This window comes from Peromyscus eremicus, chromosome 3 (genome assembly GCF_949786415.1).
Source record: "Peromyscus eremicus chromosome 3, PerEre_H2_v1, whole genome shotgun sequence".
NCBI lineage: Eukaryota > Metazoa > Chordata > Mammalia > Rodentia > Cricetidae > Peromyscus > Peromyscus eremicus.
This window is the reverse complement of record NC_081418.1, coordinates 79134690-79278868: the sequence shown is the minus strand read 5'-3', so window position 1 is coordinate 79278868 and position 144179 is coordinate 79134690. Positions and strand designations below refer to the sequence as shown.

General features: G+C 39.9%; 2 protein-coding genes across 2 annotated transcripts; both read right to left on the bottom strand.

Moving 5' to 3' along the window:
- Nucleotides 1–11390: 11390 nt before the first annotated feature.
- Ndnf (neuron derived neurotrophic factor) lies at nucleotides 11391–21065 on the bottom strand. The gene is made up of 3 exons (XM_059256703.1): nucleotides 20878–21065; nucleotides 15248–15372; nucleotides 11391–13051 (listed from the first exon to the last, which is right to left on the bottom strand). The coding sequence occupies exons 1-3, from the start codon at nucleotides 21063–21065 to the stop codon at nucleotides 11658–11660; spliced, it is 1707 nt and encodes a 568-aa protein (XP_059112686.1). The 3' UTR covers nucleotides 11391–11657.
- Nucleotides 21066–72717: 51652 nt separating this feature from the next.
- Tnip3 (TNFAIP3 interacting protein 3) lies at nucleotides 72718–137795 on the bottom strand. The gene is made up of 12 exons (XM_059257054.1): nucleotides 137712–137795; nucleotides 134647–134655; nucleotides 122808–122888; nucleotides 119918–119995; nucleotides 117064–117129; nucleotides 115471–115569; nucleotides 114151–114153; nucleotides 113138–113263; nucleotides 109996–110112; nucleotides 101097–101157; nucleotides 73789–73846; nucleotides 72718–72994 (listed from the first exon to the last, which is right to left on the bottom strand). Exons 1-12 carry the CDS (start codon nucleotides 137793–137795, stop codon nucleotides 72718–72720), a joined length of 1059 nt encoding a protein of 352 aa, XP_059113037.1.
- Between the last annotated feature and the right edge of the window lie 6384 nt (nucleotides 137796–144179).

Here is a 144179-nt window from a genome sequence, read left to right as displayed (position 1 = left end):
AAAGGGTGGTGAAATATATATGTTATGAAAACAGGGAGAGAATTGTTTGTGAGATGAAGGTACATAAAGGCAGAACTGACTACATAAAGCTGTTCTCCACTTACCACATGTTAGTCACGTAACCCCCCAAACACATAATTTTAAAAAGCCTTGGGGACTATAGAGATAGCTCAGTGGGTAAGAGCACTGGCTGTTTGCCCAGAGAACCCTGGTTCGATTCCCAGCACCCACATGGCAGCTGACTAACATCTGTATTTACAGTTCCAGTGAATTTCATCCCCTCCTCTGGCCCCAGTGGGTACCAGGCAACACACGGGGTGGGTGCATGGACGTATATGTAGGCAGAACATTGATACATAAAATAATAAAAATACTATAAAAGGCTAAGTTCATAAGGATATATTAAAGTGAAAAATTACAAAAAATAAGTAATAGAAACACAACTTTATAATGTAAATATATATTTATAATATAGAACTAAATGTAAAGCCAAATTAATGGAGTAAATAGTGTATTTGATAAATCTACCACCATTGAGAATTTTAATACACTACTCTCAGAATTTATTGAACTAAACAGAACAAAAAATTTAAAAAGGCGTATGCAATGTTTGAAATACATAATTTGCCAACTCTATGTATAGGCATTTTATCTACAGAAATTCGGTAGCCTGAGGCTACCCATTCTCAAAAAGCCTCAGAGAGCATTTACAGAAATTGAATATGAACCAGTCACAAAGCAAATCTTCATTGTTAAAAAAAAAAAAAAAGTCTCTCTCTTTCCCTTTCCAGAAAGCAGTATGTAGAGGGTAGAACTTCAAGGTGATTTGAAGATATAGACATTTTCACTGATAACAGAATTATTTGCCAACAAAGGGTGCAAAGGAAAATCTCTTTTCTTCCTTCACTCTTCAACCCTAACAGAAGATGTTCAAACTCTTCAGGTTGTCTGAATATGGTTCAAATGCTTGTAGAGTTGCCTTATGGGAGTATCAACTGCAGAGTTGCCTTATGGGAGTATCAGCAGAACATCACAGCATGGGAAACACAGGAAGATGTAAACACTAAGATCACGGGAAAGGGAAGCCACACTTTCTACAACAAAGGATGCTATCAGAAATCAAAAAGTGACCTACGGGGTTCCTATTACAGACCAAACACCCATGAAGATGCAGTCTCTAAGATACACTCAGAACTCCACCAACACAGCAGGCAAAAGCCAAGGACAAGATTAATGATGGGCTATGGACTTGAATAAACTTTTCTCTCTGGACGGCATGTAAATAGTCAAAGAAACCTGAAAGCATGCTTGCATCACTAGTCATCAGGGAGATGCAAGTCAGCCCCACCTCACATGGCTATTGTGAAAATAAAAGGTGAGTGTACATGTTTGTGAGGAAGTGGAGAAACTGGAATCCTAGCATACTTGATGAAAATGTAAAACAATTTAGCCAGTGTGAAAAACCATGCAAGTTATTAAAATACTTTAAAGTACTATGTAAATCACCAATCCTACTTTGGTGTTTTTATCCAATTAATTCAAATCAGGGCTTTGAAAGGATGTTAGGGGGAAGGGAGATTCCTCTCAAGCTTGATGACCTGAGTTGGATCACTGGGACCTGCATGGTAGAAGGAGAAAACTAACTCCGGCAAGTTGTCCTCTGGCTTCCTCATGCATACTTGGCGCACTTGTGCCCCACACTCAATGAAGAAATGTAGTTTTAAAATTACAAAAAGAAAAGATGGTAATAGTCTCCTGCTTGTTTAGGATACTGAAGCAGCTGAGCCATTGAGACAACCTGAGTGTCGATGAACAGATGGCTGGAGAAACCAAGGTGTAGCAAGTGTGTATGATGGAGTAGGATTAAAATTCAGAAGAACAAGTAAATTCTTCAATGTACAGCAACATGAATGAACTTTGTGGGAATTATGTTAAGTGAAAAAAAAACCCACCACCACCCCCCAAATAAAGAAGAGAGATTGTCAAGAGCAGAATAGAGGGGTGCTCGGGACTGTAGAATGGAACATTAGGGGGATTCTCAACCATGGCTAAGTTTTCAGTTAAGCAAGACAGATTCAATTCTAGGGATTTGCTGCACAAACTGTACAAATAGTTAACAATAATATTGTTAGCATAAAAAGTCATTAAGAGTCTAGATCTCATGTTGAATGTTTTACCACAATGAAATAAAATGGAAAAATAAAATGCTTGGTTTTGCCCTTACTGGAATGTATTTGGGGGTATGTCACAGGTTCTGTGGATGACAAATGAGAAGCCAGGGGATAGCCTGCTTTTAATTCAACTACTAAGTCCAATGCATACAGGAGAAATTGGTACCAAAAGTGTCAACTTTACATTCCAAATGCTGACTTGATCAGTATGAACAAGAGATCAGTCCAGAGAGTAAAGTAATGGAAACGTTAAAGTAAAAATCACTGAACTGGGGCTTTGAAGTAATTTTCTTAGAATTGACATCTGAACATAGGAGTCTGATTTTAAGAATCATGTTGTCTGGGAAGCATCGTCCCCGAGGTGCTAACAGACTGGAAACAAACACAGCTTTTAGAAGTAGTTTCTCTGCACATGAAGGTTCTGTGACAAAGTGGACATAGGAGAGGTTGACTTGAAGTGTGACTGATTCAGGCCTCCACCATGTGCTCACACTACACACATCTTCACATGTGAGGACGGTGTCAGAGAAAACAGACTGTTGAAAAATGAGGCCAAACTGAAATAGAATATGGTCCAAAATATGTAGAAATGGAAAGCCAGTGGAAGAACTGTGTACTTAATATAATTCTGAATAAGCTAGAATTGAAATGGTTTGTGTGTGTGTGTGTGTGTGTGTGTGTGTGTGTGTGTGTGTGTGTATTGAAGAAAGTATAAGAATTCAAGTCTAATTGTTAAAATATTTTCTTTGTGGAAAAGAATCAGAGCTAAGAATCAAGTTTTGTGGTACAAGTGGCAGAAATGTAGTTTGTACATATCTCCATACATACACTTCAGCAATTAAAAATGGTTTCAAACTGGAGCAGGCAAGAGAGGCAGCAGAGTTATCATCCACCCTTTATCATTGTCCAGAAAAGTAACCCATGAAACCACAGCAGCTGACTCAAAAGCCACAAAGGCACTATCTAAATCCTGTGTCTGGCCTTCTCCTTTTCCATTTCTGGATCAAAGGCAGTGGCTGTGTGTGAGCTCCTTAGATAAGGCATGGAAGAATGAATGTGGGAACAAAGGTGTAATATAGCAAATGAGAATCTCACCAGAAAGCACAGGGTGTGTCATCCAAGCAAGTCCTCTAGAAAAGTGAGTGGCCTCACAAACTTAGAGTTAGTTACTTCTATGGAAGGCAGATGGATGATCTTCCAGAACCAGCCCATCCAGTGTCAGCTTTGTAACCAGTTATAGGGCTTGACTATGACTGAACCTCTTATTTGAAGCAGGCAATGGGGAAGTTTCTCAGCTCCTCTGATCTCGGGTTCTTTAGCAGTGAAACATAGAAAACAACGGAATCTGCATCAGAAGTTGGTCATGAGGATCAAAGATACAACTCTTAAGTTCAGGATAAAGCCCTCAACTCCAGACTTGGCAGCTGTGTGGTGAAACCCTCCAAATATCTGTTACTAGAAAAAAAAGCAGCAACAAAGGACAGCAATATGTACAAAGGCAAGACAGAAACAAAGGTACCCAGAGGCAGCTGTCTGTGTGCCGAACAGGAGCATTAAAGAAACCTTTATTAACCCATATTACAGACATTCACGCCATGTGTAAGAATTACAGCACATTCTATAGCATAACAGACAGAGTCAAATACCAACCTATTTTACACAATTTGAAGAACTCAGCAACAATTTGTCAACAGTGTCTCTCCTGTTTCTAGTTGTCCATATGTATGAATTCATCTCACAGGTAACTTGCCAATGTCCAGTGCAAGTTTTGAGCATGCTAATTTCTCCCTCTGTCCTTCAACTGGCTTCTCAGTATCCTATCCTAATGAAATTCTGGCTCACAAATAAGCACAACCGTTCATAAACATATGGGTGGGCAGAGAGATGCATGCATTTAGAACCAGAAGAATCTCACATATCCAGGTTCTACCCCATCTAACCTGTGGTCTTGGGCACGCTGTGTAGTTTCTTTGTTCTTTTGTTTTGTTAAACAAGAACACGATCCTGGCTTCATGTGATCATTTCTACTATGTTTCAAATGTTCAGCACTCAATGTGGACTTTGTTTTCCCAGAAGGAAACATGGTGACCATCACCTCCTTCCTCATTTGACAAATAAGGAAGTTTAAGTCCCACAAGTTTAAAAGAATACTCAATTTCATTTCTACCACTCTCCTTTCTCTTATTAAGCCACATAACTTCAGAAAAAAGAAAACTCAGTGGAATAAAGATACATTGTCCTCTTTTTAATATGAGCAAGCTACCAAGCCTTTGAAAGTAGGAGTGAGCTTTACGAAGAGCAATAAGCAATCCAAGAACACTTTCAAGTCCTCCGAGACATTAAAAACAGTAGTTCTGCGCTTGTACGATTTCCATAGCAGAAATGAACATTCTGTATGATTTGACACTAACATGTCCAGAACTCAGTACACATCTGCCCACTTCAAGTTGGGCTTCCTGGAATGCCTACACATGGGGGTGGTTGATGGGTTGTTGTTTGATATTGAGAGCAGCTAAGTTTGCTCAGTACACAGTTGTTTTTGAAGTACCAGTCTCTACTAGTAGTCACTCAGACCTGGACAAAAATGAATTGTTCATGTTGTGACTCAGCATGGTGTATGGTGATATTTTATTTGTACTGAAATGTGATTTTATTTGTATGTTAATAAATAAAGTTGCCAGGGGGTCAGAGCTAATAGCAAGCCATAGCAGAGCTGGGCGTTCGTGGCACATGCCTTTAATCCCAGCACTTGATAGGCAGAGCTAGTTAGATCTCTGTGTGGTCAAGAATACAGCCAGCATTGGAGACACATGCCTTTAATCTCAATACCAACCATAGAAGATCTGGAGGTCTATACAAACAGGCAGTGATGAGGCAGTCATGTGGTTGGGTTTACAACCAATGAGAAGGCAGAACAGAAAGTCTATATAAAGACAAACACACAGGAAGTAGGTCTCTCTTGGCTGAAGAGGCTAGCTGCAACAGATGGGTAAGGCTCTTAGCTCTGATCTCTTGGCTTTCTTCTTTGCATTGGTTTTGTGTTTCTTATTTAATAAGACGGTTGGTTACATCTACAATGGTGCTTTCAGATTTCTGTCATTTTTCCATACCTGAGTACTGAGTCTTGTGTTGATGGAAGGGTGAGAAATTCAACAACCCGGAGCTTACAGCTGGAAGGCAGATTGACAAACTTTACATTCATAAAAAGGAGACTGTAAAAAAGCCAATGTAAATGGCTTATAAAACAATCGTAGTGATAAAACTGCTGGGATATTATTTCTTTATTTAAGCAAATGTATGTGTGCTCATTTGTCTCACTCACCTAAAGTTCTTACTACATCCTGAAAACGCAGTGAGTGTTAAACATTCTAAGAGTTAGCCACTGCTGGGCTGCGTGGCAACCAAGCATTGGATTATGGCGGTGCTATTAACCGCTGTAGCCCTCTGTGCCTATTGTCATTACTATAGGAATGGTTATGTCACAATCTAGTTATTTTACATACAGAGACTCCTTTTTAAACCTAATTTGCTTGTTTTATGTGTATGGATATTTTGTCTGCATAATTTCTGTGCACCACCTGCATGACTTCAGAGGCCAGAAGGAGACATTCGATCCCTTGGGACTGGAGTTACAGATGGTTGTGAGTTGCCATGTATGTGCTGGGAATTGAACTCAGGTCCTCTGGAAGAGCAGCCAGTGCTCTAAGCCACTTCCTGAGCCCCAGGTAGACAGACCTTCCTCAGTGGTTCTTGGGGTATCTGTCTAGCAGAATGTGACTATTCCAGCCAGTGTGGTAAAGGTACTGGTGTGCTAAGTCCTCCTTGAGAGTTCAGAGCACATTTTCTAAAACGCCTCAAACCCTCTGTACTTCAAGTACTAAATGCTTGGTTCTGCTTAGTATAGATATTTTTACTCAGGAGCAAAATCCTGCTAGAATAATAATTAAATATAGACACCTCAGGGCTTCGTAAGGTTCACCCTGAAGCAATGGCTTATATTATCCTGTGCTATTATGTTTTCACAGTCAGAGAGATTTTACCAAGAGACAATTGCAGACAAGAACTGCATGTTTGCTTTTTCCAACTCATAATTTGATTGGATTCTGATCTTAGGCAGTATTTGTGAGAAGGGGGAGAGAGGGATAGAAAGAGAGGAAAATGGGAGGAGAAAGGGAGAGAGAGAAAAAAGAGGGCAGGAGGGAGGGAGGGTGAGACTATGATTAGAAACTGCTGCTTAAACAGCCCAGTTTTATGCCAGGGCCAACCTGAAACAGCAGGCCCATTCAACATCTCATTTTCAATTTAGTCTTATTTTCTAGGCCACACCATCTGCATCCCATCACTCTCGATCAACACTGATCCTCCAACAGCTCTGATTTACACCTTTGTGTTCACTCAAAAACTATTCCCATACCTGATGCCTTGGGGCAAGGCTCTATCCCAGTAGGTTGCCTTATATATCTGCCTCTGGCTCAGTCTCAAAATTACATTTCTAACAAGTTTCAAGAACACTCACTTTCCCAAAAGTCTTGGGCAGCTTAGTGAGTAGTGGCTACGTTCCAGTAGAATCCTTGTCTGTAATTGCCTCTTGTTGTAATCCCGCCAACTGTGAAAACATGGTAGTGCAGAATAATATAAACATCCTTGAATTTTACTAGGACCCAAGGTCCTTTCTCTCACCAAAACTGGCCCCTTTCTGTCTCTACTGACACCTACATAGAGACAATGAAGCCGTGTCACTGTGTCTAAGACTCAATTCTTCAATCTTGGGCCAATTATTTTTCTATGCAGTGCATCAGAAATCTCTCTTTCCCTTTTGCAAGTGAGAATACTACAAAACTATCTATGAAAGAAATATAGGGTAGATCTGTAAGGTCGTCCTATTAACTAAGAATAGTTTTCACAGGTTGGAAAGAAGGGTGTAAGGGAAATTAAACCAATCACATCTGTGCACATGTTTGGGCACTCCTAGGAAATGAAAAGTGTCTGTCAGTAAGACACAATTCTAATAGAGGATGGTGATTTGGGTCAGAATCTCCAGTGTGAGTTGCATGTAGGACAGCATGCAAAATCTTAATAAAACAGATTGTATTACAACTTTTACTTCTCTTCATCTCTGGGGCCTCTCAGAATAGGAAATTAGATAAAACTGCCCTTCTTTCTGTACTCTACTTTTTGGTCTGCTCTTCCCTCTTGAACTTCCCATTATCAAACCAATATCAAAGGCCCAGATATCACAGTGCTATGTATATTTCTGGCCAAGGATCTCTGGAGGAAAACAAATGGTGAATGTGCCCTGATGCCTCTCAGGCCACCCAGAAAACTACAAACAGATTACAGCTGACATCTGCATGTAGTCACCTTGGCTTGGTCCTGGGAGAGAAGCTGCAGGTAAGTTTCCCATAGATTTTATCTCTATGACACACCATCAAAGTGTGACAGGAAGCAATCACAGTGAAGCTCCAGAAAAGCTTGTTCAAGTCAGCCACCAGGTTTTGTTCTGTGGCACTTTTGAGACAGCTGGTCTGTAGAGATCAGTTGGGTAAGCTGTTGTCTGCTTCCTAAAGTGAAGTCAGGCTTTAAACCAAGTCCTGAGTAAGCATTAAGTTGGGAATGAAGGAACCTGGGTTCCAGTCCTGGAGAGCCCTCAATTTCCTCATTGTAAAGTATGATGGCCATGTTAGACGTTCTGTGGAAGTGCTGGCAAAGTGTTGGGAGGGAATTAAGGAATGTGGGTTGGTGTCCTGAGCTCTCAGTTCCCGTGTTGTAAGGGGGACGGCAGTACTAGTTGACATATGGAAGGGTTTGGTAAAGTGCTAGAAGGGATCCTGGATTAAACGACACCTAATCATGAAATTATAAGCAAGAATGTGTTTGTGTGTGTGATTTAACTGAGTACCCCCACCCCCAACCACCCCAAAAAGTAAGTAAGAAACATTAAATTATGGGTTTGGTGAGATGGCTCTGTGGTTAAGAGCACCTGCTGCTCTTCCAGAGGACCTAGGTTCAATTCCCAGCATCCTCATGCCAGTTCACAACTATCTGTAACTCCAATTCCAAGGGATCCAATGCCTCTTCTGTCTTCTGCAGACACAAGGCACACACATGCACATAGAACAACCATACACATACAATAAAATAATTTTTAAAATTTGAAAGAAGCATTAAGTGTTGCTCAAATTCAAATTCTAAGTTTTAATTGAGTTCTCATGACTGCACTTGACTATTCAGGGCATGGAAAATATAATTACTTCAGATGTGTTTTGGGCAACAAAAATTAAGGATGCACATTTTTTTCAGCTCTAAACTTTGAATGCATCTTTAAAAACTAATCTAGGGGCTAGATAGATGATTCAGTGGTTAAGAGCATTGGATGCTCTTCTGGAGGACCAAGGTTCACTTCCTAGGACTCACATAGTGACTCACAACCATCTGGACCTACAGTTCTAGGAGATCCAAGATCCAGTTCTGGCCTCCACAGGTACCAGGCACATACTTGGTGCACAGATATACATGCAGACAAAACACCCATATACACAAAACAAATTAATGTAGATACTGATTACAAATTAACAAAAAATTTGTTATATGTTTTATAGAGTCGTAACAATTTTAGACTCCAAAATCTAGGTTTTACCATTAATACACAGACTAATAACCTTCCCATCTTAACTTTATGTATGTAAACCTACATTAGAAATACTTTGTCTCCAAACAAGAAAATTAGAAATGACTAGGATTAAGACACTACTCTTTAAAAGCTAACCTAAAATGACTTTTTTTCAACCAAATATCAGTGATTGATATTTGGAAAGGATTTTGAAGTCTGCATAGTAAATTGCTTAGCTGTTTCAACTATAAAACTGTTTTTTTGAGGGGGAGGGAAGGGGGTCATTTGTTTGTTTGTTTTGTTCTCTTCTGTTTTGTTTTCTAGACAGTGTTTCACCTTGTAGCTCTGGGTGGGCCTGGAACTCACTAAACAGACCAGGCTGATCTCAAACTCAGAGCTCTGCCTGCCTCTGTCTTCTGCGTGCTGGGATTAAAAGAGTGCACCACTACACCTCGGCAAAGCTTATCTATTTTTACTTCTCTTGTTTTAAATGTATTCTGTTCTTTCTCTGTCATTGCATCTGAAAAGTAAAGATAATGAGCTAAATACCCCCAAACCCTTTCTTTTCAAATCCATCTACAGCATTGTGTAACCATCCCCCCCCCACCCCAGTATCTATTGTTCACTTGGAGATTAACATAGGCCTGGGTTTTCATTCACACTAGCAAGGTTCTAGTTCTTTTGTTAATGTGAATGAGTCTTTCTTTCTTGTCCCTGATCTTACCCAGATGCTCTTGAAATATTGGCACATGAGTAGTAGGCCATGATTGTCATGGATTCCCCTTTGTTACAAGCAGTAGGCATTTCATGATGGCTGTTTCATTTTCCTTAGTTTAAAGGGCAAATTTTTCTAAGGCCATGAAAAGATTCCTGTATTTGTCCAGAATATGAAGAAACCACCATCATCACAGCTAGCGGAAAAGCCAACTTGATCAGCTCAGTCTGGCTCTCAGCTCATGGGTGTTAGGCAGCACCCAAGAGCCCAGACCATCAAAGCTGCAGTAAAGCTGGTCCACTATAGTCCCACTTACAAGTCACTCAGCAACATTAGGAAATGGTTTCTCCCACGTTTACAACTAAATATATTTTCTCTGGGTGTTAATTGTCAGTCTCTCCTTGTACGGCAGTTGCTTAAACAAAGCATTGGGTACACAGTCTTCTGCTATCAAAAAATTATCTCAGGTATCATTCCTGCCTTATGTGGATGAACCAGTTTTGCTGAAAAGTTACTGCGGAGGAGTTAGAGGGTCTGTCCTAACTGTCATTACTCTTAAGGAATGCAGAGCACATGTCACAGGGCCTGTGAGTAGCCACATCTCAGCCACCTTATTCCTCTACTCCATAGCAATGCTGCCGGTGAACTCTCCCTGGCAAAAGCTGGGCTGGCGTGTAGCAGGCAGCAAAGAGAGTAATGGGTCTGCCTGTCCCCCACTATAGCTGTAGAATGTAAGGATGTAGAGCTCGAGTTTTACAAACGGCAACTTCTTCTGACAGAAGGCATCTAACAGAGTCCCTGCAGCTACATCTACTACCACCTCAACTTTATAAATGGAAAAGGGGGATGGTGGGCAGCAACAGATTCTCCTACAGGCATATTGTTTTTAGTGATTAAAAATGACAGGTATTTCTGAATCTTGGTCTTGTGGTCTCATGATGTCTTGGCATTTTTGAGTAAAACCTACAGAGGATAAAACTGCCGTCATGCTGTCCTGGTAGAGGCTGCAGATGTTATCCGCTAGACTTGTGTCTCACACTTCAATTACCTTTAAAAATGAGAACAAGATGAAAACTCAAAATTAACGGCAGCAGTGGTTTGTGAGTGTTTTAAGCAGCAGCTGTAATGGTCATGTTCTGTCTGACCAAAGTCCTGATCAAAATGTTCTCAGTTGCTTCAACCAGTAGTTAAAAAGATCTGCAAATATTTAAGCAAATGGAGTACTTATAATATCTAAATTTTACCACTTAAAATAAGTGTTTAAAATGATTGATTATCAGGCTGATAGTGTTTGGCTTGCCTATTCTCCAACAGGTCTGTTGTGGTGCTTCAGCTCCCACAGAGGCTGGCTCCCACTTGGTGCCCAAATCCAGACTTGAATAACTGGCTCCTGATGCCAATAAAGGTCAAGAGAAGCAATATTCCATTGTAGCTACTAAATAAGAGTAAAATTTGGTGCCAAGTTACAGAAAAGCACAGTTTTAGGGACAGATAAGAAATTGAATACACCACGGTACTGCTTGGGAAAAGGAACAGTGTAATAATCTAATATTCTTAATTTTATGTACATAAATATAATGTATACCAACTTTTTACATGAGATACATATAGCATTTAAACATTTTACTGAACAAATAAGAATTTACAACCACAATATTACTGCCTAGAGGGCAATGTGATCTTAGATTAGATCTATACTTTGACAGAGAAAGAATTTAATAGCTTACAATAATAGAAACACCAACATTTAAAACAGAATTTATAAAATAATTTATATATATATTTATATATTTTCCCCTAGCATCTACAGAGAGGAATGATTTGCATTTGTGGATGTGTGCAACAAATGGCATATTTTTAAATTTTTAGGTAATAAAATAATTTAGAAGCAGTTCATGCAATGCTCAAAGCAAGGGGTGGTATCCATCAAGATACCCTCTTCCTTTGACATCAACCAGCATCAGACAGATGGACCCTAAGTACCACAGGTATGTGTGAGTACAAGTCTCCATGTTACATTACAACGGACATCAATGTACACGTGTTGGTATCCTTCCTTTCAAGCACAGGTCACAACTTTGGTCCACCATGAGAGTAGTCAGTTTACAAAGTGATTCCGTGTCTCTCCCGGAGTCCTCCACATCTTCTTCACTCAAGTTAACTAACAGACCTTCCTTGTTTTCACAACTTTACTCTGATACTTCACAGAGTGTCCCCCATGTCCTACAACATAAACATCCAGGAGGTAAGATTTGCCAGGCTGCAGATCTTTGATTGTCTCTGTGGTCACTGCTTTCCGCAGGTTTTGGCTGTGGAAATACTTGCAGAGGACCTTCTCTGACTTCTTCCTGGTGTCTGGTCCCAGGCACCGGTTTTGCGCTCTTCTCTTCTGGTCTTCGCTGTAGTTCCCATCCAATTCTTTCCTGTAGATACAAAACTTTCTCCTTTCTTGGGTGCCTAGCCAAGCCACTGTGACCGAAGAGCAGGTGCGTAGCTTATCAAAGGCTTTGATTCTCGTGTCTTGCGGAAGAGAGGGGAAAGCCTGCTTACTAGGCTTAGTGGTGGCCAGTATTTTCAACATAGATGCTCCTTTCTTGCTGCCTTTCAGTCGAATGAGGTATTTTGCTTTGGGTTTTCCTCTTAGCTGGAACTGCCGAATGCCTTCCACATTCTGGGACAGAAGCAGCTTTCCATCTCGTCTCACTTGGACTTGAACAGCATCCAGACAAGAGTGAATGAAGAAGCTGGCTTTTTGGTGAGAGGAGACTGGAGCAAATCGCAGAAACTTCGTTCTCTTCCTTTTAACAAACACGTCTGTGACCCTCCCATCTTTTAGCTCCACTGTTTTCTGTTTCGCTTCCTCCTTGGTCTTGGCAAAAGTACCCACATAAGCCGTGCTTAGGTTGCTGTTGGTATTGACCACGAAGACATCGAAGTAGTACTGGGTGTCCGGCTTCAGGTCAGAGACTGTAAAAATGTTTTTATTTCCTATGCAGATTTTCTGAATGTCAACCTTGGGCTTCCAGTAGACGTGGCGCCCCACTTTGGGAGAAGGCTTTGCCAGGAAGCTGCGATCTTTACCCAAATTATCTATTGGAAATCCAAAATGGGCGAAGTCGAAGGGGCTAAAGTCGAGACCAGGTTTGGGTGCCATCATGAAGGCGTCATCTGCACTCAGCTTTGTTTCCACCGCACAAAGGCTTTTGAAATTGTGCTCCTTGTTGATGACCACGCAGTACTCAATGGGTTGTTTCAACACAGAGCCTGTGGGGCTCGGCTTCCAGACCAAAGTTACCGTGGTACGTCCGAGGGAGGTCACATCGACTCTAGGGTCATATGGTAATTCAGGGTATGGCTGATCAGATTCTGGAGTGGTGGTGGCGTATACTTTGAAATATGTGTCTTTCTCGGTTGAAAGAAGTTCCAACTGATACAAACCAGATGGAGAACTTGAAGACAGAAAATACTCTACGTCATTGCCCTTGTAGGAGAACAGTTCTGTGCCTTCCATGTCAGTCATCTGTTGCTTCTGCTGGTCAAGTGGTTCTGGGTCACCTGGAGAACAAGGGAGAAGAATAGGCTGAGTGCTACTGTGGCTTGCCAACCTTAGATTATGTTTTCAAACATCTTATCTTCATATCAAAGATATGACATAGTCCTAACAGACAATGGCACCAAAGGAAGCAAGGTGAACATAGGGAAGTCACTAATTTCTCACCAGAGTCCTTTCTTACTCCTGTGTTGTGGAATATTAGCTTAAAATGTGTTATATTCCTTTATGCGGTGGAACATGTGTTTAATGATGCAAACGTGTTGCATTCTTTCATGTTGCATTTGTTTAACTCTGTAAAACTGTGTTACTTTGTCTGTCTATAACACCTGATTGGTCTAATAAAGAGCTGAACAGCCAATAGCTAGGCAGGAGAGGGATAGGCAGGGCTGCCAGGCAGAGAGAATAAGTAGAAGAAGGAAGGAAGAACAAGAAAGGGAGAAGGAGAGTAGAATGCCAGGGGCCAGTCACGGAGTAAGAAGGAAAGAAAGGTATATAGAATAGAGAAAGGTAAAAGCCCAGAGGCAAAAGGTAGATGGGATAATTAAGTTAAAAAAAGCTGGCTAGAAATAAGTAAGAATAAGTCTCAGTGTATTTATTTGGGAGCTGGGTGGTGGGCCCCCAAAGAGGAAAAAACAAAACAAAACACCAACAACATTCTTATACTTCCATCCAGTCTTTTCTCTTACACATTTTTTGAAGTTAATGTTATTTTCACCAATTTCTCTCCATAACTTAATAAAATATATCCTCATCCTCATACATATGTGAATCTAGGTAAGTCATTAGTTTTAGAACCCAGTTCTTGCTCATGTCACAAAATAATACTATTGGTTTATCTTTTCCTATTTCAAGTGATGCTCATATATGAGCAAAGCTTTTCTTCATTTTGATTATTTCTGTGGGGCAGAATCCAGTTAAAGGAAAAGTTAGGTCAAACTTTCTAAAGACTATTAATCTGGTGTGAACCAAAATGATTCAAACATGCTGCTTGCAGATAGATGGCCAGCCATTGTTCTAATCTCGTGACTGTTAGTGGGACTGGATGACTTGATTAAAATACAGGGTGTAAAGCACCAGTACAGGCACTTAAGGACCAGTGGTTAGAACTGGTTCCCAGGAGCAGTACAGAGGAAGTCTTAAAACTAAGGGGATTTTTTTTCCCATTAAAATATAAAACTTGCCGGGCGGTGGTGGTGCACGCCTTTAATCCCAGCACTCGGGAGGCAGAGCCAGGCGGATCTCTGTGAGTTCGAGGCCAGCCTGGACTACCAAGTGAGTTCCAGGAAAGGCGCAAAGCTACACAGAGAAACCCTGTCTCAAAAAACCAAAATATATATATATATATATATATATATATATATATATATATATATATAAACTTGGCTACTGTTAACATCAATACCATGCAGATATAAGCATAAGATATCTAGAACCCGATGGAATGCTGGGTGACCAGAGTGAACAGCTGTTTTCCAGCTTATTACCAAAAATTGAAAGTGTGTTGAATGACTTATTCCAGAGTTAAGGGAAGAACAGAACCATACATCCATTAATGTCAGAGATCCTGTACTATATAAGTCTGACTGCTTCCCCATGGGCTCTTCCAAGATTGCCCAGGTACTGTAACTCACAAGCATCCTTCCCAGAGGAGCAGCTGGCAGGCCTTAATCTTTAAGGTAAGATGCCCTTAGAAGGAGCCACTGTTTTTCACTCATTACCTGCTATCTGCATTCCACCTTCTCTGTCTTCTTTAGGTGACTAACCCTTTCCTCCTACTGACTTGCTTGTCCTTCTGCCTTTAAATATTGTTAACTGCTTCTCTACTTTTTTCCATGCACCCTTTATTCCCCAGAAATGAAATATTTTTAACCTTGCCTGAGCCCCAAAGTCACCAATGGGGAGCTTTTTATACCCCACAATAATTAAGCCAGAACATCTGAGGCTGAAATCAAGGCACCTGGGGTTTCAGATGCTGCACATATGCAGACAGGCTTGCAGACAGCAGACAGGACAGAGGCTGTCCAAACCGCTCACCTCCACACTCCCTTTTGCCTCATTTATTTTACCAAGATCAATGTCATCTCATGCCATTTCTCCATTTCCGGCTCCAGCTTCACATGTGCATCTGGGCTGTTCCCCTTCCTTGCAGAAGGTTGTGTGTTTCAGAGCTCTGAGGCTAGGTGCATCCTGCCACTTACCTGATCCATCTGCACTCGCCTCCTCAGGCAGCTCCTGAAGGCTAAGCTTCCACTCCAAAGGAGCATCACAGGGTGTCACAGTGACGGACAATGGGGTGTTATCTTCCTCAACCATGAAGAAGTACCTAGGGGTAAGTTTAGACCCTATGATGATTCTAATCATGACAATCGAGACTTACCAGAAAAGCCACTTGGTTTTCATTTTTACTCATTTAACACATTTCAGAGAAAACATAAAACTATGAAAGTCCAATTGTTCAAAGTCTAAATACAATTTGGCAGCTAAACTGAACATCAACAAACACATCAAACAATACAAGCCAAACATCAACAAATACAAGGAAGGTAATAAAGGGATATTCAACCAAGTGTTGTGAATTCAACTGTAGTGGGTAGCCATTCCAGCTTTGATCTGGAAGTTCCAACCCCCATTGAGACTTCGGCAACTATCACGCCTACAAGGCGGGGCCAAGGGAGGCACCTGGAGACCCAAGATCTGGATAAGCAAGCGCTCTGTTCCAGGACCCTGGACGGTGGAGGTGAGCCAAGCAGAGCTCTAGAGAACACCGCTGGACTGCGATACACCTTCCCCAGACCTTGTGACCTACCTATCCCTTAATTTGTAAGTTACGCCATTAAATAAATCTCCTTTTAACTATGTGGAGTTGCCTTAATAATTTCACCAATATTCAACACGAACTCTTGTCCATCTGTAGGGGTTCCCACCATAAAATAAGTCACAAGCACTAAGCATTCCCTGCGTGCCCTATACCACTGAGCTTTGACAAGTGTTTATGCTACCTTGAAGGCACTTTGACATGTCACCTGCTGTGTCAAAATATCAGTTTACAACATCATAGTTCTAAAATGTACCCTTGGTCTCTGGCAAGATAATAGTGTGTGTGTGCATGTGTGCGCGTGTGTGCGCGCGCGCGCGTGCGTGTGTGTGTGTGTGTGTGTGTGTGTGTGTGTGTGTTTATTTACTTATTACTAAAACATTGAATTAAATATATTACTAATTTTAAAACAGAGTTTTTTTAAAAAAAATTAAAGCATTTTGCTCTGTTCTTTTACCTCAAACATTTTTTATGGTACCTTATGAAGAATAAAAATATCATTAACCTATAAAAACGATGCATATTCTAACTCCAAATTGCCTTCATGATTTCACTTAATTATCTTTCAAAGACTGTAACCCTGCAAATGAGGGAAACTGGTTTCAGTGCTGGCTAGCTCAGAGGTGCCTACTACTGGTTCTATGGCCAAGGAGGTGAATGGACTTCCCTTCCTGTATGCTGTATCAGCTCAGCATTCCTCACGTCATTCTCATACACCCACTACCAACACACATGCCCAGCTGACCACATTACCCTCCCCTACTGACTCTGCTTACCTCCCAAGCACCTAATCTCTCTAGTGAGCCTCAACCATCACATGGATGTCCCTTTTCCATCTGTTCTTGCTCCCATATCACCTCACCCAGATGCCTGGCTTTACCTTTTGTGTGTTAATAACTCTCAGGTCTAAAACCTCAGCCTGAACTCTTTCCCTCTTCAATAAGACAGTGGCATTTCAAACTTGAGACATCTAATCTGAATTCCTGTAGCCCATCCGTTTTTAGCAGATGACAACTCCAAACTTCTGGTCATTCCAGACAAATATTTTGGAGTCACTCTTGGCTTTTTTTTTCTACCTGACACATAATGTATCAGTATTTTCTTTTTATTTTGTCTTTAAAATACATGCAGACACTACTGCTTTGTCCTGGCTTCTCTAAGTCTTCATTCCTTCTGTGGCCTCCTGATTAGGCTCCCTGTTTTTACACTGGAGCCCTTTGGTTTTGCAAACTTAAACAAAGCACTTCCCCACTCAAAACTCACTGAGACCTGTGCACTTCAGAGTAAGAGCCACAGAGCTTACAGTACCCCACACGTCCCTTCATGCTCAACCTCAACTGAATCTATTCTGCCATTACTCCATTCGGAGCTCTGTTGTCTGTGGTACATGTATGCCAACTCCTGCCTGGGGTCTCTGAAGTTCTGCTAGTCTGACAGGCAGAGCACTCCTCTAGACAGAGGCCTGGGAAGACTTAGATGCTTCCTTCAGCACTCTGCTCCAGCACCATTGTGGACCCACTTGGATTCCATATGTAAAGTATTTCCTTTTCATTGTTAAAGTATGTATCGACACCTAACATAGTATACGTTTCTTTCATCCTTTTTTAAATTCTCTGTCTCCCTCAACTAGACTGACAGCCACAAGAGGGCAGCCAGTTCTTTCATTGGTATATACTCAGACACTGAAATAATTCAAAATATTTGTTGAGTGAATTAGCCAATGGTGATGTCTACCTTTAAATCATTTTATTACTTCCAAATCTTTTTTCCATTGAAACAGGATCGATATCTATAAAATATCCTGTTCAACGTTTCTAGAACCTGGTGAAACTCTGGGCAACTGTAATGAGAACAACCTTTTTCCAGCTTTTACCCAAAGTTGTAAGTGAAATATGTAGAATTTCTTGTTCCCAAATTAAGAGAAAAAACTCAAGCAACAGATCACTTTCTTCTGTCTAAACCTCATCATTTCTCCCAGGCTCCTGTACCACTTCTCAGGTGCTGTAACTCACAAGCATCCTATGCACAAGAGCAATTGTCAATTGTTTAAGCTAAGGTACCCCTAGAAGGAGCCACATCATTGTCATGACCCTGTACAGACCTTGCATTTTACTCATATAAAACACACTTTTTTTTTCCAGCTTTGAGCCTCTTTACAGCTTCATATTTTAGCATTAAGTAAGTTTTTAACTGATCTCATGGTCAAGCGTCCACAGGGGCGTCCTGCCTTCCTCACCAGGCTCAGTTCTTGTCTCCATCTCTCTGGCTTTTCATGCTGTAAACACATAGGATTTCTGTTGTCTCCCAAACACTTCCTCTTCCTGGGTCTTTGAAATACGTTTTTTGATGGCCCCGTCTCTGCCTTACTCATATTTAAATTGTGGTTCTTCAGAAATGCCCTTCCTCACTCATTCCAGAAGAGATTTGCATACAGTTTCTCAGGCACTGTGCTGCTCAGATCTCACATTCACTGCAGTTTGTGACTATATGCATTTGTGTGATTACTCGCTTTCATATTCCCCTAAGGCCCACTTAGGGCTCACCTTCTGTGTCGCTGTATGCCCTGTGATGAGCATGCTAGTACAGATGTCTGCATAGAGCAAGCACTTGCTGGACGTTTTTGAATGAATGAATTACTAAGTCAATGAGCAAAACTCAACAATCTTGACAGCAATCTCATTAGTCTAGCCTGAGGATATTATATCCAGAATCTGTTTCTATTTGAGTACATAGAATCTGAATAAAAATAGCAGATGTTCCCCTATACTATTCAGAGATGAATTTGGAAATGGCAAGTGATATGGGGCAAGACAAGACAGACTGAGGAGCATATTAAGCAAATGCAAGGGCTTAAAAATAATACTAGACAATCATCTAAAAAGACAACTAGATGATTCAACTGTTTTAATGTGTAAAATCAGATATACCACAGCCATCCATACAGGTTATTTGATATTTAATCTTGCCTACTTTCTGAAGAGAAGTTTGTTTTTTGTTGTTTTGGTTTTTTTGATCTGTTAGTAGGGATGACATTAAACTGAGCCTGTCATATCACAGAGAAAGCGACATCAAATAGTGTCCGGAATTTTGTAGTGTGTTTCTTGAATTTTTATTTGAGCAGCACAAGATAGCAATGCCAAAGCCAAAAACAGTGCTCAAGCATATCTGCCTCCTGCTTTCTCCCTTTAAGAAAACAGTCTGTTCTCTTATGTAAGCAACTCGGTGTTAGTAACTTGATGACAAACAGGAGGATGTCTGCATCCCTCACAATGAACATTGGGCGTGTATAGCAGCTGGATACCCCAAGATAACACTTTCATCTGAAAGCTTGCAAGTTAGGGATATATGAGAATCTGAACCAACTCAACATGTAATGCATTTGTTAGTAAGTGCTCACAGAGCACATGTAGAACAGTGGTAAGGCATGACCTGGGTGTTCAGATATGTACTACCAAGTGAGGCTGGAGGAGATGAGATGAACGAGGAAGCATGAATGAGGGATGCACACTACACATCATCCAACTCTGCAATGTTTGTGTAAACATGAGAACAACTTGTACATCTGACGTCTTTTCCTCCTCCCACAGACAAGCTTATGAGACATTTCATCCTAGGTAGAACATCAACAATGACTGTGTGTACTTACTGCTCTATATCCCCAACTCCAAAATTAAATTTCTTCTTGGAACTACAACTCTACCTAACTATATAAGCAAACATTTCACTCATTTGTAAATACAAAGGGCCTTAAAATTTTGTTTTGGAAAAAACTACAAAACTAAGAAATTAGTAAATGGAAGAAAGAAAAGGTGAAGGAAGATGTGCTGATGCTTATGTAGTGTCCTATAACAAAAACATATGTTAAAGAAGAAAACTTCATTTTTAATACCACTCTTAGAATTACAACTTATTTAATTTTTAGAAGATCAGAGGATAAGCCATGTATTTGATTAAGTGACATGATTGTATAATTGGAAGCTGTATTTAAAGACTACTAAAAGAGAGCAGAACCCAAGTGTATTTGGGAATTGAAAGTTATGCCTAGAGAAAAATTTTGATTTGGTCTCATTCACTCAAATATTTCAAGGACAAAAATATAACTGTGCTCAATGACAGTTCAATTAATATTAAGGATTCCTCTGAAGTCATGCATGGTTTTGTGTATCAGTGTTACTTCTCATAGACTGAGCTTTTGTGCAGACCATGGCAACAAATTCCTCCATGTATTAAACATTTCATCTTATGTTTTCAGTCTCATAAATACGACTTAAAGGTTCATAATTATTTACACTTTGAGTCAGTTCTTAGTTTGTCCCATTCCTTCAAATAAGTTACTTTACTCCAGTAACTTGAAACAATGACCACTTCACCTGTAAAAACTGATCATCTGTGCTCACCCAACTGACCAGAGGGTGAAATGATGGGGCCTTTAAGTAGAAAGTGTTTAGAGTACCATTCTCCCTCCATGAAATTCATGACATGAAGATCCCTCACACCTCAGTCTCTACAAAGTGGATTAGTGGTGTGAAGCAATTCTACATCTTAGAAACCAATTCTCAGGTTTAAAGGACGAATTGTTTTTGTAAAAATTCAAAAAATTAACAATGAAGGGCAGAGAAGATTTAAAACATGGCAGTTTGATAACTTTAAATATAATTAGTTTGTAGTATATCATTTCTATGATATATAGGTATAACTTTTAAAGATAGGCATATTTGGAAACACCATGGACACCCAGTTGTTTAAAGTGGAGTGAAAGAAATGACTGCTGTCAGTTTTTCACTATTGGAATCTCTCAGAATTTCATCCTATCTCCTGGTACTATCCTTCCACAAATACAGATGTTTGAAGAACTATATATGTTGAAGTAATTTCAGTTTCATCCTACATATCATACATAATCCCACATAATGCTGCTCAGAGGTTGACTCTCCAAACTCCATCTGGAAGGTGACTGTCTTCTATGGAGCCTCTGTTATGGACATAAATCAGCAAGCACAGCAGGGACAATACCTTCTAGGTGTATCTTTAAAGAGGTAACTGCTGATCTCAGCTCCATCTGGAATCACGGATGAATCGTGGAAAAATGCCTTATCCCGGATCTGCATCTGAAAAAGCTCCTCATCTCGGGTGGGCAGCTTTTGGGTCCTCGAGGCGAGTGGTAACAGGAGCCACAGCAAACACCAGTGGAGCAGCACCATCCTGGGCACAAGAGACAAGTGCTTTAATTACTTCTGCAGACAGACACTGGGTCAGGTAGGAAACTTCCTCAAGGGTTGATTTAGACAGAATCAGTGATATAGCATGGGTATTGGATATGCACATACAATTTTGACAGAATTCTCCTGTCTCATTTTTTCTTCAAACTATTTCATAATATTGAGAATAGATTTACTAGCTCCTCAGACATTAAAGAATATTTTAAAAATAAAATAACTCTTTTTTTCATTACCTTCCCTGGGTCTTAAGAAAGCAAATCAGCACTTTTATTATGACAGAAGCCAACATCATCCTTACTGAGGAAGCCCTGTCAGTGTCTGGAAACTTATAGGACCACCAAAGGTCAGTCCTTTCAAGTTTTACAAAACGCACACCAAAGGTTGCCCAGAGTCACTGCTCAGCAGCAAAGTTTCTAGTCACTGACATGGTTGAACTCCAGCCTAAGTCATAAGACACCCACTTGAAGGTGGAAATACTCTACACATTTTTTTAAATTCTTGCTCAAATGTTGACTCAGAATTTGTATAATATTTTACTTATAACACTAGAGTTTTATAAATTTGTGATTTTTTTAAAAAAAAGATTGAAATGTTTAGCTCCATCATTTGTAAAACAATGAGTTCAAAGCCATAAAGTGAGTTATTGTATTGATGTCTAACTGTTACAGCTAACAGAAGCACATTTGCATGCATACACATTTGCATGACAGAAACTGCGCCTCAGATCCCAGCCATAGAACAAGCCACTCAAACCTTTAAGCCCTTGGTCTTAACTTTTGAAGAATCTTTCCAACTGAGTTATATCGTGACCCTGTCATTGACTTCCTTCCTGGGTCCCTACCAATACAAAGCTAATCCTCTACTGTCTACACAGACAAGGCTGATCCTCTACTGTCTACACAGACAAGGCTGATCCTCTACTGTCTACACAGACAAGGCTGATCCTCTACTGTCTACACAGACAAGGCTGATGATCCTCTACTGTCCACACAGACAAGGCTGATCCTCTACTGTCTACACAGACAAGGCTGATTCTCCTACTGTCTACACAGACAAGGCTGATCCTCTACTGTCTACACAGACAAGGCTGATCCTCTACTGTCTACACAGACAAGGCTGATGATCCTCTACTGTCCACACAGACAAGGCTGATCCTCTACTGTCCACACAGACAAGGCTGATCCTCTACTGTCTACACAGACAAGGCTGATCCTCTACTGTCTACACAGACAAGGCTGATCCTCTACTGTCTACACAGACAAGGCTGATCCTCTACTGTCTACACAGACAAGGCTGATCCTCTACTGTCTACACAGACAAGGCTGATCCTCTACTGTCTACACAGACAAGGCTGATCCTCTACTGTCTACACAGACAAGGCTGATCCTCTACTGTCTACACAGACAAGGCTGATCCTCTACTGTCTACACAGACAAGGCTGCTGTCGAGGCCACTGTCTTCCTTGTGACTCAGTTTTCTGTAAGATGGCCAACATAGGCACAAAAATTGACATGGTAAGTGAGGATTTATTCCTCTGATAAACTGTTCTTTTTTTTTGCCTATAAAATTTTGTGAAGAATTATTTCCCAGGAATTCGAGTATTAGAAAAATACATTTTTTTTATTTACACTTAAGTACTTTCCATAGTGAGAAAGTCAAATACCGATGTTTGCAATAATTTGAAATGACGTGGATCCTAGTATCATTTAAAATAGCTATAAGTTTGACTAATTGGCTTTGACTTTAAAACATAGTTTGACTTTAATTCCGTCTTTTTTTGAGTATCATCAAAAAGAGAGATGGGGGGCTGGAGAGATGGCTCAAAGGTTAAGAACACTAGCTGCTCTTCCAAAGGTCCAGCAACCACATGGTGGCTCACAACCATCTATAATGAGACCTGGTACCCTCTTCTGGCCTGCAGGTATACATGCAGACAGAACACTGTATACATAATAAATAAATAAATCTTTAAAAGAAAAGAGAGAGAGAGATGGTTCAGTGGTTAAAAGTGCTTACTGATCTTCTAGAGAAGCCAAGTTTTGTTCCCAGCACTCACATAGGGCAATTTATAACAGCCTATAACTCCAGTTCCAGGGAAGCCAATGCCCTATTCTGGTCTTCTGGAACACCTACACATACTTGGAATTTACACACACACACACACACACACACACACACACACACACAGAGAGAGAGAGAGAGAGAGAGAGAGAGAGAGAGAGAGAGAGAGAGAGAGAGACTCACACAAGCACACGCACATGCACATAAAAATAAAAAGTTTTAGATAATTGAAAATGATTTTTAGAACCAATAAACATTTTAATGATGGTATGAGTAGTTTTTCACAATCATCATGCCCCAAAAGTTCATTTTAACTTCTACAATTTTTTTTGTCTGCTTTGTATATATTTTCCCATTCAAAATACCAGCAGTGATGGAGTTACTGCATGCAAAGCCCCTTTCTCTGACTGCCTTCCTTTATTTAGCAAACGTTATGACAGTTATTCCTACACTGGGTTACTACATTGGTCAAAGTCATTATATAGTATGAAGTAGGTGCTGTTACCATACAAAAGGAACAGGTTACATAGCTAGAGAAGGCAGCCAGTTGCAGGTAGAGTCAACTGCAGCACTTAAACTTTGCAGTATCTCTCACGAAAGCTGTGGCTTTTCATCTTCTATCCCTACTTAGTTGCACTGAAATTGAAAGAAAACTTGACAGAGAAATGAGAAAGCTAGCATTTAAGTTTTAGCCCTTTACTAGATGTATAATTTTAGGCAAATGAACGTTCTGGAACTCAGTTTTCTAGAGGGCTTGGCTACATGATTCCTGAACTCCACAAATGGATGGGATCCTGTCAGTGAGATTTAAACTTATCATCTGGATCAGCTTGCACTTAGAAAATCACCAGGCTCCCTTGGATGCCATTAAAGTCTTTTTTTCAAATACTCGGTGCTTGTCAAAGAGAACTAGAAGGGACGCTGTTGTCTAGGTGCAAGCTTTTGTGAGACCCTGATATAAGTCTACAAGAGTCATCTGAGTGAATCAAAGTCAAAACTCAAGTAACTTGTTCCTACCAAACAGGGTCATGGTGGGCTGAGCTGGACAGGTGCCTAGTCCCCTTTCTCTTCCTCACTACTGCTGGGGGTGAAAAAAGTGGAAAATCTGAATAGCATTTGGTATTTGCTAAGCATGCAATAAAATGTGCTTAGGAAGACTTGCTATTTTAACCAAATAAAACATACTTGGTCATTCCTCTTGGGGTAGTATTGTTCCCAAACTTGGCCTCCTGAGAGGAGATCCAAGACAATTGTTTAAGTCTCTTCAGAACGGTAAGGACTTGGCTACTTCAGGGCAGCACACCTCAGTAGGCTCCCTGTCTGTCCATAAAGCTGTCAAATGTACAGTTCCACTTGTGACTCAGCCCCACTAGGCCAACCAATGCCTTGGAGTATTAAGAAAAGCCACAGATTGAGAAAACTAGTGCACTATGACTGTCAGGAATAGCCCAAAGGTGAATTTATAAGATAAATTAATAATTTTGTACATGAAGTCAAGTTCATTGTGTGGTATTTTTGATGTGTGACGTCATGCTGGGACTCAAAACATTCTACATTTTTGGAGAATTTCAAAAGTTTTATTTTTGAATTCGAGATGCTTGGCTAGTCAACTGAACATCCCTGGAAAATAAAGCCTTGGCATACAAAACTAAGAATAATCACTGCACATTGTCAAAGATGAGGAGTCCCTAAACTTAGCTGCCTCTTTGAATCATCTTGTGGGGATTAGGGTTCAGGAAGCCACTTGAAGAAAACGACACCATATCTGAGGCTGTTCCTCTGAGGGATACAGTGTCTCTGACCCAGGAATCTCACACCTTCTTTAGGCATCCACAAAACTATGACAAACTAAGTGTTAGCTTGAATATTATAAACTCCAACTGAGAGAATAGACTTAACTGTTTAAAATTAAAAACAGCCTCTTTCTTCTAGCATTTAGGATATATTACTGAATTATTTCACCACACAGATGCTCTGCTGTGCCATGAACACTTCTATATTGTCTCTTCTATCTAGGATTTGGTATTCTTTATCTAACGTTCATCTAGACTCCTCTTTTTTTATCTATCAAAATATCACATTTCCTCAAACATAATCCTATCAGGTATGCTTTTGGTTTCTGACAACCATCATAATTGTCATGTCGATTTTGATGAGCAAGGCAGATTGTTTTTTTTTCAGAGAAGTGTTTAAAATTTACATAATCTCAAAACAGGGATTTATATTCTATCACACTATTGTTCAACATTTAAACATACATTTATTTATTTATTTGAGGTGGGAGAGGACACGTGTGCCATTGTGTGTGCTCGAGCAGCAAAGGTCAAAGGACAATTTGGGGGAGTAGGTTCTCTCTTTGAACCATTTCTGTTCTAGAGACTGAACTAGGTTGTCCGGCTGACCATTCAACATTTTCACATGACATAATTGAGGAGGGAAAAGGTACCCTGATGAACATTTGCCATTTGTCCAATTTTCTCAGATTATAGACAGGATTTAGTTTTAACAAAATGTGTTTTGAGGAAGCACCAAGAGTAGTCAAGCATTACTTTGCAAGCACAATAAGTAGATTTTTCATTCATAGTTTACACTCACTGATCAAAATAGATTCATTCAGAGATTCTTTAAATGGAGGTCTTAAAGTTTTATAGTTTCTTTAACCCATATGTTCTCTCTAAAGTGTTCATTCTAAGAACTGGCCACTTCAAAGTTTTTTAAAATTAGCCTACAAAGTAATGGATCTCGTTGCCATGTTTTCGCTCCTGTGTATCATTACTCTTGGTGATTATCCAAGGCCTCCCCTCTCCCTTGGCCCATCCTGCTGGCCCCTTCCTCCCTCCATCCAGTCCCAGGCTTTCATGTCACATGTGAGGACTTAGCCACTTTAAAGAACAACTGGAAATGCATTCCTCTTTAGAGTAAGCCTTGCTAAGCTGCCTCTAAGAACAGACTTCTAAAATTACAAAAGTGCCCTCTAACGGTGTAACTCCTCTTGTTTCTGTTAGCTTTTCATAGCTTTGGCTTATCTAGATTTAAAGTTTGAATTCAATAACACTGATCAGGCCAGACACAGTGGCGTACACCTATCATTCACAACACTTGGAAGTGGAACAGGTTGAAGGAGGAGGATCAGGAGTTCAAGGTCATCCTCAGCTACACAACAGGCTTATGGTTAGCCCAAGCTACAATGAGACCTTTTGTCTCACAGAAACAAAAATTACATCCCTTTCCTCTCCCAAATAAAATGAAACAAACCCCAAAGCAACAATAATTAAAAACCCACTAGTCAGAATGCCACTTTCAGAATGACTTCTAATAAGGCCATCTGGTGGATAATTTGGGGAATGTGTCTGTATAGCAATGAATCTTTTATCTTTCTACCACAGAGTGTAGCTCAATCAGATGTAGAACATTGCCAAGATGGCTCCACATTGATATCATATACATATGCAAATGCATATGCAAATACACACATATGTATATACATTACATGAGGAAAGTCAATCAGCATGACTGTATAGACTATTCACAACCTAGGAAAAATTGTGTGCGGCAATCCTAAATACTTAGGGTCATTGTCATGGTTTAGACTGGAAATTTCTGGTGCCTGGAACATAGAGATGCTAACAAATCTCTGGCGGTGTTCCTGTTGTTAAAAGCCTTTTTATTAAACAGCATCCACCTTCCTATGGAGACTGAAGAGAGAAGAGTATTGATGTCTGGATGTCCCAAAGTCTTTGTAATTACAAGCTGCTGACACATGAGATAGTTTTATTCTTTGGAAGGACAATCTGTGTCAGATTAAAAGTTATATTAAAAAAAAAGCTTCTTTTTCTCTTTTCCTCTCCTCTTGCCCTTCCACCTCTATATCCTTCTCTCTGTCTCCATCTCCATTTCTTTCTCTATCTCTATTTCTACCCCATCTCTATCTATGTCTCTGTCTCATCATCTCTATCATCATCTCTACCTCTATCTCCATCATCACTTCTACCTCTATCTCCATCTCCATCTTCATCATCTCCATCATCATCTCTACCTCCATCTCTATCTTTGTCTCTTGGGAACCAAGGAGTGGAGATAAGTTGTTTTTGAAAGATCATCTCAAGATTGCCCATGCATTCTATACTGAGAGAGATGTGGAGGGTCTGGGGATATTGTACAGTAAAAGTTGTATATTTAGTTGTATGTGATACATGCATGCATCTCTTCTTCAGGTCAGAGTACATAGAAATTTACAAGTGCAGTTAGTTGATGCAGAAGTGAAAATCAATGAGGAATAGTCCTAAAGGAAGAATCTGTTCCATACAAAATGTGGCATCTGCTGCTGCTGTGTGGTGAGAAGGCAAACACCACAGGGAAGCAGGTGTGACAACATTTTGCTTCTCTATGCTTTAGAACTTCAGTGCAGACTCACATCTACCTCATTTTCTTTTACTTCTTCTGAACCCTGAGAAGCACAGATTGCAACAGATGAACTGAAGACCAGTTTTAAAGATTAAGCCAATGAACAAATAGATACTTTATTTTTAATTATGTGTACATGTGTGTCTGTGTATGGGTATGTGTACCCTAGAACAGGCACCCTCAGAGGCCAGTGGCTTCAGGTTCCCTAGTACTGCAGCTATAGGCAGATGTGAGTCACCTGATAACAGTTCTGGGAACCAAAACCAGACCCTCCACAATGGTACACACTCCTAACTGCTGAGACATCTTTTCAGTCCCAACCAATGAAAAGCTAGGAACCATTTTCATTGTTCTAAAAAAAACTAAGGAGAAGGGCAAATGATGGGAAGTTGAAAACACATAAATTAAGATATTCAGCATTAATAGGAAGTTCTTATTCTTTTGTAATATTCATTTATTACTATTCATTCATTTATTTGTGTATGTGTGAGACTGGGGGAGTAGACATGGGTTGGTGCATGTGTGCTGTGGCATGACTGTGTGAAGGCCAGAGGACAACTTTTGGGAGTTAGTTTTCTTTTTCTAACATGTGGATCTGACTCAAACTATCCAGCCTGCAGCAGGATACCTAGAGCATCCCTGCACAGCCAGTCCATGCAATGCATCTGCAATGATGTAAGGTGGACTGGTCCACCTGGCAGTCCTGAGCAAACCATTAGCTTGCTTGATGAACACAATTTTGTATTTAAACTGCTTAAACAGTGATAACAAGCCACCAAACTTTGATATAGTTTTGCTATAAAATAGACAATCAATGGATTTTAATCACAAATTCTGACGAAAATCTTGAGTAGAAATCTAGCTTAGTATTTATAGACTGCTGTTCTAGTTTGCTTTCCAGCATCACAGTTAGCACCATGACTGGAAGCAACCTGTGGAAGAAAGGTTTTGTTTGGCTGACAACTCTAAATCACACTCCATCATGAAGGGAAGTCAGGGTAGGAACTCAAGGCAGGTACCAGGAAGCAGAAGCCACAGAGGAATGCTCCGTATTGGCTTGCCTTTCATGGCTCACTCTGCCTGCTTTCTGATATAACCCAGGACATCCTACCCTGGGGTGGCACTCTCCACAGTGGGCTGAGACCTACTGTGTCAATCATTAATCAAGAAAATGCCCCCAAAGACTTGCTTATGCGTCAATCAGATGGAACATTTTCTCAATTGAGTTCCCCTCTTCCAAGATGATTCCAGCTTGTGTCAAACTGACTAAAAACTGAGCAGCAGACCTACTGCTAGTTAGCTTTGTAAGTTACAATTTGTGAGTGTGGTAAATAAAAACTATCTGACTTGTGACATATCTGACCAAGAGTTTCTGACTAAAGGGCTGCATGGTGTAAATGGAAGATACCAACCTTCCTCAGCCATGCAGACTCCTCAGAACTGCCACCAATGGCTCTCTTCAGTGGTGTTACTAGAATCAAAGCAAACTCATTCTACCTCCCTTCACTAGTAATCAAGGTCCACAATGTCTTTGCAGAAACATAGGAACATATTTGTAAAGAATGGCATCAGGTGAGGATAGCCATTCCATATTGTGGTGGTATTGTGTTCCCCAAAATATTGTGCACCCTAATAAACTTATCTGGAGTCAGAGACAGAACAGCCACTAGATACAAAGGCTAGAAAATGGTGGCACTCACACCTTTAATCCTAGCATTCCAGAGGCAGAAATCCATCTGTTCAAGGATACAGCCAAGCATGGTGACTCACATCTTTAATCCCAGAAAGCGAGCCTTTAATCCCAGGGAATGATGGTAGAAAGCAGAAAGATATATAAGGTGTGAGGACCAGAAACTAGAAGCATTTGGCTGTTTAAGCTTCAGGCTTTCGAGCAGCAGTTCAGCTGAGAGTCATTGGGATGAGGACACAGAAGCTTCTAGTCTGAGGAAACAAAACCAGCTGGGAAGCTGGCCAAGTGAGGTAGCTGTGGCTTATTCTGTCTCTCTGACCTTCCAGTGTTCACCCCAATAACTGGCCTCAGGTTTGATCTTATTAATAAGAACTTTTAAGATTCATGCTACATCATACTATAAAACGTAAGATCAAATTCATAAATATGCTACACAAAGAATACAATTTTAAAACACCCATGTCAAGATTCACTTTATATTACTTGAAATAAATTTAAAGCAACCCCCAAGCCCCGTAAAAGGATGAGTATTCTGAATGACTTGAAGGAGATACATCTGGAATAAATGAAATTTAATGTTTAATTACAGAGAGTAGAAAGTGCATGATTATAATTGAGTGAGGATAATTTCAAGGAATGGTATGCCACAAAGATTTCTGTTATTTTCTTTTCATGAAAATATTTATAGTCTTTTTAACTTCTATTATTAAACTTGAAGGTATTTGTTTGTATTTGCATCATCTAAGCACATGTGATAAATATATATTTAAGTGCTGACTTAGCTGTAAAGGCAAATGTGGTATTGCTCTAAGGAAGGGTCCTTGTGTCTGCACCAACCTGCTGGCAACCAGCACAGTACCCTATAATGCCAAAAGTTGCCTCTAGGATACAAGCATCCCTTCAAGCCAGGAATGCAACAGTAAGAGGTAAATTCCTAGAAGTGGTTCAATTTTGTTGTCTTTTCAAACAAGAAAGATGTTGACTAAAGTTAGTTGGTTGTTTGTAAAACTCCAAAAATATACCCTGTTTTGGTTGAAGATTCAACAAGAAAAAAGTGCACTGTGCTTTGGTTTTTTCTGTATGTAAAAAGAAAGGATTGCTGTAGGAGGCTCCTGGTGTGTCTTGTGCTGTGGTCTCAGCAGGTGAGAATGGTACTTTGTGGAGATAGATCTGTTCACAGAATCTGCTGTCACTCCAAATAGTGCCATAATTATGAAGGGCTTTCGAGTTCATTATACCAGTGATTCCAACCTCCTCCAGCACTTCCCTCAATGACTGCCAACTTTCATTCTGAAGGGAAATTGAATTAATATAAAAAAAGCAATGTAAAATTAAAACCTGCCAAAGAGTCAAATAAAGTTTCCATTCTGTCATCCATCTGCTCTGATCCTCCTGGTACACAGTTCATGACAGGGCCAAAGTCAAGGGCATTCTAATTTTAAATGGCCAAGTGTACAGAATCAGAACTACATGAAGGGAGAACACATTTTAAAGTAAGTAACCCTGTCATCTCACTGTTATTAAGGCCAAGAAAAGCACAATGGTCAACAGAAATGGCTAAAATAAATGCACCATAAATAGCTATAGCCTTTGGTCTGGGAAAGGAGATTTAGTTTACCAAAGGAAAGAAGGCTTAAAATGCAGGGGATGGGTCACTACAAGATATGACAAAGTCCAAAAGCAATGTATAGGAAAATGAAAAGTAAAGCTAAAACAAAACAGTGAATGCTTTCTCCCTATCAAAATGTCCTCTGGATTTACAACTGAGATAGCTGGGAGAACTCCCACCATCTCGGGGCTACTAATGATTCCTAGAATGAAGAAAGCCTGTGGGAAGGAAGAAAATGCTTGGTTGCTTTTCTTGTTTCTGTTGGACAACCAAGCTATTTTTTCCCTGTAGATCTGCAACAAAATGAAAGTGAATTCCTGTGCAATGTTCCCAAAGCAGTCCATTCCTTGCACATCTCATTCTCTGCAGAGATGGAGCAGAGGCTGTTAGCCCCAGCACATGTCAGCAGAGAAGAGCAGGTGGTGGCAGCAACCGTCTCAGTTGCCAAAGACTGTTCTGCACACACCCTCAAATTTGACTTATAGTTACTTTAGCTGAGATGTCAACTTACCAAAAATTAAATTTGGCCAAAAAGCTAATAAAAAAATAGCTAAGTTGCTAATAAATGTCTTGCCAATTGCTAACTTAGTACTCCAAACTGAGTTGGGTGATGGAGGGACTCAACAACAATAACAAAATATTCTACAAAAGCTGTTTACAAAGACAAGTTTCATCAATATTTTCATCCATTATTTTTAAATTCAAAGTTTTTGTAATGAGTGCTTGCTATACACCAGGTATTCATTTAGGGACCTACCATAAAGTTCATATTGTAGGCATAATGATGGATAGCACATAAATATAAACAAGAAACCAATACTGGCTACTATTCATTGCCATGCAGAAAATTAGAATAAGCTTGTATGGAAAAGCACATGGTGACAGCAACTTCAGGCTGAGTGTTTAGGCAGTGGTCATGAAGAAATAACGTTGACATTGAGATTTTAACAGAAAGAGAAAGCCAGAGAAGCAAAGGTCAGGGCAAAGAGCATCCTGGGCAGAGAAATGTCTGGTGCAAAGGTCCTGAGCTGGCACTAGATTGGGAAATTGACAAAAGAAAAGGACATCAGTGGATCACAGAAGAAAAAGAGATCAGGAGGCAAGGTGCAGGTTTTTTACAACCATATTAAAGACTTTGGATTCTACATTTGAAGGTGATGGAAAGCTCTCTAAGCAGGACAGGATCTCTGGCTAATCCATGCTATCTATTTATCTATCTATCTATATATCTATCACCTGTCTGTCTGACTGTCTCTGTCTTCCTGTCTACCTATCAGTTCATCTGTCCATCTAAGCAATAACTGCACCGTGTAGGGATGAGTTTTAGGGAAACGGTAATCACAGAAGCAAAAAAAAAAAAAAAAAAAAACCAAAAAACCCAAAACCAAAAAACAAAAAAACCCCACAAAAACCAATGTAGTCCCTTAAAAACACAGAGGAAGGCCCTGGCAGCTGCTGGTGGCAGAGGGATGATGATTTGGAAAGAGGATGAAGAAGAGTGGGGAGATTTGGGATGCGTTTTTACAGAATAGATCACAGAGAGCACAGAGGCGATGAAGACAGGATCAGGGTGAAGCAGCAAAGATAACATGCCTGGAAGAAACACAAGAAATCAGAGCATATAAATTAGGCAGGACTGACATAATGCTTGCATTACATCTGTTTCTTTTATTTTTATTTTGTGCATGCCACAGTGTGCATGTGGGGGCGAGGGTCAGAGGAAAATTTGCAGAAGTAAGTTCTGTCCTTCCATTGTCCTGTCAGGGATCAACTTAGGTGGTCAGCTTTGACCCACTGAGCCATCTCTCCAGCCAAAGCAATTCTTATGTCAAATAAAATATTTGAGCATAGGACAAAAGGAAAAACCATTCTCTTTATGTGATGAGAATTCTATGCAATGGAGGAAAAGCTAAAGTATGAAGTGGTGAGATGTGGGACCTAAAAAAGTGAAAGTCTTGATTTCAACTGTCATAATGCAAAATAGGACCTTCCAGAAATAGGAAAGGCTGATGAGACATGCTGGGAAATCAATTAGTGTGTACACATACACACACATGCACACATGCACACATGCACACACACACACACACACACACACACACACACACACACACACACACTGCTCCTAGTGAAATAAATTTCAAGTAGAAGGATGCAAAATATTTCAGGTGCAGAAATTTATCAAAAGTACCCAGAGATCCAAGAAGCCTGGAGCTGTGTTTTAGTTCAGTGTATTGCTAATGAGCAGGAGACAAAAAAGAAAAACAGACACAGAAGTTATGAAGAAATGGACTTGAAAAACATGACAGACCAGATCTCTTTCTAAGCTGTGTCTTAACAGATAGCCAGGAAAAATCCAGGAGCCCTCCTACAAATTAACATCTGTCTATGTCACCTAACTTGGACTTGTCAGCATTTTTTGGGTAAGGATTCGCAACATAAGGAAACTTATAATACAGGCCATGTGATGAAATGGGAATCCACTGGGTCTTCTAGGCCTAGGTTTTCACCGAGAAAGCAGATGGCTGCCTAGGAAAGAGTGGAAGGGATCAAATATCATCAGGGCCAGAGACAGTCAAGGAGCAACTCGATACACCATGGAATGGTAACACACTGAGGGGACGGACAGCCAAAGATGGGAAATAAGGGGTCCCTTTGTATGCTTTGTAGTAGAGCCAGGTGCTTACTAAGCTCTACTGGATAGTGTGGCCTCATGGGCTAGTCACTGGACCCTCTGAACTGTAACGCACTGGTCTTGTTTGTGAGTGAGAACAACAACAAAAGTTAGAATAACAGAGACAACTATAGCAGCAAAGAGAAGAGCCCACAAAAACTCGTGGACTCTTCTCTCCTCTCATCCATGAGCAACGACCTTAAATCTACACCTACTTTCTGTCAACCTCAGGTGTCACTTTCTCAAAAGACCATAAACATTCTACTCTTCACACTAACCTACAAAACAAGGCATTTAATTATTCAAGTTCAAAGATATCCCTGTTTGTATGACAAACCTGGTTTTGAAAAATGCTTTGGTGATTCTCCAGCTGTGTCTGCTGAACACATGGGCTGCATCTTCCATAATGCTTTGATCAAAGAAAGCTTTTAAAAGGCAGCTCCTAGTGATGTAATTAAAACCACGGCCCACCAACAAGAAGAAGCTGCTTTAGAACAGCAAGCATGGTGGAACCACAGAGCTCGACGGGCAACCGGCCAAGCACTGGTTGGGTAAAGAGGCTGTGCTAACATCTGGCTGATGGACCGTGATTCAGCAATGAACAAGATTTGTGAAGTGCCTGCACCTGTCAGGCTTACACTGTGGTCAAAGAGATGAAGAACAAGTAAAGAATGATATTGGCTTAATACGCCCATTCCAGAGAGGAATAGGCCCCATACAGAAAATGGAACCTCCAAAGGGACTGGAGAAGACAGGGAAGGAGGGTCTTCCAGGCTCTGAGGTCAGAGACAGCAGCTGTGAGGAAGAACGTCTCAGCAGGGGTCTTAATAAAGGCTAGAATAAAGAGGAAGCTATAGAGAGCTAGGGATATTGGAATAGGAAGGGACTTTGAACCGAGCACACTCTGAGGAAGACAGAGGAGCAGAACAGTGGTCTCTTAGGCCTTACACTTGGGAATCTGTCCATTTATGTGTTAACTGCAACTACCAGCCAAGAAAGATTTGCTGTAGGCATTGTATGAGAAAACTTATCCTGGGGAAACACTACACACACACACACACACACACACACACACACACACACACACACATCTACTCACCCCAAAGAGGGAACCACGACAGACCTAAGTATGGAGACCACCAAAGTCCCATTTGGTGAATCAATGAGTTTTACTGGGGTTACTTACAGGAGTATGGGTGAGTATGAAATGACTCAGACAGCTATGTCATCAAAGTCCACTCCACCATGAATGATAGCCAGCAGAACGGGGAACCTGGAGCATGTGGCTCAGCCCAGAGGCAGCTCAACAGGTGAGAGTGTCCTTTCCGTGTGCCTCAGATGGTCTCAACCTCTTCCAGGCAGCACAGCTGGTTTCTTCTTCTGGGCAGCTGGTCTGCTCTCAGAGTCTCCTTTGTGGTTCAGCTTCTCTGAGAATCTTTGCAGCTCAGCTCCCTTCCACTGAGAGGGACTCAGCTTTTATTGCTTATTCTGGCAGGGTACCCTGTGTGAGTCTGATCAGTTTCAGGAATTTCCTGAAGCCATCTTGAGTTATTTACCTTTCTGCTTGAGGAGCCTGCCACATGATATAATGTTTCAATCTTGGAGGAAATGGTTTCATAACTGCTACAGTAGATCAAAGGGCCAGGAAAACAGGTCCTGGCTCATGTCAGGTGAGGAATAACAGGCTAGAGCTAAAGCGAGAGTAAAGGGATGAGGCAGAGGAACCTCCCAGCTCATCCCAAGGACCCAAAGGAAACAGAGATGAGACTACTAGAGGATAGTTGAACACTAGGGGGAAAGGGAAAGACTTGGGGCTTTATAAATAATCACAAAGTAGCACACCCTTAGCATATAACTGGACCACTAATGGCTCAAACTTCCCACACAGTAGCTCTAGGACAGAATTTAAGATGTATATGCTGAGATTACATTGCTAAGGATTCTGCATTGTTTATTTCTGGATTAAGAGATAATTAATGTAAAAGACCCTTTCAAAAAGCAAATGATGCAAACAGACCCAACAGTCACCTTCTTCTCCCCAAAGCAGTAACATATGCTGTTAGGTGTGTGCTTTCCTATTTATTGCTTTTTAAAGGAAAGTACTATAGGAAAGGCTAGTAAGACCTGTGGTCTGAACATTCACCAATCACTACACAAGATGGAACTATCAAAAAGGAAAAGGACGTAGAAACTGATGTGTGGTTCCTGCTGCATTGTAAGTCTGAAATGCAAACTTGAAATGTCGACTTCAAAAAAATTACAGATCAGGTTTGATGCCACCATGTGATATGGATGTATGCACAGACTTACAAGATGTGAACTTTCGTTTCATTGTGTTTTTAAGGACCTTAAGCCTTCAGAATGTCTGGAGTTTGTTGTTGCTGTTGTTGTTGTTTTGTATCTGTCTACAACTGTTCTCAGTGCTCTGCTGAAATGTACACTTTCAGCTATGTTTTTAGAAATAATTTCTTTTTTTAAATTGTAGAACTCAACTACCTTTAGTCCTTGTTGCTCAAAAACATCACAGTTAACAGAATAAAGTAACTGCTGAACTATTAAATACAACTAGTTTGGAAGAGATTGGATTTTTGTTTTCCAGTGATACAGTTACTACATATAAATTAAATGTTTCAATATTATAGGTTATATGTCTTGAGTAAATGTCCAACTCATTTTTCTAATGCTAACTTGCCTTATTAGTTCCTACTTACTAAAAAATTATTTTATGTCTTTCCCCTCCAATAAATTCTATGGTGTTTGAATATCTTTGTCAATTATAAATAAATACATACATGTGAATGTACATACATATGTACACACTGACATAAAAACAACAATGGAGAACTGACAAAAAAATAGCCTATCTTGCAGCACTCAACACCCAGAGACTTCCAAAGTTGGTCAGTCAGACTGAAGAGCAGAGAAGAGAGCAAAGAGCCAGGCCTGCAAGAAGAGATTTCACAATCACAAGGGGATTAACAGCAACTGAAGCCTTCTTGGCCTTCCGGCATGGAGCCTCACGTGTGAAGACTGGCTGGGTAGGGGGAGGTGGAGATTATGTCAGCATGCACGTGTTCACAAGTGGCTTTCCCATTTTACTTTCAGTGATTTCCAGTCAAAAAAGGTTATCTTTCTAGAAATCAACATGTGGACCAATATTTATCTATTTACCCTGTACGCCTTCTGTGCCTTTTGGAATCAGAGTGGCTATTTTTTACTTTCAAACTAAAGAATAACTTACACATAAAAAGTTAAAATGTTTCCCCTAAAAATATTCAATAAATTATTCCCTAAGCTAACAAAAAACATTTAGTAGGCAGCACAAAGCTATGATCTTGCAGACTAAATCAGGAATACAGTTTTTAAAGGTTTTACTTTTATCTATTTGTGTGTGGGGCTGCACACATGTCTCTAACACATGTGGAAGTTAGAGAACATTTGCAGGAGTTGATTCTCTACTTTCACCATGTGGGGCCCAAGGATTAGAACCCAGGTCTTCAGGCTTCCTAAGTAAGTAATATTTTTGAGTCAATAAAATATAAGGAAAAAATTTCATTTACACAAATTAAGTTGGACATTAATTTCAACTCAAATTTTATAGAATTTTTAAAAACCATTTTGTCTTTGAACCAAATAATTAGTGCTGTATTTTAAAGAAGTCTTGTGAATTTTCGTGTCCTCATTGAGCTAATGCCTTAGATTTCTCATTAGCAGGGAGGTACAATGGAAATCAAGGGATGTGGAAACACTTTGTAAATATCCAAGGCTTATCTAGAACAATAATAATGTTAATGGATATAAACACTGGCATCTATGTTTAAAATTCAAAACACAGAGACAACTTTCAAGAAAACCAAATTTTCAAGGGAAGTTTCAAAATGCAACACAGGTGGGACACCTTGCACAACCTTGATGCAGGGGGAGGGGCCTGGATCTGCCTCAACTGAGTGTACCAGACTTTGCTGACTCCCCATGGGAGGCCTTACCTTGTTGGAGGAGGGAAAAGGGATTGTGTTGGGGGTGGAGAGAATGCTGGGGGATGGGAGGAGGGAAGAGAGGGGGATCCGTGGTTGGTATATAAAATGAATAAAAAATTTCTTAATAGTAAAAAAATGCAACACAGTTTGCATGAAAAGGTAGAAAGTGATCTTAAACTTTCAGAACACTGGAGTTTTCAAGTTATACTGGCACAATATCTATTTATTGATAACTGGAATTATAAATGCTTATGCAAATAGGTACAACTATTCCTCACAATAATGACAAGTTTATTTTGGGGCATTTCTTCTTCACTTATTTCAACACTCTCAGTTTGAGTTTGTAGTTTTCTGTTTACATGTTAGACTGCAAATCTAGAGTGTTGTGTTACATATGTGCTGTATCATATATGGTGTGTTTGACAATACAGTGTCCTATGGTGAACTGAGTATCATCACTAACTACACTAGAAATCAGGGTGCATTTCAAACATGCCCTGGTCTGTTTCAAGGGTGGTTTGTGGACAAGGCTGATTACAATTCACTAACTTGCCTCTTGCTTTCACTTGGAAAGGTCACAACCTTTGGAGTGGCTACCTGACACATGCTGAGTGTTTTCATTCCTTTGTACAAGCACACACAGTTTCACTCTTTCCGTATAAAAGCAAATTTAAATAAATCTTTGTCATTTCGTTTTCACATCATGGGGAGACACTTGTGCCTTTGTAGTGACATCTGCTTTACAAAGTTGACATTATCCCAAGCTGTGAGTCAGTGGGTTTTACGGACTCTGGAAGCCTCTACATCAGTGGTTTAAAAGAGCATTTATATCTTTCACTGTTCTTAAAATTTAAGTTCTTAAATGCTAATATTCACTGGACCTAACCTTGCACATAATTTGTCCTATTTCTGGACATCAGAACATTTTGTCTCAAATTCACACCAAAGCAACCCACAAAGATGAATTTGTTGGGCAAATATAAAATGAAAACATAGGGGAGGAATAAAGTTCCTCACTCAAAACTCAGGGCTCAGGGAACTCTGTCAGAAAGGCGGAAGAAAGACTGTAACAGCCAGTTGGGATGGACGATGCCAAGGAGACAGTGCCTTCCAGACACAACGGGATGAAACACATATGAACTCAGAGACTGTGGCAGCATGCACAGGGCTGTCACAGGTCCAAGACAGATGGCATCCCAGAAATGGAGGGTAAGTGGACACAATCTCTCATCCACAACCAGAACTATCTGCAGTTGACAACTGCTCACAAACAAACAAACAAACAAAAAAGTTTTCTCCAATGGAGTCTCACTAGGTATACAAACCACACTTAAGGACTGGCCCCATGCCAGAGTAAGTGGGCAACACAAGAGGAAATAAATGGTATTTTTGGAGATGTTTTCTCTCATAATGCTTTTGGGGAAAATTCTTTTTATTTACTGCTAATACATTTTTGCTATATACTATGGTTTCCAATTTTGTGTTTTTATGGAGCTTGTGTGTGTGTGCATGCGTGTATGTGTGTGTGTGTTTCTCATGCTTTTTATTTGCCTTTTTCCTGTTTGTTTACTTGTTTTGTTTAATTCTTTGGTTTGTTTTTATTTGCCTGTTTGTTTCCTAAAGAAAGAGAGTTGGAGAGGTGGGGAGGATCTGTGAGGAGATGAGGGAAGAGAAACTGTGATCAGAATATATTTTTTAATTTCCTGAGGACATCAACCATGAGGCCATTGTATTTGTATGTGTGACCTATGAAGCTGGCCCTAGCTGTAACTTTTGTAAAATACAAGAGACAGAATTATTAGAAGAGGAAGCTAAGGGATGATTGGTTACTAAAAAAAAAAAAAAAAACACACACACACACTTTAGGACATGCATGCATGTATATTAAAATGGTCTCCTTTCTGTTTGGTTTTATCTATCTTTTTAAGATCTTAGCTGATATAATTTTGCTGTTACTGTTGATGCATTTTTGTAGTTATAGAGGGCCCTGAAAATAAGATTATTTTAAAATTAATATAAAAGTCTTTCTCTTGTCAGTCCCTCCTTCATGACAGCTGGGCAGGGAGACTTAGCCTCATGTCATCACATCTTAGCTCATTTGCGAGGACAGAATCCTGCTGCCAACACAGTTAGTGTTGGTTTTTAATCTCCCATTCAAGAAGCAGCTTCATTTCTTCATAAAAAAAAATTAAGTTTTCATAGCAGATTTCCACAAATCACTTTGAACCATCACCAATAAAGCTTATAGAAGGAAACAAAGGGGTAAAAATGAAACTAGGTGCCAGCTGGGGCGCCAATACTCCTGCCCCTGATCTTTGTCACTACTGTAGCAACAAATGTCTCTTCAATTATTTGGTCCACAAATGTCAGAATCTATCCAAATTTAAAGCTCTTGGCAATGAATTCTGGTAAAGGTATGTACTGAATGACACCAACAAGCACATGGCATTTGGAGCTACGTGAAGACTTGCATGTACACACTGCTGCCTCTATGGAAGTGAGACTGTACTTACCATGTGTGTTTTAATGCACTTTAACATCAAGATGGATCATGCAACTTTTTGTTTGTTTGTTTGTTTGTTTGTTTTTGTTTTTCAAGACAGGGTTTCTCTGTGTAGTTTTGGTGCCTGTGCTGGATCTCTCTCTGTAGACCAGGCTGGCCTCGAAGTCACAGAGATCCACCTGGCTCTGCCTCCCAAGTGCTGGGATTAAAGGCATGCACCGCTGCCGCCACCACCACCACCACCACCACCACCTGACTGGATTCACTTGTATGATAATATTAAATACATTTTATTTCTGTAATAAAATGTGCAACATTCTACTTGGCTATGCCTATATGCTTCGTGTGCATATGAGCTCAACGCAAGAGAGTCATCATCGCCATCTCAGGATGTATGAACTGGCTGTGGATCATGTTTTACCGTAATGTTCTGTAAACTGTAACTATTCACTTTCCAAAGTCTCTTGACACTTGCAGCCTCTAAGCTGGGGAGACCAGCCAATCCTGAACAAACAGGCCTTTTCAAGTTAACACTGTTTCTCAAACATCTGCTGCCGATAAATAGCAAAACACTTAAATACCTTTGCCAATGATCTGAATCTCACTCTGTGTGTAATGACTTTGTTCATAATTATTATATTATAATTAAAAAATAGGCATGGTCCTTCCTAAAGCAAGATACAATAACACTCTACAGGGTATTCTAATTGTGGGGACAGATCTTATTGTTTATTTTATAAAAAGAAAATCTCAGCCAGGCTGGTGATACATGCCCTTAATCCCAGCATTCAGGAGACAGAGGCAGGTAGATCTCTCTGAGTTTGTAAAAGAGCCTGGTCTTCAGAGCCTGTTCTAGGACAGCCAGGGTAATACAGCGAGACCCCGTCTCAAAAACAGAAACAAAACAAAATAACAACAACAACAAAAAACAAACAAACAAACAGACAAACATAAAAAGAAAAGAAAAAGAAAACATCAATCTTACTGTTTCATTTTATCTCCATCTTTATACATAAGTCTGCTAACTTGGGCTGGTGGGGGCCGGTGTTGGGATACAGAAATAATGACTTCTAGTTGTGGATAAAGTGTACACTTAAATACACTACATATTTTACTGCACCTTTAAACTGCAGCCTGTCTCGGACAAGGCAGCTGGAAGAGAACATTCACCTCGGTTCCTCTTAGAGTCACTGGCCCAGTCGTCACCGCACTTTGTGTTCGCAGCACTCAACTCCAGGTCTGTAAGTTGGCTAAGTTCAAAAAGTCCCCATGCTGCAGAGCCAGTGTTTAAGAGCGCCACTCAAATGAGTTGATTTCTAAACATACATAATCATATTTTGAAGGCCTTCCAAACTTTATATAATCCGTTATTCCTAAAAATCTTTTACCATTCTCACAAGCAAAAAAAAAATTTTTTTTTTCAAAAGAAGAACTAAAGCAGATGTTTGATAAGTTAATCATATCCATTTTACTGCTTTGGGACTGTATCGTCTTTCTCCGACAGAGAATACTCGCTTCAGAGTTTTTACCAGGGAGACTAATACACTTTGGAAAATATATGTAAAATAGTAAAGATGTGTCATTCAAATTTGAAGTAGGAAAGAATAGCAAATGAAAAACTCAAATTATTTACCAAGTAAAGTCTTTTTCTAAAAGATGGAAAGAATGACAAGGTTCAGTCCTGCCACTCTCGGTGCCTTTGTTATAGTGCTGAGAACCATGGACTTTAAAGGGAAGCGTAGATGGAATCTCGCTCAGTGAGTTCCTTGGCAACAGAGACACTGCAGCAGGACCCAGTGTTCAGATCTTCTGTGGTCAGACCTGTTTCTTCATCCCAAAGGCATGTCCACAGAGATGTGCTGCGCCTTATTCCACACCCATCAAACGTTCTACTCTTAAATTGTAAAGTGCAAAACAAGCAATTTTTTTTGTATTTGGGACATTTATATTATCTATACAATTTATGCTTTTAGACTATTTCAAAAGAGTGAAATTTGTGGAGTTGGCCTTTGTAGGTTTTCATTAGACTGCAAAGGAAGAGGGAAGGTGTGGGTCTCTCTAGATCTGCAACTTGAGAAGGGAGCAGCCTACAACAGACTTCTCTGAGCAGCCCTGGGCAAGTGCCAGGTTACATCTCAGAAGTGTCAAGACATATATGAATCTGCACAAACACACTAAAATGTTGTGCCGCACACTCTGAAATTATGGTCTATGTACTACTATGTGTTACAAGAAACTACTATATTTCCTGTATTTACTTTTCTTCCTAGATGGAAATCAACAAGGAAGCTTGACTCTATACATCTTGTCATTTTATTATTTTTTTTTTATCACTCGTAATATATAGGAAGTAGAAACCCTCCAGACTACGGGGCATAAAACGCATAGTATTTTTAAAAGATGTATTTATTTTATGTTATGTGTATGAGTGTTTTGCCTGTGCATATGCATATGCACCACACACGTGCCTCCTGCACTCAGAGGTCAAAAGAAGGCATTGGATTCCCTGGACCTGGAATTGTAGACTGTTGTACACCACTGGTGAGTTATGAAAACTGAACTCAGGTCCTCTGTAAGCGCGACGAGTGTTCTTAATCACTGAGCTGTCTCTCTAGCCTTAATACAGAGGGTTTTTGTTTTGTTTGTTTGTTTGTTTTTTGCGGGGAGGGGTATTTAAATACTAGCAGAGTCATACTCTAAGATCAGTTTTAAAGCAAATGTTGTGGGTTGTTAACTTTTAAACAACTCAGCTGTGCTGTGTCTACACGTAAAGAGGATGAGCCGATGGGCAATGGATAAATTATATTTTTCAGAATAATCATTCCAAAGTAAATGCTTAGAGACCATGGAAACTGTTTCAAGGATCGTGAATTGGTGGGATGACTTTGTGTTGGTTGTGCTTGTCTTTGAACCACCACGAAGGACTGTGCCTCGTATGTTCTTCCTAGTGATTAGCAGGGATGATTCCTTAACTGGGTGCTTCTGTGGGGTCACAGTTCTCAAACAAGACATGACAAGAAAACAGAGGGAAAAAAAAGAATACTTATGAGAAAGTATCAACAACCTCACCACAGAGAAAAAGAGGACAAGACACTAAAATAATAGAATCTGTGCAATTATGAGGGATCCACATACTCTTCGTGTTTTCTGATAATCACTCCTCATCTGTCCCTGTGTTAACTTGAAAAGCCCTCGTTCTAAACACAGTGATTGGAGAGGGCGGGGAGTAATAGTCAGCTTTAAAGTAGAGCATTCTGACCTCTGGGTAGGCAGAATAGAACGACTAAGAAATAAACACAGATACCTTCCCTTCATTTCAAATAATTCATTAGAACTTTAAAATATAGGTTTTTTTCCCCCCACAACAGGCAGAGTCTGGTTGATTAAATCCATGCAAGAAAACCTCAAGTCAAAAGGACCAAGTGAAAAATCTCTAAGTGACCCGAAGATCAACCTGTTTTGGCTCCTGGGGTTGTTGCATTTGTACCACATAACAAAGTTAGGACACGAGGCTTTTCTCTCTAAGATTCATACCTTAGCACAGGAATGCTAAGACCCGGGACAAATAAACTAAGGGTGAGGCTTCTCTTGTTCATACAGGGATGGTTTGAAATGACACATTTTGTTGCATCCTTATAGATAAAAGCTGTATGTACAAGTGATTAGAAGATGTTTTCGTTCCTGCTGAAATAAATGCATAACTTAAACCACATATAATTCATAGCAATTTAGGCCCATTACAGAGTTGCAGCTCCTTTTTTTTTTTTTTTTTAAACTATAGTTCCTAATTAAAAGAGTGTTGCTGCCATGAGCTGGAGTTTTTGACATAAAAGTTTAATGAGTAAGAGGGCCTGACATAAAAATGAAAATAGGAATACAGACAAAGCTGCAAGCTGTTAGGTTTCCAGTGTATGGTGACGATTAAGGACAGTCACTAAAGAACCGTGCAGAGAAGGAATGATTACGTAATGGCTCTCTATCAAGGAAAAGAGAGTTTTGGTTTTTTGTTTGGTTGGTTTTTTTTTTTTTTTTTTTTTTGGTTTTTCGAGACAGGGGAAAAAGAGTTTTAAAGTTTTATTTATTTTAATTTTTGTGCATGTGTGCATACGCACACACATGAGCACTTAAGGGCAGGTGCCAGGGAGGACACAGGGACTTGCAGGGAGTTGTGAGTTGATCACTGTGGGTGCTGGTCCTTTGCAAGAGCATCCAAAGCTCTTAATCTCTGAGCCGTCTCTCCAGCCCCCAGAAGAAGAGTTTCTGATGGAAATTTGAAACAGTACTAATCTGTCTAACTTCGGGGGCCCAGCATTCCCAGTTGCTCCACCATCCCCCAAACTGGAATGTAATTTCACAAGTCACTTTTAGAGAATGAGTGATGGGATATTTTAATATAATCCTGAATATAGGTTTAGATTGAAAATGGGAATTGGGACCATAATTAATTATGTTGCCAAGTTTTTTAAACTCTGAAAAGGCAAAGTGATGAAAATGACATTTCGTAGGGCTGCAGCCCTCTGCAAGTTCACGCGTTAAAGCTGGTAAAATGACAGTATCTTTTTTGACAGTTGATTAGTCCCATATGTGGAATGAGTGTGGGGAAATGAATACAGTTGTGGTGTTGGCGCTTTCGAAAACCACTGTAATAAGAGATTGACATAAAACCAAGTGGTGTAAACACAGACTTCAGCGAGGGTGATGGCCTTATTAGCACTCTTAATACTTAATAATGAATAATAATAAAACCGACCTCCCCAGCACACTCTGCTCCGTATTCACATTGCCTCTTGCTCCCATCCATCACTCTTTCAGGATAATAAAACAATTCAAACGCATCCAATCCTCAGCAACAGTTCCCTTGGGAGGGAGGGACGCTTTATCTGTTTTATCTCTACTTGAGTGAACCCGGGGAGGGTTTTTCTTGCTTGAAGGGGGCGGGGGATGGCGTGGGGGTCCTGTTTATTTCCATTGATGACTCCTGTAGTTCTCACAGGCACTCAGGGACCCCGCGGGAGGAGATGGGGAGGAGTGGAGACCCTCTTCTCAAAAAAAAAAAAAAGAAAAGAAAAAGAAAAAGAAAAGAAAGAAAAGAAAAAGAAAGAAAAAAGAAAAGAAAGAAAAAAAGGGCCACAAAGCACGGAGAAGGAGGGGTGGAGAGAGAATGAGAAAGTAATGTGTTGGAGACCTGCAGCTCAAGGCAAACAAACTATTCCCTGTGATTTAACAGGACTGAAAGACAAGAAGTAAACAAATTGCCAACCCAAGTAAGGGCTCTGCTTTTAAAAAAACAAACAAAAACAAAAAACAAACAAACAAACAAAAAAAAACCATCAATACCAGAGACTTTTCTAAGGTTCAGTCTTCCACTCAGGGAGCTAACTGTCCCCAGAGCAGAGAATGGACAGCGCCCTGAAGGGCCAAGGAGGAGGGCGGTGACCTATAGAAGACTGGGGTGAACCAGCTTCGAGGTACTCCTGCCAGAGTGGGCCTGGCCACCCTACTGCAGCTGGAGCGACCTACCTTGGGAACTATCTCACACTTCAGCCTGGGACTGGGAAGACGGGAAGAGTGGGAACGAAGTGCGGGAGAAAAATTGGAAAGGGCACCCCACATCCAGCAGTTTGAGAAGCGCCCGAAAGAGCGGAGAGGGTCTGAAAGCTGGCGTTCAGACTCGGGAGCGTCTCCCCCGCCGCCCCAAGGAGAAAGGTGGTTCGGACTAGAAAGCTCCCTGGCTGGCACACAGACTGAGGAGGTCACCACACAGGGTGGCCGCTGCAGCGGGAGGGCGTCCGGACCTCCGAAGCCGCTCTGCTCTGCTGCGGAAAGTATGCGCGGGACCCAGACCACCCACCTTAGAGAAGTTTCTCTAAGGATGCCGGCCTGCGTGGCAGAGGACAAATGAGGGGAGAGCGCGGGGTCCCCGGGCGAGTCCCAGAAGATGCCGATCACCGCCGCGCCATTACCGTCTGCGGGGAACCCGCCTCCATGCTCCCTGCCGCGAGTCCCGCAAGCTTCGCAGACCCACGCGGGTGCCCCCCCCGTCCCCGCAACACCCAGTCCCGCAGAGCTAGAGTCGGGGGAAGAGGAGGTCCTCGTACCGGGGGAGGAAGGCAAAAGCTCACCGGCAGCAGGCCAAAAATCAGTGTTCAGGCAGGGCTAGGATTAAGTCAGCGGTTCCGAGGACCGGCTCCAGCCCGACACCGCGTGTCCAGCTCCCCCGCCCTAGCTCTGTGTCTGCCCACCTAATGCCTCCCACCGAGGACAAGCCATAGACGGGCCAGACAAGACCAGGGAGAGATGCCCATGTCTGTGTCCTAGGTGCTTCTGATCTCGTCCATCCCAGTGTTAGGATGCGTCTCAACCCGGACCTGAACCGGCCGGTGGGTGCAAACGCGGTCGGACCAGATCTGCACCGGCGCACGCAGGCGTCGGGGAGGAGAGGATTGCTTCATTCTTGCTCCTTACCTTAAAGAACTTGTTTGTTTTTCCTAGCGGGAAGAGGAAAGTTTGTTTAATTTATTTCTCCCCGAAGGTGTGGTGCGCAGGGAAGGTCCACCACGTCCGGGATTCCAGCAAGATGTCAAGCACCAGGATCCACGAACCGAGGGGACCCGCACACTAGGGCAGAGGCAGATGAAAGAGCAAAATTCAATTGCCCAAGTGTCCCAACTTTGTGGCGGGAGCTGCAAACTTCCAAGCGGCTGCAGAAGTTGCAGCGAAGTGTCGCAGGCAGCAGCGCCCGGCCAGAGGTCGCCGGGCAGCGCGAACTGATGCGGGCGCCGGGTGGCGGGAGGATGCTGAACCCGCCCGCGGAGCTGGCGCTGCTGGACCGGCGGGCTCGCTAAGCGCCGGCGCGGGCTGCTGAGGCAGAGCCCGGCACACCGGCGACAGAGGCGGCAGCTCGTACGCGGCTCGCTTAGCTCTGCTCTCTGGCGGCTCCGGGCAAGGAGTGTGCGCTGGCTCCGAGTGTCACAGCAGAAGCCTGAGACTCTGCCCCTCCCAGCCCGCCCGCCGCTGCCCGCCGCCCCGCCTTCCTCTGCCCGCCGCTCCCCCACCGTGCCTCGCGTCCTCTCTCCCGCCGCGCGCCAGCGTGCAACACACACACACACACACACACACACACACACACACACACACACGTTCCCTAGCTGCCTCTCCCATACATTCCTGTCCAGCGACCGAGAGCTCCCCTGGGGGGAGGGGGGCGCACACAGGACACATTGCTCTCTTCAGGTCCCTGCCACCGGGGTGGGGGTGGGTGGGGGGCACATCTGAGACCTCCGCAAGGATGCACGACCTGGCCAGATGCACACGTGGGACCGTTGCACTGTCCAGAAGCCAAGGAAGCACAATGGAGAGAAACTCTGGGCTTGGTTAGGTATAGGAGAATGTTCAATCTGGAAAGCTGGAGGCTGGAGGAGAGGAAAGCTCAGCGCAGAATGCGACTCTTCACCGACTGCCTGCCCCAGCCTTCTTCACTCGGGAGCTTTTGCGAACCTCTCCAGCTAGAAACTCGGCAGCTGTTTTAACAATTGAAAGGAAAAAAAAAAAAAAAAAAAAAAAAAGACCCTACAGGACCAGTGAGACTGGGCAGAAATTGTCAAGTCATTGAAGTTGACTAGGTAATTATGGTAAGAAGTTACTTAATTAGCAACCTGGCCTGAGCCTGGGCATGTGTGAGGGTGGGGTGGGGGTGGTTTACGGAGGGTTACACATCTCATTTTTGTGACTGAATACCTAGTCTAACAAAACTTCCTTCCTTCCTTCCTTCCTTCCTTCCTTCCTTCCTTCCTTCCTTCCTTCCTTCCTTTCTCTCTCTCTCTCTCTCTCTCTCTCTCTCTCTCTCTCTCTCTCTCTCTTCTCTCTCTCTCTCTCTCTCTCTCTCTCTCTCTCTCTCTCTCCCTCCCTCCCTCCCTCCCTCCCTCCCTCCTTCCCTCCCTCCTTTCCTCTCTTTCTCTCAAGACTTTGGCCTTTAGGGTATTAAGCTCTAAAACTATATTGTCCAGGATTTGTTAATAGTGTCAATACTGAAAGCGTGAAAAACGCTTGTCTATTTCCGTTGCCACCAAAGCAAAGATAAGACGAAAGACAACCTTATTGAAATTATACTTAGAACTATGATCTTTCTGTTAAATGCCTTTGAAACGTGAGCATATTACAGAAGGCAGTCCAGCCCATCTTCCAAAGTTCTCAGGCTAGGGAGATTACTACCAAAGGCGGATTTGTGAAATGCTTCCCTGCCATGACATAGTTTTGCAAAAGTCAAAATTTAAATAGATAGGTAGGTAGGTAGGTAGGTAGGTAGATAGATAGATAGATAGATAGATAGATAGATAGATAGATAGATAGAAACAGTCTTGGGAGGTGCTCAGAGTATAGATTTCAGTGCAGAACTCTGGAGAATGAAGGACTCCAGGCACATAAGGATGAGGGAGGGGAGGAGCATTCCACAAACAGAAGTGAAAAGGTCAAGGAAGTGTCAGAGTACATGGGTACCCTGGGAACAGGGAGGAGTTAGGTGTGGCTGCATTGCAGGTAAAGTGAGCAAGGCCTCCCACCCTAGGCTCCAGCACACGGAGACAGAACTTCTGAAGGTGACTGTTGTTTGGAAAATGATTAAAGGTGTTAAGCAAGGGCAGATCATAAGGTTTGTTAAGTTAAGTGTCATAGAGTCCACACTTAGAAAGGTCATTCTGATATCTCTTTGGAAGACAAATAGGAGTGAGTTAACAGTGAAGACTTCCACAAGGTGGAAGCAGAAGTAGGTCTCAGCCAAGGAAGCTGGGAGGCTGGGGTCATTTCAGATACATTTAGAATTTGCAGACAGGGGTGAGTAAGTACTTAAAGGAAGATGGGAGGAGAGGGTTTAGACTGATTCTAAGTTTTTTGGGTGGCACAAGACATGTCATGGTGCTAATAGCCAGGAGAAGCAATATGAGGAAATATATATACTCATAAATGTATACACACATACATGTACATATATATAGTAATATATTCTGCTTTATGCGTGTGGAGTTAGGCTGCTGGTGATGTCTGAATTCAGCATTGTGTAGGCAGCTGGAAAGGGAGGGAGGCTTCTGAGGGAGGTCAGGCTGGAATTAGGGGTCGTCAGCATTCAGGAGTTTTGTATATCTGAGAAGAAAGAGAAGGGAGGCATCAAGGGTGGGAAAACAGGGGATTGGCCATGCCAGGACAGGAGTGTTACAGAAATAGGGAGAGGAAAGAGAACCTGGCCAAGAAAAAGAGAGAGAGACCAGAAAGAAAGCCAAACTGGTAAGCCAAAGGAGTTAGGGACTGGTCACTGTTCTAGGATGTGACAGATTAATATAATCTGACTGAAATGTGGTTTTATTAAAAATAATTAGCTTAACATACAGAGTAATGTTTTAAAAGTCTTTAAAGTTTTTAATTTTTAGTGATGTGTATGTGTGTTGCTATGCACAAAAGTATAGTCCTTGAGAGGCCAGAAAAAGGTGTGAGATCTTCTGGAGCTGGAGTTAGTGGTTGTTAGGGCACACCCAACATGAACACTGAGGACCAAACACCAAGTCCTCTGCAAAAGTAGCACACCCTCTTAACCACTGAGCCACCTCTGCAGGCCCAAGGTCATGGGGTTTGTGGTGACATTCCCCATACATATGTGCAGTTTCTCCTTGTTCTCATGTGTCTCCCCACTGTTCCCTCTCTTCCCTTTACTTCCTCAGTTACTCCCCTCAGTTACATATAAACGCATACATATCTGCATACATATAAATAACATCAAATCTAGCTTCTACATGTGAGAGGAAACAGTATTTATCTTTCCCGGTCTGCTTATTTTGCTTAGCATAATGATTTCCAGTTGTATCCATTTTTCTGCAGATGTCATGATTTCACTTTTCTTTATGGCTGCATAAAATTCCAATATATATATATATATATATATATATATATATATATATATATATATATACCACATTTTATCCTCACATCTGTTAATGGACATCTAGGCTGCTTCTACTTTTTGGCTCTTGTGATTACTGTATCAATAAACACGGATATGCAAGTATCTCTGTGGTATGTTGATTCAGGGCCCTTTGGGTACATTCTCAAGAGTGGTGTAGATGGGTCATAAATTAGTTCTATTTGGGGTTTTAATTAATTAATTAATTTTTTATGTGCATGGGTATTTTACCTGCAAGTATGTCTAGGCACTACTTGTGTACCTGGTGTATGCAGAGACCATAAGAGGGTGTCATAGCTCTTGGAACTGGAGTTACATGTGACTGTTAGTCACCATGTAGGTGCTGGGAATTGAACCCAGGTCCTGCAGAAGAGCAGCCAATGCTCTTAAGCATTGAGCCATTTGCCTAGCCCTAACTAGTTTCAGGGGTTTTGTTTGTTTGTTTTGTTTTGAAGTGGCTGTACAAGTTTACATTCCCATCAGTGATGACTAGAGTTCTTCTTTCCTAAACCCATCACCATTTACTCTATTTTTGTTTGTTTGTCTGTCTGTTTGTTTGTTTGTTTGTTTTGATCATAGACATTCTGACTTGGGTGAGGTAGAAACTCAAGTCAGTCTTAATTTGCATTTCCTTGATGCTTGAGGATGTTGAATGTCTTTTAAAACATTTATTGTCCATTTATAATTCTTCTTTTGAGAACTGTATGTTCAGGTCATTAGCACATTTATTGATTGGATCATGTCATTTGAATCTTGATGTTTAGAGTTTTTTGTGGTGTTTAGATTTTTGCAGTGCCTTATGTATATTCCATGTTAGTTCCCTGTCTGATGTGAAGCTTGGAAAGTTCTTTTCCATTCTGTAGACTGTTTACTTTGCTCATAAGTTTCTTGTGTTGAAAATTTTCTTGATTTCATTTAAGCCTGTTTGTTAATTCTTGGGATTATTTCCTGTGCTATTGGAGTCCTTTACAGAGATTCCTTGCCTATATCTTGAAGTCTTTCCTCCTAGTGGTTTTAAAGTTTCAGATTTTACATTAAGGTCTTTGATTCATTTTTAATTGGCTTTTGTGCAGGGTGAGAGATATGGATCTAGTCTCATTTTTTTTCATGTGGAACACAATTTCCAGCATTGTAACTTAAAGCTGTCTTTTCTCCAATGTATGCTGTTGACATAGGGAGTTTTAACTGTGTGAGTTTCTGAATCCTCTACTATAATCCTGATTCATTGTTTACTACATGCATAGATGACCTTGACATCTCTTTTGTGTTGCCCATGTATGAAGTGTCCATCCAGACAATAGCAAAGAGAGAACGTAAATTCATCAGAATAGAGACTTTGGTCTCATTTGTTTCACTATCTGACCATTAGAGGAAAGAGTTATGAGGAATACATTTTTGTAACATTTGTTATTTTTTTTCTTCTGTGAGTCAACTGGTCTGGATTACATGAGGCAGAGGAAAATCAGGAGGGCAAGGAACACCTGAAGATGCAGGAGAGAGGTCTACCATTTCTCCAAGAGTCCATTTCCAGGTCAGTACCACGGAGGCAGCCAAGTCTACCAGATCAATTTCATAGGATGTGTGGAGTGCTCAAATGAGCCCATAACTCTGGAATTATTCTAAATTAGGAAGAGAGTCTAAAAGACATTAAAGGGACTTATTAATTCTGCACCTAAAAGACAGACCTGAGTCCGTGTAGGGAAATCTGTAAGCACTCAGTGAAGATGTTTTTAATGGGAATGCATACAAACAACCATTCCAAAAGTCAGGGTTTGCACTTATCAATGTATTTATTTTCTTAAAAAACGTATCATCAAATGTTTCATTTCTCAAAAAACTGAAACCAGTGGCATTGTATTTTTATATTCACGTGTTCTCTGTATGTTCTGAAGACTGAGGCACTATGCCCTATTAGATAGAATATGCATTATTTTAGCCAGTCATATTTAATTCTAGTCTTGACAACTACTTGTATAGAGCAAAAAAGCTCTCTGAGTATTAATGTTTTCAGAATATAAAATATAACAAGTTATAACTTATATGTTTCATGGAATAGTATTACATATTAAGGTCCTTCATAGGTATTTGCTCATTTTTGCCCAAATTTAACTGTGGAAATTATAAAATTTATATTCAATGAATTGAAAAATATTAGAAAATTCAGAGTGGACATTAAATTTATTTGGGAAGACTCTTAGCTCAAGTCTGTGTGTTAGGGTCAGTCCCCCAAGTATGTCTCTGCCTCCTTTCAGGGGAGACTAATTTTAGGTCAATTGTAAGATACTGATTTGCCCTTTTTCCTGTAGTGATGTTGGTACTAACAGTACCAAGACACTGGTGGGAAAATCTGCTAGTACCTGATTGAAAGCAGCAATGCCATGAAACCTTTTTCATGGTTATTTCATTTTCATTGCCACAAATTTCAGTTACCCTTAAGAACACCTTTGTTGCAACAACAAAAATTATTCATTTATTGAAATTTCAGCTCTATGTCTTTTTAATAGTCCCTGTGGCAAAACAGGCAATGCACATAAGCTCTTCTATTGCATACTAAAGTACACACAGTATCTATCCTGAAATAAAGTATTTCAATAATTGAGTTGTGAGATGAAACTGCTTTTTGCCTGAAATATAGACCTAAAGAATAACTGGTAAACATTCTGTGCTATTTTGATTTGTATACTGATGGACCTTTTTCAAATTAATGAAATACCCGTCTATTCAAGGTAATAAGCAGCAGCATTTATTTTCAATGAAAACAAAATCTGAGCATTTACAGAACTCTAGTCTGTCACAGTGAACTTGATAGCTCTCTGTACTGAAACTGAGGTTATTTTGTATAATCAAATGTATCCATATTTGCAAGATTTACATGAAACAGCAAGCCAGTATTTTCCAAATGATGAATCATAGAATCAGCCCTGAGTTAAAGAGTTTATCAAAGTGCACAATAAATCACTGGGCTCGAATGCTACACAGTGTTAGAAGCTAACTGAAATAGCTTCATTTTTTACATTACAATTATCAGGTTTAAGAACCCAGTACTTGCTGGGTTTTGGTGTCACAATGAAGAAGAAGATTATCCAGATTTATTGAAGAGGCTATTAAAATATTTTTCATTTTCCAACTATATATCTGTACAAAACTAGAATTTGCTCATTTACTTCAAATGAAAGTAAACATTGGAAAGACTGCGTACACAAGTGATATGAGATGCCAACTGTCTTCTATAGCTAACATTAAGGAGATTTTTTAAGATAGAAAACAGTGCTTTTTTGTTGTTAAATTGTTTTCTTTGGAAAAGACAATAATTTTTGGTGGAATGCTTTTATTGAGTATGTTTTAAATTTATTGTGATAATCTTGAAATGAATATTTAAAAATTTATGTCTTGATTCATAAAATAGAATGCTGATTAAAAATAGCTCACGAAACTAAAGCTCCTTGGGGACCCTTCATCACATTAGATGATGTAAGAACCATTCTAAAGTGATAAAAGGCAACATCATAAGAAACAGTCACAGTCACAAAGATGAATTGAAAGCTCCTCAAGGCTTGAATATCATCGTCTCCATTGTAATTTAATGTATTTGTTACCCACCCACCAAATGTAAGTATGTCCTTCAGTATGCAAACGTATTTCTTTAGCATGTAACAGTTGACATTCTTCTCTGGGGAGCAATGGGACAAGAAACAGATTGAAACCATCCTCCAAGCTGTGAAGCTTGCATAATATAGTCTTCCTCCTGGCCTTGCTGGCAGAGGGCTTGCCTGTTTGTGCACTCAACTGTCCTTCTCTCCCCACCATACACTGTCTTCCCCTGCACAGCAGGGACTGTAACTCTGTTCTCTACAGTTCCTTCAGCTTAATGAAGATTTGATCACACTGACACAAGTAGCCAATGTAAAGGTGAAACAAATCCCAGCCACTATTCAGGCTTCCTGAGGATGTTCAGTCCACTTAACAGACCCAGCATTTACTATGTGCCACATGCTGAGCTGGGAGTGAAAGAAGAAATGAGTCCCTTTCCTTGAGGAACCTGCAGGCTAGTGGAGATGTGTGGAATTCGCAGGTAGTACAAGGAAACAATGAAATGCTGTGCAAATCTAGGAACAGCTTAGGAGGATGGAATCCCAGGAGGATTGTTAGAGAAAGTAACATTCAGGGGTGGGAGTGAAAAAGTAGCCCAGTGATAGAGCCCTTCCTTACCTAGCATGTTGGAGGAAAGGGCTTGATCTCCAACACCACTAGACAAATGTCTCACCCCCCAAAATAGTAATAGAAATACAAAAGATGGCTCCATGGCCATAGGTGCAAAGATTAGAACAAGAAACAACATAGATTTTGACAAGTTCAGAGACACTTACTGCTCTGGAAAAATTAACTACTACTATGGAAAATCACCTAATATTAAATATGTGGATAATAATATATTCCATTGAGTCTTAATTTGATTAGAATGTCTTTAGACATTATGGTATGTTTCATTATATTATATTTCATTTAAATCAGAATGCTATGATCTTATAGAAAGAATCATTACATTAAAAAAGAAAGATTAAAATTTTTATTTAAAACCTCAGATACAATCTTCACAGATTCCGGGAGTAATTCAATATCCCACACAGAATTTTAAATTATGTTTTAAGGTATTGAGCTCAGTACTTTGTACAAAGTCCTTGGTGCAAAGAAATCTAAAAACAATATTTTGCCCAGAAATCTGTAAAGTGATACTAGACATACATTATTTCATCCCCTCAGACATTTAATAAATATGTATTAGGTGTATATTATCTTACATAGGATTCAGGGAGCACAGTGCATAGCATGGAGGCTAGCTGGCTTTTAACCACTGGTCACAGCCTCCAACAGTGAATGATAAGTCCAAAGGAAGAGGAAGAACACGGGACGTGACTTCTTTCTACTGGAAATGGTTTGAAATGTCAGGGAAAAGGGTGAGAGTATAGAGATCATAGATGTGGCATGCAGGGAAGGCTCAAGAGGGGAGGAAGTGGTAAGGCACGTTCGAGAGGCAGTGGACAGACTCGTTTTGCTGCAATGGATTTAGTCAATGGAACTCACAGAAGAAGAAATTGCTATGTAGGCCGAGCCCACTGGAAACACCATGTTAGAAGCTTGGGCTTCATCCTCTTGGCAATGAACAAAACCTAAATATAAAAAGCAAGAAAACAAATACCATTTTCTGCACTTAAGAAGGATGCTGATGACTTACAAAAGAGGTATTCTTTTGATTTCAAGTAATGAGTTTCTCACACATAGAATTACTATTTGTTTCACTTCAAAGAATATATTCTCCCATTCAATCCATTTCCTGTGGACATTTTTATTAATTGATGTATTATACTCTATCAATTACATGGTAGAAACATTCAAGTGTGTTTGAATGTGAATCACATTTTCCAAAGCCTTCTCTGTTCTAGAGTCCTTGATGGCACCGAGTCTAAGCCTCTGGTACCCCAGTACTCTCTTCTGGTGTAGCACTGTGTTACTCACACAAAGGCAGATCATGAGGGGCTAAGCTAGCAGACCTTCTGTGAGGCCACTGAGGATACATACACACAAGTAAGAGAGGAGAAAAATACAGCACCAATCTAGAGCATAAAGAGGTCCAAAGGAAGTAGAGGGAGATTCACCTTCCACACAAGTAGGACACAGGGATTGTGTGACAAATAACAATTACATGATTGAATTCATGTGAAAATGACCTTATTTTATCCATTTTGTTTAGATGCAGCTAAGGAATACATGCCTTTCACGTGAGAAGTTTGGGCCAAATCCCTCAAAGTTACTTGCCAGTGATGTCATTCTGCCTTTAGGCCACACAAACACAAAGCCTACTTATTTTTAAATGTCATATGTCTGAATGGACATAAATGGAGTGGAAAAAAAAAGCACAGGCTTCTGAGCCAGAAGTCTTGGGTACCATTTCCTACACCGCTATTCAAATAGCTTTGGAGCTGTGTGAACGTGGAAATAGGGAGTCTCTCAGAGGCTGTTCTCACTCATCTGTAAAATGGGGCAATAACATTTCCCTCATAGTAGTATTGTCAAGATTGACAATGTATTTTGTCAATGTAAAGCACCTAATAAATTATTAGTACTCAAAAATTGCCAGTTCTTTTTCCCTGGCTTTAATTTCCCTAAAACGCACAGACCATCTGCCTCTTCCTGGTTAGAAAGAAAACCATCTGTAAAGGAATAACAAAATAAGAGACTCACTTGGATCTGGCACACTGGACACCCAGATGATAACTTCAGTTTTGACAAGATACACCAAGACTTCTTCCTTTTACAAATTTGGTCTCACGTCCTTGACACACTGTGAGAAAAGCATAGTGATTTGTACTTGTCAAATGATGAAGCTAAGGCTTCAGGCCATTGGTGGCTGAGCTAGGATCTGAGACACATTCAGTGTGACTCCCAATACGGTGTTCCCAACCAACGCAGTCCAGGGAAGGTGCCTGGAGAATTATCAACTATTTTCAGATTCACTTTTCTTTTCTTGGTCTTCTCACGTTAATGGGCATAAAAAGAAAAGACTTGACCACAAAATAGGCCTGAGAGCCCCTTGCTGGCACCTGATGAGAATGAGCCAAGCACAGTTACTGTTTCTGCCAATCTGTGCCAGCTATCAATGCCAGCCACAACCTTTCAGACCACAAGTCCAGAAGATTAAGTCACAGTGAGGCAAAACATCCCATACCGATTTGTTTAGCTATGTGATTCTGCTCTTTTATTTGAAAACATTACATTCTGCCGTTGCCCTAGTTTGGATCCTGAACACCTTTAACTAGCTTGTCTATGAAATGCACTTTAGATAAGAGGGCAAAGGCAATTAAAAGAAAAAAAAAAACAACACATGTCCCTTGTAAAATGTATGCATGTGATTACATATCTGTACCCTTGATTAACCAATTTCCAATACAAGTAACTTGGTAGCCTTGGAACTTGGTTATTTACAAAGAAAATGTCATCTCTACACCAATGTTTTGGCTGTTTAGTCACTGTTATGTATTGGGTGGCTTGTTCATGCCCACTACCATCAGTGGTCAATAGGCTCCAAGAAAGCCATTTTTTATTCTGAGTCCCATTTTTACAAGACTGCTCAAATTACTCAGAAGAAATTCAACTTAGGAAATGCTTTTAGTTAATTCCCATTCACTCCCTTTCCCCCCTCTCCTCCCTCTCTCCCCTCCCTCTCTCCTTCCCCTATCTCCCCTCCCCCTCTCTCCCTTCCCTTCTCACCCTTTCTCTCCTCTCTCTCCTCTTCCTTCTCTTTTCTTTTCTTTGGTTTGCATAATATTCCTGCGATAACCTTGCCTCCCAAATGCTGGAACCAAACATATGCCACTCATGGTTTTCTCCTCTTTTGGGGGGAGGGGAGGATAGATTCAGGGTAGTGCCTCACAAATGTGGCAAAAGGACTAGAAAAATGAATAATAAACCAATTTTCATCACCTTAACAAGTGTTGTAAACTATTTCTTGGTACTTTGGCATATAAAAATTGCCATATCAAAAATAAAACTTAATAGGATAGTGTTATTCTAAAATTATGTTAAGCTTTCCATGTGTGTTATCGGACTCAAATATGCTAAGGTTATTGCATTAAATCAACCAGCATAAGTTTTGCCCCATCTCTACTAGGAAGAGAATGTGTTTATATTTCCTTCATTGTGCCAAGTCAGATCCTCAGATGACTCCATCAAACATGAACACTACACTGCAGGTTTCACAATCTGTATGTAGAATGTAATAAGGAACAAGGGTTTGTTCCTGTCCCTTGAGCATAACTACTCCCTCCCCCAGGAGCTGAGGACTGATCCCAAGGCCTTGTGCTTGCTAGGCAAGTGATCTACCACTGAGCTAAATCCAAACCCCCGAGCATAACTTCTCAACCTCATTATGCTCTGTTGAAGGAAAAATTGTATTATTTTGGGCCACTTCACAAGAGTAAAACCATTTTGCCTGAATAATAAATTGTAATTGAATCCTCAAGTGATTTTAGCAAAAGAGTTTCTGTAACAACAGAGTCTGATGTGACTGAAAATTACTGGTATTCCAGAGGGAAAAATCTGATTTTTCTCTAATATGTTTAGATTAATCTAGCATGAACCCCCTTCATTTCATTGGTTTAATCCTTATATGCAATTTTCTCTCCCCAAATACAAAGACTTGCATTTCTTTCCTTCCTGTTCTTCTTTTCTTGGTACCTTTGTACATTTTTTGAAGCCATGCATTTCTAGTAATGTGATAATCACAGTATTCTGTCACTTCTCATGTCCAAGCTCAAACAGCTCAACCAAAATCCAAGAGAGTTCCAGTTCAAAGAGACACTAAAGGTAATACGTTTTCTTGTAATTAGGGAAAAATAGCAAAAAGAGAATTCAAATAGGTTTGAATCTCAGATGGCTGGAATATTAAATTTATTTGTGTATCTGTCAAAACAAGGGAAAGGCGTTTTGATTTGCAGGGGGAAAAGATGGAAAAGAAAGAAGGAAAACTTAAAACAACTCACCCCTGTGAGAAACTGCAAATCACCTTCTTAGTGATGAGCGAGTTGTGCTAAATACAGAATGTCATTCACAAACTAAAGGCAAACTTACATCCAATCAACTCTGGGCCAGAATTTCCAATACTGTGAATGTTCTTGAAGGAGGAAGCCATACATACACTCTAGCCATGACTCAAATTCAGACAGAACTTCAGATCTGCAGCAATGTGACTCTCTTCCTCTTTTCACCAACAGATTCACTCACGAATCCATTTTCTCCTTATCTTTACTTCAAGGCAAGGCATAAAAGTAGTGAAAAAAACCACGATAAAGTGAACAATACTGCCAATGAGTGATAGCATATTTATGAGAAGAAAGGGGGGAGGATGGATGAAAAGGAGATAATAACTAAGAACTAAAAATTGTCATGAGAAAGTAAAGGCAGATAGGTGAAATCATGAGCAGCACTAAGGATCAACAGCCAAGATCCTTGAGTAGAGGACATAGAAATGAAGCAAAGATGGTCTCTTTAATAACTAGATATTCCAAAGAAAAAGGCTGAAGTCTAGTCCCCACCTCTTCTTACAATTTATAAAGGTCAATCAATACAAAGTGGGCCAAAGAACTAGCTCAAATCACTCAGGGTAACATTTCAGGACATTGGCATAGACAAGAGCTTTCTGAATGGGACTCTAAAAGTAGTAGGAATTGACAAATGTGATTACATGAAATTGAAAAGCTTCAACACAGCAATAGAAACAATTAATTGAAGAAAGAAACAAGTCTACTGAATAGAAGGAAATCTTGGACAGCTATTCATTTGACATTGATTCATATTTAGAATATGTAAAGAAATGAAAAATGAAATGCCAAAATAACATATGATGAAATCAATGAATGAGCAAATTAATGTTGAATAGACATTTCTCAAAGGAAGTAGAAACAGCCAATAAATATATGAAAGGATGATCAACATCCTCAGCCATCAGGGACATGCAAATTAAAACTGCTTTGAGGTTTCATCTCACCCCAATCAGAATAGATCATCATCAACAACAACAACATATCCCAACTAACAAGTCCAAGATAGAACGATGCTATATAGTTAGTTAGTTAGTACCACAGGTGGTGCTACCAAAAAGGGTCATAGATTGAGATGTGTGAGGTGGGGTGGGAAAGACAGACATGGCAGAGAGAGGGGTCCATAGAATAGAAAGTGTGAGGTGGGGTGGAAACACAGACATGGCAGAGAGAGGGGTCCATGGTCCATAAAATAGAAAGTGTGAGGTGGGGTGGAAACACAGACATGACGGAGAGAGGGGTCCATAGAATAGAAAGTGTGAGGTGGGGTGGGAAAGACAGACATGGCTGAGAGAGGCAGAGAATAATGAAGTGAAAATACTGTAAAACCTTCAACCAGAATGCCATAGACATATCATTAGGCTCCTGTTGATGCATCAAGAAAACACACTGAAAGCATAAGGCAACTGCAGCTATCACAGGACAAGTTAGGAGATCCTCAGAGGTTGGAAACACAGAAGTGCTTAAGTCAGAAGAGTCTTTTCAGTGAAAAGAGAGAAAGTAAATTGGATTGTGGATTTGAACCAAATGGGATTTAAGCCAATTTGCCTTAAGGTAGAATTTCCCCAAGGTTTTCTGTATTTAAACACAGCGTCTACTATTACTTATGTGATTGCTTTGTTTAAGATGTAGACCCCCTCTCTATGAACTTGCTTATTTTAGGAGGAAATTAACAACCTAAACAGCAATATCAGTGTCATGTGCTGGTTATGTTTTTTCTTTTCCTTATACACATTAAAATAAACACTTTATAAAAATGGAATCCCTTTAAATACCCTCATGTCATTGTTTCTTGTATGTGTTAGAGGTGAGATACTTGTAGACTGTGAGGAAGGTGGAACTCTTGTCTGGCTTCTGCAGTGGTGAGAAGTCTCTGAAAGAGCTTAAGGAGGCAAGAAATACAGTAGAGCTATGGGCAAAGTACTAAGTCTGCAATGGGGGCATGGCTGGGCTGAGGGGAAGGAGGGAAGGAGAAAGGCCCCTGAGATCTCATAGAGATAATAGACAGGACTGGTTGCTTTTGTACCCTTTCTGGTCAAAGCAACTCACAAAGATGGTCTGATTCCAGACACACGGAGTTAGACTCTACCTCCATGGAAGAACAAAAATATTTGGGTTATGTTTAGTCTACCACAGCTCCTATAATCATATGCTAAAAGCTCAGTCTAGCTGAGTACAGTATCAGCAGCATAACTGAAGAGGTTCTGGTAACTTGAAATGCCATTTCTGCACTCCTTTAAAGATATACCCTGCTTTACAGAATCAGGTAATGAAGAAAAGGGAGATTTCTGTAGTTTTACTCGGTTCAGCTGGGGATACCAATCTCAGATCCTGTCTCACATGTATACACACATAACTCCTAGGCATTATTTTGTTTGTATAAGGTAGAAGACCATACTTATACTACAGATGGAAAGAACCAAATTAATAATCAGTTTAGTTTACTTCAATCTGAATAAAACACAAACTACCTTGTTTTTATTTAAAAACTCTCAGTTGGGCAAACAACTATTCCGGCCATCTGAGCAGACACAATCAGTAGAGTAGAACCTATATGCCTTAGTGTCAAGTTGGAGGGAGGATATAACTCACTTATTAATTCCTAAGCACAGAATTAATTACTATGATAGTACTTCACTGAACACTTCTAGCATGATATTGACATCTAAAAAGTATAGAAAAAGTGACAGTGTTGACATTTTACTAACAAATGTTTAAGAAGCAATGGGAAGTTCCCAAGTCTGACTAAACCAATAAAAAGTTTTATTTTTTTAAACTTCATTTCTAGTTTGGAAAGGGTTCTTTTTCTGCTTATTTTTTTTTCAAAGTCTAAACATTCAAAACGCTTTTAAAAAAATTTCTGTACCATTTTGTACCCAATGTTAATCTAACTTTACTCTGTTACAATATACCTCTAACACTCCGCCTGGTGGTCTTAAGGATGAACTCTGTATAGCATATTTCAGCTTTGCTTGCTCTGTTAGACTCTTCCAGTGACTGGTGATGGAGGAGGAGCACCAGGTTGGAGGAAGAAGGAGCAGATTTTTTCCTTGTCTCATTCTTGAACCCGTTTTTACTACCTTCTGCCATTTGCTTCTCTGTTGTGATGGTTCTTCAGGCAGTGACAATATTTTGTAGACTACAGTTGATGGGTTTTTGTCTGTTTGTTTGTTTTCCAACATTCATTACCAGCCTCATCACAATTCCTCAGAGATATCAGTACCAAATGACCAGTACTCTCTCCTCGAGGGCTCAATGCTCTTTCAAGGATCGAAGACAACAGAAATAGGTAAATAATGACTTAGCTTCGGAGGTCATGGCTGCACCTCACATGGGCTCCATGTGTCCATCTCCAAGCTGGGGGCTCTAGCACTTTCTGTCTTCCATCCCACAAGTTGCAACTTCTTTCCCAACTACATTCTGTGTGGTTATGTTGTGATCACCTTTTGCTTTTCAGTTCTTGTAACAAATCAGTGGAAAAAAAAAAACTTTTAAAAATAGTTGTGGTTTCTGTCTTATGGTTGGAACTTGACAGTTACATCTTATTTACTACGTGAAATACATTCTTAATAACGCAAAGAGAGCAGTATGCCATTAAGCCCTATCAGAATGTAGAGGTGAGAAAGACACATATCTGACTGACCTTCAACCAAAAACTGCCAACGATACACAGTGGAGAATAGCTTCAATAAATAGTATTGGGAAGACCCACATGGAAGAATAAAATTAGATTTGTGTGTCATGTCGTATACTAGAACCATGTAGCTAAAATTGATTAAAAATACAAATATAGTCTTAAAACTTTTTTTATAGATTTATTTTTACTTTATGTGTATAGGTGGTTTGCCTGTATGTTTGTCTGTGCACCATGTGCATACAGTGTCCACAGAGGCCAGAAGAGGGCAGTGGAGACCCTGGAACTGGTGTTACAGATGGGTATTAGCTGCTATGTAGGTGCTGGGAATCAAATCCAGGTCCTGTAGAAGAGCAGCCAGTGCTCTTCACTGTTGAGCCATATGTTCACCCTCCAGTCTTGAAACTTTAATTGTATTGTGAAAATACCAATGATATTGATATGATCAATGATTTGGGGGGCATGACCCCCAAAATACAGGGGAAAGTAGCTAAATTGAATTGTAGCAAGCTAAAAATCATTTTCACAGCAAACAACCAACAGAGTGAAGACAATCTATGTACAGGGAGAAAAAAAAACTGCAACCCATATGTCTGATAAGGAGTCATTCCTCAAAATATGTCAGGAGCTCAAAATTCTCATTTGCAAGAAAAGATGTGACTCTATTAAATATGGGCAAAGGGCTTGATATTTCTCAAAGGGTCAAGGGCATAAATGATCAACAGATAGATAAAGAGTTCAACAGCATTAATCATGGAAATGCAAGTCCAAAGCTCAAGAAGATACAATATCAGAGTCTTTAAAACAGCTATTATGAAAAACAAACAATAATAACCATTGGCAAAAACATGGGACAAAGAGACGCTCTACATTTGAATACTCTCACATTTGTAGCATCACTGCTTACAATAGACAAAATACGGCATCAAGACTTGAATGAATAATGTGAACACATACACATACTCATGCATACACTATAATGAAATACCATTCAGCTGTAAAACTAGCCTGTCATTCACAGCAGATGGACCACCCTCTGTTATATCTTTAGTTAGCAAGGCCTAAAACTGAAGCAGAATAAAGTCTCATGCAATAGTCAACTTTATTCAGAGCACCAGACAATTTTTACTCTGAAGGTTAAGCCTTTAATCCCAGCAGAGGGGGGCAGAGGCAGGCAGAGATTTGTGAGTTTGAGGCCAGCCTGGCTTACAAAGGGAGTTCTAGGACAAGGCTGTTAAACAAAGAAACCCTGTCTCAAAAACAAAAACAAAAGGAAAGTATCACCCGAGTAAAGTATACAATCACAAGGACAAGCTTCATCTGCTGAAAGCATGCTTCCCATAAAGGCATATGAACAACAAGAGTTGAGGTAAATGTACTCCTGTCCACTACACCTGGGAGGGGCATGAAAACACATTGCAAAAACAATTATGTGATTTGGAGAAACTGAGATCATAAGACTCTTGTCTTGTTTTATTGGAGTTTTTTCAGAAGCACTCATAATTCCCTTCACACAGCTTTATTCATGGACCATCTTCTGACAACCCTCCAGGACATTATGCTAATTGAAATAAGTCATAGACAAAAAGATACATCCTGTCTGATGTCACTTATATGGGTCATTTAAAAACTCCAATGTTTCAATGAGTTCAAACTTATAATAAAAAAATAGTAGAATGGCTGCTGCTTGGGGCTGGGATTATGGCGGGAAAGGAGAAGATGCTGGCAGAGGGTTCAGAGTTTTAGCTCAGTGCAATGAATTCATTCTGCAGCTCTACTGCATATATTGCAAATGATAGACATACTTGAAAACTGCTAAGATACTAGATCATAATATTCTCAGCATAAAATATGTGAGATAATGAGCATGTAATTAAATGAATCTCATGTAGTGATTTCATAACGTAGAAGCACATTAAAACCCGATGTTATATTCTGAATGAACTACTTTTATTTGGTAACTATACCCTATTAAAAGGAGAAGGATGTGACTAAAAAATCTAAAAGTATTTTAAGATTAGATAGACTATAATATTAAAGTCACATACAACACATAAGGGTAGATTTTATAATATTGATATCTGTGGTTAATCTGCCTCTTAGCCTCATGAATATAATGCAAGATAAATAGGATACACATAAACCAGGAAATATTAAAATACAGTTTCAAATAAGTTTTTTTCTAAAAACTATAGCAGAAAAACCCAAATTATAAGTTTTGTATGCAACTAAGTCAAGCAAGGGATTATAGAAGAAAAGAAGTCTAATTTCAGAGTACTGAGATTCAGTCCCTGCTGGAGTATGTGGAGTGAGGGACACAGATTAGTTATGGTTAAAAGTAGAAGAGATCTACCACTTTGGGCTTTTTTGGCCTACTGTTCCTGTAGGGCACAGCAGGGGTAGGGGAGTGGGAGAGTGGTCCTGTGTGAATTGAATAATGTCTTTTGCAGACAGAATCCTTCTCCTTGACTGAGAGGCTCTTAATAGTAAATGTAGTTATCCATGCAAGAAGACCAGCTGTAGGTGTCAGCCATGGGTATCACTGGCTTCAAGGTGCTAAGGGGAGCCTCAGGCTGGAGAATGGTAAAGGAGCACTTGGAGAGTTTTGTGAAAATTTCCATAATAACTAGCACATAAATATACCCATGGAAGGACAGACAAGAGTGTGATCACCTCTGTTGTCCCAAGAAAGCCCACCCGAATGGCTGGGTACTCACAGGAGACACTTGCCTGCCATTCGATATCCATCTGCGCTCCTAGAAGTTTATGCAGCATTAATGTGTTATCTCCTAAAAGTGAAAGTAAACTGTATGTTTAATTCATATTTGTGTTGCTTTTTAAAGTTTCTAAAAGCGTTTCATAGCCATAATTCCCTTTGGAACAAAACAAGAAACAAAGAAGCAATCAGTGTAGACATTGGGTTTTATATAGATTTTGCAGATGGAGAAATTTTTGAGGTTCAGAAAGGTCATATAACCAGTATGTTAGGTTAAAAAGGGCAAAGCTTGCATCTGTCAAAGTACATTTTGCCATATCAGCCGATTCTGTGCCCAAGGGTAGCACTAGAATTGGTTGAGTGGCAGAATCCAAAATGTCTGTGACTTGATATCTCCTTCTCTCGTTCTGGAAGGGTTTTCAGAATTTTCTCCTTAAATATCTAGGACCTTTAAAATAGCATTGAAGTCCTTCATACAAAAAAAGATTTAAGTTTCCTGAAAGAAATCTGCTCATTGACTTTCTGTTTTATATTGCAGTTCCAGATAACACTTCTTTAGTTTTGATTGTTTATAATCCCATGAAAATACATATTGAAAAGCATTCATGGTGTCTTAGGAATGGGAACATGAGGGGCCAGCAAAGGATGTCTCGGCCTGTGGGGAGTAGTCAGTAATAGCAGCAGGGTATAATGGACCAGGGAGTGTGAGCGTGAGCAACAAATGACCACCCACATGCTGAATGGCCAATCTGTTACTGTGGTAGGAAATACTTCAAAATGCTACCCTACCTCTTGGGCCTCCCTCGCCCTTATATGTGAAATAGAGAAGTTGAAGAGGATGACCCCCTGTCTAGCTCTTACTGGGTGAGGACTGACACTTTAAATAAGCAAGCTACACTACTGCTTACTGATTTTTACTATGTAGATGACTATTTGTCTTCTGAATGATGAGAGTGGTTCAGCAGGGAGTAAAGTGACTTCTTCAGTAGTTCAGTATAACCTATGAGAAATACTGTTCCTAATGTGTTAGGATATGCTAACACACATGAGCTAATTCACAGACTTTCCTGGGGCCAATACGTTTATTATATCACTTCTAGAAACCACCGTTGGTTATCTGAGGATGACCTGAATGTCAAGATGTAACAATCAGCATAGATAGACCATCTCTGTACATGCAAAACCAAATGTGATAGAATCGCTCTATGTGTGTGACTTATTATTGACTTGCTTAGATGACACCATTGTTGTTTAATAGAAGCATTGTCTTACAGAAAATGAAACCATCTGGACAACCAGGAAACATCCCTTTTTCCAAAATTTAATACATTTGATTATTATAAAATATTCATCACATATTATATACATAATTGGACCCCTACAGTCTTTTTTAACATGTAACTTTTTTTGCTATGTACAAAACAGTATGATAATACCTGGACATGAAATAAACACAGTTTCTACAAACTAATTTATGAGCATACAGGGAAGGAAATGGGTAAAACCAATTAAATACAGTCCATAAAGTGTGGGATGCTTCTGGAAAAACACAGGATGGATCCTGGACAAAGATGTAATGCTAGTATGCTGTGGAAGAAGACGTGCAGGCTCAGAAGCATGGCGAACAAGGATTTAGCCATGCTTGGCATGAATTGAGATTGAGAGTGGTTGAAACAATGTATGTAAAGACCCAGGGCTGACAAAGACCACTGTAAGTTGAGGAAACTCAAGCTAAATGCACATGATTATTGAACTGGAAATGGTTGAGGTTAAGGGGTAACAGTCATATTATGCTCACTCTTAACAACCATCTGAAGGCAGTTGGACTTGGTCCTTCAAGACATTAGAGTAATTAATATGTTCAGTCAAAGGCATAACCAGACTTGTATTTATCAAGCTTATGTTGTGTTCAATGTGGAAAATGGATTACCAGAAAACATAACATATGTAAATGTTACACAGCACTGTACTAATTTACTTTCTATTGCTGTGATAGACACCATGACCAAAATCAACCTGGAGAGAAAAGGGGTCACTTGGTTTACACTTCCCATGTCACAGTCCATCATCAAGGGAAGTCAGGGTAGGACTCAAGGAAGGAACCTGGAGGCAGGAACTGAAACAGAAGTCATGAAAAAGTGCTGCTTACTCCCCAGGGATTACTCAGCCTTCTTCTTGATAGATCTCAGGACCACCCAACCAAGGGTGGTACCACCTACAGTGAGCTGGGCCCTCCCACAACTTTTTAATTAATTAAATGCCCCAGAGAAAGCCCACAGGCCAGTCTGATGGAGGTCATTCTTCAACTGAGTTTCCCTCTTCCTAGGTGACTCTAGTTTGTGTCAGATTGAAAAAGAACTAACTAGCTCAAGTAGAAACCAATAAATGACCTGAAAGATGAGTCAAAGCCTTTACAAGACAAAACCTGGAAATGTTGTTTCTGATTAGAAAGAGTTGAACCTCATCAAGAAGATGGCATCTAGCCAGGTAAGGTGAGGTGAAGATGTATTACCAGCGTTTGGTAGGGTACAAATTTGAGGCCAGTCCTGGCTACACAGTGAATACCAAACAAACCAGGCTTATGATTCAAGACCTTATCTCAGACAGACAGACAGACAGACAGACAGACAGACAGGCAGGTAGATGATAGATAGGGAAAGAGAGATGATAGATAAATATAACAAGAAAAGAAAAGAACGATTAGAGAGGAAAGTGACATCTGAGATTTGTCTTAAATATGTGAGAAAGTTGGAGCTTATTATGTCTGTTGTAGGAGAATAACATCAGTGAAAAGAAAATATCAAAAGAGTGTTTGGGGAATGGTGAACGATTTCAGTGCAGTATTATATATGTTGAAAGACAGACACTACATCTCAGAATGTAAACTGGAGCTGTATGGAAGAAAGCCACATGTCTCAAACTTAGGAGTTTCAACTTGTTTCAAAATATAATGGGAAGTCATAGAAGATTTTTTTTCCCTCCATATTTGAAAGTCAGGACTTTCGAGAATTAGAAAGATATGATGGCATACTGAAAATAAAGACATCAAGGTGCTGAGTGTTTCTAAAGACATATAAAAGCATTAGATAGAAACTGATTAATACATGATGAAGTAGTTGCATGGGTCAGAAAGTAGTACCAAAGTCATCCTGTTGAGACAGAGAGGTCTGCATTGCTTAACACCCTCGGTGCTGTGGGCTGTCAACCAGCTCCTGCCTACACTGCAGTTAACAGTGGTCTCAGATAGTCAACAAACTGGCCTTTGAGTTCTAAGGAGACCAATGTAGCATCCAACTCTAAGACCAGAATATGGATTTCTAGGCTTATCAAAATACAGAGATTACAAAAATTTACTGAGTGTGAACTACTTCTGTTTTTATGTATGTAACAATAAGTCAAAATTTAATGTTTGAAATTCCATATTGATTTAAAGGAAGAATATAAAATCCTGTTTGTTTTTGAGAGTCTTAGATTATTTGGTATACTATTTTGACTGTAAATGTAAAGAAGACTGTATATCTCAAAATTTTAAAAATTAATATTTCCTTCAATTATAAGAGCTCTTGAAAAATATTAAATATTGTAACATTTTAATTTAATTCACATTTTTTCCTTTAGCTTTCATAGAAAAAAAGGGGAGAAAAGAACTACGGTATTTTCAATGATATCACAGTGCCTCACACTTGGCTTTTAAAACATAAAATGCTTCTTATTTCCCAATGGTATCTCTAAGAGGTTTCCTTCCTGGGGGCCAGTTGACTTCTCATCAGCTGCTGAATGTGTGTATTCAAGGCGTGATGTGTAGGGGAAATTTGTCATTAAGTGAGAAGTTTGATGCTCCAACTAAAATAGTTCTGCACTGCTTCATAAATAGAATTGTATCTACTAAGAATAAAGTCAATAATTAATTCTAGAGTTAATATATTATTATAAAGTATACAATGCCATAAGAGGTTGAATAAATATTTTTAATATTAGTTATAAATACTATTGTGAAAAAAAAAACAAAAAGCCCCTCATGAAGCTGCTTAAATATATTAAAAAACTGCAAAGCATGGTAAGTTTTAGTAAGGAGAGATTTTCATATTCATGACAGCAACTGTAAATATGAACAAAATGAGCTATGCAACTTCGCTCTGCCCTATTTTCATTAGGTAAAATAAGATTCGCAATTTAAGTAGCAGCTTGTATACACTGGGTAAGAGTGCGTGAATTAATCCACAATGATATTTTTTGAAAATTTGATAGACATGTGGGACAGACACTAGAATTTGCTCTTTGTAACTTGAGGGCTTCCTCATCTTTCTGGCTGGTACTTTGTATTGAAAGCTTTTATTTATATATGTGTGAACTTTTTATTACTGACTCACTAAGAAAGTTTTGGAAATTCTAGTTTTAAGGTGTAGTTTTTAATCAAAGTGTTTTCATTTGTTATTATTAAGCCTATGAAACAGAAAAGGACCTGGGAGGGCTCCATGCTGGGCCATCTAAGTCTTAACGGAGGCACAGTTGTGAATATTAGCTGTCAGATGGCATGCATTCTAAGCGCTAATGTTGTTTACATAAAAAAGACACCAGAGAAACGGAGGGAAATCACCCCTTCCTTAGGTTTTATGCCCTGGCAGCAGGGAAAGTTAGGAATAGGACTTTTCAAATTTTCATTCATTTGAGACAATAGTTCCATCTAGTGGACATTTGACTTAGAAACAAACCCTTGAAGCCAATGTTAGTTTTCTCTTCTAATGAAAATAATACAGAGAATAGTAAATTTATAATGAAGAAGATAGATATCAAATGGATTAGCAGAAAAAATAACTTATCTGTAAATAAAAAATTCAAGTATTTAGGAATGAGTTGATACAGATTTATCTAATTTGTGACTAAAATGAGCCAAGCCACACAAAAGGCCCAGTGAACTATGGCCAGAAACAAACCAACTTGTTTAAAATGTGTCTTGTCTCAAAACTGCATGACCGAGTTCTTTATTCATTATTCACTCCAATAATGTTGACTGTTACTGTGTGATACTAAGTGTACTTTAGTGGAGTGGTTCAAGTGAGGCTCTTGGTGTTGAAACTTGACAATAATCCAAAGTGAACCATGGGCAAACTAAAAAGAAAAGAAAAAAAGAAAGCACTCCACCTCAGATAATCACTAGTCTTCAAAGCAGCCAATTGGTTCAGATGTTTAAGTCAAACATAAGCCATGCCAAAGATTCCAAACTACTAGCCCAGTTGAAATTTGTATTGGTTCTGTTGAATGTTGGTTCTAACTACACTGTCCCTAAGAGTGGACTGAAAGCCTGTAGTACAACTAGAATACTGCAAATATAGAACCCTGCAGTAACAGGGTTTTTTTTTTTTGTTTTTGTTTTTTTTTTTTTTTTTTTTTTTTTTGGTGTGTGTCTGAATTTACTGTCAGTGAACTTAAAATCTAAACCTTCTATGAATGGTTCTATGAAACAGATCCAGAATTAATTTTATTCTGAAACATCAACAGTTGGTTAAATTGTTTACTTTTATTTTGTTTCAAAACCAAAATGATTGTACCAGACAAATCTTTAAAAGCATACAGTCTGAGTTCTCATGGTAAGATCTGGAAGAGGCATGGTGCATCTTGATTACATTGCTGGACCAAGATGGCTCAAGCCACAGCCAGCAACCTGACCAGAAGGGCCACCCTAGTTTAAGGGAAAAATCACTGCATCTGTTTTGCATACCCTGGGACCATTGCTAGCCTGGGTTTAGGCTTATGAGCTACTTTCTCTCTAAGGATTCCTATACAAAAATGCCAGCCTGCAATCCTAATCAGTGACATAATCCTTGAATGTCTTTTCTGTAGGCTTCAAGAAGTTAAGCTTTGTCCTTTCACTAGGATGGACAATGTGTAACTGAATGTCTTTGTTACTAGTTGGTACTTTTCCACATTATGAGTTGCAAAGTAACTGAGGCATGAATACTCCTGAATCCTGAAAAGGTCTCATTAAATAGTTCTGGCAGAAGAGAACTTGGAGAATGAAATGCTATAGATTAATAAATTGGAAGGAGATGTGGAATCTATGTAAGCAAATAGAATAAAATCCCCAAGAACCAGTAAAGCAAAGACTGAGAACAAAACCCAGATGTGACAATGGATGAAGAAAACACTTTGATTCATAGAAAAATCTAGTGGTTTTAATAAGTGGTCATTTAGAAATACTATGTACTACTCATGCTAATGGCTAGAAATTGCTCTTCTACAGGCCTGGTAAGAGACTGAGACCAAATCCCAGGGCTTCACACAGACTAGTCAAGCATTCTACCATGAAGCTTACCCTGTCCCTAATACCAGCTTCTTTTATTGCTGTCTCACTCACTAGAAATTTCTACTGAACTGTTTTGGGGAAGAGAGATTGTTTCGAGACAGGGTCTCACTGTGTATCTGCGGCTGACCTGGAACTCATGGACTTCCTGCCTTAGCTCCCAAGTGCTGGAGTTAATTGTAGGTATGAATCACCTTGTCCAGTGTGCTGGCTAGTATTATGTCAACTTGACACAAAATAGAGTCATCTGAAAGGAGGGAACCTTAACTAAGAAAATTCTTTCATTAGATACAGCTGTAGAGCATTTTCTTAATTAGTGATTGATGGAGAAGGGCTCAGGCCATTGTGGGTGGTGCCATCCCTGGATGGTGGCCTTAGGTTCTATAAGAAAGCAGGCTGAGGCCGGGCAGTGGTGGCGAACGCCTTTAATCCCAGCACTCAGGAGATGGAACCAGGAGGATTTCTGTGAGTTCGAGGCCAGCCTGGTCTACAGAGCCAGATCCAGGACAGGCACCAAAACTACACAGAGAAACCCTGTCTCAAAAAAACAAAACAAAACAAAAAAGCAGGCTGAGGATTCCATGAAGAGCAAGCCAATAAACAGCGCTCCTCCACAGCCTCTGCATCAGCTTCTGCCTCTGGGTCCCTGCCCCGTTTGAGTTTCTGTCCTGACTTTCTTCATTAATGAACATAGATGTGGAAGCATAAGCCAAATAAATCCATTCCTCCCCAAATTGCCTTTGGTCATGGTGTTTCATTACAGCAATAGTAACCCTAATGAGGACACCCAGCTAAAATTGAATTTAATTTTTATTTATTATAATTGTAGGTCAGATCTTCTGCTGTGGCACACATGTGGAAATCATATAACAATTTGTGTATGGTGTGGAGTTGCTCTCTTCCACTTTTTTTGTTTGTTTGTTTTTTTTTTTTGAGACAAGATTACTCTGTGTAATAGCCCAGGCTGTCCTGGAACTTGCTTTGTAGACCAGGCTGGCCTCAAACTCACAAAGATCCACCTGCCTCTGCCTCCCGAGTGCTGGGATCAAAGGCGTGCGCCACCACCCGGCTCTTCTTTCACTTCTATGTGGCTTCTCAGGTTGATCTCAGGTTTCCAGACTTTCTTGGTAAGAGTCTTACCTGCTGAGCCATCTTGCATGCCCATGTTTACTGTTTTTGTTGCTGTTATAAATAAGATTCTTTTCTTAGCTTCCTTTTGAACAGCTCGTTGTTCAGGCATAGAAAGACTCTGGTTCTTGGACTCCAACTTTGTATTTGGCCACTTTATTGAATTTATTTTTTAGTTCCATGAGTTTTTTGTTGTTGAGGCTAGTAAAAAGTATTTTTACATGAGCAAGCTTTAGACCAGACAAGGCTTCATCTGCTCTGTTGAATGCTGTGTTTTCTGTGATCGTCAACTCCATCCCGGCTTTTCTGTATCTGTTGAGATGATAATATGTCTTTATCCCTTGTGTTGCGGCATACTGTGCTGATCCACCTGCAATCAAAGAAGACGAACTGGCACCTATTTCAGGAGAATAATGACAGATATTTCCTTAGCCTGGGATTTTGACAGGTAGGTGCCGTCCTTTGCCCTTTTGCTTATTTCTCCATCTTCCTTCTTCTTCTTCTTCTTTCCCTGTGAGTTGTCTCTATGGTGGCCCAGGCACTGCATGATTATGACAGAAATGAAGTCTCTAGGAAAAAGTTCCTGGGCTCCAGATGCACCAGTGTAAATCACTGGAAGAGCCAGGACAGTTTTTACACAGTGGTTAAATCTCATCACACCGTATTCCAGAACCCTGTGAACAGAGAAAAGGGTAGAGGCAATCATGTAGTGAAGGGGCTGCTCAAGGGGAAAGCATGATCCAGCTTGGTTTCTTTGAAGGAGGAATTCACTTATTTATTCAACCAATAGATATTTACTGAGGACCTGCTATGCACCCTACACCCCTCTAGCAGGCAGCACAGTCCTCTGTAGGATGTGGTTACAAACTGCTGCTTCCTGAGTCAAGTCTACAGCAGAGTTTCAGAAGTTTTGTTTCAGCGTGTCTCAAGGCCACAGTACCACTGGACTGAGAACAATGCTTTAAATGACCTAGCTTTGGATGCAGCAGAAAGCTGATGGGGACTGTGGGTTAGCTTGCACAAGCTGGCGTGAAAACAGCACTGGGATGGGCTGTGGCATGAAAATTGGGCTTCCAGGTCAGTCCACCTCACACTCAGCCATCCCTGAGGCTAGACCTCCCTAAGGAGGATTTACCTGTCTTTCTGCATAGTATCCATCTAAAGGGATCAGTGACACACTCTGTCCCTCTGGGTTGCGTCATCATATCATCAATCTGGCCAAGAGTGCCCCCTCCTTATAACTTGCACAAAGGCATGGGTTATGCCAGAGGCTGGAAGACAGACACAAAGATGACAACGACATAGAATTGGAGGTGCCTCAATATGTTAAAAGCAAACTGTTCCTGATCTCTTGGTACTTTTCCATGCTCAAAGTTTTCCTTCAAAGGGAGGTATGATGACTAATCTTGATTGTCTTCCTACCAGGATCTGGAATCACTCAAGTGACACACTTCTGATCAGGTCTTACAGGAAGGAATCACTAAAGGGGATCTTCCTTTGAAATGTGGCACCTCCCTCCTTGTGGTCTAGATTACAAAGAAGTTTGAGGAGCAAACAGTGCTAAGCGCCTGCCTGTCTTTGCTTCCTGCTGAATGAGGGCATCTATCCCTCCTCCTGCTGTCACCACTACCACCTCAGCTGACATCAGGCGCTGCCTAGCCCCTTTGGCATTCCAACATTAAGAGTAGTGACTTCCCAGGAACCGTCCAGGCATTCATCACTGGGTGGGGATCCTAGGGCATCTAGCTACATGGACTGAGCAGTAATTGGGGGTCTCAACTTCTCTAGCATGCAGACACTTGTGTAAGCCAGTCTAGTGAATTCCCTTTTAGAACACTCTCCCAAACCTCTTTCTGCTCTTCTGGACTGTGAATCTAGAGGATGTTACTTAATAGAAGAGGAGATGTGATAAAGTCAGATATTAAATAGATGCCAGAAAAAGACAAGGAAAAATGAATTGATTGAAGATCACACAGTACCAAGAGGCCCAGTCAAGATGAGTGGAGGATACAAAAGGAGCAAAAACATCTAGAAGAAAGCCAATTATGGATAAGACACTAGTCAAAGCTGTCCTTCAGCTTAGCAATGTGAATAGTAATAAGAATTACTAGTAGTAAGGATTGGTAATTAGTAATAAGAATCTCACAGGTGAAGATTCTTACAAGTCAATGTTTAAAACACACGTAGGTTTTTAAGCTGAGAAGCACTTGGGGAACAATGCCTGCCTTGTACATACATCACTACCATCCCAGTTGCCTTACTGTTTGTTTCCTAACTGGTCTCTCCCTTTCAACAGGGCTCCCTTTCCAGAAGCAAGATTATGACTAATGTACTGAAATGGATTTGACTGCAAACATCAAAATATTAAAATTCAGCATTTTCTACTAAAGGCAAAGGTTTTAAGAAAAGATTATTCAAGTCTCCTGTGGCATTCTGGCTACTGCATTTTTGAGCTGTGAGTAATAATACACATACAGTAAGACATTCCCAAGTTAAGGGGTAGATAAGGTCCACTCTTAAGTATTTGTATGTGTCAATAAAGCTTTGGGAGAGAATTAGTCAGGGTTCTCTAGAGAAACAGAACTGATTGGATGAGTACATTCAAAAAGAATTTACTAAATAAACATACTGAAATGGTAGCAACAGTTTTCACTGACCTGAGAAGCTGCAAACCTGGGACTATCCAGTCTCGTGGGTGCCTCAGCAGTCCCAATCTGACAATGAAAAACAGGGAAGTTCCTGGAGAGCCTGGTCCTTAGTCAGTGCTGGAAGCCTGGAGTAACAACCCAGTGGGTCTGTTATCAGCAAAGGAATTAGCAGCATCACCAGGGTAAATCTACTCAATTCAACGGGAAAAGGGAAGTCAAAGCAGGCAAAACAGAAGGACAATGATGGAGAAGGCAAACAATCTTTCTTCTGCTATGCCATTTTTATCTGGACTGCTAACAGAAAGTGCTGCCCACACTTGAGGGCAGGGGCTTTTTCCATGCCAGATAAGGCAATTAGAACAGTTCTTCCGGTGAGGCTCCCTGCTCAGGTGATTGTACTGTGGGGCAAACTGTTGTTAAGACCGATTGGTAGACCTCTCATACCGAGTTTCTAATCCAGATTCTGTGCTATGGCCTGAGAATCTGCATTTCCAGAAAGCCGCTAGCTGGGGTTGCTACTGCTGGTGATCACTTTGAGAACAGTAGTTGTAAATACGAATGATGCGCTTCATCACATTGAAGGAATTATTACTGAAATGCCAAATTTTCAGCTTGTGGCAAAGTCCCTAAGTTAACATGTGGACCTCTCTGCTACTAAGAAAGATAGACAACTTGGCCCAGACAACTTACCAAAGGTGTCCTATGCAAAGTGACAAGTCAGATACAGTAGCGTTTCAAACCCTGTCTCGTAGGTGCAGAAAGTTGTCTGTGTTAGGCAAGACTGGTTGGGCTATGCCAAGTAAATGGAAGATGCAGAAGTACCAACTGGCTTTGGTTTTCCATTAAATAATGAAGATTCTGGATGGTGTGTTTGAAGACCTGCATGTGCCCCAACATGAATCACTGTGAAATTTGTCTTTGGACATAATAATTTATATTTGAAGAACGCAGTAAGTTGGGAACAAGGACAAAAAGATCAGGAAGAATAGACTTCCTGGTGATGTCACAAGTGGTCTGAGAGCCATATGGATTCTTTTCAGATCAAAAGAATCACCATGAGTCAATAAGCTACCCTGGACCATGCATTATTTAAGCTCCTCTTGATTAAATGGCTTACGTAGCTCCAAATGAATCACTGAGTTCACTGGAAACAGAACTAACTCTTTCAGCTGTTCCTCTTGTTCTGACTGCCAAATATACCTACCTCTTCAGTGAACAAGTCTTACCCAGTGAAATAACAATCAGTCCAGGACTAAGTAGAATAAGCTGTATGGTAGAAGGAATCTCTAACATTTGTCTCTGAGTGACCAACCTTTCCAGCAGTCTATATTACTCATAGGTTGTGATAATAATATAAATCCACAAGCTAATTTGGGGAAGCAATAAGTGATGGGTCGTACTTCAAATGGAATAAGCTTCCTATAACAGTTATTCTGAAAAGGAGCACAGTGGTTCTGAAAATAAAACTGTGTAGGCACTGCATAAATACCATAGGAAAACATTACAGCATCTTATTAGGAATGCTGTTGGAAGTGGCTGTGCTGGGAGGGTGGAGTTCACCCTTCAAGTTTCTTTAAGAGGAAGGTTGGAACTATTGAGTTAGCGCTCAGCTCCTCTCATTAAAAGGGACTTAAATGAAGACTCCTGACTGAGAAAGGGAGGCTAGGCAGGCTGGGTGAAGAAGGCTTCAGCTAACAAGCCTGGTATGGGGGCTCACACAGAGAACCAGCACAATTGACTCCCTTTGTTGTTTTCACGTGGACGGATGTATAGGCGTGAAGGCCCTGATGGGTTAGTTAAGGATATCCCTAGAAAAGGAGCCAGATGGTATAATAAAGCCTAGCCCAGATCAATGTGACATGGCCTCTGCAGCACCCTTTAGTATGGCTCTAACTGGGAGAAAAAAGAAATCTGTTTTTTCCTTTTGCAGTTATATGCTATGCTCTTGTGCTGTGAATGTCTTGAATGTGCCCATATAAATGCAAAAGGCTAAGACCAATGCAGAGCATTATTTGACTGTGCACACAAAGGGACTTCAATTAGCCCTCCTCCAGGATGTCAGGATTTGATGGTGCCATTGTTTACTCCACATATAAGGCCAAGCTAGGTAGCCACAAATTACAGATGGACTGATGAAGAAAGATTGACTGGAGTTCTTTTATGCCCATACTGTGAGTTCAACAGCTTTGAGTTCCTAACAGCTGTGTTTTCCAAACATAGAGGATCACCTGGTCCCAGTGGTTAATTACCCATTTATTTTGCCTTTAGAGGGTACACTCACTGGTTTTCATAGTTAAGCCGAAGCCCAAGGTCATATTCAAACATGAATATTCCTGATTACGGGACCATTCTCAGGAGATGAGGCTGAGGAAATCATGTCCAGATTTGATTCTCACTTCTAGAGTAAACAACATCTTGGAAATGCATCAGCACCAGAACTGGGTCTAGAGACCCGGTTACAGCAGGTTGGGGGTCCCATGACTGGAAATGACACAGACAGTGTGAAAATGGCAGCTCACCTTTGTAACGGCTTAGTGTTTGTGGCCTTGAAGACATTCCTTAAGAACTTTGGAAAGTGTAACAAGGAGGACAGCTGACTTCTCAAAGATCTTAGTTATCGATATTAAATCTTCACCAACTGACTCTTAAAATTTTTGATGCATATTTGACCTCTGTAATGCAACTTTTCTTCATAAGCCCAGTGTCCAAAGTTCACTGAGCTTATGCCAATTTATTTATGTATATAAATAATTTTATATATAAGTATTTTGTTCAACCTTCCAATGTATTTTCTTGTGTTTTCATTTCAACTGTATTTAAATGCAAAACTGATTGTCAAGGTTATTTCTTGAAATTGTTGATGAGTCTTCAATATTTTTGTCAGTCTTAGGATACCTGCATGATTCTTTTCATAGAGGAAACATACCAAACCATAAAAGTCATGGAATCATGCCCCAGTAGTCTGCTTCTCAAGACCAGGGTATTGCTACCAATCTTCTTCTAAATCTTCACCAACCTCAAACCTCAGTTCTTCTGGTGCTGAGGCATTTCAAAGATGTTGTTTGCTCTAGAAGTAAGAATCAAATCTGGACATGATTTCCTCAGCCTCATCTCCCGAGAATGGTCCTGTAATCAGGAATATTCATGTTTGGGCTTGACCTTGGGCTTGGGCTCAACTATGAAAACCAGTGAGTCTACCCTCTAAAGGCAAAGTAAACAGGGAAAATTGGGACAAGGTGATCCTCTATGTTTGGAAAACACAGCTGTTAAGAATCCAAAGTTGTTGAGTTCTATGAGCATCACCACCAACATCAGAATACAAGCCAGAAGACAGGGATATTTTTTTTTTTAAAGATTTATTTATTATCTGTACAGTATTCTGCCTGTATGTGTCCCTGCAGGCCAGAAGGGGGCACCAGATCTCATTACAGATGGTTGTGAGCCACCATGTGGTTGCTGGGAACTGAACTCGGGACCTCTGGAAGAGCAGTCAGTGCTCTTAACCTCTGAGCCACCTCTCCAGCCCCCAGGGATATTTTAATATTGAGTTCAAAGAAGTAAGATTTTGCATATATAAGAGTCTAAAAAGAATAAAATAAAGGAATAAAAGGCAAAGAAATCTTTTAAAATAAAACCCGAGTCTCCCTCTTGGTGTGGACCCAGGGTCCCCCTAGATCTTTCCTGCTACTCTTCTCAGCCTTCCCCTCTAGCCTATCTCCATTCCTTTGAAACACTTTCTGGCAGAGAAGATGCACATAAGCAACTTTTCATTTTCCTTCTTGTCCTCCATTCTGGTCTCTCCAGATTTACTCTAAATCCTGCTGCAGCCTGCCTGGAGAATCCTCTCTTCCCACCCTACTTTCATTTCCTGGGACTCAACCTCTTGATACAGGTCTAGGATCCCCCTAGCTTTTTCCAACTGCCTCTCTCAGTCTTTTCTCCTACTCTATCTCTATGCTTTTATATCACCCACCTACTAGTAGAAGCATACTTTATCAGGGACCCTACATCTACCACACTTGCCTAGAATCCAGAGTCATCAGCAACAACCAAAGAATGGAACACCCATCTAACAAAGACAAAACCAGATACTGAAACACCAAGGAACATCTCAAACATCATAATTACAGATGCCTTGATCCAAGAGCAAAAGCACAAACATGAATAGCCCCCCCCAGAAAATGCCACCTTCAGAAGCCAGTAACCCGACTGCAACAGAACCTTAGAAATAGTAAATTCTATTTAAGTGCAAGATAAGGTATTCAAAACAACAATTATGAATTTGTTCAAGGACCTTAAGGAAGATATGAACAGATGCCTTAATGCAGACTATGAAAATATAAGCGGTGGAATGAAACCATGAAAGTGTTTCAAGACATGAAAGTAAAAATAAAATCACTAAAAAAATGCAAACTGAAAATGAAAAACTCAGGATGTCAAACAAAAACCTCACCAACAGATCTCTAAGACATGGAAGAGAAAATGTCAGGACCTGAAGACAAGGTAGAAGAAATGGGTAGCTCATTCAAGGAAAATGTTAAATTAAAAAAAAAAAATCCAGGTACAAAACAACCTGGAAATCTGGGGCACTATGAAAAGACCAAACCTACAAATAACAGGGATAAAAGGATGAGAAGAATTCCAGGTCAAAGGCACAGAAAATATTTTTTAACAAAATTATAGAAGAAAAATTCCCCAGTCTAAAGAAACAGGTGCCTATTAAGGTACAAGAAACATTTAGAACATCAAATAGACATGGCCAGAAAAAATTCCTGACCACACATTAATAAACAAAGCACGAAATGTATAGAACGAAAAAAGATTAAAAGCTACAACGGGAAAAGACCATGTCACATATAAAGGGAGGACCATTGGAATAACACCCAACTTTTGAGTGCAAGCCCTAAGTCAGAAGAGCCTGGACAGATGTTCTCCAAGATCTGAGAGACTACCGATGCCAGCCCACAACACCCAGCAAAACTAGCAATCAAAACTGACAGAAAAAGAAAAACGTTTAACAATAAAAACAAATTTAAGCTGTTTCTACTTACCAATCCAGTTCTACCAAAAGCCTCTGAAGGAAAACTTTAATCTAAGGGGTTAACTACACCCAAGAAGACACAAGGAATAAATCATCCAAGAACAGTAAAAATACAAAAGAAATGTAAAATGCTCACATTGTAGCAACAAAATAACAGGAATGAAAAAACACTGTTCACTAATAACTCTCAGTGTTAGTGGTCTCAATTCCCCAATAAGAAGACAGAGTAAGAGACTGGATTAGAAAGCAGAATCCATCTTTCTGCTGCATCGAAGAAACATACCTCATACATCATCCTAGTTTAAAAGTATGAAAAAGACATTCCAAGCAAATAGACCCAAGAAGGAATCAGATATAACTACTTTAATATCTGAAAACATAGACTTCAAATAAAAAAATAGGAAGGCTATCATAAACTCATTAAATGAAAAATCCGCCAAGAGGATATTATAATTCTAAACATTTATGTACCACAGGAGTACCCATGTTCATAAAAGAAACACTACTACAGTTAAAATTATATATTGGCCCTCACACAATGCTGGTGGGAGACTTTAATACACTACTCTTGCCAATAGACAGTTCATCTGGACAAAGCTAAACACAGAAATGCTGGAGCTAAGTGATGTCATAAATCAAACGGACCTAGCAGATATCTACAGAACATTCCACCTAAATACTGAAGAATATACTTTCATCTTGGCAACTCATGGAACTTTCTCCAAAATTGAACATGTATTAGGACACAAAATAAGTCTCAATAGATACAAAGAAAAACATTGAAATAACACCCTGTATCCTATCTGACCACCGTGGATAAAGCTGGATATCAACAGCAATTGAAACAGCAAAAAGTAGGCAAATTCATGGAAGTTGAGCAATTCACTACTGAATGCAAATTGGGTCGAGACAAGAATCAAGAAGGAAACTAAAAACTCTTTAGACTTGAATGAAAATAAATATATAACGTACCCAAACCTGTAAGACACAATGAAAACAATTCTAAGAGGTAAGTTCATTGAACTAAGTGACTACATCAAAAAACTGGAGAGATGTTAAAAACTTAATGAAACATCTGAAAGTTCTAAAAAAAAAAACAAGAATAAATAGTGTCCAAAAGGAGCACACAGGAAAAAATAATCCAACTCAGGGCTGACACCAATGAAACAACAAACACTATCAAGAATCAATGAAATGAAGAATTAATATCTTGAGAAAACTAATAAGATTGACAAACATTAAGCCAAATTAACATAGACACACAGAGAAGATCCAAATTAATAAAATGAGAGGTGAGAAGGGGAACACTACAACAGACACCAAGGAAACTCAGAGAATCAAAGGACATACTTTAAAAATTTGTATGGCACCAAACTAGAAAACCAAAAATAAATGGATGAATTTCTTGATATACACAAACTACCAAAGTTAAATCAAGATAAAATAAGCAATTTAAACAGATCCACAACCCCTAGTGAAATCGAAACAGTAATTAAAACATCTCCCAACTAAAAAACAGCCCAGGGCTAGGTGAATTCAGTGTAGAATTATGCCAGACCTTCAAAGAAGAATTAAGGCTGATATTCCTCAAATTATCCTGCAAAACAGAAATTAAAGCAACACTTCCTAATTCTTTTTAGAAGGCCACTATTTCCCTGATACGAAAACCACACAAAGACTCAACAAAAAAGGAGAATTATAGATCAACATTCCTTCTGAACACAGATGCAGAAATTCTCAATAAAATACTTACAAACCAAATCTAAGAACACATAAAAAAGATGATCAACTTGGCTTCATTCCAGAGATGAAGGGATGGTTCGGTATATGTAAACCAATAAACTTAATCCACCATATAAACAGATTAAAAGACAAAAACTACATTATCATCTCATTACATGCAGAAAAGGCCTTTGACAATGCAACATCCCTTCCTGATAAAAATACTGGAGAAACAAGGACTACAAGGGACCTACCTCAACATAATAAAGGCAATTTACAACAAGCTGAAATCAACCAAATAGGGGAAATTCATTTCCCCCAAACTCAGGAACAAAACAAGGATATCTACTCTCTCCATCCCTATTTGATATGGTACTTGAAGTGGTTGGCTTATAAGGTTGAGGAGGCAGAGGTACAAGAGTGTTCTTTGCTTCATGTATGGGTATGTGTGTGGTTCTCATGGGAAACATGGAGTGTGAATGTATGTTGTATTTATGTGATAGATACTATATACATATGTTCTATGATAGAACTTAGTGGAAACCAAGTGGACCACCACAGTGGACAGAACATTCTGGAGTATTCTAGAAAACAGAGCTGTGACATCCACACACCTGGGCCGCCCCTCTGGGCTCAGTTTTGAATCTTGGCTCTGTCTCCTCTTGGCCACGTGCCTCTGGGAAAATTACTGATCTTTTGTGAGCTTCAGATCGATCAGCCATCACGAGCACATCATTATGCTTCTCTTGGTGGTGTCAGAGCTCAGTGAATACACTACACAACAGGAAATAAAGCCTAAAGCAAATAAAACAGAGGGAAGCCAGCAAGGAGGAGGCAAGGCTGACCTATGCCCCAGGTGTTACCAGACCTGCAGTTTCCTCTAAACTCACGTTGCAACCAAAACAAAGAGAACACATGTTTCCCTTCATGTGATATCTTCAAGCCAAAGATCAAATTCTCCATGATCACCCAGAGCCTTGAAGTGTGCCTACTTTCATGTTTCCGTCCTCAGACAGGCGTCATGACCTCCTTTCCTTTCAAAGCAACACAGCTGTTCCTCACTAATGTCTACAAACTCTATGTGAAAATAAAATAGAGCTACAGATATGAGGAAATGAACCTTATTAGGATCCCAAGCAGGGAAGTTTCCAGACCTGTTACTGGGGAGAGGGACTTAGGAAGAGTGGGGATTGAAATTTCCCTGGAACAGTTAGATTCTGCATAAAGGGTTCCCTTTTCACACTTGCAGCCCCCCCCCCCGGGAGAAAAATGAAATTAGTCCTTATTAACTTAGGCTATTCTTCCCCTAGGTTAACATTTATGCATTCTTGCCAATGTTGAGCACCTTGTTAATTGGTAATAGCATGGGGTCAAGCTGGATAGTTAAACTATATTTTATTGCTGCAGACATTAGTTAGACTGGCCTGTGAAGAGGGTTTTCTTGTGTGTACATTTTTTTTTCTATAAGCACATCTTGCTTCATGGACTTAATTTATCAGGAGAAACAGACATTACAATGACTTTCTTAACAATCTGAAGAAATGGAATTCCAATATGCCATATGCCTTCTTAGAGATGACAGTTGTTTTCCTGAAATATTTGAAGGGACACTAGCCCACTCTAGCTAGCATGTGGTTCTGGCAGGCCTTGCCCTTCTCTCCCATCCCCCCTGCCTTGCTAAAAACCATTAGATTACATTCCTGAAGCTAGCCACCAAGGCCTAGTCCCTTATTTGGCCAATCCCTCCTCCTGAGGCTGACCACCAAGGTAGCTGAATCAAGGTATTGAAGTTCAGCAATCAAAAGCCCCCTTTGGCTCATCTAATTAACTTGCCAAATTAAAATTAAACACCTCATCCTAACACGAGGTTTCCCATTTTATCTTTATAAACCACCATTTACTTGCCTGTGGGCCTCATCTGTCTCCCCTCTTTCCAAAGGCAGTCCGTTGTCCTCTAGGACAAATATCCCTGCCCCCTTTCCTTGTTCCCTTCCCCTACTCTCTCATTCCTACCCCCCTTTGTCTCTTGTTCCCTGCCCTCTGTACCTATGGGCCAAATAAACCTCTTTTGTGATGAGATCTTGGTCTTGGGGGCCCTGAGCCGTTACTTTTCCTTTCAATACATGAAGTAATGCCCAAGGATGACTTGTCTTTCTGATAAACGGCTGCATAAACAAAGGGCTTGGAAACTAATGAGGCAGGATCATTCTGTTTTTCCAAAGGGAAAATGTTTAGTTTCCTAAGACTTTTTTTTTTAACCTTCTCATTATGCAGTGTGTACCCACAAATTAAAACAAAAATAGTTTGAGTTAGACAAGCTGCATAATTTTGGAAGTGAAGCTAGATAGATCCGGTTGTTTTATTTGCACATGCCCTGGATGTTCCTAGTTTTATTTAAGTTCATCTGAAAGTGTGAGATATTTGCAGATGTCACACTCTTGTTAGGAACATTCATTCTTACAAACAGGAACTCTTTTAGAAATCTGATAGATCCTTTGTGATTCAACTGCAGTAAAACTTAGGTATGTATTATTTTCAGGTTAATTAGTTCAAAAAGTCATAATTAAGTTTTCTGAAACCACTGGTCAAATCCACAAGATGGCAAAGAGACAGAACTTCAATGCATATATTTGGCAATTTCTGCTAACTATAAATAGACAGAAGGAGACCATCACCATCCTGTCAGGACATTACTCTTTCATAATCCATTTTACCTAAGGACAAAAGAGGCTCACGACTTCTGACAATTTTTTTTTTTTTTTTTTTTTTTTTTTTTTTTTTGGTTTTTCGAGACAGGGTTTCTCTGTGTAGCTTTGTGCCTTTCCTGGGACTCACTTGGTAGCCCAGGCTGGCCTCGAACTCACAGAGATCCGCCTGGCTCTGCCTCCCGAGTGCTGGGACTAAAGGCGTGCGCCACCACCGCCCGGCCTGACAATTTTTAAAGTGATCCATTGGAAGGACAGTTTCATGTGTATTATTTTATTCAGTTTGAGTCACTCCTTTAATCAGGGGAGTCTATAGGCCATTTGATTTTCTATTCAAATTCATTTAGTTTCAAGTTCAGTAATAATGAACTGATTACTTATTAACAGTCCAACTGTCAAATCGATGAAGAACTAAGTTAGCCATTATGGAATAAGGCTTTCTCCCAAAGACTATATCATGTATTATTAATTTTTGAGATGAAGAATTGGCTGATCTAGCACTTGTATTGCAACCCAGGCTGGTCTTGAACTCACTGCAATCCTCTTGCCTCAACTTTCCCACGGAATTACAGGAATGTGCCGCCTTGCCCGGCTTAATATCTATACATTCTAAATCAGTATATAATGTGACAGCACCATAGCTGGAGTCATGCAAGTCCTGGAATCATCTTCGAAAACCCATCAGCAGTTAGTTGAAGAGAGTTTTGAGGAACAGCATGTAATATAACCAGCTGCCCTGTCTCATTTGTGGAGAAAAGCGCAACTTAGTTACGGAGTGTCCTTGCGGCTCTCTTGTGTCTCAGTGGTCCTGATTTTTCCTGTATTCAGTCCACAAGGAAGATAACCAGGAACAGATCTCAGAGAACATGCATAGCTGTCCTGCAAAAGCAAAGTGGCCACAGCTGAGAGCCCATCGCTCGTCTCTGCTAATGTGAGCATCTATTGGTTGAATTTCCTTTCCAAGGAGAAACCTATGAAAGACAGTAAGAAAATGATTCAGATTATATTTTTAAATTTCGTTTTTCTTCTGGCATAGGGATAGATAACATAAACTTCTGGGTTGGCCTAAAGGAGAGATATTTTACTCATGAACTCCCCACACACTTATTCAGAAATCTAAAGGTGGGCAATTGACAGTCATTGTTTCAAATACTAACACAGGCTTACCATTGAGGCAATCAGTTGTGGTCTAATTCTAATCATGAATGGAGAAGAATATTCTACGTCAGAATTCTCATTCTCTCTGGCATTGCAGTGGCTTGGGCATTTGCTTGTAAAAGTAAGTCATCTTTACTGTTACCTCTCAGGCTTACCCTATCCCCAAAGGAAAAGCACTTGCCAAGTGCACACAATTGCTGGTTAAAATGTTTCCCTCGTACATGCCTGGAATCCAGCACTTGAGAGGCTGAGGTAGGAGGTTGACCTCGACCAGTGGGCACTACAGAGCAATATCTTGTCTCAAAAAAAACCCCAAAAAACCTAAAAGAAGGGTAAAATGGTACTGACTGTATTGTAAAAGCTACAGAAAATACCATAATTTGTAAAATTTGTTAGTGCAGTATGAAGACGAAGATGAAAGTGTTTACATATTTTCATAGGCTTTGGATAGAACAGCGTAAATGAGCATGAGAGAAAAGATAGAACCAGAGGTTTACACGTGGCAGCAGGAAACAGGAATAGAGTTGTCATTAAAGAACATGTTTCATTTATTCATCATAACATAAAAATATATTGAGTATTTATGTTTGATATCCTGCATTTGGAATACCCAAGACATGAAAAGCTAACATCTTTAAAAAAAAAAAAAGCCATGAAGAAAATGTTAGTTTTCTCCATCTAAAGAAACATCTCTATGAAACAGATATAGATTAGTATAGAAAACCACAAGCCATCAACACTCAAAGAACAAGTGATGATGTGGTGCCCAGCACCACTGATATATCTACAACACAGCTCCTGCATCTAAGGTTTAGCGATCCTAGCAGAAGAGAGGGTAGAAAGGTTGTAAGAGCCAGAGGAACAGGGTGTTCGATGTGAGACTGTGTCTCCTAGAAAGGTCAGAGGTTACACCCATGAAGTCTCATCAGATGGTTGCCTAAAAAATGACCTGCACAAAGATGGCTAACAACGGGCAGGCTACCATGGAAGGGGGGAAGTTCATGGGGCCACAACTATAGGCAGAGAACTACAGGCAACAAAGGTATGTATGCTGACAGGGGAGAAATAGCCTTCTCCAGGGAAAAGTCCCCAATATGTTTTAGATACCAAATGGTCAGCCTTGAAATCATATACAAACAAATAACATTATACAGACTTAGCAGGTTACATTTATATTTTTAGAAAAATATATGTAAACATATATAAATATGTATTCCTAAATATATTAACACATTTACATATTTGTAAATTTATTATATATGTATATACACAGAGAGAGACATGTAACAACGATTAAAAATATAAGCCATGAATTTGAGAGAAAGTGAGGAGGTACTTGGGAAGAATTAAAAAGAGGAAAAGGAGGAGGGGAAATGATGTATTTATACTTTAATTTCAAAAAGATTTAAAAAAACAGGTTTCAGAAAAGTATGACCATCATAAAAAAGGTAACTGATGAAGTACTGTGACAGAGAGGAGAGGTCATTACACACTCCCTCAGAAATAAGACGCAGGAATGTTATTACACACTCCTTAAAGAGAAGCAAGATGCATGTGATTATGTGATATGACGACACTTCTTATTATAGCAAGTCATAACAATGGAGAAGCCAAAGCTAGAAGCTTTCTGTACATTAAGAAGATAAATAATTCCTTACACTGAAGCATAATTCACCAATGTAACTAAGGGGAGTTAGGACTGAATTCACTAATGGCTCCTGTCTGCAGCCATGTTTAAAAAGCCCTCTTGTCATTTGGCCAGTGCTGTTTTGAGATAGGTAGAGCTAAGATCCTTATCATCTTGCTTTGGAAAGAGGCTGTGGCCATGAAATAACCCAAAGCAGAATGGGAATTTGACAAAACAAAGTCAAACTTTTTTTTTTCTGAAGGGAAGGTAGAGTTTTCCTAAAACCTAGGCCAGTTTTCCCAAACCTGCTTCCCATTTGAGATACAATAATATACAGCTTGTTCTCCTTCCTAAAAGCCTTTAGTTTCTGTTTAAGAGAACATAAGCAATTTACTAATTTAAGTAACTAATTATATATCATACCCATTTATCCATCTGTCATCTATGTGTATCCTATCTATATATTCATCTATTATATATCATCTGTCTATATTATCTGTCATCTATTTACTGTCTATATATTGTCTATTATCTACTATCTGTCTATATTATCTATTAATTATTCATATGTTATCTATAATCTATCCATCTACTACCAGCTATCATTTATCAACTCTATTATCTATCATCATAGCTATCTATCATCTATCTATTATCTATCATCTATTTACTGTTCATCTATTATCCATCATCTACCAATCACCTATCATCATAACTATTATCAATACATCTATCTTCTATTACCTATCACTTAGCTAACCCTATCTCTCTATCCAGCAATATATATGTCACCTGCCCCTCTTTATCTACATATCATTCTAATATTTATCATCTTTCTATATATCACCCATCACTTCCTATCAATGATCTATTATCTACCTTTCTAATATCTATCTTTCATCTATCTGTATGTATCATCTATCTGCCCATTTACCATTTATCAGTCTATAATCTGTCTATCCATCCAACATGTACCTATCTTCTATATATCCTCTATCATCTATCATTTAGCTGTGTATATATCTTCTATCTATCATACAGTATCTATCAACCCATTCTTTATCCATCTACCATCTATTATCTACCTATCCATTATCTATTCACCTATAACCTAGTTATCATTTATTTATAATATATATCACTATCTAACTTTATTTATCTACTGGGTGCATATATGTGGTTGTTAATTAAAATATTTAACATTTGTTTACAAATCAATGTTTGAATGGGAATATATTTATCGCTTTTATGTTTATATATACTTTAGCAATAGTTCTTTAGCAAAATCATTGCATTTAGTGATAAACAGAACATTTGAGAGATTTTCTATTTTAATTACTAGTAGAGTAAGGAAAACATGTATTTTACAAGGAAAACTATTCTCGATAATCTATCTGTACTGGATATTATACTAAGTATAATTGTAAACATCCTGTTTCTTGTATCTCAGAGTAGCTTTGCTTTTTATGTAGTCACTTTGTTTTTGCATACTGACAGGAACAGTATATAGCCAGGTAAGCCACTGTTTTTACTAACATAAGCATTATCTATATACAATATAAAAGCTGTTAAAAAACAGAAAAACTTAGAATTAAAGATGCTGGTTTTCAAAATAAGATTATTATAATCTATTAGAATAAAAAAATCATGCATGTTTGATCCTATTTTATTTTACCTACTATTAGCTCAGAATAGCCCACATTTCTTGGTGGTCCTAATGTGGGATTTGCTGTCATGCTACCTAGACTTTCCTATGCCCTAGCCAATAACAAGCTGTATGCATGTTAACAAGTTACATTATTTTTCTGTGCTTCAAATCTCCACATTTATAAAAACATGGACAATTGTGGTGATATTTTATGTATGTTCTAACAAATAAAGCTTGCCTGAAGGTCAGAGGGCAATGCCAGCCACTGCTTAGCTACAGAGGCCAGGCAGTAGTGGCACATACCTTTAATCCCAGCACTTGGGAGGCACGAGCAGAGAGAGATGGATCTCTGTGAGCTCAAGGCCACCCTGGGCTACACAAGATTGATCCAGTCTAAAATAGAAACAGAGCCAGGCAGTGGTGGCACACACCTTTGATCCCAGCATTTAGGATCTCATGCCTTTAATCTCAACACTAGGAGGTGGAGACAGGAAGTCATATGGCTGGGTGGAGAGAAGAATATAAGGTGGGAGGAGACAGGAGCTGAGAGCTCTTTCAGGTAGCTGAGGATTCGGTAGAGGTAAGAAATCTAGCGGCTGGCTGCTCTGCTTCTCTGATCTTTCAGCATTTACCCTGATATCTGGCTCTCGTTTTCATTAAGACCAATTAGGATTCATGTTACAGACAATAATAGTGCTTACTTAACAGGCTTGCTATAAAGCTCTGATGAAGTATTATATGTATACACAAAGCACCTAAAATAATGTTTGCCATGTGGTCAGTATTACGGATTGAATTGTACCCTGGAGAAGAGACATTTAATTCCCAAAGTTTGGAAATACATCTTTGCTTGTGTGGCTGGATGGTGATAAGGTAGTTCTCCTCAGAGTGACCTGTCACTCAGCAGAACCAATGTATTTCAGGTAAAAGGGAGTTTGAGGTATGAACACAGAGGAAGATGGTCATGTAAAAGGAAGGTACAAATAGGAGCTGAGCTGACCCGTGATGGCTGTTTCTAATGTTTCCTTTCCTTCACCTGAGAGGCAATCCCTCGGACATGTCTGTGAGGGTGTTTCTAGAAAGGTATAATTGAGCTGGGAAGATCTACCTGAATGTGGGCAAGGGCCATCCACGGACTTGGGTTCTGCACTGAATAAAACAGAGAGAGTAGAACACCAGCATTCATCTTATCCTGCTTGCTTGCCACTGGCTCAGTAAAACCAGCTGCTCTGCTCCTGAGACCACATGTTCCCTGCTAGGGTGGCTCTAACTCTGAGCCCAAATAAACCCTTCCTCTCTTGTGTTGCTTTTTGTTAGGTATTTTGTTACAACGATGAGAAAAGCAATTCATGTTCAGAATACCTGGAACTGCTGGAAGTTGAAAGACACAAGGCAGGAACTTACAGAGTTTTTTGAGGGATCATGACCTTGTCAACACCCTGATTTGAAACCACTAGGAAGAATGTTTCTGCTCTCTGAAAGCACCTAGTTTTTGGTCTGTGTATTTCCATTCCTACAAAACAAATCTAGCCGGTGTTCAGAGTGGTAGAAATGGTCAGCTATGATGTTTAGGCACTGGTCTTTTCTACTTCTAGCACATTATCACAAGTCCTTATTTCATAACCTTCTAACTCATTAAGCAAACTTCCACTCTGCACCACATGAGAAGTTGACAGTGCACTTCAGTGCCAGGCATTCAATGCAGCCAGCCAGAGCTCTCTGACGTTTGAAGAAAACAAACAAGCAGCATGTTTTCAAGATGGACTAACTCCGTTATGCCATAGTCATTCTTGAAATATGAAAGCAATTTCCCATCCCACCCCTAACAGCACATGAAAGGAGATGGAAATCTGCTTTGTAAAATCACCTTTGTAAACGGAAGCTGTCGCTCATTAACATCTGTGGATTTCAACACATGAAAAAGCTCATTGTTTTGTGATGTTCAGAGAGGAAGCAGGCAATTCTCCAAAGCTTTGGGAATGTTCATTGACTTCAATGTGTCTCCAAAGCATTCAAACTAACCACAGACAATGGATGAGCTCAAGGCTGGAAGTTAGTTGACTGGAGGGTTATGCCAGGTGGTATTCAGCTCCATCCCTGCTCCAGATACAACTAGCCTTCCTCACTGTGTGAGCATTTTTTCCACCCAAACAAGTTCCTAGTTCACAAATGTGGACCCTAAAGACCCTGTCCAAATGCCCCTAAATCTTCTTCAGGATACCCTTAGCCTCTGCAGAATTAGGGGTACTGCAGGAGACACTGTCTGTGGAGTGGTAAAGGATGTAGGGAGGAATCAGAATGTGCCAGCTGTGCTGTCTTGAAGCCCACACATAAGAGCCCTACAGTAGCCTAGAGAGAAGGGGAAAGGGTACCTGTGGGCAAGAAGCTAGGCTCATGCTGAGGCAGAGAACTGGCTTAAAAAGAGCATTTTAAATCCACTCTTCCCAGCAATGTTCCCTATCAAGGTAAAGAACGGACTGTAACAATTTCTAAATGTGATTTATAGTTTACGTACAGTGTGCGACTCTCTATTTACTCTTGAACCTGACATTGATTATTTAAAAAATTCTGCTGGTATTGAAATTTCACCATCCATCACTTGTTTCCCTTTTACAGTGTGTGAAGCATTTCCAGGTAAGATGGTAGCCTACAGGTTACAGGCATCTCCATGTGACCTGGTGAAGGGAAGGAATTAGAATGAGAAGAAAGAAAAAAGACTCTCTTCAAAAACAGAGAGTTGGAAGTTCACAAAGGTAGTGATAGAATATTTTAAAAGTACAAAGAAAATGAAAGTATTATCCAGGGAAGAAGCCAAGCCAACCACAGCTCCAACTATGTGGCTCCCCCAAGCAGGGAGGCAGAAGTCTCCTCCAAAAGGTCAGCCACGAGAGCTCTTCGGAAAGATAGTGACAGTCCTGTTCTCAGGGCAAGCCATGGGCCTCAACAGCCTCAAAGCCAGTTGTGGGTTCTGGTGAGACAGAGATCTCTGCAATGTGTAGGAATCTCATTTTGTCACTCAGTATGGCTTGGAAGACAGGGGTCACGTGCCAACTACAGCAAGGACCTATTGTTTAAAACAGCTGCCCTGGGGACATTAACACAGAGGAAAAAAATCACAAGACTCCAGAAACTGGAATTTAATTTGCCACAGGGCAGTGGACAGCGTCTGAAAGCAGCTGAGAAACACTGGAGGACAGATGATGCCAAGGCTAGAGAACCTAGCTCTGCTGTGGGCTGCCAGGAGCAGATCTCATGAATGTCAATAACCCTGCAGTCTGACAGTCCTGAGAGGTCAGACAACCCCTGGAGACATCTATTTCTGATCACTGCTGTAGAACCTGGAAATTCTGAAGCCCAGCAGTCTGCTTGACATTCACAGCTGCGTCTTTCCATCAGGGTGATTACACCCTTAGGAGGCCTTGCAAGCACAAACACAAGTCTCCTCAACAATGACAGCATATGAAAGAATAAATGTCATGGCAGGAGTAACTAAACAAAGGAGAACTAACAGGAAATTCATCACATCCCACACAGCGAACTAACCCTTGATACAGACAGACGGAAGGAACAGATCAAACAGTAATCCAGCCAGGCAGAAACAACCACAAAATTGAAGAAATTGGCAAATATCTCCCAATGAAATCTTAAATGCAAATGGCCTCACCTCACCAATCAAGAGACCCAGTCTGGATGACTGGAAGAGAAAACTAGATCCAATCATCTGTTGTCTCCAAGAGACACAGCTTTCTGGTAAGAACACCACAGACTGAGAGGCAAAGGATGAAAATTAATATATCAAGCTACAGAAGGGAAGCAAGACAAAACCCTACACAAACTAAACAAAAGAAACAGAAAGAAGATCTAAATCAATAAAATCATACTTCAAAGGAGGGATATGACAACAGATGCCAGTGAAATCCAGAGGATCATTAGGAAAAAAATTATAGAAAAAAAATTACACAAAAAATTAAGAAAAGCAGAGAACTCTAGAAAAAAATGGATAAATTCCTTGACACATATGAGATACCAAAGTGATTTCAAGAACATATTTTAAAAACTTAAGAAGATCCAAACAAATGACAGGTTTGAAGAAGGAATAAAAGATCTACTTATAAAGAAAAATACAGGACTAGATGGATTGATGGCAAATTCTACAAAACATTTAAGAAAGAACTAGCACTAGTATTCCCCACACTGGTAGAGAAACAGGAAGGGAAGGAACACTATCAAAGTCATTTGGTGAAGCCCATATTACCCCAATATCCAAACAGAATAAGGACAAAAGAGAAGCATAAATAGTGGTCATACTTCCTTCATGAACACCGATGCACAAATTCTCAATACATTCTTGTGAATTCAATAACACATTAAGAAGATCATACACCATGAGCAAATAGGATTCATCCCAGAGATGCAGGGCTGGTTCCATACACCCAAGTCAATTATGGTAAAGAAACTTCAAGACAGAGATCACACAATATTCTCACGTCACCCAAAAAAATACATTTAATCAAAGTTAATGTCCCTTCTATGATAGAAGTCCCAAAGACAGTAACAATGGAAAGAATATACTTCAATATAACAAAGGCATTTCCAGCAAGTCTGTAGTCATCAGAAGGGAAGGAAGAAATCCTAACGGGATGAGGAAGAGAGGCCAATAGAATACATGTGATAAGCAAGCAGAAGAGAGGACCAGAAGACAGGTCAGGATGAGGGAGGGGAACAAATAAGAACAAAATACAATGAAACCTATGTTTAAAAATGCCACAGTGAAACCCATTATCTTTTATGCTAACTTTAAAAATAGAATTTTAAATGTAGCCTTGTTTATAAAAATGAACAAAATAAGACATATGATGTTATTTCTATATAAATATTGAAGGTATTAAAAAAAAACCCTATCATTTAGGTTTAGTTCTCATAACAGGAATAATTACAATGGAAGATACTATGATAAAAATTATTACTTTTATTACTTCTATTAATCAGAAATTTAAAAAAAGAAACAGGGAACTAATAACAACAGTATTTTCTGATCTTTAAGTTACACCTGCCAATTGATGGCACACAAAATATCTACATTTTTTGTCGATCTAACACAAGGTCAAATTTTCAGACTTGTAGAAATGTACCTAGGGAAGAAAACAGTGTATTAAAAAGATACCTCATTAGCAAAACCATGGATTCAAGCTATGTGTGGTAGTTTAAATGTACTTGGTCCCCATAATCTCATAGAGAATGATACTATTAGGAGGTGTGGCTTTGTTGGAGTGGGTATTGCCTTGTTGGAGGAAGTGTATCACTGTGAGAGTAGGCTTTAAGGTTTCTTATGCTCAGGATACCGGCCAGTGCGCCAGTCAACTTCCTGTTGCATGTGAGATGTAGGACTTTTAGCTACTCCTGCAGCATATCTGCCTGCATACTGCCATGTTCCCTGCCATGATGATAATGGACTGAACCTCTGAAACTGTAAGCAAGCCCCCTCAATTAAATGTTTGCCTTATAAGAGTTACCATGGTTATGATATCTCTTCACAGCAATAAAAATCTAAGACAGAAGTTGGTACTAGGGACTGGGGTATTCCTATGATAGGTTTGACCATGATTTTGTTTGGAGTAATATGGACTTTGGGAGTTTGGGTTAGGAAAGCAGTTCACTGCTTTAAGCATTGTGTAATGGGCCATATTAGTAGGAGCATGGAAGACAGTGGTGCTGAGTATGATTTGATGAACTGTGGTGGGTTACCTCAAGAGTTTTCAGAGAAGAATTTTAGTATGTTGCCTAGAGATTGTTCTTGTGATGTTTTGGTGAAGAAAGTGGCTGCCTTTTGCCCTTGTCTGAAGAGTCTGCCTGAGGTTGAAGTGAAGAGTTTTGGATTAACTCCATTGGCAGAAGAAATCTCAAAACAACCTAGTATAGTTGTGTGGTTACTAGTGTTAACTCTAAGGAAGATTTATAATGAAAAGGAGCAAGCTGAGCAGGGTAAATTGCAAAATGTAAATTTTGAGGAGAAAAAGAGTACCAGGAAGTGGAATGGAGCTAAGTCGTGTTCAAGGAGATAAACAGATCAATAAATGGAATAAAGAGAGTGGTGACCCAGGGCAAGATCCTACCAAGTTTCCAACTTGTGAAAAGGAACTAAAGAAAAGCTTAGAGCCAGGTTTGGTGGGGCATACCTTTAATCCCTGTACTGGGAAAGGAGAAGCTGGCAGATGTTTGAGGCAAGCCTGGTCTACAGAGCAAGTTCAAGGACAGTCTAGCCTAGTCAGTAAAGGGTAAAAGAAAGCCAGTGGAGATATAATTGAACAAGGGGATCATGATCCAGCCCCAGTAAGCATCAGAACTTGACACCTTCAGCCACATGGCTCTGGCTTTAGAGTTAAGGATGGAAGAAAAGGGAATATGGAATAAAGCCACTGAGGCCAGACATGTAACAGGGGTATCCCTGAATGGAGGCCCAGTGAGGCCATTGTTGAAGTTGAAGACTGGATTGCCTTGGGGACCCCAAGATATTAGAGATGCCAGAGTCTTGGAATATCTGCCAGGAAATGCTGCTAACAGGGAGTGAAACCAGCCCAAGGGGTTGCAGTCAACAAAGCTGAAAGGAATTGGAGATGTAGAGTTTTGAGTTTCCCCAGCTGATTTTCAGTCTTGCTTTGGTCCAATATTTCCTTGCTATAATCCCTTTCCTATGTTTTGTAAAGGTAATGTATATTCTGTGCCATTTTATGTTGGAAATATGTGATCTGCTTTTTTATTCTAATTTTACAGGGGATTACAGTTAAGAGATTGCATGAGTCTCAGAACAGACTTTGGACTTTGAAACAAGTTTGGGACTGTTTTAGACTATGTGTACTTTTGAAGTTGGACTAAATGCATTTTGCATTATGATACTGTTACAACCTTATGGGGGCCAAGGAGTAGAATCTGGTAATTTGAATGTAACTGGCCCACATAATCTCATAGGGGGTGGCACTACTAGGCAGTGCAGCTTTGTTGGACTAGGTATGGCCTTGTGGGAGGAAGTGTGTCACTGTAGGGGTGGGCTTTGAGGTTTGTTATGCTCAGATACTGCCCAGTGTGTCAGTCAACTTCCTGTTACCTACAAGACTGAGGACTCTCAGCTTCTTCTGCAGCACCACATCTGCCTGCATGCTCCCTGCTGTGCCATGCTCCCCACCATGGTGATAATGGACTGAACCTCTGAAACTGTAAGCAAGCCACCCCAATTAATATTTTTCTTTGTAAAAGTGGCCGTGGTCATGGTATCTCTTCACAGCAATAAAAACCTAACTAAGACACTATACATCTATTAATGGACAAATGGATAAAGAAATGTGGGTTATGTACATGATAAAATATTATTCAATCATAAAAAAAACAAAACCCTGTCATCTACATCCAAATGGATAGAACTGAAGGTTATGGTAAGTGAAATGAGCCATACACAAAAAGACAAATGCCAGATGTTCTCTTTTACATATGAAAGCTAAAGTCTTTTGTCTCAAAACAGAAGAGAGTATGGTAGTAATCACTAGATGCTAAGAAGGGTGGCTAGCATTTGGGAGGATACAGGAAGGTGGATAGTGGATATCAAAACACAGAACTGTGGGTGACCAGAGCACACAGCAACCTCTTACATCTTATGAGGAGCTAGAAGATCTCAAGGATTCTAGATCCTGAGAAATGGTGAATAGACAGAGTGCTAACCATTCTGATTGATCAGTGTGAACCACATGTGTGCTGAAATACCACACTGTACCTCACATATAGTTACACATTAGTTAAGAAAAAGAAATAAAAAAATAAAAAGTAGTCACACTTCTAGGATCCATTCCTGACCACAGAAGTAAACTACTTTAAGTAGTTTTCACATTAAAAAAAATATATACATGAATTCTAAGAAGTAACTTTTGTTTATATATTATCAGAAAGAGAATCTAATATCTAATTTTTTTTCACTCTGTTTCCCTTCCATCACTTTATTCTTAGTATTTCCAATCTAAACATGCTACGTTCTTGAATAGTAGATAAATTTGTTAGTCAGATACTAAAACAAGGACTACTATCACTAAACAATCAGATGCATGCGATGGCCAGTTTTAATTGTCATTTAACATAATCTAGAATGAACTGGGAAGGAACTCTCAACAACGAACTGTCTAGATTAGGTTGGGCTGTAGGCATGCCAATGAGGGATTTTCATATTTAGGTTAACTGAGGTGAGAAGAGCCACTCTGAAAGTGAACAGTACCATTTCATAGGCTGGGCCCTAGGGAGAATGAAGGACAGAGATTAATCCATTGTTCTAGAACTGTAAGCCAAACTGTGAGCCAAGTAACTCCTTTATGTTGCTTTTGTCAAGGTCCTTTATCACAGCAACAGGAACAAAGCTAAGACAATGTATAACCAAAAATTTAAACCTATGATTTCTTAGTAGTCATTGCCATTAAGTTGTTATGTGAAAATTCTAAACAACTGAGTTAAAACTACAGACCTAAAGGGACTCTCAGTCAGATAAACCAAAGCACAGCAAGATGCACTGGTAAAGCTAATGACCGCATAGGAATCATTGTGATGAGGATGAATTCAGAGACTTCCTGAATACAGCCTAACGTGAGCTCTGAAACAATTACAGAGTAGATGGGGGCAGCAGGAACACAAGCAGTTAATTCCAAGTAAGAAACTTACTTAGTAACCCACAGATACTCATCCTCCTGCTATATCCAGCCACAGTCAGTGACAGGGCTGTGTGGGGACAGAGAATGGCAGACTTCAACAGCAGCTACCTGAGAGGTTCTGCCAGGCCTTTCATGCACTGGTTAGGTAATGATATGTTCATTAATAATTATATACAGTACTATGTCTTTTACCTGTGACAGTCTAAATATCAGATGAAGAAAATACAATACCTTCTATTTGTGTTACATAGTGGTTTATATCCCCTCCTTTGGAGTTGTTTATAGAATGAGTTTATTACTTTTTAACTATAATGAAAAATTTTAGAGAAAGCCATAATGCATGCTGTGAGCTCATAGGGAGATGAAATTCTTGAGAATTAAACATTATCCAAATAAGAGACCCCATTCTCATTTTTCACATATCTAATATAGAGATGGGAGTAGGCTTTCAAAGACACTGTTGATTGAAATTGAAATCCCAAGGTTTGCAATCCTGTGTGTAAGAGAATCTAAATTTAGTACTAAATTGCCCTATGAAATTTAAATGTTACTAAAATTCTCTGCAGCTCATTTCCTTACATATGAGCTGGCATAAAACAAATTCATATTATAGTATTGCTTAGAAGATTAAAATAAACAATGTTATAAAACTACTGGAGTTGGTATATTGCAAGTATTTCTCTTGATTATAATGTTATTCTTGTAGCAACTGTTAAGTTACAAGTTTATACATCACAAAGCTCACTACATTTTCTTAGGCAGAAATGTCAATAGATCTTATTTGACTGATGATAAATTTAATTTTATGTATTTTATTTAAGTTGTGAATATATTAACTAATTCACATTTTATGTGACTATTATTTTCCATAACATAGGTTTAAGAGGACTTCGGTAGTGATGTATAAATGACTAATTGGTGAATTCTCTATAGAGAATTGTATTGTATTGTATTTTCTAGTGACTAAAACTGTAGCACACGGAAATAATAGCTTATTTTCCTTGCAGACGAATAGAAAGTGGAAAATTATACCATGTAGCAATTCACTGGATTTCAAAACTGCAGACCTTATGCAACGGTCCTGGTTAACAATATGCCTTTCAAATAAATTTCTCCATTGTGGAAGGACCCCAAAACCTTGCTGGTTAGATTATAATCTATCTGTAGTAGAAAGCAAAGCAAAATGAAAGTCTAGTTAGTTGTCTGAAAAATATCTGGATACTTTATCATAGAATCCCCACTTTTTATGTTTCTTTATCATACTAATGTTACCAACGGCCTTTACTACTCTCGGGGCTGCTCTATGAAGATCAGTGTTGTCAAATTGACAGTCTTGAGTCACCTGGGAGAGAAGCCTCTGGAGATTCCTTTGATTACATTAATTGAGACGGAAAGAACTGCCCACTGTGGGAGACACCACTCCCTAGATGGGATCCTGTACAAAAGTGGAAAGGGGACCTGAGGGGCCACATGCCTGTCATTTCTATCTCTGCTTATTGACTGGATGCAGTGTGGGAAGGTGTCCCATACTGCTGCCACTGTGACTTCTCCATAATTACACAGTATAACTTCAAACTGCGAGCTCAAATAAACCCTTCCTTTTTAATTGCTTTTGTCAGAGCATTTATCACAACAGAAGAGAGACTAGACAAAAATTAGTACCTACAAGAGAAGTGGGGGGATTGCTGTGTAAACATAAGAATGCAGTTCTTGGGTCTCTGGAACTGCGTTATCACTGAAACAGACAATAGTTTGGTGCTCTGGACTACAAAAGCCCTAGAATCCTGGAGGAGAGCTTGGTGGCCATTTTGCTGGGATCTTGGGAAACAAAAATGCTAAGAAAAATGAAGACAATGAGATCTCAATGGAGAATGAGGGCTCTATTAGAAAAGGACTAGCCGGGTGGTGGTGGTGCATGCCTTTAGTCCCAGCATGCGGGAGGCATAGGCAGGTGGATCTCTGTGAGTTCGGGGCCAGCCTGGGCTACAGAGTGAGTTCTAGGAAAGGCACCAAAACTACATAGAGAAACCCTGTCTTGAAAATAAAAAAAAGAAAGAAAGAAAAGGACTAGGAGGCATTTATGTGATTTTGACAAAGAACGTGACTATGACTACATTCTAGCTGTGTCCTGAGACCTTGAGTGAAGTTGAATTTATAGACAATGGACTGATTTGTTTGGTTGAGGAAGGGAATGTGAGCGAGCTTACAGTTTCACACAGAGTGCACACAACAAAGCACCTACACTTGTTCAGTAGAGCAGCTCCATTGAGAAGAAAGATGGCACTCGGCACTGGAACAATGTAAAATGTGACTTCAAGATAAGACGCACTCGTTAAAGGCTCCGATTTATAAAAATTCAAATTTACACAAAAGGAGAAAGCCTGGACTAAGAAAGCACCTGAGAGAGTTTCCTGTTCCTCAGAGGTGGAAGCTCAGGAGAGAGCTTTCCCAGGCTCAGAGCACAGAGGCTGATGCATGTGCTCCAAGCATCCCAGGTTATATCTAATGATGGCAGCAGAGCTTGCCAGTGTCATCCATGTGGTGCTGGGTTAGAGGCATGGAAGACAAGGTTGCAAGTGTCATGGAGTCCTGCTCTGCTCCATGGTTTCAGAGAGCAGCTGAGGTCAGGCAACGTGTATCAAGATCCAAGTCCCTGCAAGGAGGTTTTCAGACACCATTGTGTGAAGCTGTGAAGGTAGAGCAAAGGTGGCCGTAGAGTCTCTACGATACTGGAGATGCCAGGAACATGGGATATTTGCCACAGAGACCTGTGGGCATGGATTGATGCTGGGCCAGGAGAGAGGCTATGTGCACTGCAGATAGCAGAGCTGGAGGGGTGGAACATGTTAAAAACTAAAATCGTCTCAGCTTTGAATTAAATGTGATAACATTTCAAGTACAAGTTGAAGCTACAGAGCTTATCTTGAGGTTTCCAGAAAAAAAAATCACCTCTCAAAACGAACAAGGTAGAGTCAGTGTGTGTCATAGAAGGCTTTAAATGGATGAGAATGAAAGGGGGACTCTGCCTATAACTCAATTCATACTACCCACTCCTGGCAACCCACTGTTCACTGGGCTTGGTGATGCACACCTGTAATACTGGCTTTTAGGACATCATAGCAGGATCAGGAGTTCAAACTCATCCTTAGCTACAGAGTGGGTTTGAAGCTATTGGTTTACATGAGACCAACAAAATGAACAGTCTGCCTGGAATCCTCCTGTGCTGTGGGTTTGCCTCTGCCCTTGGGGGTACAATCAGGGTGCTGTTGATGTTACTATATATGGCTTTACTTAAAGTTTTCATTTCTAAGTCTCTGACTCTGAGCCTGGAATAGGAGCAGAAGAGAGAATTGAAACATACATTTCTTTCGGCATTTCAACATTGTCTGAAGGAGTTCACTCCAGACCACCAAATTAGAGTTGTGTGTGCGACAGAACTTCACAGGAAGTCCTTCCCTAGTACAGCTGGATATTGGGTAGGCATTCCCCTAAAGATCCCATTTGTATGTAAACATGAAAGAATGCCCATTAAAGCTGTGGTCTTACCATGTGCCTTGTGCTGTACATGTGGAGGAAGCTGGTTAAGGACATTCCACTGATACTCTGGCTGTGGGGAAAAATAAAGCACTGTTGTAGAAATACAGACTTCAAAAAAGCATTGTGACACATTAAGATATAATTATACTCTGTGCATTTTATGATGCAGTCAACATACAAAAAGAGTCATTTTGATACAAACGTTTGCCGATCTTCCTCATCTCACCCCCTTACCTCAGCCCTTCTGCACGTGGTTGGCTTGAGTTCAAGTGACTTGGAAGATGTACATTTTCTGCCCCTTTCCTCCTCCCCCTCCCTTCTTTCCCTCTTCCCTCTCTTGCTTTCTTCTCTTCCCTTTTCTTTCCTCCCTCCCCCAACCTCTCTCTTTTCTGTCTTGGTTAAGTTTTGTCAACTTGACATAAAGTAGAATCACAGTAAGAGGGAACCTCAACTGAGGCACTGTTTCTTTCGGAGTGACCTGTAAGCATATCTACGGGGCATTGATAACTGATGTGGGAGGGCCTAAATTACTGTGCACAGTGCCACCCCTGGGCAGATGGTATAAGAAAGTAGGCTGTGCAAGCCGGCCGGGAGGAGCAAGCAGCATTCCTTCATGGTCTTAGCTTTAGTTCCTGCCTCCAGGTTCCTGCCTTGTGCTCCTCCTATGGCTTCCTCTAATGATGAACTGTGACGCAGATGTGTAAGCCAAATAAACCCTTTCCTTCCCAAGTTGGTTTCAGTCAGTGTTTTATCATAGCAACAGACAGTATCTAAAACATCCCTTTCCTCTCTTTCTCTGTTTCCTTTCTCTCTCCCTCTCTCTGTCTTGAAATGATGTGTCTGGATCTCTGAAGAACTATAAACACTTTTAAAAACTTACTATCTCCTGTAAATGAAATAAAACACATTGCTGTCAATAAATACTATTTTTAAAACCTTCACTTATAGAGAATAAGAAAGCCAGGGACAAAATACAAATTTAATATTTTCTAATGGATTGCAAAAGAATGTTCAGGTATCTTGGGAATGCAGCCAGCCGAAGTTCAGGAGGCCAAGCAGGACAAAGCTTCCCTCATGCTGAGGCTCCGCAGAAGGTAGTCTCTACATTACACAGCAGTTGCACTAAATGGATTAGACTTTTTTCTCACTTAAACTTTCCTAAGTTTGCACTTAAATGTTGATTATCAGGGAATAAACCAGCTGCATTGAATAAATGATACTTTATTGTGTTGGCTAGTTTTATATCAACTTGACACAAGCTATAGTCATCTAAGAGGAGGCATCCTCCATTGAGAAAATGCTTGCATAAGATCTGGCTGTAGGCAAGCCTGTAGGGCATTTTAATTAAGGCATTGTGGGCGGTGCCACCCCTGGGCTGGTAGTCCTGGGTTCTGTAAGAAAGCAGGCTGAGTAAGCCACCAGGAGTAAGCCAGGGAGGAGCACTCCCCCATGGCCTCTGCATCAGCTCCTGCTTCCATGTTCCTGACCAGTTTGAGTTCCTGCCTTGGCTTTCCTCAATGGAGCTTGATTCGGGATAAGTAAACCAAATAAACCCTTTCCTTCTAAGTTGCTTTTGGTCATTTTGTGTCATTGCAGCAAGACACTTACTGTCCAAAACTGCCAAGAAAATTGCAAGCCGCTGTCTTTGTATTTAACTTCTTGGAATAAAGGAGCACCAGCTCTTCCAGTCCATAAGATTGGTCTAGCTTTCTGCTCACTCCCACTCTGATTCTTTTTTCCCATTCTCCCACAGATAATGCAGGCTTGGGCACAATTATTTAATTCTCTCCTAAATACAATGCAAGGAAAATTAGCCAACTTGGAGAATTTGCAAGGCTGCCGCAACAGCAATTTGTAGTGAATAGCAAATACAAAAAGTAGCAGAAAAGCTCAACCATCCTCCTTTATTTAGTTCAGTTACCAAGAAAGGCTGCCTCCCCTGCAGCCTAACCAACCTCACCCCTCAGGCACCTAGGCTCCTGACTTCCTTGGTCCATGAAAGAGCTACAAGAGGACATGAGATCAGCTCTGTTTCTTTATCTTCTCATTTATTTTTAGATGTCTCAAGTAACACATAGGATAAGTGATGTACTCCCTGGCTTTATACTCCAGGAGAGCTGCCAAAAGGAGGTAATAAAGTGTAATCTTACCAACATTGTTAGATGTGATTTAATTCAGGCTTAGATATAAAGAAAGACAAATTAATCTTTTAAAACTCACCTTGAGGTTTTGTTACACCGATTTCATTCAACAGAATACTGTTTAAAACGTAAGCCTTTACATTGCCTTAATCAAATATTGGCCTTTTTTGGTGATGATTTTATGATCTGGAATTCCTTGCCTCTTCTAATCGACAGGATAAGTTTACTACACCACAGGACATGAATTTCTTCCTTCTTCCTGTTAATGAAGGTTTGGCAGCAGCAGCCAACCATTTCTATTCCTACATAAAGTTGAATTATTTTTATACCTTGCATTTCACAAGAGTATCCGATTTCCCGAACTGTAAGGCTAACTCTTTTTCCTTATGTTTCCCACAAACTTAATTTACTTCTACCTCCTTGAAAGAAAAGTTTTAAAATAATGATTGCTGAGGTTGAAAAGGCCCAGAAGTGTTTCTAGTGAAGGCTGAGGAGCAGGAGAGCAGGTAACAAAGAGAGCGAGTAGATACGACTAGCAACTGACCACATCAGGGAAAGATTCAGGTCCAAAAGAAGACAGACATCATCTGCTCCCACAAGAGCAAGATTTTAGTTATACTCCAATACAAAAGTACCAGGGTTCCAGGCAACCAGGAGAAATTAATTCTCTAAGTGCTTTGCTAGGAAAACCCTACTTCAATATCAGAGTTGGGGCATGGTTACAGACATTGTTCATAAAATCTCTAGGCAGGGAGAGTTGTCTGGTCATCCCAAGATGCAGAGAATGTGTTACCCTTCCACATGGATGAAGACTCTGCCCGTGCTGGCAAAGCAGAGTAGAATCAAATACAGTGATCATAGGGGTGGGGAACATTGTTCCTCAGAAGGACAGCAAGAACACTCTGGTACCAACTTAGGCTGATGGTCCAAATCAATTCCACTTACAAATAATAACTCAACTGTCCTGGCAAACACACCTGCAAAGAACTTTAGTGAGCTGCTATGTCTTGGATCTTCCAAGACAATCATTTTAACTGGAAAAGGCCAAAACTCTTTTGCATGTACCTACAAATATTCATCATAATTCAATACCAGTTTATAACTGAAGGGAACATCACAGTTTTTTGGTTTGGCTATATTTGCTTTGTTCATCTTATATGTAAAAAAAAAATGTACTTTGGGTGGTATCGTATGTGATAATTGAGAATGACTCCTGTAAAATACTTTTGTTTAAGAAATTAGAGCTCAATGTGTTATCATTTACATAATCTATTCATATCTATATGTCCTGTGCATTCAGTGTTCCAAGGATAATTATAGTGAACGTGGACCAGGGTAACACTGCAAATCAGAGGTTATGTGAAAGAGATGCTCTAATTTCAGAGATGCACATCACTTCTACCAAAAGAGATTCCTATATACTCCTATGTTGGAACAGGAATCCTTACTCACTGCATTCTCCCATGGATGATCTACTGGCCCTGGGATTTTTGGTACCCATTGGCTCTGCAGATGGAAAACTAGGCCACAGTTACAGGCTGGGAGACACATCTGGGGAGAGCAATAGGGTCAGTTTACTGCAAGAAGGTAAAACTGAGACGTCACACTGACACTTGCTATATACAACCAGCCTTTGTTTACATTTGAAGGCCTAGCCTAATCTAGCATAATATTTGGTCAAAACGATAAATGTCAATAAGAACTTAGGTATGATAGAAGTGTCTCATGAAGTAAGTCTTACCCAAGACGGCACTATCATTAAGGAAATTGGAAACACTTGAGAAGTACACGCAGATGGCTTTGTTTGTCAGTTCTTTCCATAGAGGGGACTTACTAAAGGCAAACTATATAGACAGAGATGATGGAGTGAGATTCTCAGGAGGAAATTAGTAATGAAGAGAAATAAAGTCTGTTTTAGAAAATCAGTAGAGTAGGATGCTTCAGTGACAGGAAGACATTCTGTTCTCTAGGGACAAAGTCCTTGATGCAGCTTTCCAGGCTACACTGTGCCAGTGACTGAGAGAATCACCTAAGAATTGACTTTCTCAGGTGCTTGTGGGTTTGTGAAGGAGTTTGCATTTGCTAAAACATATTCTGACACATCCTGTGTACCTGTGATATACTCTGAGAAGCACATGGGTTCCGTGATCTCTGTAGAGCATACTGACACATCCTGTGTGCCTGTGATATACTCTGAGAAGCACATGGGTTCCATGATCTCTGTAATTCCTAAGTACTATCTATTCACTGACATTTTTAGGACTATTGAAAATGTGGATGGTTCTGGACCATCTACTGCATTACTAGAAAAAGATTTCATTGGCACCACAGGAAATGTGGGGAAAACCCTGTGGATGAAAGACAAGAGGCCTTATGTATGGGCCGAGGCATCCATTTTAGTTGCTTGCATTTCTAGTTTTTCTTTCTCCATCTGACAAGATTTTATCTACAGAAAAAAAGATATTATTCAGGAGATTTTGACCCAGCTATGAATAAACTGCTCACTCAGAAGCCCAAGGGTGGGTGTGTCGCTAGTAGTAATGCCAACAGAAAGGGACTGCCCCTGCTTGTGATATGTTGACTCTATCTTGAAATTCCCAAGTGCAAGTTAGAAAGTCAGATAACTTTAAGTTGTTAAACAAATTTGTCAGGTCATATCATTCTGTCTTGGTAAAGCTATTTGGATATAAATACAGAAACTTCGACCGCTTGCTAAATGAAATGGGAGTTGGTCAGCCTGACACTGAGACCCTCTCTCTCTGTTGAGAAGTATGGTATGTGTTATCACAGGACTGCCACTGCTCTGTGCGCCTTCTGTACAGTCAGCAGCCTCGCCAGGCCTCTCTGCACCATGTGATAGATAAGGTATGCCATTCAGAGTCACACTGCGTTGCTTTCTGTCCTTTCACTATTTAAGGTCCAACTTCATTTTGCAAAGTCAGCAGCCTGGGATCCTTCCATATCTGACACACCCAGAAGAAGATGCTTTTGATTTGTTACTCAAATCATTGACATCCTACACCCCATGCTCCACATCACTATAAAGTATGGTTACATGTCCTTGTCAGTACATGTAACAAGACCAACTTGTCTCCTGCACTTCTTTTTTAATAAATTCTATTACTGTTTTACAACAATGAAAGAGACATTAAAAATGTTAGGCTGTCATAGTTTGAAAAAAATTCTGATAGAATTAAGATATTTGATCTGAGGATGTTTCTTTGCTTACAAACACAATTATGCTATATTGTTCTTAGACAACTAATTGTTTTATTGACATAAATAAAAAATTACAGATGTCATGTGAATAAAAGTTAATAGTTGATCATTCTCCATAATGTTAAACAGATGGATATATGTTCTTGACTGGACCAGAGCTCTGTAACAGGAAGTACCTTGCCAAACCTCAATACTGAGTTATCACCAATCTGAATTTAATATAGTAGGAATGAAATATGGTAGGAAATAAAATAATTCGTGCTTGAACAAAAAGAATTAAAGTAGCTTCCCATGTAAGAAATAAATGAGAGAGTAATTTGTTCACTAAGAACAATTAGAACTTTTTACCCATTGTTATGTCACTTATTAGAATGAATAAATGATTTTCACAAAATTATCTAATTATATTTTGATCCCTTTTAACTTAATTTTTTCTTTATTGCGTAAAATAATTTCTAAATTCTTATAAATGGTTCTGCCAAAATAACTCACATGTAAAATTGGGAATTTCATGTAAGTCCTGGAAAAGAAGTCAAGAAAGCAAAACTTAACTCACAATCTACTGTGAATTAAGGAAAGAATGATTATTTCTTGCAAGACTGAAAAGTTTTGAAGCTAAATGGCCACCATAGCAGGTCTCACACCAATTCCCTCCTCACTGGAGGCATAACACAGCTTCCAAGGAAAATGTTCTGGCTATTTAAGTATAAATCAAATTACTTAAAGTGTGTGTGTGTGTGTGTGTGTGTGTGTGTGTGTGTGTGTGTGTAAGATATTAAAATTAAAAGGAAGTCATGAAAGGATGGAGAGAAATCTTAAAGGAGAAAGGACAGAGGTAGAAAGCATATGGGATGAATGCATGGGACATAAGAGAAAGGAAGCATCTGAGAGCAGGGAAACATCTGAGAGCAGGGAAGTATCTGAGACAGAGAAGCATCTGAGAGTAGGGAAGCATCTGAGAGCAGGGAAGCATCTGAGAGCAGGGAAACATCTGAGAGCAGGGAAACATCTGAGAGCAGAGAAGCATCTGAGAGCAGGGAAGCATCTGAGAGCAGGGAAACATCTGAGAGCAGAGAAGTATCTGAGAGGAGGGAAGCATCTGAGAGCAGGGAAGTATCTGAGAGCAGAGAAGCATCTGAGGAGGAAGAACACCAGGAAAAGGGAGACAGGCAAAGGAGGGGCAGATGAATATATTAATGAAAATATAATGAAATCCTTTACAGTGTATGTTAACTTCAAAATTAATAGAAACATGATGTTGGCTACATTTTCTTTAATTAACGTCAGTATTTACTCATAACAGTAGTTTCCTGAGTCTACTTTTAATATATTCTATTGCACTTGACTTGCTTACATTTAATATACTCTTCATGAAACTTGCTTCCTTGGAAGTGCACCAGTTCCATTAACTCTGGAAATCCACTGAGGAAAACCTGGGATTTCACTAGTCATGTTCATGGCATTTATAAATATGTATGCATTGGAAGGCAGACACATTCCAGCACAACCCTTCTAGGAAAAAGGCTTCAAAACAATTTGCCTGTATTTGCATAGTAGGTAGTTAAACTCTCAATTCTACCAAGACAAATATTATAAGAAAAAGATCAGAAGAATTCTTATTTCATAAATAGTCTGGGACCCAGTGTCTTGGGTAATTCTTTAATATACTTAAGGTAAAAGGAATTTCTAGTAGTTTCTATCTCCATATAAGAATGTATGGAGATGATTTCATCCCCAGTAATAACCTCTTAAAATACCGAGTGTTAATCACTAGAATTCAAAAGGACTTGAGGTTTAAAAAAAAAAGAAAAAGAAATTAAAAAAAGAACACACATACGTTTGCCAAAGGTTCTTTGGTCTAACCTACACCTGAGAGTTCAGTCTTTCCAACAGAGACTGAGAACTTATTTTTTCTCTTAGGTATATAAATTATTTTTTAAAAGAAGGTACTATCTGTGTTTTTCCAATCTAAAGCTTTCTTAATCTCTGTTCATGAATATTCCCTCATGGTGGATATGGAGATACCTATGATTATAATTTTATCTTTGGTTGTTTGGAGAGCCAGTCTACAAATCTTTATTCTTGAGCACACATTTGGAGCTCAGATGTAAAGAAGCACGGCTAGTTTTTTTTTAATTAAAAAAAAAGTATTCATTTTACATACCAACCACAGATGCCCCTCTCATCCCTTCTCTTCCCCCCCACCCCCGGAGTCCCCTTCTCCTCCTCCAAAAGAGTAAGGCCTCCCATGAGGAGTCAGCAAATCATGGTACACTCAGTTAAGGCAGGACCAAGCCAACATGGGTGGTTTTTAAAACTTGTCTTTACTTACTATTTTGTTCTATCTTCGATCGTGGACCACTGGCCAAATTCAGGCACTGCTGTGGTGGAGTAAGTCAACTGTATCTATGAAGGGCTTTCATGTCTGAACACTATTTCAAGTTCTAAAACAGAACTAACTGACAATAACTCCTAAGTGAAGCCACAGAATTCCATACACCACATGTACTTCATGTGGCACTCAGTGGTGTGACCATTATAGTTGTTCAGTTAGAAACAAAAATGGTTAAAATGTAAATTCAAGACATTAGCGATACAGAGGAGATGGGCTTTGGTTTCCTCTTTGCTATTATGAACCAATGTATACCCGCCATTGTCTGCATCAAACCTGAACTAAACTATTTACCCAGATACTTTTCCTTGCTGGGAAAGAAGATCAAACCTTACAGTTTAATTTGCAGATCGTCTATTTCCTATGATGCAGTAATGAAGTTCACTTGGTGAGCTGGAGAGATGCTGAGGCAGTGGGAGGACGAAGCTGAGATCTATCAGCAAACTGTTGGTCATCTAGCTAGCCTAATTGCCAGTGAGTACATCAGAGAGATGGGGATTGTTTTTCAGACGACACTTACTTACTGGGACCTGCAGGATGACTCAGTAGGTAAAGGGTCTGCCTCTGAGCCTGAAGACCTGAGTTTAATGCCCAAGACCACCCACACAGTGGAAGGAGAACCAACTCCTGAATGTCCTCCTCTGATTTCCACAGAAACCATGTGACATGTGTGTTTGCATACACGCATACAAATAAGTGCCATTTAATAGACTATACTTACTGCTCAGCCAGCCAGAGGCTGGCAGCTACAATGGAATGGTCCTACTGCTACTATTCTCTGTAAAGGTCCAGAATTTGAGATAATAGTGTTGTAGAAATACAGCATATCTACATGAGACTCTCGAGACTCATTGCTGACAGAATTTCACACAGGGTAATGCAGTTGTCACTCTGTTGACTAAGTGATCCTGGGTAAAACCCTTTCACCATGTGAAATTCAATTCCCTCTTTTGTGAATTCTTCTATGAACAGTGGGGCTGAAATAATCCATCTCCATTTTTCCTATCAAGTTTTAAAATTGAAAAACTCTAAGTAAGAAAACATTTACTACCTTTTTAATCAAAAGACATGCAAACATGTCCAAAGGCCCACAAACAGTGAGCCCTATGTTCTCCCCATGATCACACCACTTCCCGCCTCGGCCTCGGCCTCTTACCTGCTGCTTGTGACTTTCCACCTTTGGCCTCAGCTCTGCATGGCTGCACCTGCCTTTACACTTCCTTGAGCCCTCAGAAAGAGAAGAGCTCCCGATTGCCAAGGCGTCCTGAAGAGCCTATGTTACAAATGAAGCACATTGTTGATAGAAGGTTTACAATGACCTTAGTGTTACTCGACCTTTGGGGTATCAAAGAAAGCAGACATATCCTCCCTGGGCACTGTCTCCAGAGATTCTGAATCCACAGGTCTAGTGGGGATCCAAGAACACTGCTATATAACCACTCCATATCTCCAAGGAAATCCTTACCACTTGACCATTTGTACAATCACTGCCTCCAGGCTCTGCTGTTTCTCTTCTGTTCTGTCATTTTCCGGCACTCTATTCTCTGACCTAGACAGCCATATTTATGCTTTACCAAAACATTTGTTTACTCATGACTATATATGGTGATATGTGCTATAACTTTATGATTTCACCATGGCATGAGGAGACAAAGAGAAACTTGTCATTGCTAGTGAATTCTCATCATTTATCACCAGCCTGTAGTGCTTTATGTTCATATTTGGATTATGCACTCTTGTTTGGAGACTTACAATTCATGACGAGCTTAATAAAAATGATTTTCAACATTGTGATAGGCACTCTCATCCATGAGTTCCTCAGCACCACCATTTGACAGCTTACTCATTAGTCAAGTCAGTACTCTAGACATAGAAAAGGTCCCTCTCAGAGGTCTATGAATTCATGTTCTCTGTGAAGAGCTTACAAAACTTAGAGAGGCTGATGGATGATCTCAGTGACAGTGCACTCTCCCCACTACTACACAGTATGGTCATAAAGGCAGAAAGGGAAAGCCAGCTTGTAGTCTTGAACACACTTGAATTTCCTACTGATGTGTCTTGGAATCTACACATACCAATATGTGTAGGAGAAAGATCTTTTTTTCCTTCTTCCAGGAGAAAATTAGAGAAAGAACAAAGTCGTGAAGTAAGGTGGTTTTTATCTTAATTTACTTGTTTACTTTTGATGGTGTTGGGGATCCTTACGAGTGTGAAACAGAAATGGCACTCAGTCCTTTTGTAACATGTACAAGCTACATAATTCAAGGAAAATCAGAAAAGTTGGGTATAATTTAAGCATGTCAACGATTGTAGAGAGAATCCAGAGAGGGTGACATAATGAATGACAATGATCAAATGTGCTAATGAAATGCCCAGTACCCGCAACTAGACTACTTCTGTAGATATCATATTTTAATTTCCTGGTTTACCCTTCAATGCTATTCAGGAAATTTTAAAATGAGTCATGAATGAAATGTGAGTTGAATCAGCATTTGTTGGTGCTTTCCAACTTCCTTGAACTTGTTGTAGATTAGTCATTTTCACTATCAGTTCTGACACACTAAACGATCCATCCATTCCCCAAATGATGAGGTGGCAGACAAGCCAATGTTGGGCAGGACAGCACTAGCTGACTAGTCTCAGTTCTCACTCTGGTTAAGTATCCAACGTTTCTGTAAGAACTTGATATTGGCAAAAATCCTTGGGTATTTTATTCCAAACAAAGGAACTGAGTGAGTACAAGCATACATTTGAAAAGCTCATTTTAATTACTTGTGTTACTGTCTGTTCCTGTTCTCATTTTTAACCTTGTATCTCTGCTGAGTGAGTGGGTTAGCAGGTAGCTAAAGATTGGCCCCAAAGTTGTGCTCTGAGGGATACTAGAAATATCTCCATATTCATTACAATAGTAAAAAAGAAAAGGATTCATCACAAAATCCAAGCATCTGAACTCTTAAGAGTCCTGAGGTCTAGTTCCCAGCACTCACATCAGGCTGTTCCCAATCATTTGTAACTCTGGCTTCAGGAGATCTAGTGGCAACTTCTGGAATCTGAGGGCAGTTCCTATACATGGTGCATATAAAGATAGACTTGTGCTACAAGCAGACCTGATGCTGAATCTACTTTGTTAGCATTCTGTCAATGATACCAGCACACATCTCACCCGGGGCCTTTATTAACACCTCTGAGCATGGGCTGGCATGCAGTCTAACGTTACAGGACTGAGCATATTTTGAAGGCTGTCAGCTGTTCTCTTTTGCTGTAGAAGATCATTTCTGTTACTTTGGTCTTGAAATTCCTAATTGAATGATGTAGATCTCAACTCATTCATATATTTCAACATGCCTGTGTTTACTTTTAGCTTAGCTCTGAGAAAACAACACTATGGGGTTTTTGTGCTGAACTATTGTTCTTATTCTCCAGAATATTATGTTAGTTTATTAATCAACCCACACATATACATATACACATATACACAAACATATGCCCACATACACATACACATATATACACTTCATACATGCACATATCACACATATACACACACACATATATATACATACACACCTACACATATATGCCTACCCCACAATATCCACATACCCACATATATACTTAGACACACACACACACACACGCACACGCACACACACACTCACACACACGCATATATATATATATATATATATACACACACACACGTACACACACAGAAACAGATGCACACATTCACACACTCATCATCATCCTTTTACAATTTAGTTTCTCCTCTGAGCTTGTCTACAAAGCCACGTGTGTGCCCCAAAAGCCTTGCCTCTTTCTGTTACCCGTTCCTACTCACAGTGGGTTCAGGCTCACTCCCCAGACAACAGACATCTCAGCCTTGAGCATGCGTCTATGCATCATGCATGCATCACACCCAGCTCCATAGCCATCACTTTAAAGAACAGCTTGCTTCCTCAGGAAGCTTTTGTGGTTGACCAAGAGACACGTTATTGTTCACAAACACCCAGTGCCATTACGTGGTTCTTACAAAAATTAAAAAATTCTTACTGACGTCTATAATTTCTCTTCATTTCTCCTTTTCACAGTCCTTTGCAAGGACATAAATTCCCTAAAGTGCCCTAGCCAAATGTGGCTGGCCGCAGGCTGTGGCTAGGAGCTCTGTGTAAACCTGAGAGAGTGTCCTCAGGAGATACAAGAGAGATACACTGTGGCCTCCATTCTGTTGTGACCCAGCAGGACTCAGCTGCTGCCTCGGCTATCAGTTTACCCCCATGCTTCACCTGCTCTGGTACCTTATTGAGTCGTTTAATTTCACATGCATAATGTTCTTTCTTCCTACTCTCGAGAGCATTATTTTCCTTCAACAGCTTATTCTCCCTCTTCAGCGCTTGCAATTCTTCCCTTAGGCTTTCCTTCTCCTTATGAAGAAAGAGACAAGAAAACATGGCCAGGATCAAAAATCACCAAAGGGAAAGATAAGACAGAAATCCTAAAAGACTGGCTGTTTCTAGCAGACAGTCATCCCCCAATCATAAGCAAATAGGACCTGTAAGGTTTTCTCTAACATTTCTTTAAGCAATATTCCTGGAGGACAGGGTTACTGAACGGATTTTCCTTTATCAAAACTTAATAGTACTGTGGTGATCCCAGGGAGGAAAAAAATTAAAATTCTAATCCTTATATTCAATACTCAAGTCAGTGGGTCTGCACAACAATCTACTTCCTGTTCCTAAGGGACTGGTTATAAACATTTAAAAGGCCTAAAAAGGAAAAGAAAAAAGAAGTCACTGAAATAAACTGGTACTAAATAGCTCAAGGCCCCCTGTGCCATTCTATCCCAGGACAAGAGCAATAAATTTTAGACCAATAAGGACCTTCACTACAGATAAATATTCAGAGCACAGCATTGTCCCAACTACCATTAAAAGGCAGAAATCTAGCCTTCCAGCTGCCATCATGCCTTGGTGTCTCAGACAGTCTCCAAGAAATTCACCATTTCAAACAACTGAAAGTCCTAATTCATGTCTCTCAGCTCTTCATTTTATACAGAAGATAGCAAAATCTGGTGGAGTAAATTGGATTCTTAATGAGAATCCAGTCTAGAAAAATAAATATTGCAGACTATAGATAGCTCAAGATCAAAAGTAGCTAATACAGGGATTCAAATGCTATTTCAGTCACATTCCAATATAGTTATTAAATTTAAGAAATCAATTTTAGGCAATTTATTTTCCTTGAAAGTGAAAACATCTCATTACCACTTACTTTCGTAGGCTGACCCTATGCACTTAGATGAGTCAATCACTTTCTAATTTAGCAGAGGTTAAAAGAATATTATTATATTACATCTAGAAAATGCTCCCAAATACATGAGGAAAATGTTACTGAAATTCCAAGCTAGGGTGTAGCTGGAGAAGGAAGTGAGTGCGTGCTTCATGGCAGAAAGGGATTTGTCACAACCATTTCCTGGTTCACCCTGACAGTAACCTCAGTCAGCAAGGTAAGCAAACCTGGGCTATGGTCTGGGAGGTATTGCTCCTGGCAAGAGCGAAGACACTCAGGGAAGCACTCATGCCCTCCTGGTTGACTGTCAGACTACTGAGATAATGCCCCCAAGGATTTGGGATTTCCCCAAGAATCTCATGTTGGAAATGAAGCCTGGTGCTAGCCAAAGAGATTTTGTGGGGTGCCGACAATTTGTCAGACCATCTTGCCGGGAAGACTGAAGCAGGACATGACAATATCTGATAAGAACCATGCCCTAACCAGGACTGCTTAGTAGTGGACCCCTCTTCACCTCTATTTAAAAGTCAACCTCATGTCAGGACGAAATCTCCTTCCTCTGCTTTTCATGATTGTCTCTTTAATTTGCCTATTGAGGATAGTGGCTGAGCCTTGCCTGTCAGGGACACCAGGACCCAGACTCCCACCCTAGAAGCTCTGTTAACAGTATTGTCAGACTTCTGCACGTTTAAATACATTGCCAGTACCTCACAACGGTAGTGGCCAGACTTCCTGTGAGAATACATACACTTGTTTTTATTCTTACTATGTCTTCAGAGAGCCGTCATTAGAATTTAGCATAACTTTTATATACTTCATAAAGTCTAACGACTGGGGGAAAAGCCTGCATCAAAATAAACCCGTTCCTACTCATCCTTTCAGCCTGGAGCCGGGGTTCAGGTCCCCGTGTTCTTAGGACTGACCTGTTCAAGGCTAGGCTCCAGATACTGAATAAGATAATGAGTGTGAAGTGGTTTTTTACGTGTTCTGTGTACCCGGATGTGGTGAAGTCCATCCCAGCACTTGGGACACTTAGACTGGAGAATAGAAGTTCAAGGCCAGCCTGGAGTCAGTAGCCAATTCTGGGTAAGAGAGGTAACACTCGTGGGAGATTTAGTGAGACTTTGTCATTAACAATAAAAGGGAGTCACAGGAGAGGCTGCAAAGCCCTGGAAGGTTCTCACCCAATCAGCAGGCCTCTAATTTTCAAGTCACTGAAGGCAATGCACAGCCTGCCCACTCACCCACCCCAGAGCACTGAGCCTGCGTGTGGTTCCTTAGAAAGGAGCTGTTTCTCACCACCCTAAGTTGCTCAATTAGAGGCCAGTCGCGGGCTACCCACCTCTATCTGCCTGTCGCCCTCTGCCACGCTTTGTTTCTGTTTCTTCTCTAGGATGTGGATGTCTTCTGTGGCCGCTAGTTTCGTTTTCAGCTCCAGGACCTTAGGGGTTCAGGAGATAATTGCAGACAATCACACCATGATCTAGCCCAGTGCACTTGAGAACAGGGGCTCCCCACCCTGCATGTTTAGGAAGTCCCCCAAGGAAAAGCTCTTCCCTAAAACACATCAGCATGTTTGCGTGTTAAAGGGGGTTTGCTCTACACAAAAAAAGCACACACTTTACTCCCAAATGGCGTCTTGCTCTCCCCTTCTTTCTCCAAACCGCCTCTACTTCCAAAGAATGGAGGAGCCTAGCTGGAGCAGAGACTGCAGAGGCCACAGGTGGTCAGGAAGTGGGTAGAGCTGTCTACAAAGGGCAAACCCACCAGGACAGGGTATCTGCTCCTCCTCCAGACAAAAATAGAGTCTTGCGCTAGCTAGAACCTTAGACATAGGGGTTCCTCCAATTTGACAATTGTACTTATTCTCTTCTCTTGGTTCACTGGCCAGTCTGGGAAACTGCGGAAACATTCTTTCTGGGGACATTGTCGTTAAAATTTGGAGCCACGGACTGGTTCAGGATGGATAGAACAAGGTAGCCAGACTACTGCTGTGGGACACGATCTTTCCTGTTTCCAAATTTAATTCTTCTGAGTATCAAATGAGGAAGAAAATGCAAGCGCTGTTGCGTTTCTGTGGTCAGTTTTCTTCATTCTAAATTATTTAGGGGAACTTACTTCCTCTCTTCTGTCTTTTTGAAAGTGGAGTGCTTTCAAATAATAATGACTTTAACCTATTAAAAACTTGCCTGAACCAATGGCTGAGGGGTCACCAACTGGATCAGGCCCTCTGAGTGGGTGAGATATTTGATTGGCCTGATCTGTTTGGGAGGCATCCAGGCAGTGGGACCTGATCCTGTGCTCATTGCATGAGTTGGCTGTTTGAAACCTGGGGCCTATGCAGGGTCGCTTGGCTCGGCCTGGGAGGAGGGGACTGGACCTACCTGGACTGAGTCTACCAGGTTGATCTCAGTCTGCTGGGAAGGCTTTGCCCTGGAGGAGGTGGGAATGGGGGGTGGGCTGGCGGGAAGGTGAGGGGGGTAGGAGGGGAGAGAACAAGGGAATCCGTGGCTGATATGTAGAACTGAATTGTATTGCAAAAAAAAAAAAAAAAAAAAAAACTTGCCCCGAAGGTTCCTTTGTGTCTAAAAAGCTTCTCCACAGGCATGTGCTTTAAAGGAAGCAGAAGGAGGCATTTCCCTTCCATTCCGACTGTCACCACTGGCTAGAAGATAGCGGATTCTCTGGTAGACTTTCCACTACTAATCCGACCTCAGCCTCAATAACAACTCAGAGCTGGGAGCACTCACTGGAACGCTTGGACTGAACCAAGGCTACATTTCCAGCAACTGACTGACATTGTATCCACCCTCAGTACCAAGGGGCAAATCAAGATGATGGAACTCGGTCCCTCATTTGCCAGAAGTTAGGGATCCACAAAAATCTTTTCGACCCTACCGGGATTAAAGAAAATCCCAAATGAAGAGTTTCCTACCTTTCTTTCATATAACTCTTTCATATTTCGGAATTGTTGGTCCCATTGTTGATTGACTTCCAGGAGCTGAAATTATTAAAATTTGGTGATTCAACAAAAGCTTTCCCTCCATTGGGAAGTTTAGGAAACAAGAGATCACTGTTCGAACTTATCAAGATTTTAGAAGCCATGGATGGAGGCAGCACTCTTGGAAGTTCTGGTTGGATGGAGATGGTTTTGAGGCAGGCTAGAAAGAGAAAATTGTGAGGACATGGGTGGGAGAGGAACCTCTCACCCCATTGTCTGGTGGAAGCCTCTTTCTCATCAGCTAGGCTACATCAAGACCTCCACCGTTTACTGTAAGAAGTCTGTATAAAGACAAATTTCCTTTTATAGAGAGAGGTTTCAGGTTAGATTGCTAAAACAGCCATGAACCATGCTGGAGGCCTGAATGTGAATGGCTTTTCTCTTTTCCTAGCTGTAATCTCCCTAGAAACCCCGTTTACAGTACAGTGCATGCCTTAGCTTCTTCTGTGCAAACCTTATGATCTACTGTTTGATTTTATCACAGTACAGTCCATCCAGGGCACCTTGAGCACCATCTTGTAACCTCTCTTTTCAAAACAAGACAGAGGGGGAAGGAATCTATGCAGCTCTGTGAGTTGTAACTTGAGTCACCAAAATAGTATGCAATGGCTACCACTAGGAGTATAAGCACAGCTCTCTTGTGAGGAGCCCATACCCACACTCTGGAGTGTACCTTATTCTTTCCCTTTCTATTAACCTTTTGTAAGTCTAACTTCCTTTGTGATAGACTCAAGTTCATACTGGCTCATCCAGAAATTCTTTTCTGTGGTGAAGTCAAAGATCTGGTTTCCTCTGAGTGGTGGTCCCTACAAGCTAAGGGGATACCTCAAGCTGTAGGTAGCAGTGCTGGGCTGTATCCCCCACAACTCTACCGCTGGCAATTTAGATGGACACATTTTCATAACTGGTTCTTGACTAAACAATTACTAAGTGTTAAATCATGGCTTGACAAGTCAGCTGAGGCATTTATTAGAAAAATTTCAACTTTTCTTGCTTATTTTAGGTTTCATCTTTGTTTAGTTCAACCAGAATCTGATAAAACCTTATAAGTATTTATTTTTGTAAGAGTTATTATTATAGGAAGACTCTCTTTCCATATTTTCCTGTTTGTTTAATATGGCTAATAAATGCATCTTTGTGACAGCTTTTTCAAATAATTTATCTTGAAGTTTAAACTCTATTAATTGGCAGTCATTTGCTTGCAGTGACATGCTTTGGGATGTAGACATTTTTTAAATTTAATTTTACTATTTACTTGCTTTGTTTCTTATAATTTATTTATTTTTACGTGTATTAGTGCTTTGCTTGCATGTACATCTGTGTGAGGGTGTCGGGCATCTTGGAACTGGAGCAGAACTGTAATGGCTGTTGTAAGCTGCCATGTGAGTGCTGAGAATTGAACTTGAATCCCCTGGAAGAACAACCAGTGCTCTTAACCACTGAGCCGTCTTTACAGCCTATAGATATATTTTTGATACTTCCTGGATGAAGGGACAATAAAATATTTTTGAACCTGTGGATTTTCAGGAGTAATGGTTTTTGTCATCAGACAGTTAGAAATACATTTAAAACTCTCTGCTAGCCAGAAGGAAGAAATAACATCCTGGTCTGTATTTCTTTTTCTTGTAAGAGAGGTTCACAATTCTGTGTTGAAAAAAAATCTTAACAATTAGCAGCATGAGGCAGATATCAAGAGAGTAGTCACTGTGTCAAAAAAAAATACAAAACTTTTACTTAAATGCAAAACAAAACAAAACAACAAAATCCTAATCCAGAGTGGCAGTCATTAGATTATGCTTGTGGTAGAAACTCTTAGTTACTTAGTATTCAGGTGTGTAATAGTCTATGAAAATAGTCGGTCCATTGCCATGTAGGACTATGCCATAGAGACGCTATTCTGCAACAGTTTAGTGATTTTCCAGGACACAGTATTACCCAGCATCAAAGAGAAGAAGGTGCCAAGGAGGAAAACAAGGAGGATGAAATGCACAGAATGAGGCAGCAAATGGACCAAATGTGGGATGCATCTACTTTGCTCTTCACCTCCTCTGTCAAGAAGAGGAAGGAGTCCTCGCACCCATTAGAGGCAGAACACAGTACAGCTAACAGCGTCTGCTAATTTCCAGCAACATTTTAGAAATCATCTTTCTTCTAAGGCAATGTGCTTTTTAAGATCAATTTTTAATTTTTATTGTATGTGTTTGAGTGTTTGGCCTTCATGTATGTGAACCACATGTGTGCTTGGTGCCCTCAGAGGTCACAGAATGTATAGAAACCCCCCTGAAACTGGAGTTACAGATGGTTATGAACCATCATGTGGGTGCTGGAAACTGAACCTGTGTCTTCTGCAACAGCAACAAGTATCTTAATTACTGAACCATCTCTCCAGCCCATAAGACAGTGTTTTGTAGCCTACAGTCATTTAGGTGCTCAACACAGAAAGTCACTGAACTTAAATTTACTGACCATAAGCTTTTAGCAACTCAAATCTCATCATAAGTCAGTTTGCAAGGTCATAGGTGATAAGCTTCCATGATGCAAGTGGTGGAAATAGCAACAACTGGGAAAGTAGGGTTATGATTACCACATTGATGACATCAACACTTTTTCACTCATCATCACACAAACCATGATTTCTAAGAGCTTTTCCTTTTAAAATAGTGTGGTTCAGTATTCTAGAGATAAATACTGTGATTTAATGACAGAGATAAAAGAAACTAAGGATATCTTGTTTTATTCTCAGGCTTAATACATGGCTACATGACTTTGTCCAATATTTCTACATTACCTCTTGCCTCTGTTTTTCTAAGTGCCTTATCTTTTGTTCAAGAGAACTTGTCAAGTCCTTTCTTCTTGATGGAGCACACTTTAATTAAAGAAAAAAAAAAAGATTGAGATTAAGCAGCCTATAAAATAAAGAGAAGAGACTCTGTTCTTCAAAAACATCATACATTTAGCCAAATCCTGTGTTTTGTAAAAAACATTTGATATGGGGGTTGGAGATATGTGTCTTGTGATATAGCCTATGCTTAGTGGACACACGGCCCTGAGTTTGACTCCCAGCACTTAATATACAAAATTCTCATCACAGCGACAAGCTGTTGTACCAGCCTGATATACTATCTACTATTCATTTATTTTAATTAATTACTAAAACAATTCACTAATAAATTGTAAATGAGCAAGACTAATACATACAGCTAAAATGCATCAAATTGGTTACAAATTACAAGTAAATTTACTACCTCTATGCCATGGCACAAGTATGTTATAGAAGTGGGTAGAGATTATCTGGCCCTATGTATTTTAGCCAGCCTTTTTGGGCAGGGCACTAGAATACCAGTTTAGACTAATAATAAATTATAGCATAATGAGGACTAATAATCTTTGTCTTCAGTTACTTTTCCCACAGGGATTGAGATAATTATTCAAAGAGGAGGCTAAAGTTCTAGAAACTGCCCACCATCTAACAAATGGATGACCTCCAGGAAAGCTCACAGAAAAGACTGCTTCCTTGCTGTAACTCAGTAGTCTACGTACATCCCATCCAAGTCATTAAGTAATTCAATGAATAGGGTGATCAGGGCGGTCCTGAATTCTATGCTTAGCTTCAGGCACGATAGTTACCATGAACCACAACCCTGAAAGCCATTCATGAACAACTAAGAAACATTGTCCGGACTTACTGGTCTTCACCAAAAGTGGTCAGAGGAAGTGACTGTTGGGCAATCACTTGGGGATTTCAAGGACTTTTTCCATTGGAAACAATTTATAAAACTAGTTTTCTAACTTATGTCTCAGTATTTCAGGGTTTGATAATATCTTACACAGACTAGATGCTGTTCTTGTTTTTAAATTTCTCTTAATTTAGAGTTGGGTTCAACAGACCACATTTTAAGGACAGTCTTCTGTTGGTCAAGAAACAGGGTGATACACCAGCTCATTACCTTAGGAAGCATTTAGCTAAACATCAAAACCTAAGTGGCAGCAATGCCAGGCATTCTAATTGAATTTTCTCTTGTGGGGGATGGATCTAAGAAACCGGACCCATTCTGGATCAGAACTGATAAAGCATGAAGTGGCCTCCACCTGGAAAGTCCTATAAATCCATCTTACCCAGCATGCTTTGAACTTCGAGAGGCAGAGGTGCCCTGAAGTTGATTCTAAACTAGTGGTTCTCCCCAACAGAGTGACAACATCAGAGGGGAGCCCTGGAAGTGTAGAGCACTCTGAGCACTGTTCCAGTTAGAGGGCATCACAATTCCCACTAATGATGTTTCCTAACATCCAACATCATGCTTGGAAATGTGAACTTTAGATCTCCTAAAATTGTTCTATTTGTGATACAAAAATTGTGAATAGCAAACATTTACATGGTCTTGCTTGCATACTTTAACCCCCAGGTAATTTTCTCTATGCAAAAAAAATTATAAAACACATTGATTTTGGATTTTTATTTTATAAGTAAGATTTCTGTACTTGATATCTAAGAAAATCTACTTGTAACCATAGAGTACTAACTTATAAAATTCTGAAACAGTAATTTTGACAGGAGACATTGAGAAGAGATAATAAAGAACACAATGGCTAGGAAGAGTATGAGGAAGAAATGTATCACCATGTATTTCTAGAGAGATTAATCAGCATTGTGCCATGGTTTGTATGCCCTGGATACATGTTATGAAACCAAGCAGAGTCAATCAAACATAAAGGAATTCAAATTTTCATGAGTTTTTGTATGCATTTGTTTTTCATTTTGCTTGCTAGCAAAAACATCATATATCACATAACATACAAAGATATTTAGTCATTGGGTTCTAGAAACGGCCTACTTATGAAACAATTATTCCTTCTAAACAACTCATTATTAGTATTTTCTGTGAAATGCAGTCTGTGTTGAAAATGTCTGGATATTTCTTCCTCTACCAAAACATCCTAGTCAACTGCTAAGATATTCAAATTGTAACACAGCAAATTAAATATCTAGAGGAATAAATGAATTCCACTTAGTTTCTCATTATGTCTTAGTTATTGCTTTAAAAGAATTTTTAAAAATCCAGCAAGTTCACTCAGTGAGTAATAGGACAGGCCACCAACACAAATAACTAGGTTTGTTCCCTGGGACCCACACAGTAGAAGGAGAGGACTGACTCTGGCAGGTAGTCCTCTGCCTCCACAGTTGCTCTGTGGCACATGTGTGTGCACACATTCAAAATAAAGCAATAAAAATATGGTAAAACATAAAGAAAGTATAATTAATTCATTGAAATAGTGAATGTTATTGTAGTAACTGAACAAAATTATAGCATTAGTTGAATATATTAATCTTTTAGTTATTCACTGCTAAATGTTCTATTTCTAACCACATGTTTACAGTATTCCTACCAAATTTTACATGGAACTGAGCTCTTCTACACAAGAACGAAATAGAAAGCACACAGCACAGGGAAAGGAATCTATGCAGCTGTTTCTCTCATCCAGTAGAAGCAGCCCGGCCCAGTGAGTTCAAAGGCAGTGCAATGGTCGCCAGTGACCTTTCATATGTCAACACTGGTTAAAAATACAGAGCAGGTCTTAGTTGAAGAAGGAGGTTCAGCTACCACTGCTCTTTAATCATCATACTGTCTACTGTTATGTTCTTGGTTCTGGGTGGCCACCTCATCCTGACACATTCTTACCTGCGCATGCTCTGTATAAGCTCCTGACCCGCTCCGTGCAGCCATGTCCTGGGAAGATGAGCCAGCTGATTTTCGGAGAGTCTTGTAAGGCAGAAGGAAAAAGAGAAAAAGAAAACCTCTTGTGGTACCTTTTAGGATGAGAACGTTCCAACCCTGAAAAACCTATGTCTCTGTTAACTCAGAATATAAGATACCAAGTTCTCATTAGCAGAAGTGATTCTATGCAAATCACACAGAACAAGGATGTAAGAGGAGAAATGTGATTTTGACTTTTATTGGCTTCCATGTAACAGGGATTTCCCAGGGTGTCTCAAGTAGGCAGGCTGTGACTAAGATTTGAGGCAGGTTAGTCTTGCTGTGTATGTAAATTGTGCTTCTTCCTTTCTGGCATTTTCTCCCACTGCAGGAGGAAGTTCCTACCCTCAGAGTGCCTGGGACAAACCTAGCTTTTCTTCAGTGGCCTAACTGTCATAAATCTACTGTATTTTCCAGAGCAGTTAGGTCACCGTTGATGTTTAACAGCTTGATTTCTTGGTTCCTACAGTGTGATTTACTGGCAATGTCTTCTAAATGTGAGCTGAGCTGTGTAGGGAGGGCATTGTGAGTCACATCAACCTGTGAGTGCTGCTAACTGTTACAGAAACAAAAGGAGAAAATAACCCATTACAAAATAAAATGTGTGTTGTTTGCACATTAAGTGTTCTGTATTGGCAGAAAGGATAAGCTTGCTCTCCAATTTTATAAATACTAACTTTTCATAGACGGAGTTCAAAATTTTCACCAAGGCACTTGTTTACGTCTTTGAATCTATTTTTCTCCAACATTTTGGTCCGTCTTAATTGGTGGACTCCTGCCTTTTACAGACCTTTCAGCTAATGGTGCAAGGTAAGTGAAAGGGCTGTGGAGATAGAGGTATTGGAGATGTGCTTTGGACTGTAATTTCTCGAACAGAAACAAGAAAAGAATGAGTTGCTGAAAGGAAAAAGGAGACTTGTTTAGGATGAGGCATGTGACTGGAGTCTTTCATGGAGACACCCACATACAGGTAGGCTAAAGCAAAAAACTGTGGATATGCGATGTGTGTCCAAGGTCTGACCATTCTTCTTTTCCATTTGTCTCTCACCTTCCCTACTCTACTCCATGTTTCGCCATACCGAATGACCTCTACATCCTGAAAGGAGTGTTCTCTCCTTTGCCTTGTGATTTTGAACTTGCCCTTTCATAATGTCCCCCATGTAACTGGTGAACACAGAACCTAGCCAGTGCCTCCCTTGCCCTCTGAGTTTATCTGTTTCTTCTTCCCAACCAGAGGGAGCACTTCACCAAGTACTTTAGTTGTGCATTTCTTTGTTCCCGTATTCATGTCGGCATGCATACTGCCCTAGTCATATTCAACATATCTTGCTAAACGAGTAAATTGGTGAATATCCACTATGCTACACTCTAAATTTGTGGATTCCTATAAGCATATTTGTTTACCTCCTGCTATTTGGGGAATCTGTTTTGAAGATGAGGAAAAGAGTGTGTTGCCTTAGAGCAATATCCAAAAATGCACGTGGGATTCAACGTGTTCCTGCAGAGTTCTAAAGGTAAAAGTTATGGCACGTGCTCAGTTTAGAGGATAGAAACAGATACGGAATGTTATCCACACCAAGACATGCTCATCAAAAAATAAAGAATATCCTTAATATAAAAGTAATTTTATTCTAACACACATGCATACACCCTGACCTCTCACAACTCCCCCCCATACACATACTCAGAGTAAGAGGCATGTGGTTAAATGTTCTTTATGCTTTTCTGTGTTAGGTCATACTAGTCAGTAGATTCAGCAACATTAACCCACTAACATTTTCTTCAAATGTTATCCTTTGCATTTCTGTCCCTGGGGTCTTCCCTGCCATGGCATCCTGATGCATATGCATGCTCCTTGCATGAGGTATGATGGCATTTATCATGCCAAATCCTACAGCCTTGCAGTTCTCATCTGGACTCCTCCATCTCTTCTGCTGTACAGATCAATAGCAAACTGAGTTTCTATGAGTTATCAGTCCCAATACGTATGAATAAACAACTTTTGTAGAAGAAAACAGGAATTTCAGTGGGCCTGCTCCAGGAATGAAAAGAGAGGATTTTGCTCCTCAGGCCTCAGGGCCTTGGCTCCGCCCCCTTCTAGGTGTGGCTTCCAGTCACCTTTTCTTTCAGGAGAAGTTTCACCCACTGAGATGACTTTAAGAGAAACTCAAGTGTCACCTCCATGTTTCCAAAGCAATTTTAAAGATTCGTCAATCGTGAAATTGCTACAACAATATCTTAGGTAGGAAAAAATTAACCTCAGGAATTACCAGCCACTAATCTGCAGCTCTCATTGGTACTGACAGTAATTTTCTCACAATTAGCCTGAGAAGAAAGCTCACATGTCTACTGATGCCTGGAGGCTTTCTTTGACAGGCCAAAGGAACAGACTCCTTTTAACACCTCTGCTTTCTGAACCCATGTGTGTGGATGCTGAGGCATGTGCACTATCTTTATAAGGGAGAGAGGAGCTGGAAGGAACAAACGTTCCAGTTGTGGTGTTAGGTTGTCTGACTTCATACCTCAGCTCTGTCACTCATGACTTGTGATGGGGCAAGATGCTTCAGCAGTTCGAGGCTCAACTCCAACATTATGCAACGGGATAGTGGTAGCATCTTTTTTCTACACTGGCTGTGATAGCACAAATAAAACCTTGGGTAATGATCACAATATGATGTTTGGGTCAATGAAGCAGATGACATGAGAAATGAAAACAGCCATCCATAATTTGTATATCACTCACTACGCTCTTGGAAATTAATGAGTTCTGAAAAAAGTAAGCAAAAAAAAAATCCCTGCTTGTAATGACATTTACATACACAATACATGTGTGTGTGTGTGTGTGTGTGTGTGTGTGTGTGTGTGTGTGTGTGTGTGTCTACAGATATTTACAAGTATATGTACATGAACTTATGCACACTTGGGTATGATACACATATGTAAACTGGATTGTAAGTGGAAGCCAGCAAAGTGCTAGTGCCATTAAAGCAAGCGACAGCTCAGAGAAGTGGTTGCCCCTTCCCCGCTATTAATAGTCATGGAAAGACCCAATGTCCAGGATTGTACAGATGGTGAAAGCTGAGAGGTTGTGCAATAAAAGGACAGCTTAATAAACAGTACAGAGATGGCCAGAGCCATGCACAGAGTGTCTAAGAAGCCCATTTTTGACTAGAGGAGGGTTCACGTATGTAAGTCTAACAATAGAAACTATGTAATACTTCCAATTTCAGAGTAAGTACTTTTGACCTTCTGTCAAAGAGCCTGAAACATGGCAATTATATGATCAAAGTGGATTTTTAGTAAAAAAAAAAAAAAGCCTGCAGATGTGTATTAAATGGGAAAGATGGGCAACTGCACACAAGTTAATAGATCCTGGCAAAAGTAATATTTAAAATATGTAACATCCTATGCCAACCAAAAATTTTAAGAACCAGTTGATCAAGAACTTAATCACCAACTCCAGCACCCCATGTTAATAGCCATCTTGTTGTCTCTGTTGGGGATTTTACGGAGTCCCCTTTGTTTCCATGTGTCTACACCTATGAGACCCTTTTCCCCCACTGTGGTTAATGAAATCTTGTTATCCCAGGCCAAAAATCTTGGAATCATCTTTAACTCCTCTTTGGATCTCGGTGCCTGTATTCAGCATCTATCAACATTTTCTAGACTGACCCCAGACAAGAGCTTTCCATTTCCACAAAACCTAGAGAATCCCCAGTTTGATGACTGATGACTGACACGTGGCAATGAAATAAATATGCCTTTTCATAATTTGCTCAGAATGGGGGCTTGCACATTTGCCCCCTGGTTTTATTCATAGAAACGCTTTGGAGATGATGTATAACAGTGACCAATCCCTGGGTCTGTCACTTGATAGTCCCATTAGTCACTAGTGATGTTGCTTTTTCTAAGATGCATTGAGTCTTTGGACTAACAGCAAGCCATTATTATACTGAAAGATCCTAAGGCCTGTCCTAATTCATTCTCTTTTTTGCTTTTCTGAGGAACCCTCACACTGATTTTCAGTGTCTCCTCCGGTTTCCACTTCCAGTTGTAGTGAATAAGGCTTCCTTTTCCTAGCACTCTTGCCAGAATTTGTTCTGTCCCATTTTCTTGATAATAACTCTTCTGACTAGGGAAATCTGGAACAATTTTCCCATGCAATATGGGAACAGAGTTTCCCTGTTTTGATTATACACTTGTAGTTTTTGCTGCACTTTATACAGAGAAAAAATAGCCAACTTTCACTGACTAGTCTGTAGCCTATGAAACCTCCCTGTTTAAATGTCTCTCAGAATTCCACAACTTAGCAAAAGCCTCTCTTCTCCAGAGCAGCAGCGCTAACTGCGTACTCCATTGTGCTCTCCAGGTATTTTATGACTCATCCACCCCATCACTTAGCATCATGGTTTACTTCCTTGCTCCCCATATTCAATCCTTTTGAAGAGGGGGTTGGTATTTATTATTTAGACACAGAAACAGCATAAAACCTTTAGGGTACAGAGTAGTGTCCCCAGAAATGGATCTGTCCCTGTATCAGCCTCTTACAGGAAGTCCTAGCTTGTCTCCACTTCTTAGAACACTGTAGGATCCAGAGACACACAAAGTTGGATGTTTTACCTGCAAACCAGAGGTGGTCAAGTAGGAATTTCAACCCTTTATGGAGCTATTCTGCCTTAACGTATACATTCAACTTGTAAATGAACACCTATCCTTCCACACTTCAGCTTTAGATCAATATAAATCCTTAAAATGTCTTCACTAATCTTGCTTGAGATTGAATGAGTAAACATTATAAGTGACCGGATCTGTGTGAGATCTTTCAAAGGCAGTACCATGATCTTCAGTAACGATCCCTCACTGCACATACTGCTTCAAAAGATCTTAGGAGCTGAAGCAATACATTGACCTATAGACTGATGATTCCTCACTGCACATACTGCTCACCATTCTCTGTAACTAGGTCTCTTTGCTCAGTAAGCACTGTCATTTGCTTTAAGGCTGGTTAAGCAGATCTTAGTCTAAAAAGGAGGAAAAATCAGCTCCATCCAGCAAAGCAGAACGGTGCTTATTCCTGGATCCTACTGTGTTCTGAGAAGCAGAAGCAAGCGAGGTTTTCCTGTAAGAGAATGATACATGAACAAAGTTCTGAAATGAGTTTTGTTGATGTTGGAAAGGCTAAGATCTCTGTTCAATTTATTTGGAAATAACTCAAAAACAGACATTGATTGATGGTTGAAAGCAGAATGGTAGATATGTATATACTTGATGAGTAAGTAGATTAAAGTGTTAATGGCAGATTCAGTTAGTGGGAATATCATAACACACCATACAATTCTTTTTGACTTCTATGTGCATTTGAAACTTTCCACAATAAAACATTATACAAGGAGTCTGAATTAAACCTTCAAAACTGTGCCAACAATCAGACATTGTTTTAACTATCATTATAAAAGCATGGAAAATATATATGCACAAGACAAAGTATCTGTATTAGAGGTTTAGAGTGAAGACTAAAACCAGGAGGAACCCAAGGAGCTTTTCTGCACATCAAGGGAATTTTATATCAAAATCAAAGGAAAATCTTTGAATATGCTAGCATGAGATATGCCAACATTTGCCAACATCTGCTTAATAATAAATGAAAATGGTCTCTAAAATTTTTTGCTACATTTATTCATTTGTGGGTGTGACATAGCACATGTGTGGAGGTCAGAGAAGTCAAGGGACAGTTGCAGACATTGGTTCACTCTTTTCACCATGCGGGTCCCAGGGTTTGAACTCATTGTTTACCTTGGCAGCAAGCTACCTGAGCCATCTCTCTGGCCCATAAACGTACTTTAAAGAGTAATTAGTGTGCTTATTTTCCTCATTAAATAAAAAGAATGACTTATGAGACTTTTTGCTACTTATCCCAAAATCCCACAGAAAATGTTACATATGTATTTCATAGACCTTGACGTATACTCTCTGGGGATGCAAAATGAGGTAGAAACTGTCTTGAAATTCACTTCCAGGTAGAAGTGGATGTTAGCACGCTATGCACATTCCTCAGTGTGACCCGAGTTGTTTTTCTAATAACTTTCCCAAACTCATTATAAAGTGGTTCTCAGCGAACCTGGAAATAAGAAGGCTTATTTAAGAAAGAGGGCTTATTGAGGTATTAAAATCTGAAGTCCAGGTCAGGTTTGGAGTCTCTAAGGAGAGTTCTAGATGTGGCAAAGCCAAACACATCAAGAACTTAACATTAAGTGACCTTAGTATCAAGTTCTGCATGGGATCTGCCAATAAACATGACTTTTGTGTGCAATTGTCCTGAACTAACACTTAGTCTAACTAGTAAGGAATCCTTCCATGGAAAAGGACACCAGTACAAATTTGCGAGCATAATGACTACAATAAAAATAAGGGAATTCTTTCTGCTCTCAGGGCTCAATCAGTTGAAATATTAAGTTCCCAATTTATTTTATAAAAATTATTTTCAGGATCCTATGTGCCTTGTATGCCTTTAAATGGGCTTTTATAACTGATAATTTCTATGCATAATCTCTTGGCCTTCTGAGGTACCGCAGGTATAATTTCTACACAGAAATGATGCTTGATTCTCTCTTAGGCAATTGTTTTCCTTTTCCCTGAAGGCGACCTACATCTAGCAGCACTGTACCTCAGAGGCTCTCTTATAACATTACAGCCCATTTTCGTTCTGATACAGTTTCTTGCCTTCTTCTCACCACCTTCCCATTTCCTCCACACAATGAGTCAGTCTGCTCATTTCTCCTGCAGTTCTCCACTCTCTTTATTTATCCTTGGCAATCGAAGCTGAGAAAAAGGAGAACTTTGCACTTGTCTCAGAAACTTTCATTAAATTATATCTCTTCCATTCCAGTACCTTCCAACCTCATCAAGTCATAGATGCATTTTCAGCTCCTGCACCAAGAGCCTGCCTACTGTTCTAATGATGACTCCAGTAAAGGAAAACCAGAGCTGCCTTCCACAGCCCCCAGGCAACTGGCCCACTCCTAATCTTATTTGAATGGAAATTTTCTTATATTTTCCATTCTGTCGTTATCACAGTAAGAGTGTGAAAGTGTTTGTTTTGTTCTGAGTAGAGGATTGCCTCCTTCTGCGTGTTTCTGCATAAACCACAGTTCAGCCACTTCCACTGGAGACTGAGCTGTTGACTCAAAGAATCAAATATTTGAAGACACATTCAGAGGACAGTCTAGTGGGTGAAGAATGAAGATTTCCAAGGCTGTGTTGTTCTGAGAAAGAGGGAGGGGCATACTGGTTAAAGTATGTGTGGTACGGTGGCCAGGAGGAGGAGAAGCTGCTCAAAAGAGGCTGGGGTCACTCCTGACACCAGCCTGAGCTGACATTGTAGAACCTGTTCCCCATCTGGACAGGGGTAAGGATTAAGTGGGGGAATGTAGAAAAATGCTTTGCAAATTGCCATCTCAGAATAGTTTACTACCTAGAGAGCACCCAGGACCAGACAATAGGAAGCTGTTAGAATGTGATGATGTACCTCTCTGGGAAATACTAAAAGTACAAGATAGCATGAGAAGCCTGCATAACTAATGTTGAGAAAACACCCCCCTCACCCTCAAAGGTTGAAGCCACAGTGTGCAGTTGCCTTTGGGACTTCAGAGGACATATCCTACCCTAAGAATGCCTGGTGTAAGAAAGGTTACCTGCCAGTGCTTCAGAAAGCAGGCATCTTGGTAAGAGGTATATGTATGAAAACCATTAGCAGACAGTGGGAGACAGAAATAAGAAAGATCGCACGGCAACTTCCATGTGAGAACAGGGAGCTTGGTTCTGTGAGTGGGATGGTCTGGGTATGAAGTGTTCTCCCCAAGTCTGATATGCTAAAAACTGATGGGCTTTGGAAGTGATTGGGTCCTGGGAACTCTGATTTAAGTGATGGATGGATTAATCCTTGGATATATTCACAACATGACAGCATTATTAGGACGTGCTGGAAAAGAGGGCATGGAGCTTATCTGGAAGAAGTGGGTTATAGTAGGTACATGCCCTGGAAAGATACCCTTGCTTCTGGCTACCTCCCCCATAGCTTTCTTCTTCCTAGCCTCCACCAGGAAAGCAACATTGTTCTTCTGTGCCCTCCTGCTATGTTGTTCTGTCTCATAGCAGCTCAGAAAAAGTGAAGCTCAAAAGCTGTGACAAACAGATCTTCCTTCTTTTTAAATTCTTTCAGTCATTTGTCACAAAAAATTATCATGAGTACACTGTACTTTAGTCTGCCCTAGGGGTTTTGAGAATGACTTGTAAGAAAATTCTCTGGATAGTTTATTCTTAATCTCACCCTACTGTGACCCATGTCAGTGACCAAGCTGTTTATTGCTGTCACCATTTAGAAAAATCTACATTGTGGATGTGTACACACATTTTGTGCACAAATGTCATGGTGAGTTTGTGGAGATCAGAGGATAACTTGAAGGAGTTGCTTTCTCCTTCTACTACATTGGTCCCAGAGATCAAACTCAAGTCATTAGGCTTGTTGACACACATCTTTACCCACTGAACCATCTCACTGTCTGGTAATATGCTTTTAAAAGTAGATTGTTTAGAATCACATAAAAGTAAAATATATCACAATGAATATTATCAAATACCTTAAAAAGGATATGAATGAATCATTTAATGAAGTCTGTGAAAACACAAAGAGAGAATTAAATGATGAAAACAGTCCAAGACCTTAAAGTAAAAATAGAATCACCAAAGGAAATTCAAATTAAGAAATGAAAAATGTAGGAAGTCAAACAAAAACCTCAGATGTTAGACTCACCAACAGACAAGACATAGAAGAAAGAATCTCAGGCACTGAAGACAAGGTAGAAGAAATGGTTAGTGCACTCAAAGAAAATGTTAAATCTAATAAAAATCTAAGCACAGAATATCCAGGAAATCTGGGACACTATGAAAAGTCCTCATATATGAATAATATAATAGAGGAAGGAGAAGAAATCCAGGTCAAAGGCACAGAAAATATTTTCAACAAAATTTTAGAAGAAAAGTTACCTAACCTAAAGAAGCAAAGAAAACACCAAATAGATTAGACCAGAAAAGACATTCCCCATGACACATGATAATTAAAAATGAAACATACAGAACAAACAAAGAACATTAAAAGCTGTAAGTGAAAAAGACCAAGTAACATATAAATGGAGTTATATTAGAATGACGTCTAACTTCTCAGTGGCAACTCTAAAAGCCAGAAGTGCCAGGGAAGATGTTCTACAGACTCTTAGAGACCACAGAAGCCAGCCCAGATTACTATACACAGCAAAACTATAAATCATAGTAAATGGAGAAAGAAAAACAGTCCAAAATAAAACCAACTTGAAGCAGTATCTAACTACAAATCCATCTCTACAGAAGGCATTGCAAGAGAAAGTTGAATCTGAAGAGGTTGATCACACCTAAGAAAATACAAGCACTAAACAATAATCCCAGATCAGGAAATCAGAAGAGCAGAAAAAACCCACACCATAACAACAAAACAATAGGAACAAATAAACACTGTTCACTCATAGTTCTCACCATTAGTGGTCTCAGTTCTCCCAACAAAAAGGTATAGATTAACATATTATATTAGAAAACAGGATTCATCTTTCTGCTGCATTCAAAAAACACACCTTAACATCAAGGATAGACATCACCTCAGTGTAAAAGAATAGAAAAATATATTCCAAGCAAATGGAACTAAGAAGCAAGCCTGTGTAGCCATTTCAGTATCTTGCAAAATAAACTTCGAATGAAAATTAATCAGAAGAAAATATGAAGGGACACTACATACTCATCAAAGGAAAAAAATCACCAAGAGGATATTGCGATTCTAAACATTTATACACCAAACATAGGGTATACAAGTTTATAAAAGAAACACTACGACAGCTAAAATAACACATTGACCTGTATACAGTGATGGTGGGTCATTTTAATATACCACTCTCACCAACAGACAAGTCAGACAGACATAAACTAAACAGAAATGCTGTAGTAAAATAACATAAATGAAATGAACCCAACAGAAATTTACAGAATATTTCACCCAAACACAAAGCAATATACTTTCTTCTCAGTCGCTCATGGAACTTTCTCCAAACTTGACCACATACTTGGACACGATGCAAGTCTCAACAGATATAAGAAAACTGAAGTAACATACTCCATCCCATTTGACCACCACATCATAAAGCTGGATATCATCAACAACAGAAAGTATATAAACTCATCGCAACTGAACAACTTACTACTGAGTCAAAAATGAGTCAAGACAAAATTAATAAAAAAATTAAAAACATTATAGCATTGATTGAAAATCAATTGAAAACACAACATACCACAACTAATGGGACACAATGGAGGTGGTTCTATGAGGCAAGATCATAGCAATACAAAACAAAACAAAAAAGTGGTGATATCTCATAACAGCAACCTGATGGCATACCTAAAATCTCTAGAACAAAAGGAAGTTTTAACATCTGAAAAATAGTAGATGGCAAGAAATAATCAAAGTCAGAGCTGAAATCAATAAAATAGAAATGGCAACAAAAACAGCGCAAAGAACCAAGGAAACACGGAGTTGGTGTTTTTAGAAAATTAGTAAGATTGCCAAACTCAGCCAAATTAACTAAAAGATAGAGTAGCTCCAAATTAATAAAATTAGAGACAAAATGGGAACATAACAGCAGACATCTAAGGAATTTAGAGAATCATAAGGACATACTTTAAAAATCTATATTCCAGCAAACTATAAAACCTAAAATAAATAGATAAACTTCTTGATATATAGCATCTACCAAAGTTAAGCCAAGATTAGATAAGCAATTTAAACAGACTCATGACCTCTAGTAAAATAGAAGCAGTAATTAAAAGTTTCCTAACCAAAAACAGGCCAGGGCCAAATGGACTCAGGGAAGAATTCTACTATACCTTCAAAGATGAAATAACACGAATACTTCTCAAATTATGCTACAAAATAGAAACAGAAGGAACACTGCTCAGTTCTTTTTATGAGGCCACAAATACCCTGATACTTAAACTGCAGAAAGATCCAACAGAGAAAGAAAATTACTGAGAAATTTCCCTAATGAACATAGACGCAAAAATTCTAAATAAAATACTTACAAACTGAATCTAAGAACACATGAAATAGATCATCCACCATGATCAAATAGGCTTCACACCAGAGATGCAGGGATGAAATTGTAAAGTAAATTGATATAAACAGACTGAAAGACAAAAACCACAGGTCATCTCATTAGATGAAGAAAAGGCCTTTGGCAAGATCCAACACCCCTTCATGTTAAAAGTCTTGGAGATACTAGAGATACAATGGTTATACTTCAAAATAATAGAGACAGTTTACCAAAAGCCCACAGATAACATCAACATAAAGAGATAGAAACTCAAGTATTTCCACTAAATTCAGAAATAAGACCAAGCATTCCCACTTGCTCTATTTTATTCAATATAGTACTTTTAAGTGTTAGCTAAAGCAATAAAACAAAGGAGATCAAGAGAATGAAAATAAAAAAGGAAGTTGAAATCTCTTTTTATGCAGAAAGTATGATATTCTACATAAATGAGCCTAAAGACTCCACCAGGAAACTTCTACAGCTAATAAACACATTCTTCAAAGTATCCGGATACAAAATTAACACACAATAATCAGTAGCCCTCCTATACACCAATAATAAACAGACTGAGAAAGAAAGCAGGGAAACAGTATACCTACCACAACAACCTGAAAAAAAGGAAAAAAAAATCTTAGGGTAACTCTAATCAAGCAAATGAATAATAAAAACTTAAAGACATTGAAGAAGATATCAGAAAATGGAAAGATCTGCCATGATCATAGATGAGTGGAATTAATAGAATGAAAATGGGCATCCTGCCAAAAGCTATCTACAGATTCAATACAATCAGCCTCAAAATTGTAACACAATTCTTCACAGAACTTGAAAGACCAATTTTCAGTTTCATATGGAAACACAAAAACCCAAGACAGCTAAAACAATCCTGAACTGCTGGGGTTATCACCATCCCTCATCTCAAATTGTATTACAGAGCTATAGTAATAAAAACAACTATGATAATGGTATAAGAACAAAAATATTGACCAAAGGAATTGAAGACTCAAACTTAAGCCTACACGCTTAATGGCATGCAATTGTTGACAAAGAAGACAGAAATACACAATGGGAGAAAAAGCAGCATCTTCAATAAGTGGTACTGGTCAAACTGGATGGCTACAAGTAGAAGAATCCAAACAGAGCCATACTTATCACTGTGAACAATACTCAACTCCATATACATCAAGGACCTCAGCATAAGGCCAGATATACTAAATCTGATAGAAAAGGAAGTAGGGAGTAGTCTTGAACTCACTTGCACAGGAAAAGACATTCTGAACAGGACACCAGAAGCATGGACAATAAGACTAGCAATTAACAAATGGGACCTCACAAAATGGAAAAGCTTCTGCATAGCAAAAGACACCATCATTTGTGCACAATGGCAGGCTACAGAATGAGAAAAAAATATTTACCAATTACACATCCAATAGAAGGCTAATATCTAAAATATATGAAGAACCAGAAAAACTTGACTTCAATAAAACAACCCAATTTATAATGGGTTATAGAACTAAAGAGAGAATTCTTAAAAGGTAAAACACAAATGTCAGAGAAACACTTTAAAAAATGGTCAATATCAGTCATCAGGGAAATACAAATCAAAAATACTTTGAGATTTCACCTTACACCAGTACGGATGGTCAAGATCAATAAAACAAATGACAGCTCATGCTAGAGATAATGTGGGGTACAGGTAATACCCATCCATTGCTGATGGGAGGGTGAACTTGTACATCCACTATGAAAATCAGTGTGGCAGTCACTGAGGAAGCGGGAAATCTGTCCACTTCAAGATCCAGCTATCTCACTCTTGGGCATTTAATGAAAAGACTCTCCATTTTTCTTCAGAGACACTTACTCAACCATGTTCATTGCTGCTCAATTCATAACAGCGGGAATATGGAAACAACCTAAATGCCCTTCAATAGAAATGAAAATGAAGTATGTTTCCAAAATGAAATATTACTCAACTGTTTAAAAAAAAAATCACAAAATTCACAGGGACGTGCATGGACCTAAAAAAAAAATCACATATAGTGAGGTAATCCATACTCAAAATGACAAATTGTGTGTGTGTGTGTGTGTGTGTGTGTGTGTGTGTGTGTATTCTCTTACATGTTAGCTTTTACGCCTTCAGTAGGCATGCTACAATCAATATAACCACAGAAGTTAGGTATAGAGTAAGAGACTGGGGTTGGGGAAAGGATCACCCAAGGAAGAAGTAGAATATATAGCTATGGAGAGCCAAGGAGAGGGAGAATGGAACAGGAAGATTAAAGAGAGAGACAGGGAGGGAAAGGGGAGAAAGGGAGGGAATAGTAGGAGGGACAGCCATCACTAAGGACTTCAAGCTATATACAGTCACAAGGGCAAGGTCACATCCAGTGGTTCTCAATCTGTGGGTCACAATCCTTTAGGGGGGCACGAACAATCCTTTCACAGGGGTCACCTAAGTATGTGAATTCATGGTTGTAAATTATCTATGATAGTAAATGTTTGTTTAGGGGCATCCAGTCCCCATTTGCTCTACAGTAAATATTTGTCTCTGAGTTTGATAGTCTTCTTTCTGCTAATCCATAAATACTTTCCACAAAGATTATTAATTACTGATACAGACTGAAATTAATTTTTTTATAAAATCTAAGGTGTTTAGCTTTCAAAATCAGCCATAAATGCAAAAGTACTCACATTGGATCTTACAAATGATTGCTAGAGGTGGGTTCTAACTGTGGATTATCCAGAGCTTACAGCTCCTGGTGTTTTATGGTGCATTCCTGGAAAGCTGTCCACCACATCCGCAGCTCAAGCTTAACCTTAAGTGTTCTCTATTTACATAGCAGTAGTGTTGTGGAATAATCTTTTTGTACACTGTGAAGATGTGTCTTTGTCATGGCACCTTCTGATTGGTTTAATAAAGAGCTGAATGGCCCATAGCTAAGCAGGAGAGGATAGGGGGCATTTCTGGGGACAGAGAGGAAGAGGAGACGAATCTAGGTGAGCAGAAATGCCAGGAGACACTGAAGAATTTAGACATACGGTACAGAGGAGAGGTAACCAAGTCACATGACAGAATGTAGATTAATATAAATGTAAATTTAAGTTATAAGAGTTAGCTGGGAAAAAAAAAGCCTAAGCTAAGGCCAAGCTTTCATAATTAATGTCTCTTTGTTGCTATTTGTGAGCTGGTGGCCTAAAGGAGAGTATAACTACACCAACAAACGTCTTCAAAGACAAGGAAATTAAAAGCCGAAATAATTCCTTTCATTGGTAAAGTTCTCCCCACCCCCACCATTAAAGCAATGCAGAGGGAAATAAAATCAACTGCAAACAAACATGGGTGTGAATTGTGTTGATTTTAACCAACTGGGTCACATTCTCCAAAGGTGCCTTTGCTGTATTCCATGTTCTTTCTAGTAGTTGGTGTCCTTCTTACTCTCCTGGAAGCCATGGTGCTCCTCTTCAGGCTCCCCCTTGCTGCTCCAGGCCCCCCTGATGCTTCAGGCTCCCCCTAGCAGGGGCCTTATACTGACTGGAAGATAAGGTTTGTGCAGTAGAACACTACCTTCTCAGGCATCGAGGAAGTTCATGGTTGACCATAAATGATTTGGGTGAACAAATTGTTGAGTGCGTGTTGAGATAAACTAGAAAGAAAATAGCTCCTTACCTTTGGAGAATGGCCATTTCTGAGACTGGATGTGGTCTCTGGGGTGCCTGCTATCATAACCCGGATTTTGTCATCGAGCTCCATGCTCTCACATCTGGCAAGGAGAAAGTAGGAAAGTCACATGGGACAAAGTTGATTAAAATTATCCAAGGATGCAGCGAGCTTACAGAGGATAGGAAGATGGCATTTGTGTAGGGTGACTCTCTGCAATCTTTCTTTACCAATAGGAACAACAAAATGCTGTACTCACAGTCACTGTTGCCTGCATTTTAGCTATGTTAACTTGAGTTCATTGAGTTCATAACTTGAGGATATTGTCTTGCTCTGTAAAATCACACCCGGTAACTCTTGTAGGACAAAATTATATCTATAGGACGACCTATTAACTCTGTGTGTGTGTGTGTGTGTGTGTGTGTGTGTGTGTGTGTGTGTGTGTGTGCTTGTATGATATGCATGTGCACATGTCACAGCAGGTATAAGGAGGCTGGTGGTATTAGTTAGGTCTTCCCCTCCACCTTGTCTGAGACGAGCTCTCTTTGTCACTCAAGCTTCTGGGACTATCATTTCCTCCTCCTATCTTGCCTTGGGGGTTTGGGATTACAGATGTGTACTACTATGACTGGCTGTATGTGGGTTCAAACTTAGATTCTCATGCTTCTGTGGCAAGTACGTTACCCTCTGAGTCATCTCCCCAGACAAGACCCCCGAAGAAGCATATGAACTAAAATTTTAAAGATTAAATGAATACAGTTTGAGGAGAGAATTAGTAAAATGTAACATAGGTAATAAAAAAAATCAATGAAACATAAAAGCAACAAATCCAGAAAAGTTAATATGATAGAATGATAGTATAATGTACATATAATTAGCATCTCAGGAGCCAAAGAAAGGATTTTTTAGGGACACTATACACAATGACTGTGAAGTTCCAGAAATGTTATTTCCATTCCGTAGCCTCTCTTAACTATTTTTTCTCTAAATATCTTCAGTCAACCTGACAACAAATCCCACCCGAGGGAAAGGCCACTTCATAGCTGAGGAGTATATTGAAGCTACTGTAAGGAGAATCTAACTCTGTTTCATTCTGCAGAGCACCATTGTGAGCTGTGCTCCATCCAGTGGCCAGTCACTGATGGCACTGAGAGTTTAGCATGCCCTTCAGTGAAAGCCCAGTATTCTTGTCTGTTTGGTTGTGAGCCTAACCTTCCCAGGCTGAGACACTGTTCCAGCCCGCAAGGTCAGTATTCTTTCCCATTTGTGTTGGCATAAAATAAAAAGCTTCTCATTAAAACACAACTCAAAAAAAATCACATTAACTGTGGTATTTCTATACACACACACACACACACAGAGAGAGAGAGAGAGAGAGAGAGAGAGAGAGAGAGAGAGAGAGAGGGAGGGGAGAGAGAGAGAGAGAGAGAGAGAGAGAGAGAGAGAGAGAGAGAGACTTTGAGCCCCATAGATTAAGAAGGAGTTCTAAATTGCCTCCAAATAAAATAAACACGGAGATGGAAGGCCTATCAGTATATCTGCATGACAGTGGCTGCTTGGGCTGTGTGCTCTACCTGTGCTTTCTTTGTGAGTAGCTCCCAGGAGGAAGCAGTAACATCTAGGCTTATGATAAGACTTGACTTTGCTCATAATTATTAGACTCAAAGTAAGCAATTGACTTTACTGCCCCGTGTCTAGAATTAATGATCTCTCTCTTTTTTTAAACAAAGCTAATTTTGCTTGTTTTTTTTTTGTTATTTGTAGCAAAAAAAATTCAATAAATAATGTAACTTGATCATCACATTTCTTTTCATGTTCCTCGCAGGCTGTGAAATGCCTGTACCCTACACCGTCACATAAACCCTGCACCACCCTGCTGCAGAAGAGAATTGCTTGGGCCATAGAGCACCTTCCATAGCCAAAAAGATTGAATAAATACAGTGCAGAGTTTGAATCTCCCTTCAAGGCTCCCATACTCCTCTAAGAGAGCTCCTAAAAACCTTTCAGTAACCATGTTGGCTTTTTGTCCCTAACAAATACCTGAGAGGAACAATGACAAGGGGAAAGATGTGTTTCTGTTCAGTGTCTCAAGGTTTTTGTCCAAGGCCAGCTGGATCAGTTGCTTTGGGGTGGGTGTTTGGGCAGCATCGGGGAGGGGCAGACTAACATGGCAGTGAAGATGTGCCTTGTGAGGGCTGGGCAGCAGAACAAACAATGGCTCTGCCAGCAATTGTCCTCCTGCTTTGCCTGCCAGGCCATCGGGCCCCCAGTCCTTTGGATGGTGACTGAGGGCAGATCTTCTCTTGCAGACATGCCCAGAGCTGTGCTTTGCTAGTCCCCCAGGTGTCTCTCAAATCAATCAACCGCCAATATCACAACCATCACAGAAACTACCCTACAACCTTCAGCTTCATCGAGCTCCTAAGAAGCAGCAGGACTGGAGGACACAGATGGCCGGTCCCTCCGGGTTGCTTTTTGACCTATATTGTGATCCTGACTTGCCTGCCAAGAGGCCACACTACTTCCTGGTATTACAACCTTTGGTAGAAAAACATGGTTCTGAGTGTTGAGACCACAGGCAGCTAGATCCCTTGAGAACACCCACTCTGAGGTCCAGGTCCTGAAAAGGTCTGGTTCCTCACTGCCTTCCTGACTTTGTCTTCTAGTCTCTCTTTCCTGTTCTTTCTTTAAAAGCACAAAAATTCAATTTGGCATAAGAGATAAGAAAATGTTTAGTGACCTTGTTGGATATAAGAAAACCTACTCAGATTTTGTAAGAATATTAACACATTTTTAATAATATTATCTAATCATTGGAAGAACTAAGTAGGTGAAAATATTTTGCACTTTGCTTTTAATTATCACAATCCCTTATGTTTTAGGAATTTCAATGCTCCCTAAAACCAAGATAAACGCAGACTTGCTTCTTTTCTATGGAGTAATGATCCTGACAACTGGGGCAGAAATTGTTAACCTTGGGAGATGCCTGTTTTCTTTTTTGGTTGCTAATTAATTGTGTCCACATAGTTACGTCCTTATTATAACACAATGAACTGTGGTTTGCAGTGGAGTGCAAAACAAAACAAAAACCAGAGAAGCTGGGGAGACAGCTCAGTCTTTAAGTGTTTGCCTGGGATCTGAGTTTGTCCCCCAGAACGTCAAAGCCACATCACACCAAACACAATCTCAGCACTAGGAGGGCAAAGCCATGTGGAGTCCTGGAGCTCTCAGCCCAGCTATCTTAGTCAACTTGCTGAACCCCAGATTGGTGAGAGAATACATTAGAGAAAAAGGTGGACGATGCCTGAAGAATGAACCTCAGGTTGTCCTCTTACTTTGATATAACTATACATACAAATCTCCCTCCCCCCACACACACCACACACACTCATGACCACTTTTAAACAAAATTTCATCACGTAGTTATTACAGGAATTAGTGAAGACAAGTGAGGACAGTATGCTAAGCCAATTTGACAATGAAATTTTGAGAACTAGCTTCCCCTGGCTTCTATATGATTGTGAGCTGTTTCTTCACAGAGGACTATCCACCCTGGAGCACAGTGGACCACCAGAGAGGACAGGGAGAGGGATAAGTAACTGCCAGAAATATTCGGAGTTCTTGTGCTTTCAGAATTAGTGCAAAGGTTTCCAGTAGAACCATCTTCAAAAGATTCAAAACATTAAGCCCCAAAATGACTGGCTTCAATGCCATTGTTTACAAAGCTCACCCAGGGTCATTTAATTATTTAAATTTTATTAGTTGATTAGAGCCAAGCCATTGCTAACCTGTAGAATCATTTCTGGTTAAAAACAAAAACAAAAAAACCCCAAAAACCTTAAATACTATGTTTTGTTGCCTCAGGGAGGCTTTGTGTCTAACCTAACACTTTTATTTAGCAGTTCCTTATATATACACCCAAATCTTCAAGTGCTCTGTGACTGAACCACCTTGTCTTTTGGGATACTGCTGTGGAATAATCCTTCTTTACACTGTGAAGACATGTTGCTCTCATTGTTAATAAAAAGCTGATTGGCTGACAGTGAGGCAGATTTTGGGGGCAGGAGGATGCTGGGAAGAAGGGCAGAGTCTTGGAAGTCAGCCGCCAGATGCTGAAGAAGCAACATGGGAGCCTTGGGACAGCACATAAATGAATGGAAATGAGTTGATTTAAGTTATAAGAGCTAGCTAAAAATGAGCCTGGTCTATTGGCCAAGCATTTATAATTAATATTAAGTCTCTGTGTGGTTATTTGCAGAGCCAGCAGTCCCAACGAGAAAACTCCACCTACAGGATATCTTGTTTATTCATGAGTTGAATAAAACCCTGGGCAGATGTTCATTTTAGCCTGTGCCTGAGTCATGCTTTCAGCTTCTTGCACATTGTATATTAACACCACTGGGAACCTGCTTCTTTCTTCCTGGCCTTGGTGGTGTACAGTGAGCACACAATTCAAACCAGAAGACTTGGTTTCATGGTCACATGATATAGCTGTTTAATTAGCACTGGCATGTAAGTAAATTCCTGGAGAAAATAATGACACTCAACAGACAAAACAGCAATCTATTGGGGAATATTATTTTAAGGTGTCCTACTTTGTTTATGTTACATTTGTTTAACTCTGAAAAGCTGTGTTACTTTGCCTGTTTAGAACACCTGATGGTTTAATAAAGAGCTGAATGGCCAATAGCAAGGCAGGAGAAAGGATGAGCAGGGCTGACAGAAAGAATGAATAGAAGGAGAAATCTGGGAGAGGAGAGAAGAAGGTGTGAGAGAAGGAGGAGGATATCGGGCCAGCTACCAGGCTACACAAGCAGCAACAGAGTCAGAAAGAAAGGTACACAAAAATAGAGAAAGGTAAAAGCCCAGACACAAAAGACAGACAGGTTAATTTAAAGTTAAGAAAAGTTGGCAAGAAACAAGCCAAGCTATGGCGAGGCATTCATTATTAAGAATAAGCCTCTATGTGTGATTTATTTGGGAGCTAGGTGGCAGGCCCCCCCAAAGAGCAAAAACAAACAACAGAAAACCACACTTCTGGGACTCACAAGGAGATTTCTTAGTCCATCTCCTATGTGACAGAAAAGCCAGTCTCCACAGAGCAAAGGACAGATAGTAAGGCCAGGACAAGGATTCAGAGTTAGTGCATTCCTCCTTCAGTGTACACATGTCCTGCCCATTCACTGCTAGAGTCACAATCTGAGCTTTTATCTTGTGTTGCAAGCTTTGTTTTCAAAGGAAAGATTCCAGAAAACAAAGATTGAAGTATGAGACAAGGAAAAATTGGCAGTAGTTTTTTTTTTTTTTCAATAAAAATGCTTCCAGGTGCTCAAAGACCAGGAGTAGATAATCTAGACAGAGAAGTATGGCCCCAAAGATGCTGATCAAGTCTTAAAGTTCTACATGTTAGTTTTTACTAGTATATGTTTTGTAACAGTTTCAGCCGAGATAAAACATTGTCTTGGAGGGAAGCTCATCAAAACGCAGAAGGGAAACAAGTTAAAGGTTTCAGGAAGACCCTGAAACTGACCAGATTCACTGGGCCCTTCCCTCTCTGAGGTTACACTCATAGCAAGGAATGTGAAGACTCTCTGAGACTAGTGGGACTGCCTAGAAAGAGGCTCAGACCAACTAAATAGCCAGGAAGAGACACTTTCACATTTAGAATTGCCTGCAAATTGTGCTATGTGCTTCAGGGTTCCAGCTCCCATGACCTGTCACCCATGCTGGAATTTTGGTGATGCACTTGTGTGAGTAATTCTTGCTTTTGGATGTGAAGCCTTACTTGAACTCCTGTATGAAACCCTAATAAATTAATTAGCTCACCAAGTTGGACTTTGATGGTACCCTTCCTTTTGTTTGTTGTGGGTCCCTATCTGGGATGAGTAGATTTTCCTCTACATCTCCCCAAGAACATTGTCACAAAACAGTATGATTGATACTTACATATGTTCTTGGCTTTGCGAGGAAAAATTAGTCAACAAAGGAATTGCATGTGGTGCTTTAAGTTATTAAGTCTTAATGTTTTAGTTACCATGCTAATGAAAACATTAAGAGTTGTGGCTTGAAAAGCAGGAAAAGAAAAAGCATTTGCTCAGAGTCTTTCAAGTTTTTTTTTATTTTACATTATTTATTTATGGGGGTCAGTTCTTTTCACCATGTGGGCCACAGGATGCCATCAGGCAAGCCTGTTGGCAATCACCTTTACTGGCCGAGTCCCGAGATGACCCTCAGATAATTTGTAAAGTAGTATTGTTTCTAGGCAAGAAGAAATGTTTCCGAAGCTTTCTCCAAGGTGATGTGTTTTTAATAATGTAAATAACGCTCTATAATTGCATTTCATTTCTGACATTAATGTCCAGGTGACCAGGATGTGAACGTTGTTATGACCCTCCAGCATTCTTGGCTGGATTCTTACATATATTTCCTACATTTTTAGATCATCCAAGTCACTCTTCTGATGTCACATGCACAAGT

Excerpts from the sequence above, each read along its gene's own strand:
- Ndnf (XM_059256703.1), bottom strand. The coding sequence starts at position 21,065 with ATGGTGCTGCTCCACTGGTGTTTGCTGTGGCTCCTGTTACCACTCGCC. Across the intron at positions 15,373-20,877 it reads TTTAAAGATACACCTAGAAG|GTACTTCTTCATGGTTGAGG; the intron begins GTATTGTCCCTG and ends ACTTACCCCTAG. Across the intron at positions 13,052-15,247 it reads GGCGAGTGCAGATGGATCAG|GTGACCCAGAACCACTTGAC; the intron begins GTAAGTGGCAGG and ends CTTGTTCTCCAG.
- Tnip3 (XM_059257054.1), bottom strand. The coding sequence starts at position 137,795 with ATGGAGCTCGATGACAAAATCCGGGTTATGATAGCAGGCACCCCAGAG. Across the intron at positions 117,130-119,917 it reads TAGAAAAACAGAGGCAAGAG|CTCCTGGAAGTCAATCAACA; the intron begins GTAATGTAGAAA and ends TAATAATTTCAG. Across the intron at positions 110,113-113,137 it reads AAATTAAACGACTCAATAAG|GCTCTTCAGGACGCCTTGGC; the intron begins GTACCAGAGCAG and ends TTTGTAACATAG.